Raw genomic sequence first — 144179 nt, 5'->3', positions numbered from 1 at the left:
TGAACATCAGGGGTGTATCCGAAGCACAGAGCTAAGAGGAAAACATGAGCATCTCCACTGTGGCACAAAAAACAAAAATGAAAGAAAACAACGCAGCAGGATGGAGTAACAGGACACTGAGTCCAGGAAGCCCGGGTAGGGCTGGCGATCCCTGCTGTCCATGTGGTCCAGCAAGAACGCTGAAGTGCAATGTTGGAGTGCAGAGCCAGGAATAATCCCAAGAATCACAGGGTGTGGCCCCCACCACCCCCAAACAAAACAAACCCCCCCAATAAGTTAGCCTTATACTATTAGCACCCCATAAGATCCCCAAGTTCTGACAGGAGTGATCCAGGAGCACTGAGTTGGGAGTACTTCTTGACCACCATCAAAGCTAAGTTTTAACAAAACAAACAGGGACAAAAGTGGCCTCAGATAGCAGTCAGTCACCCTGCCACGAACCCTATCCCAGAGTTCCCTCCTAAAACAGCTTGAGACAAATGGGCCAGGAAGCCTATTCACACCTGTCACTATTCGTGTCATCCTGTCGCTCTCCACTTACCTGGGGACAGTGAGTCAGACAGTGTGTCACCATCTTCCTGTCTTTAATTCCTGAGGATCTGAAATAAGTTCCATGCAAGACCTGGAGGAGAAGTCAGAGCCGTGAGCACTAGAGAGGAGCATAATCTCTCAAACTTGACCAGAAGACCCAGCACTGGAACTGGAAACCCTCTGACTGGCGGAAATAATCTGGCACCAGATCCCTGACCCACCTGGGGAAGACACTACCAGAAGCTCTTTCTTCTCCTGCAGATGCAAAGTGGACTGGGATCCGAGCTGTCAGACCAGACCGGAGTGTTGGGCTCGGGCTACAGGAGAGGAAACTGAGCCCTGGGACTTTTCCCTGAACCCTACAAGAAGGTCCCTACAGGCAGGCACCAGGGGCTGACTCTGAGCCCAGGTGCTTAAGCGCATCAGCGCCCCCTGCAGGCCCGTACCAGGGCTGGCCTCCTGCCCTGCCCCCAGCGAACCCAGCCCTGAAAGTGGCTCTGCCATGGGGGCAGCCAAAGGAGTTCAGCATGGACGAACCTTCAGTTACCCTCTGGCAGGGTGGACAGGGACACGTGCGTGGGACATCTCTACTGGAGCCCATGGTCACTTCTACGTCCAGGTCAGCCCAAGGTACAGCCCCAGGTCTGTCCAGCTAGTACCCATCTCTTCTGGGTCCTGATTTACTCTAATCCCAATCAGCACAACTGCATAGGTGGGCCTCATCCAGCACTCGCTCCTGTCTTGCAGCAATATATTTGAGAATTGCACAAACAGCGTGTTGTATAGTATAAGTATCTGGCTGTTTACTAAGAACCATGGTATGAACTGTTCCTATTATTTAACTATAAATATTCTATTCTGGGGGACAGAGTGATAGTACAGAATGTATTATCAGTTTACCCAAGACCAATACCCACGCAAACCTTATGGGCCCCTGACCCCAGCTGGCAGCAGTGATCCCCGAGTTCAGAGTCAGGCGTAAGGCCTGAGCACTGTACTCCAGAAGTATGGCAACAACAAAATGGAATCTAGCAAAGCAGAGGGAAAAAAAGAAAGAAAAATTCATAAGCAAAGACAAATTCTCACATGAAACATTTAAAGAGTCAAAGAGCGTGTCCTTAAAACTCTGTTTAATGCCTTTTTCTATGCTGCAGAAGCCTATGGTTTCTCCTGAATCTTCATTCTTCTCTGTCTCTGCTCTCACATATTTTGTGTGTGTGTGTGTGTGTTACATGGCAGAGCCTGGCAAGCTACCCGTGTGTATCAGATATGCCAAAAACAGTAACAATAAGTTTCTCAATGAGAGATGTTACTGGTGCCCACTCAAACAAATCGATGAGCAACGAGATGACAGTGACAGTGACATTGTGTGTGCTGGGCCAGAAGCAGCAGTGCTCAGGAGTGATTCCAAGCTCTCCACTCAGGGATCAGTTTCAGCAGGTCTGAGGAATCCTGAGATGCAGGGCTCAGACTTTGCTTGGCAGGTGCAAGGCAAGCGCCCTAATCTCTGTACTATGGCTCTGGGCATTGCTGAGTAAAATCTTCCCCAGCACACTAGAAGTGATCCCTGTGTAAAGCTCCCCATCTCCACAAAACACTATCTGCCTTCAAAAACACAACTCAGAAAAACAAAACTACTCACTGTACTCACCCAGTGGCCAGTCTCCGGGGCCCCCTGGTCAGGGAGAGATGAAGTGAGAGATGGTTCTTAAAGTGTGGGAGAAGAAATTCCTGACCTGAAAAAAAGATGTTGGGGTAAAACAGATAAGCAGGTAGGGTGCTTGCCTTGCTGACCCCGGCCAATCTTCTGCATCCAATACAACCCCCTGAGCACTGAGGGAATAATTTCTGAGCCCAGAGACAGGAGTGAAACCTGAGCATCTCAGGGTGGAACACCTCCAGAAAAAAAAAATAGGGTAAAACATAAATTTTCATGGGCAAACCCCAGCCCCTTGTGAGAGCCACGCCCTGGGCACCCCGCATTTTCCAGCGACCAATAAAAAGGCGGAGGAAATCTGACCTCTGGCCAGCAGGGGCTGAGTGGTGCCCCTCAGAGTGAATCTGGAGGGTCTCAGCTCACTCATGTTGGGCCAAAGGGGCCGGGACAGGCCCAGCGCAGCCCGTGTCGAAGGGTCCGGACGGTCATGGCCCTGCCCTTGGCAGCCCCGCGCTCAGTCCCGCGCCCACCCGCCGCTGCCCCATCCCCATCGCTGAGCTGGGAGCGATTGTGGCCGAAGGGGCCCCCCAGGATCATCACTCACACCCGCGACCCCTGCGCACCCCCCAACCGCCCCCATCGTACCCACAAAGCCTGCCCCGCACCTCAAGAACCGCCTGGATATCGGGAACAAGTGGCAAACAAGCGCGAAAGCGGCCGGCCCCGCGGGTCACTGTGCGGAGACCGGGTGGGCGGGGCCGCTCTCGCCCTGGATAGAGTCGGCCTCGCTGTCCCCTTCCGTGCCAAGACGCCACATTGTCCTTGAATCAGGTAACAAACGTGGCCGAACTAAAGTGACTGTGAAACCAATACCAGGAAGGCTCTGGGAAGACCCCGTCTATGACGTCAGCTCCACTTCCACTAGTGTTAAAAGGCCATTTCTTTCTCTGAAATGGGAAAGGTGGGGCCCAGGTTGTGACACCCTGACTGTTTAACAACCACAGCGGAATGGAATTGCCCGCTGACACAGGGAGAGCTGGGCTCTCCCCACCATTTGTAAAAGATCTGACTCCAGGAGACCCATCTTTTCAAAACACTCGCCTGTGTTTTTCTATTCACAGTCAAGTCCATTAACTGTCTCCCATCCACCCTATTAAAGAACATTTCCAGGACCATTCTCCTAAGATGATCGCTTTTGGAAATAAATATCCATAATCCGTATGAAAGTCTAAAATAATATCTTGAACGCTATGTATGCAGAGAGATAAAGCGGGTAAGATGCTTGTAAATATGGGCAACCTGTATTCCAACCCCAGCATCCATAACGTGCGTGAACTCCCAGGGACGGAGCCCTGAGCTAAGAGCCAGCTGTGGCCTGGCCACAGCTCCCTCAGGCATAAAACAGGAAGGCTTGAAAATGAAGGTTTGGCTCATTTTTGATTTATGATTCTCGGCAACATTGTGATTGATGTCCGCCATAAACCCCTTCAAAACTGGACCTCTGGGCCAAGAGAGAATCAGAGCAAAGACTAAGACAATGGTGAACCTTGGCAGACCCGAGTGAGCAGCGGTTATGTTTGTATGTATGTATTTAATTTACTAAAGACAGAAAGCGCAAACTGTTGTTTAAAATTCTAGGATTAAAATTGATGAGAAAACAAACTTGCAATATCAAGTAGATGTAGAAAATAAACTTATGTGAATATTGTTATATCTGAAAGATAGTACTGAGAGTATCCTGTCTGCATGGCAGAGCCTGGCAAGTTCCCCATGACTGTATAAAAATAAAAAGAAAAGGCGCGGGCGAGGGAAGGGACGCCTCACCGCACCGAGCCAGGCACAGGGCCTAGGGCAGCAGCTGTCTCTCCCGCCACCCGAGCTCGGTAGCCTCAGGCCGCTTCCCCCACCCCGGGGAGGTTGATGGCGAAGATGTGGCAGGCAAAGGAAGGAACGGAGCCATGATGGTTGGTCTCACTTGCAGTTTATTCCAGTCTTCCCTCTATACACTCTCCATCCTCTCTACACCTGTCCGCCCTCTATACACTTTCCGCCCCCTCACCTTCTCTCCAAACCCCTTTTATTGATCATGGCCCTTCCAAAGGGCGCAATACATTGACGTCACCAAAAGCACCAAAAGATCTTACAGGAAGAACATTGAGGCAACATAATTCTCTTGTATCTGCAGGCCTGCTAATCTAGGCCCCCCGGAAAGAAGATACAAAAACAAAAGGGAAGCCTTCTTTGGGCTGAAAGCACTCGGATTTACATCCCAAAGACCAGGCTGGGCTGCAGCCTGGAATCTACAATGTCAAATCAAACCTGGCTAGCACCTTAGATCTGCGGGGTCAAAGATCAGCTAGGTTTCTGTGACAAAAGGTTTCTGTGACAAAACTCCAGAAGGCAGCTGGAAAAGGGGAAATATTCCAACACATGACGTATTCCATATGACAAAATAGAAACACTGATGGGTCTCTTTCCCCGGACTCTGAAAGAGCCGCCAATGTGGCACCATTGGGAACAACGAGTAAAGAGAGGCTGCTAAAATCTCAGGACTAGGACGAATGGAGACGTTACTGGTGCCTGCTCAAGCAAATCTATGAACAATGGGATGACAGTGATACAGTGATTGTCATATCTGATTGCAGGATTTTTAAGACTAAGAATTTTTTAATCATTTTGCTGCTTCAAGAGGGATTACCTATTTATATTTACTTCTTGGAGCGATACCACAGCGGGTAGGGCGTTTGCCTTGCATGCAACAGACTGGGGTTCGATTCCTCTATCCCTCTCGGAGAGCCCGGCAAGCTACTGAGAGTATCCCACCCACATGGCAGAGCCTGGAAAGCTTTCCGTGGAGTATTTGATATGCCAAAAATAGTAACCACAAGTCTCACAATGGAGATGTTACTCGTGCAGCTTGAGCAAATCAATGAACAATGGGACGACGGTGCAGTACAGTGCAGTTTTATTTGGTCACCTTAATCCTGACTTCCATCTCCAAGACCCAGTATTAACAAATTAATATACATGTGAAATCCAAATGCTGGGACCCTGCTATGGCCGATGCCCAGGTGATAATCAGCAAGTACTTTTCCCTTATAGTAATGATGTCACTGGAAGCTTGTCACACCCTACCTGGATTATTTGTTTCTTGGCTGTAGTCCGGCAGCCCCCTAACACTCCTGGTCCAAATAAAACTTGTCTTCCCTGGGGGGCAGGGGGGATGTTCTTAAGGAATCGACTCATGCAGTGTGTATTTTATGTCTAAAAGGCTTGAGAGGTATGCAAAGGTCTTCCGACATTTACAAACATAAGATTTCTCTCCACTATACATTTTCATATGGCTAGTAAGGGTCACAGGTTGAGTGAAGGCCTTGCACATTCCTTACATATAAAAGATTTCTCTCCACTATGACTTTTCAAATAGTAAGGCTAGAGGGCAAAGTGAAGGCCTTCCCACAAGTCAGACAATTATATGATTTCTTTCTGGTATGATTTATTTTTCTTTGCTTAATAAGACACCAAGTTTGAGTGAAGGCCTTCCCACAGTCATTACATATGTAAAGTCTGTCTCCAAGATCAATTTTCCTGTGACTCCAAGGTTTGAAGGCATAATGTAGGCCTTCCCGCATTGCTCACATATGTAAGTTTACTTTCCAGTATGAATATTACTATGTGTATAAGGAGGAGTGAGTGAATGTGTTCCCATGGTCCTTACAAATATAAGGGCTGCCCCTAATTCATCTCAAAGTAGGTAAGAATGACTTGACCCTGAGGCCCTTTGCGCCAACTCCCTGGGACAGGCGCATGCCCAGAACTGCACACACAGCAGTGTGTGAACGTGAGACTGTGTGACTGAGCAGGTGAGTCTCTCAGAGCTGGAAGGACAAAACAGGGCAAAGGCCAGTCCTGGGGCCCGAGACATTTGTAGCCATCAGGGTACATACATACCCCACACACCTGGGGTCCCTGGATGCCTCTCAGGGGTGAATCTGGAGCAGAGAGCCAAGAGGAAGCCCTGAGCACCTCTACTGTGGCACAAAAATAAACATGAAAGAAACCAAAGCAGCAGGATGGAGTAACATGACAGTGGGTCCGTGGACAGCGGGTAGGGCTGGTGATACCGCCGTCCCATATGGTCCCTCTAACACTGCCAGATGGAAAACCTGCGTACCGAGTCAGAAATACCCTCTGAGAACCACGGGGTTTGGTCCCTCCCCTTCAGCAACTTCCAAAAAAAAAAAAAAACCCAAATTAGTGTAATCAACGTTGGACCCCTGGCATCCCATACAGTCCCCTTGTCCTGACAGGAGTGATCCTTGAGCACCGCTAATGTGGCCCACTCAAATCAACAAAATAAACAACAAAAAAGTGGCTCAAACAGAGAGCCAGCCACTCAGGCCAGGCGCCACATCCCACCTCTCCTTCCTGAAACTACCCGAGACTGTCGGCCAAGTGCGACCTATCACTGCAATGCATCATCTTATCACTCTCCTGCCTGAGAATGGTGTGGCAGAGGGTGCGTTACTATCTCCTGCCTTTGCTTTTCCTGTGGATCAGAGGAGGCTCCGTGGAAAGAACTGAGCTGTGAGCAACAGAGGAGCACAGCCAGCCCTACCCACACCTGACCAGAAGTCCCTGCCTTAGAGCCAGAAATGTAGCGACTAGACGGAGACTCAACACGGGCTCACAGACCCATCCACAGGGAAACACTGCCAGATGCTCCTGCAGTGGACATCTGGGGGACAGAGAAGTGGGTTGTGACCCGGCTGCCTGTTGAGACAGGAGCACTTGGCTACAGGGAAGGAAAGTGCAGCCCTGTCGAGCCCCGGGACTCCACCCAGGCCCCACAGGAAGGTCCCTAAGGCCAGGGACTAACTCTGAGGACAGGAGCTTCCACACAGTGCCCAAAAACAGATGACTGGTTAAAGAAACTTTGGTACATCTACACAATGGAATACTATGCAGCTGTCAGAAAAGATGAAGTCATAAAATTTGCATATAAGTGGATCAACATGGAAAATATCATGTTGAGTGAAATGAGTCAGAAAGGAAGAGACAGGCATAGAAACATTGCACTCATATGTGGAATATAAAGTAGCAGAGAGGTACGAGCTTGCAATGATGCAATTTCTGGCAGAAATTTCTCTGGACTTAATTAGTAAAATAGAGAAATCCAAAACCATGTGGCCACTATTGCGACCACTTGACCTCATATCTCTTCATTCCCAGCAATGGAAAACAAATTATCAAATGATTCCTTTCAGCAGGTCCGACTCTGGGGGGAGAAACTCTCCAAACAATAATAGTGAGTTATTTGTTGAAATATAGAGTGTAATCAAAGTAAAGTGAAATTTATCAGTTACACAGGCAGGGTGGGGGGCTGGGGAGTTGGGTGGTGGGGAGGAGGTATACGGTGATTCTTGGTGGTGGAATATGTGCACTGGTGAAGGGATGGGTGTTCGAGCATTGTATAACTGAGACTTAAACCTGTTTTTTCCAGATTGTGGCTATTGTAAACAGTGCTGCAATGAACATAGAAATTCAGATGTCATTTCTACTATACCTTTTTGCCTCTCCAGGATATATTCCCAGGAGTGGTATTGCTGGGTCAAATGGAAGCTCAATTTCTAATTTTTTGAGAATCGTCCATATTGTTTTCCAAAAGGGCTGAATCAGTCGGCATTCCCACCAGCAGTGAAGGAGAGTCCCTTTCTCCTCACATCCATGCCAACGCTGGTTGCTTTTGTTTTTTGGGATGTGGGCCAGTCTCTGTGGTGTGAGATGATATCTCATTGTTGTTTTGATCTGCATCTCCCTGATGATTAGTGATGTTGAGCATTTTCTCATGTACTTCTCAGCCTTTCAGATTTCTTCTTTGGGAAAGTTTCTGTTTGTTTATTTCATCACACCATTTTTTGATCGGGTTGGCAGTTTTCTTCTTGTGGAGTTCAACCAGTGCATTGTATATCCTTGATATCAAACCTTTATCGGATGGGTACTAAGAAGCAGAAATTCTTGACCTAGAAAAAAAACACACACGCGGCCGCCGGGACTTGGGACCCTTGCCGCCGCCACTTCCCGCGCCCCACCGCCCCGGCTTTCCCGTCCGCCCAGCTCCCTCCAACCCGGCCTTTTCCCAGGTAATCAGGAGACTCTCAGCCACGCCTCCCGAGTGCGCCCCTGGTTCCCACGCGGCCGCCGGGACTTGGGACCCTTGCCGCCGCCACTTCCCGCGCCCCACCGCCCCGGCTTTCCCGTCCGCCCAGCTCCCTCCAACCCGGCCTTTTCCCAGGTAATCAGGAGACTCCCAGCCACGCCTCCCGAGTGCGCCCCTGGTTCCCACGCGGCCGCCGGGACTTGGGACCCTTGCCGCCGCCACTTCCCGCGCCCCACCGCCCCGACTTTCCTGGGACCATTGTCCCAGGAGCCCCTGCTAGGAAGAAACGGGGGCGTGGCCTGAAAGGGGCGTGGTCTAAAAAGGGGCGTGGCCTCCTGCCAGAGCGGTGGCCGCTAACCCGGCCGCAGTTATTATCTCCTACCTTAGCACATTAGGTATGGTCTTCTTGCTTTGAAAATCGGTTTAACACATCTCATACACTTATGCGACCTAGCCTATTAGCTCTAAGTTTAGAAAAATTATCAGTGAATAAGAGAAGCTTAGCAAAGCTTTTGTAAAGACAACTTAGCCTTAAGTCTTCATTAAGGCCCCAACATCAATCACAAAGAAAAGGCTGAGTGTAAGGAAGACTTCTAGAATAGGAATAAAGCTGCCATCAGAAATAGCACAAACAGAGCCCCTCCTTCTCTCAGCAAGTGGTAGGAGGAATAAACACCTACAAAGTTCCAATCCTATACTTCCATAACAATATGAAGAAGCAGCGAAAATCCCCTCCAGGAAGAGAGGGAGAAGAAAAGATACTAGAAACCTCAAAAGAGGCTCCCAACATCTACGACCTCTCAGATAAACAATTCAGAGAGGAAATATGGAGGAGAGTCGACCTACTCCAAGCAAATATGGAACAGAAAAAAAACACAAAACTTGGAAGCAGAAACAGTAAAGCGGGTAGGGAACTTGCCTGCATGTACATGCAGTCGAACCAGATTGATCCCTGGCATCCTATATGGTCCTCAAGCACCAGCAGCAGGAATTCCCGAGTGCAGAGCCGAGAGTAAACCCTGAGCATCTCTGGATGTGTTACACAAGCCAAACCCAAACGATACTGAAAAAGTTTCATTTGCAAACCCCACCCACCAGCAGGGACCCAGTGACCAGGTGGCCCAACCCCATCATGACAATCACAGGACAGAGGACAACTGGGTCTCCTGCTGCAGGGGGGCTGGGGCCCTGCCCTTCAAAGTGAATCTGAAGGTTCTACACTAGTGACACCAGGACCAAATGCTTCAGGACAGGGCCCAGCTCAGTCCCATGCTGGGAGGTTTGGGATGGCCAAGCCCTGCCCTCTGCAAGTCCTGCAGCCCCCAGGCCCACAGCCTCCGTGCTCAGCCCTGCACCCACACGCTGCTGAACCTTCATAGAGCTGGAGGCGGTCGTGGCTCAGGGTACCCCCACAATCACCCACTCACACCTGCATCCCTTGCACCCGGGCACAGCCCCCACTACAGCCCCAAAGCCTCTGGGTCCCTCAAAGCCTCCGCCATGCCTCAGGAACCGCTTGGTTATTAGAAAACAGGTGAAAAACAAGTGCAAAAGGACCCCCAAGCTGGAACAGCCCCACTGCTCACAGTGCGGAGATGGGGAGACGCAGTGTGCTCACAGGACTCCACTCACGTTGGGTCCAAACATCACTCTAAGAGAGCTGCATCTGCTAAAATGTGAGGATGCTCTACTGGAAGGTTCCTGAAGGTGGTGGCCTTGCTCACAGTCACCCCAGGGACATCCCAGTCACTGCTCTTATGAGCACTGCAGGGAGTAACAACTGAGCAAGAATCAGTGGGCCCCAAAGGAGTGACCCTACTTTCAGCCCAAAACACTGAACATATACACCCTGCACCCCACAGACCATGTTCTAGGGAGAAGGGGACAATCAATGTCCAGCCATTGATGGAAAACTGTGTGTACACATATGAGCCTGTAGGACTCTAAGCACGGTTTAGGGCCACTGCCCATGCATCTCAAAGCAGGTAAAAGTGTCTTGAGCCCAAAAGCCCGAGATCCTTTGCTCCATCTCCCTGGGACCGGAACATGCCCAGAACTACAAACAGCAGCGCGGAATGCAGGACTGTGTGACAGAGCAGGCGAGGCTCTCCATAGGGGGAAGGAAAAAATAGGGGAAACACATACCCTGGAACCCGAGTCACTCCAGGGCGCAAATGGGGCCAGCACAACCGGGGAACCCGTGATGCAGATCAGGTCAAAATCCAGAGCACAGAGCCAAGAAGGCCTGAGTACCTCCACTGCTGCACAAAAATAAATATGAAAGAAAACAAAGCGGGAGGATGGAGTAACAGGAGAGCAGGTCGGGCTGGTGAACCCAATTGTCACACATGGTCCCCCAAGCAATGCCAGGTGCAATGCCGGAGTGCAGAGCCAAGAGTAATCCCCAGAGTCACTGGGTGTAGCCCTCCAAAGAAAACAAAATACCCAGACGCCAGCACTCCGTACGGTCTCTGAGACCTGTGAGAAGTGATCCTTAAGCACTGAGGCATGAGTACCCTTTAAGCTGGGTGTGGTTCAAAAGCCAAACACAACTGACTCAAATGGGCTCATACAGCAATGAGCCGGGCCCTCCGACAAGGAGGCACATGGCAAGGTCCATCCTGAAACAGCTCAGAGACATTTAGCCCAGGAAGCCTCCTGTCATTGCCTTGCCTCATCTTGTCACTCTACTCCTACCTGGGGACGGTGTGTCCGATGGCATGTCATCATCTTCTCCCGCCTCTGTTTTTCCCAAGGATCAGAGACCTGGAGGAGAAGTCAGAGTTGTGAGCACTGGAGAGGAGCACAACCACCAGCTCTGGCCAGCCATGCCCTCGGACACCAGCTCACAGACCCGCCTGGGGGACCCTGCCCGATGCTTCTGTCTCCCCAGGAGAAGCAAAATGGGTTGGCAACTGTGTTGCCTTTCACAACACAAGCTCTGGGCTTGGCTACAAGACAGAAAACTCAGCCCTGTCTTAGCCTGGGGGCTCCTCCCTGGGGTCCCACAGAAGGTTCTCACAGGCCCAGCCAGGGGCAGATTCCAAGGACAGGAGCACAAGCGCATCAGCGCCCCCTGCAGGCCGACAGCAGGGCTACAACCCCCTACAACCAAAGCCCGAAATGTGGCTCTATCAAGGGTGGGGGGTGAGAGGAGCCCCTCAGTCCTTCTCCTCTGAAAAACAACTTTCTACACGTGCGTGCACACACATACACACAATGCCCTTTACGCACTATACTTTCTACACTTACACACACACACACACACATACACACACACACACACACACACACACACACACACACACACACCTTTTACCTGCAGTACTCACCTCATAGTCAGGAGTCTTAGCAGGGCTTGCAACTTGATGTGAAGAAGCAGAAATTCCTGTTCCAACAGACAGTAAAGCTGTTACGATGCTTGCCTTGCTGACACCAGACAATCCTCTGCATCCCCAGACCCCAGAGCACTCCAGGAATAATATCTGAGTCGAGAGCCAGAGTAAGCCCTCGGAGTACCACAGGGCATAACAGCCCCTCATTCCCCACACCAAAAATAGCTCCAAAAGGAAACTATCATTGGGAAACCCGTCACATACAGATCCACTGCTTGAGATGCCCCATCCCACCAGAGCAGCCAATAAAAAGTAGGAGAGGAACAGGATCTCTTGACATTGGGTGTGATGCGACTCGGCCCCTCAAAGTGAATCTGGAGATTCTACAGCAGCGAGACTGGGGCCAAGGTTCCAACGCGGTCAGCTGGGGGGGTTGGATGGCCAAGGCCCCGACCTCGGCAGGTCCCTCACCCCCAAGGCCTGCAGCCCCCGCCCTCAGCCCCTTGCCCACCCACCACTGTCCCATCTCAGAGCTGTAGGTGATTGTGGCTGCAGGAGCCTCCTTAGGACCACACACTCACACCCTGCACCCTGGCACAGCCCCCCCTATACCCCCCAAAGCTCCGCCACATCTCAAGAACCACCTGGATTTCAGGGAATGAGTGAAAAACAAGCACAAAAGTGCCCCCACCAAGCTGGTGGAAACCAGCAGCTCAGTGTGGAGATGGGGAGGCGCCGGGCACTCACAGGAATCTGCCCCTGTCCTGCCACAAAATCGGCCTTCAGAGCTTCGCGTGCTCGCAGGGGACCCACTTTGTCCTTTACCCATGTGAACAATGACTCTCTCACCCAGTTTCCAGAAACAGAATAACCAGAAAGGCCCCACTGTAATGTCACTTCCGTTTCAGCAAGCAGCCTTAAAGGGCCAGACTCCAGATGTCACACAGTGGGGGCTAGTGGGGAGTAAGGAGAAGTTCCCTGGTCTTGTACTGGGCAAACAATGAACTAATGCTCTCATACAGTCCATCAGGAGAAACGCAAAGGGGTTCATTCAAAGGAAAACAGGCAGATAGGGAGCAGGTGGGGCATGGGACAATGAGTTTCTCAGGGAAGTCATCAATCAAGATGGGTGAAAGCAGCGACTCCCAAGCCAGCCCTGGAGATGCAGAGAGGAACTGGCCACACAGCAGCCCAGAGAGCTGGAGAGATGCTGGAACAGGAGCAAAGACTGGTAAGAACATCAGAGAGCACTGTCCAGTCAACACTCTACCGCTGGATAACACACGAGTAGTGGACTCTTGTCTACAAGAAAAACCCAGGAGGCAGTTTCAGAATAAAATTTTAAACACAGAGAGAGAGAGTACAGTGTGCTGACACCTGCCATGAACTTGGTCGACGTGAGTTCCATTCCTGGCATCCCAAATGGGGTCCGAGCACCACCTTGAGTGACCCTTAAGAACTGCCAGGTGTGCCACCAAATGAAAATATATAATTAAATAAATAAAACGTAGCATGTGGACCAACCCCAGAATGGAGGCATACGTGAAGCTAACAGGCAAAAAACCAGACTGGTCATTTTGTGTCCTTGCTTAGCATTTTGGACGGATCTCAATTGTGTTTTCCATTCTGGTGAATATTAGATTGTTGGAAGTTTACAGCTTCCAAGCAAAAGTTTGACCTTTCTTTTTCTCCCCCCACTACTGCTGAATTGAGGTCAGTGGAACCCAGGTATGCCCTTTATTACTAATAATCATAGTTAAGTGGAACTTCCTTATGAGGTGGAGGTGGATGTTGGCGAATGTCTCACGTTTCCACCACTTGTAAAACATCTGATTCAGGGGCCTCTGGATCATCTCAAAGAACCTGCAAGTGTCTTTCTACACATAGTAAAGTCCATGTAAAGTGTCTCTATCCACCCTATTAAAGAAATTTGCCAGGGTCATTCTCCTAACTTGATACTTTGTGAAATTTTTTCTTTAATGGTTTTCTAAATCTAATGGGAACCTGAATATAGAGAGTGCAGATATGCTGCAGCAGGTAAGGTGCTTCCCTGCACACAGCTGACTTGACACCAACCCCAGGACCCGATGTTTCCCTGAGTCCCCCCAAATCATGGACTGCTGACCTCAGAGGCAGGATGATGTCCTGAGCACAGCTCAGTGAGTTTCCCGAGAACATAGTACAGGAGGGCCTGAAGAATGGAGGTTTGTCTGTTTTTCTAATTTCAAAGGATTTGCTGCAGCAGCATCATTAATCTCTGTCATTAATACCCGCAACCCAAACCAGGGCCTGTGAACCAAGCCAGGGCCTGAGCAAAGAATGAGACAGTGGTGAGACTTGACAGCCTGAAGTGAGGGGAGGATTTGGTACCTGTTAATTTAGTTCACACTTAATCATTTTCTCCTTGGCTTCTATCACCAAGACCCATTATTTACAAGTTAACAGGCCATCAACAGCTCATCAAGTCCAAATGCTGGGACAGTGACATCGCTGCACCCGAGTGATAACAAGGAAGTACCTTTCCCTTATGTGCTGACGTCATGGGAAGCATGACCCACACTACCAGGATTATTTCCTTCTTACCTCCACATTGGGGCACCCCCACCACCTTATACAAACAAACCATGTGTTACTGAAGGGGCCTGTTCTTACTTGGAGTTAGGGCATCAGTCATCCAGTATGAATTTAACATATTCTCCTAAGTGCACTGTCTCCTAAGGCCTGAGCGGAACACAAAAGCCTTCCCACATTCCTGACATTCATTAAGATTTCACGCTGGTACGCATTTTCATGTCTAGTAAGGGATGAAGATTGAATAATGGCCTTTCCAAGATCCTTACATATATAAGGCTTCTCTCCAGTGTGAATTCTCAGATGCACAGTAAAGCTTGAGTACAGAGTGAAGGCCTTCCCACATGATTGACATTGATGAGGTTTCTCTCCACACTGAAATTTCATATGCCGAGTAAGTTATGGGGACAGACTGAAGGTCTTCCCACATGTCTGACATGCATGAGGATTCTCCCAGAATGAATTTTCCAGTGCTTAATAACCTTTAGAGACTGAGAAAAGGCCTTCCGACATTCCTTAAAAACAAAAGGTTTCTCTCCAGTACGCATTTTTATGTGCCTAGTGAAGGCTGAGGAATGAATGAAGGCCTTCCCACACTCCTCACATAGACAAGGCTTCTCTCCAGTACAAATCCTCACAAACAGAGAAAGGCCTAAGGGTAGAGTGAAGGTCCTCCCACATAGCAGACACTGATGAAGTTTCTCTTCGCTGTTTAATAAGATCCCCAGATTGATAGAAGACATTTCCACATTCCGTACAAACATAAGGTTTCTCTCCAGTTTGTATTTCCTTTGACTACTTAGACTTGAGGAAAGACCAAACACCTTCCCACATTCCTAATATACAAAAGGTTTCTCTCAAGTATGAAATGTCCTATCCTGACGAAGGCCGAAAGTGCGAATGAAGGCCTTCCCACACTCCTGACATATATAAGGCTTCTCTACAGAATGAGTTTTCATATGCACAGTAAGGCTGAGAATAGAGTACTCTCACATATATAAGGTTTTTTACAGGATGAGTTTCCCTGTAATTCAAAAGGTCTGAGAAACTAAAAAAGGCTTCATCCCAGAATGCCCTGACCCCACAGAAATGAATGCTCAGATTAGTTACAAGGAAAAGGCTACAGGTCAACACCTTGTGTCCATGATAAAACCATAGAAAATACAGAAAAGGAATGAACAGAGCTGGAGTGATAGCGCAGTGGGTAGGGCATTTGCCTTGCATGCGGCCCACCTGGGTTCAATTCCCAGCATCCCACATGGCCCCCTGAGCACCACCAGGAGTAATTCCTGAGTTCAGAGCTAGGAGTGACCCCTGTGCTTCGCCAGGTGTGACCCAAAAAGCAAAAAAAAAAAAAAAAAGAATATCAAAATCTCCATTTTCTATATGACCAGATTGGCACCTATCAGAGATACAATACCCAGGTTTAAGAGATATACTGAGTCATGCTGAAGACTCCCGAGAATCATTAGAAGTGAACCCACACAGTGAAATAACACAGTATCTGATGGGGTGAGACCAAAAACAAAGAACTTCTTGGACCCAGAGCAATAGTAAAGCAGGGAGGGTGTTTGCCTTGCATGTGGTGACCTGGGTTCAATCCCAGGTATTCCATATGGTCCCCTGGGCAGCACCAGATGTAATTCCTAAGTATAGAGCCAGGAACAATCACTGAGCATAGCCAGGTATGACCCAAAATGCCAAAAAAGAAAAATAGTAAAGAAAATGAACCTGTCATATTATGAGGACCACAGATGAGAGGTACAAGCGGCAGCAAAGGGACACGAGGGTGCTCTCGGGAAGGCGGGTGGCACCGGCCCCGCTCGCCGCTGAGATGTGATCTCAGGGGCCTCACCGCAGCTGCACAAGCATGATTCCAGAGGCCAGCTAAACTGCTTTTGATACCGGCAGCTCCTTGCAGAATGTCTACAGACTGAGAACTAAGCCATGGCCCCATGCCTGCCAGGAGAGGAAAAGTTTTTCTCGCGCGCGCCTTTTCCTTGCCGGGGGGAAGGACGTGGTGACCGCCATATTATGAGGACCACTAATGAGAGATACAAGCTTGCAATGATCCGATTTCTGGAAGAAATTTTCCTGGACTTAGGTGCTAAAATACAGAAATCCAAAACCGCGCAGCCTCAATAGCCACGCATCTCTTCACCGCAGGTCTGACTCTGATGGGGAACTCCTAACAATAATAGTGAGTTTTTTCTTGAAATGTTGAATGTAACCAAAGTAAAGAGAAAGTAAAGTGAAATTTATCAGTTACCCAGGCGGGAGTGGGGTGGGGGGGTGAGGGTGGGAGGGATGGAAGGTATAATGTTTTTGTTGGGTTTTTTTTGGTGGTGGTGGTGGAATATGGGCACTGGTGAAGGGATTTCAGCATTGTATAACTGAGACTTAAGCCTGAAAGCATTGTAATTTTCCACATGGTGATTCAATAAAAAAAGAAAAAGAAAAAGAAAAGAAAATGAACCTGTCACCAGAATGACAGTACAATGTGGCAGGCACATACCTGATAAACAAATATGGATTTCATCCTTGGCATCTGTATGGTTCTGGAGCACTGCAGGGAGGAATTCCCAAACATATACTCAGGAGTAATCTGCATATTGCCAGGTGTAGCCCTCAAACCAAATAGAAACAAAACGACAAAATAATAAATGAAGTTTCAAGCCTGCCTGGTGCAGTAGTATAGTGGGTAAGGCACCAGCCTTTTAAGCTACAGACCCGGTTAATCCACGGCACGCCCATGGACCCCTGAGCACTGTCAGAAGTGATCCTTCAGCACAAAGCCAGGAGAAATGTGGATGCGAGCCCTGAATCAAAACTCAAAGCAAAAACCAAAATGAACACACTCAAGTGATGGGTAGCACAAGAACTATAGTAATTCAGCAATAGAAGGGAACTACTTAGAGGAACCTGAGTGACAGTATAGGGCATAGGGTGTTTGCCTTGCATGTGCCCAACTCGAGTAAATCCCTTGAATCCCATTTGGTTTATTTTTTGTTTGTTTTGGGTCACACTCAGCGATGCTCAGGGGTTGTTTCTGGCTCTTCACTCAGGAATTACTCCTGGTAGTGCTTGGGGGACCATATGGGATGCTGGGAATCGAACCCAGGTTGGCTGCATGCAAAGCAAAAGCCCTACCCACTGTTCTATCACTCCGGCCCACCTGAATCCCATTTGGACCACAGAGTCCAGCAAAAGTGTTCCCTGAGTACAGAGCCAGGAGAACGTGAGTACCTACAGGTGTGGCAAAATAACTAAAACAGAAAGAAAAGAGAGGACCACAAGAAATAGTGGTCCCTACAGCTGTCAAACATCTTGGCCATCAGAATCCCGGTCCTTTCTGAACTCACAGGAGCCCCCGTGGATCTGTCCTGGCAAGTCGGCCCCACATGGCTCCCAGCGACAGCCTGAAGGTGCTGGCAGGTCTACAGCATCATGTCCATGCAGAGCTTCCTCTGAGAGGCAGCATGCAGGCATGTCCTTCTTTGGGGGTAAAGTTTACGGCCACGGCAGGGAACGTTCTGAGTCCAGCACACAGGGAGGGCAGTAGTAAGGGCCTGTGCCACCCCACTCTAGGTAATGAGAACGGGATCCCCCCAGGGCCATAGAGGGACTCAGGGCCAACAGTCTCAGGAGAAACCATATTACATGTGCAACTCTGGTGGATGGGCCGAGATCACGCTAAGGCAGCTGAATTGGGTAAAATGTGAGGGCGCTATACTAGAAGGTTTTAAGCGAGTCTTGCACATAAAAACCCCAGGGTCAGTCCCAGCACAACTGTTCCAGTGAGCACTGTAGAGAGGAATATCTGAGTACAGAGCAAGCAGGACCCCAAATGCGATGCTGGGTTGAAGCCAAAAACACTAAAAATGCACACACCCTCCATATCACAGCCCATGATCACTAGGAACAAGAACAGGACACTCAATGTCCAGTGAGTGACTCAAAGCTGTGCAAGGACATGTGTGTCACAGGACTCTGAGCTAAGGGTTCAGGGCCGCCCTCAATCCCTCTCAAAGCAGGTAAGTGTCTTGGTGCCGAAGACCTCTGCAGGCCCGAGAGACCCTTTGCTCCAGCTCCCTGGAACCAGCACATGCCAAGAACTGCGCACACAGCAGCAAGGGAACATGAGACTGTGTGACTGAGCAGGCGAGGCTCTCCAGAGTGGGAAGGACAAAATAGGGGACACACAGGTACTGGGACCCTAGTCACTGTAGTTTCCAGGGTGCATATGGAGTCAGCACATCCCGGAGGCCCCTAAAGCTAGTCAGGGTGAATCGGGAGCACAGAGCCACAAAGAATTTGTGAGCACCTCCCCTATGGGACAAAAAATAAGAAAAGAAGCAGAGCAACAGGCTAGAGTAACAGGACAGCAGGCTCAGGGACAGTAGGTATGTCAGATGATCCCCACTTTCCCATCTCATCCCCCATGCCATGTCAAGTATCAGAAGTGACCCCTGAGAATCACAGGGTGTGACCCTCCCATCACCTCACTCAGAAAACAAACCTAAACAAATCAGCCTATTATTCCGGCATATCAAAAGGTTCCCAAGAAAGGTCTTGGGAATATTTTGGAAAACAGGATGGTCACTTCTCAAAAAATTAGACCTATGGGGTTCCAGAGTCAGTCCCCGAGGAGGGATCCCTGAGCGCAGAGCCAGGAGTCGCCCCAAGCACCGTGGGTGTGGCCCAAAACACATAGAACAATAATTTAAAAAGAAATGACTCTCTTGTTTGTTCTGTTATTTTTGTTGTTCTGGAACTTTCCGAGCGACCTCACTCCCCAAGCTCGTGCTGTTCTCCGGCCCCGCACCACTTCTCACACCCGGATTTCTTCTGGAGATTTCGGGGTGATCACTCCTGGCCGTGCTCGGGGCATCCTGTGTGGTCACCGCGATCGGGCCAGTGCCCTCCCCAAGAGAGTGACGCCCCCTCCTAATCTTTCTAGAGAATCTCTCCAAGAAAACCCCCGATACTCCCTGAAATCAATGAATAAAGGACGCGCGGTGTCGGGTGGGGGCGCATCCCCTGCCCCCTTTACAGAATGACCCCCGCCCACTCGGCTACACTCAGCTGGCAAGACAAAAGGCCCTTGGGGACGCCCCCTGTGCCCCGGGCACCCCAATGCCTGTGTCTTCCCCGCTCATCACCTGGCAACAATGGCGCTGACTGGAACTTCTGGGAAGCAAAGCTGCCGGGTTCTGTGACATCACCTGCATCTCCGCTCATGGCCTTAAAGGGCAAGGCTCCAAGGATTCCTGACCACGTACTTTCTGGTAAGGAATGTAATTTTTTTTTTCTGTTTCTTGCCTTCAGTCAGGTGACCAGGACATCTGGGGGTCACCAGGTCCAGGATAAATGGAGAGTGAAGGACTGAACAGATGACATATGCAGCAAAGTCTTTATATTTTCACAAAAAGAATCACTAAGATTCCATGCAAACCACCTCTAGGACCAAGCCTCAGCATGGTCTTATCCTGCCTATTATTCCCAAGGATCAGCATTAGGCTCCAAAACAAAGACCTGGAGGAGAAATCAGAATCGTGGGCAGAGAGTGGACAAACCTCTAGCCTGACTTGGAAAGTTCCTGCTTGGACCCGGAGATGTCCTGATGGCAGGCACTCTGGGGTACCAGGTCAAGCCCCACCTCGGGGAGACACTGCCAGATGCTCCTTCCTCTCCTGGGGATTCATAGCAGGCTGGAATTTGGGCTGTCTGTCAGGAGATGAGTGACGGGCTCAGTGTACAGGGGAGGGTATTGCAGCCCTGAGATCCAGGACTCCTCCCTGGGTCCTAAGGAAGGTTTTTATGAGCCCAGCCAGGGGCTGCCTCCTAGACCAGGATCCCCTTTGATTAAGCACCCCAGAGCTTTAGGGCTTCCCATAGCAACCACAGCCCCCAAAGTGGCTCTGTGTGGGGGCAGCCACAGGGACTCAGCATGAATAAACCTTTATCCTCATTCTGCTCACACAATTATTATGAGTGTGTATGTCTATGTGTGAGTATATTTTGATTTTTGGGTCACAACAGGCAGTAGTCTGTTTTGAACTTGGCACTCAGGGATCACTCCTGTTGTGGCTTGGGGGACCGTTTGGAAATCTAGGGATTGAACCTGCGTTGGCCTCGTGCAAGGTAAGAGCCCTCCCTGATGTACTACCACTCTGGCCCTTTCTAAATAAATTTTGTTCCAACACAGCAGGAGTGATCCCTAAACAAATATTGTAGGGAGCCATTTTACCTTACTGATCTTATCCTGTCAACATTTGTTTATTACTAGCTAAATCCCGTGCCACACCCTGCATTTCTGTTGGGGGTCCTGGCACCATCTCCTCCCAACAGGGAGGTATAAATACTGTAACTGCCATAGAATAAATGCCTTTTCTCCCTCCTCCGGGCTCTGTGTCTGTTCTTTCGGCTGCGCCCTATGAAGGGTTTTCCCTGCTGAACAGAACGAGACCTCCACATCGACTTCCACACCTGGCGCCCAACGTGGCTGTCGAATTCACGGAAAAAGTGAGTATTTCTGAGGGTCGCCTTTCTCTTGGCACACACCGTGGTGCGGGAATGGCCTACTTACCCTCTGATTCCTCCATCCCTACCTACTCCTGGGAATCCCCAGTTATTTGCATCCTTTGTGTTATTTGCATCCTTTGCCTCGCTAATTTTATTTGGATCTTAAATGAGATTTTTAAGGCGAGAAAAAGTCAGCCATTTTCAGAGATTCAGCACCGTATTTCCGAAATTGAGATTTTTTTGAGGAAAAAGTATGAGAGTTCAGAGGCTTCCTCAGTCTTTGGGGATGAGGCACCCCCCATGCAGGGGACTGACTCCTCCCACGCAGAGGCACCTCTGAGACTTTATCCTGTGACTTCTGATATCCCCGATCCCTCTCCTCCGGAACTTAAATCCTTGCCCCTGGAGGACAAGGCTACCCAGGTAGATGAGGAGGAGAGGTGTAAGCTGGAGGACAAGGCTACCCAGGTAGATGAGGAGGAGAGGTGTCAGCCGTCAGCTCCACCACTCCATTATCTGTCCCATGACACTGCCTTTTTTAATCCCCCATACGCCAGTGAGGCACCCCGCCAGCTTGCCCAGGACACCGCTGCCTTAATAAGGCAGGTGGTTCAGGAACTAGTGAGTGCCCTGCAGCCTTCTACCCTCTCCCAAGAATCTAGTGCAAATTCGGTCTCTCCTCCGCCCTGCCACACTCTAGCTTCAAAACCTATGGCTGCCTTCCCAGTTACCAGGTCCCATTCTCGGGCCCCCAAATACCCCACTTCTGCCACGGCTCCACCTGATGATGATCCCTCAGACAGAGAAGTTGAGGAGGCCGATCAGCCTGAGGAAGGGGCACATTCCCAAGAGGAAAATTCCCCTCAGGACGTAGCTCCGCAGGCACCAATCCGCCAAAGCTACCGTAGATTGAAATTCGAAGACCTGAAAGATTTAAAGGCTGCTGTCTCTTCTTGCGGCCCCACTGCTCCTTTTACGCTTGGCCTTTTGGACTCCTTTTGTGAGGGATGGCTCACGCCGAACGACTGGTTCTCAGTCGCTAAGGCTGTCCTGAGTAGGGGAGACTATCTCTTGTGGAAAGCAGATTATTTAGAACGATGCCAAGAAATGGCGCGCCGCAACGTCGAGGCAGGAGGCTCTTCCTCATCCTGGATCTTTGCTAAATTTCAGGGTCAGGCACCCTTTGATTCTAATGAGGTGCAGGCTCAATTTCCCCCAGGGCTACTTGCCCAAATACATGTGGCTGCCCTCCGGGCCTGGAAGGCACTTCCCTCTAAAGGGTCGGTGGTAACATCCTTAGCCAAGGTTCGTCAGGGAGCTAACGAGCCCTATAGTGATTTCATAGGGCGCCTCACGGAGGCGGCTGAAAAACTCATGGGAAACGAAGAGACGGATAATGAGCTGATCCGCCATTTGGCCTATGAGAATGCTAATCCCATCTGCCAGGCCACACTCCGCCCCTATAAGCGTGGGAAGACCCTCTCAGAATACATTCGGCTATGCTCCGAGGTTGATCCCACCACCCAAAAAATAGGGCATGCTATAGGGGCTGCCTTCAAACAGTTCTCTATTCAACCATCGAGCAGTCAGAACAAGCTGTGCTTTGGCTGTCGGCAGCCTGGACATTTCTTAAGAAACTGTCCCAATAAAAAATCGCGGCCCAGACCTAGAAGTCCTTGCCCTAAGTGCAAACAGGGTTTCCACTGGGCGTCAGAGTGCCGCCAGAAGGCCAGGCCGGGAAACTGGGCACAGGGCCAGCCCCAGGGCCCCCAGTCCGCTCCCTCTCCCGTGTCTGGGGCACCTCAGAATCATGGGCCGTTCAACCCATCGGCGTCCAGCCCCCAATTCGCTCCCTCTCCCATGACCGGGGCACCTCAAAATCATGGGCTGTTCAACCCATCGGCACCCAACCCCTCTGCAGAGCCATCCCATACTCAGCCGGATTGGATCTCTGTGCCACCTCCCGCACAATATTAGTCAAAGAACAGGGTCCCCAGATAGTGTATGTCAACGCCTGTGGCCCTTTGCCATCTGGAACTTTTGGCCTAATTATTGGGCGAGGCAATATGCTTCCTCAGGGCGTGCAAGTACTCCCCGGGATTATAGATGCTGATTTTCAAGGGCAGATTGGAGTAGTAGTTGAATCACTCTCCCCATTTTCAGTCTTGGACACTGGCGCGCGGCTAGCACAGCTAATACTCATTCCAATAACAACAGTACAAAAACCACCCCCAATGTCAGAGACTTTTGCATTTTTTGCCCAACGCATTCTTAATCACAAGGGCTTGATGACTTTAGAGATCAACGGGAAGGAATTTTTAGGTCTGATTGACACTGGTGCGGATGTAACAGTCATTGCTGAAAAAGACTGGCCAAAAAGGTGGCCCCTCACCCCCTCATTGACTCACCTTCAGGGTATAGGTCAATCCCAAAACCCTATGTTAAGCTCATTTACGCTTGTTTGGCGCACCAAGGAGGGAAAATCCGGGATGGTACGCCCCTATGTTCTGCCCGGGCTCCCACTCAATCTCTGGGGCAGGGATATTCTTTCACAGATGGACCTTATACTAATTGATGCCAAGGGCCTAGACATGCTCCTTTCAGCAGGTTATTCTCCCGGAAAGGTTCTAGGAAAATACCTCCAGGGCACGCCTGCGCCGCTAGCCCTCGACCCAGTGAAAAATGACCGCACAGGCTTAGGTTTATTCTCAGTTACTGCCACTGCTCCTCCTGCACCCCATACGGATAAGATCATATGGAAGTCCAATGAGCCTGTATGGGTGGACCAGTGGCCGCTTCCCACTGAAAAATTACAGGCCGCCAGGTTGTTAGTGCAGGAACAACTCGCAGCGGGACACATAGAACCCACCTCTTCCCCCTGGAACACACCCATTTTTGTTATAAAAAAGAAAAACGGCAGTTGGCGACTGCTACAGGATCTACGAGCAGTAAATAAAACCATGGTCATTTTCGGGGCGCTTCAACCTGGACTGCCGTCCCCAGCAGCCATTCCTTCAGAAATGTATAAGATAGTACTCGATTTAAAAGACTGCTTCTTCTCAATTCCCTTGCATCCTGATGATCGCCCCCGTTTTGCCTTTAGTTTGCCAGCTATTAATTATAAAGAGCCCATGCAACGTTTTCAATGGAAGGTCTTACCCCAGGGAATGGCAAATAGCCCCACACTGTGTCAAAAATTTGTGGCTCAAATTCTTGCTCCCATTAGGGCACAATGGCCCGACATCTATATGATCCATTATATGGATGATATACTGCTTGCTGGATCTGACCCACAGGCCACTATGCTCTGTTGCAATCAGGTGATCCGTGCGTTTACTCAGTCTGGCTTTCAAATTGCCCCCGAAAAAATTCAGATCGCTGACCCTTATACTTTTCTTGGATTTCGTCTTCAGGGGTCCCGTGTACTTTTGCAAAAAACGCAGCTGAAGCTTACTTCATTAAAGACACTACATGATTTTCAACAACTGCTTGGGCATATTACATGGCTCAGTCCCTATCTGAAACTTACCAAAGGAGACCTTATGCCCCTTTATGACCTTTTGCGCGGTGATGCTGACCCTTCTTCTCCTCGGAGTCTGACACCAGCAGCCCGAGAATCCCTAGTTCTCATAGAAAAAGCGATTGAAGGTCACTTTGTTTGCTCTCTAGATTATCAGCGCCCTTTTCACCTCCTTATCTTCGCTACTCCTCATTCTCCCACGGGCTTAATTTGGCAGGAAAACCCTGTTTCTTGGATTCACCTTCCTGCCACACCAAAGAAAGTTCTTGTACCCTACTATCTCTTAGTGGCATCCTTAATTATTGAAGGAAGGAGTTTCTCTCGCAGACACTTTGGTCTTGAACCGGCTTCTGTTATTCAACCCTACAATAAGGAACAGATAGATTGGCTTCTTCAAAATACTGATGATTGGCCCATCGCCTGCGCTTCCTTTTCAGGAATTTTAGATAATCATTATCCCCCCAATAAGTTGATACAATTTATGGCTTTACATCAATGGGTTTTTCCTGTTGTCACTAAGACCAGCCCTATCCCTGGGGCTAAAGTGATTTTCACTGATGGATCCTCTAATGGCCAGGCCGCCTATGCCTGTGAGGGTGAGACTATTTCTTTTTCCACAAAGGAGTCCTCTGCTCAGCTGGTTGAACTCACAGCTGTTCTAATGGTTTTTAAAAATTTTTCCCTTCTTCCTTTTAATTTATACACGGATAGTGCCTATGTGGCCTTCTCTATACCATTACTGGAGACTATTAGTTACATTAAACCCTCCTCCCCCGCAACGTCATTGTTTTTGCAAATCCAACAGTATATTCGCTCCCGGCGAGCTCCATTTTTCATAGGTCATCTTCGTGCCCACACTAACCTCCCTGGGCCACTGGCGGCAGGTAATCACTTGGCAGATTTGGCCACCCGATCTTTCACAGCGATAACTCTACAAGCAGATCCGCTGCAGGAGGCCACAACTGCACATGCCCTTCACCATCTGAATGCTCAAACTCTCCGCCTTATGTTTAAAATCACGCGTGAGCAGGCACAGCAGATTGTGCGCCAGTGCCCTTCCTGTGTATCCCTTCTACCCGTGCCTCACTTAGGGGTCAATCCCCGAGGACTAGTCCCTAATGCCATCTGGCAAATGGATGTCACTCATATTCATTCCTTTGGGCAGCTTAAATATGTGCATGTGACTATTGATACCTTTAGTGGGTTTATTTGCGCCTCAGCCCAGACTGGAGAGGCCTCAAAAAATGTCATTGCTCATGTCTTGCACTGCTTTTCTGTACTGGGCAAACCACAGCTAATAAAAACAGACAATGGTCCAGGATACACTGGAAAAAAGTTTGAGCATTTTTGTAAGAAGCTGCAGATTTCCCATCATACAGGGATCCCCTATAATCCTCAAGGGCAGGGGATAGTGGAGCGAGCCCATCTCACTCTTAAAACATATATTCAAAAGCTCCGGACAGAAAAGGAACTGTACCCAGCCTCACTTTCCCCTAAGACGTTACTATCTCACGCTTTGTTTGTCATGAACTTTCTTATACTGGACAAAGAAGGTCGCAGCGCAGCGGACCGTTTTTGGCATACTTCCACCAGCCACACTTATGCAAAAGTAAGGTGGAAAGACCCTCTGAGTGGTCTATGGAAGGGCCCTGATCCAGTCCTTATATGGGGCCGAGGATCAGCCTGCATATTTGATGCTGCTGATAGTGTAGCCCGCTGGCTCCCCGAACGACTGATAAGGCAGGTCGACACACCTGCTCTGGCTGAACCAACTTCCACCCAGAGAATAAATGAATCCTCTGAGGACAGTGTCCCTTCTGCCACTGCCCAGGAACTTGCTTCTGCTCAGTCAGCCGCGTCGGGAGTGACCAACTAGAGGTCTCGCTCACAGAACAGTTATTCAGATTTGGCCTGGCTGGAGCAGGAACCAGCATTACTTCAAAACCGAAGATGATGCCCGTAGGGCAGGATCGGGAGTCTCAGTGTGAATGTGGTGAGTGGGGTGTGCACCCGCGTGAAAGAAGGACCGGTCCGAGCGTGTGCAGGAGTAAGATTTGTGCGTGTGCTCCTAGTGTGTGTGCAATTGTCTCATTATCTTTCTTAATTCTGCTTAGTTTTCAACAACTTTTGAGAAGGTTTTGCCAGCTTATATCAACAAAAGTGCTTTCTTGACCCGTTTTTTCAACAAGCAGGAAACTGGCTGCTCAGGCAGAGAAACGGGGAGCAATGTTCCCAATCGGCCGACAGGGCTCACTTTGCCCTGGGGACTGCTCTTTCCTTTCTCAGTCTATCAGTTTTTTCCTGCCATTCTTGAAGGGTCAGATTGATCGATCAAGTATATATTTGTGCACATGTGTGATGTTTATTGTCTGACTGTCTGTCTCTGTCTGTGGAACACTCGAGTATTAGAGCTAGTTTAAAGTCAGTAATTCTTAGATCTGGGCAAACAAAATCAAGGGAGGTCAGAGTGATATGGAGCCCAGCAATTTAAAAGATCTAAGTATCTTTGGAGCTTGCTAGATTCAGGTCTAAACAAAGATTTCTAATCAGAATGTGGCGCCTACAAAGAAATTGAAATTTTCAATCCAGATTTCATATTGGGAGAACATTAATAGTTATTAACAGTTGAAATCCTCTTGAATTCTAGTAAGCTAAACATATCTATTGGACTTACATTCCTCACCCTCCACTTTTACAGGTTGTAGATTGGACCATGCCAGGACCCAGTATCTGGGCTAACAATTCCTTTCTTTTACCCCCTCCATGGGATTCACAGATGCCTCAGCTGCCGAATAAAGAAGAAACACCTTTTAATTTTTTCTCTAGGATACTCACTTGATCCTGTCTGCATTGGAGTGCCTCCCTGTCTCCCTCTTCACTTTCAGACTTGGATTCATACCAAGTCCCAAATTCATACTACCTCTGATCACTCACAAAAAGATTTTTCTTTTCTGGTGATTGTGCATTATCTACCTGTCTCAATTCTTCCCTCTCAATCCAAGATTCTCCCCACAGTATAATTTTATTAAGGGCCGGATCGCATATGGTTACCAGTGAACCTGACCAGAGAATGGCAACGCTCCCCCGATAAAGGGCTCCTGACTGAAGACCTGACACAACTGCTCCGGCACTCCTGACAATTCCTTGGGCCCCTGATCGCAGTTATCCTGGACTCATTGCTGTAACCACCACTGATGCTGTTGCAGGAATAGTTCTTCAAGCCTCGGTCCAAGACACACAACTTCGTCTAAACATGACAAAATGACTTTTACCACCTTTGGACAATGCAGGCTACTGTCAACCGTGATGTTGAGCAACAATTGGACACTCTACAGCAAGTGCTACTTTGGGTTCAGGGCTGGGTTAATATCTTAGAGTAACAAATGAGATTTTCGAGTGTTTAAGGATCTTTGGCTTGATTTGTAGGACCTCATCTTCCCCCAGTTCTTTACCTTGAGGATGCCGGGCTCCCAAGGATTTATTCTTGTGGATCAGGTTGCCAGGCAAAGCACTGCAAGGGAGGGCTGATACCCCAGCCCGGCTCCCTGCGAGGTATTCCGGTATAGCTTAGAGGTTACTCCAAAACTAAGGATTGATGGGGCCTATGAGGAGCCCCCTGCATAGACCCGATCATCCTTTCCTTCCTCTCCCTGCAAAAATGGAGTCTTTATGTCACAAGGGATACCGGACAATGCCTCCCCTGACCACATTTAATTTAAAACAAAACAGGGGGAGATGTAGGGAGCCATTTTACCTTACTGATCTTATCCTGTCAACATTTGTTTATTACTAGCTAAATCCCGTGCCACACCCTGCATTTCTGTTGGGGGTCCTGGCACCATCTCCTCCCATAGAATAAATGCCTTTTCTCCCTCCTCCGGGCTCTGTGTCTGTTCTTTTGGCTGCGCCCTATGAAGGGTTCTCCCTGCTGAACAGAACGAGACCTCCACATCGACTTCCACAAAATATCTCCCCCTCCTCAAAAAACCCAACTACCCAGGATTGGTGTTTGAATATTAAAAGTAATGAAATATAGTAAACTACCTTACCTTGTAGTAAACTACTTTAAATAAAAAATAAAAAATAACCCCTTGCTTTAAAAATAACCCCTTTACACGCAATATTCACCCCAAGAGCTAGGGTCACCTGGTTAGGGTCAGGGAGCTGATGAGGAATTGAGAGATGCTTTTCAACTTACCTTGATGGAGTAATTTTTATCAGGAAAAAAACACCAAAGTGGGGCCAGAGAGACAGTTAAGAGAATACGATGCTTCCCTTAGTGAAAACAATCAATCCTCGACATCCCATATGAAACCATGATCACTGATGGAAACAATTTCTGAGGGTAGAGCCTGGAGTAACCTCTGGGGAACTACAGGTGTGCCCACCCCCCAAAAAAACCAACTGAAATAGTCAGAAAAGTAAATATTCATTTATAACCCCCAGCCACATGCTAGGACAAGGCCCCCAGGATTCCAGATGGCGGCTGCCAATGAAAAAGACAAACTTCAACAGGGTCCCTCGCCATTGGGGGCTGAGAAACTGCACCTCAAAGAGATCTGGCATTTATGTATGCATGTCTACACCAAAAGCTTCAGGAGAAGGTTCGTCTCAACTCCTGATTGAGAGGGTTCGGAAGGTCAAGACCTCTGCCATCACCAGGCCCGGCACCCGAAGACCCGCAGCACCCCATGCTCTGATATGCACCCAGGCCACACTGCCCCATTGCAGAGCTGGAGAAGGATATGCCCCCAAAGATCACACACTCACACTCGAGACCCCTGTGCTGCACAAAATTCCCCCCACTGCAACCACCAAAGCTCCACATCCTCCTAAAGCCTCGGGAGCACATAAGACCCCAGGAACCAACTGGATATGGTTGAGAGGGAGTGAAAAACAACCACAAAGCACCCCAAAAGCTTGCACGGCCCCGGGGTCACTGTACAGAAACTGGAAGTGAGAGGCACTCACGTCCTGTCACTAATTGGCCTTCAGTGTCCCCCTTCGACGCTGAAGTATCAATTTGTCCTTTAAATGCATGCCCATAGGAAGCCTGATCCACTTGACATCGTTAGGAAATAAATGTTCACATGGAAGACTCTGTGACATCATCCATTTCACCAAGGAGCCTTAAAGTGCAAGGTTCCAAGTGCAGACAGACCATTATGCCAGCCCAGGTGAATCGGTGCCAGGGGGATGGCTCAGATAAAGGAGAGGAGAGGCAAGTGCTGGAGGGGCCGATCACAGAGTTCAGGGCAGTGAGTTAAGGTGGAGTCCATTGATCCTGTACTGGTCAAACATGGAACCAGTGCTCCCACACACGTGTCCATCATAAAAACAGAAGCAGGTTGATTCAAGGCAAAACAGACAAATGGCTCATGGGGCAATGAGTTTCTCCAGAAAGTCATCCATCAAGAAAGGGATGAAAGCAGTTACTCTGCAGCCAGCACTGAAGATGCAGAGGAACTGGCCTAGTAGCAACCCAGAGAGCTAGAGAGACACTGGACAGGACCAAAGGCTGGCAAGAATATCAGAGAGCACTGTACAGTGAAAACTCTACCCCTTGAAAACACGTGAGCAGAGAACTCTCACCTACAAGGAAACCCCAGGACGCAGCTTTAGAAACATGTTTTCAACCAAGAGTCTGGAGCCAGAGAATAGTACTTTGGCTTAGTGCTTGTGTTGAACATGATTTCTCTGAGTTCCACTCTGGCATCCAGAACAATGCCAGGACAAACTCCTAAGAACTGCCAAGTATGGCATAAATTACATAAAATGTACTTCAATAAATAAATCCCATGTATGGACCAACCCCAAGAACGGAGGCACATAGGAGCTAATGAGCACCAAACCGTGCAGTAGACTTGGTCTTTTGGAGAGACCAAAAACGGTTTTAATCAATCTGGTGGCTAGTAGGGTTGAGATTATACTACTTCCAAAAGCGATGTTTTGTCATCTTTTCTCCTAATATAACTGAAATGAGGAGAGTGGAATCCAGGAACATGACCGCCCTTTACTGTTAGTCATCACAGCTGATGCTATTGCCTGTGGAGATGGGAGTTTGGGCGCTCTCCCAGTTTCCCACCATTTGTAACACATTTTGCTCAAGACGCCCACTCCACCCTTTCATAGAACTATCAAAAATCTTTCTATGCATAGTCAAGTCCATTTTAACTATCTCCAATCCACCCTAGCAAAGAACATTGACAGGGCCATTATCCTAAACTTTTCAGAAATATTTATCCTCAATGCTTAGGTAAATCTAATAAAAATCTGAATACAAGAAGTGCAGAGCTGATACAACGGGAAGGTGCTTGACTGCACAAGACTGATCTGGATTCCAAGTCCAGATCCCCATAAGGATACCTGTGTCCTCCCTCGCAGGTATGGATAAGCTCAGAGACAAGAGTACGGCCTGAGCAAAGCAGGTGTGGCTCCTCAAAACATAAAGAGAAAGGCCTGAAGGTTGGAGGTTCGCCAATTTTACCATTTCAAAGGATTTACTGCAATATCCTGGTTGATTTCTACAATAAATCCCGCAAACCAGGGCCTCTGAGTCAAGCCAGAGTCTGAGCAAAAATGAGACACTGGGCCGGAGTGATAGCACAGCAGGTAGGGCATTTGCCTTGCACAAAGCTAACCCGGGTTCGATTCCCAGCATTCCATAGGGTCCCCCAAGCACCGCAGGAGTAATTCCAGAGCGAAAAGGCGTGCTCTCCATTTTGATCACCCTTAAAAGACACCCCACCTGTCTCGGAATCCCCATGGAGTGGAGGGCAAGATTGCTGTCTCGAGACATTGTCACATAGTGCAGGACCAGAGACATTCCACCAGGCTGGCTGCTTCCCTGTACAATGCAAAGGAGGGTTCCAATTACTGCTCCAGTCCTTAAGAGTCTCCCTGTCAAAAGAAACTGAGACCTACAGGTTGGTTTCTAACATTTCCAACATGAGGAATGTAATTCCTGACATGTGGATGGATGTTTAACGGAACAACCTAATGTTTTGTACATGGTAGATGCACAAAATTGAAGGCTGTGCAATCATTAATTTGTTTTCACCCTTCAGTGCTGTGTAGCTGAGTAGTCACTTAGTAGTTTAGTAGTAGATGAATTATGCAGCAAAAGTTAAATTCTTCAAAATTTGAACCAGTGGTGAAGAATAATTGTACGGTGGGTGTGCAGGAGATAGTTTCTTTTTCAGAAATGTCTTATTGCTTGTCTATGATGATTTGATATTTGTTACATTAAAATGTAAAATTGACTTAGTTTAGAAGTTTAGTTTGAATTAGTGGATTTGTTCAATAAGCAACCTAGTATACTCAATTTCTTATAACCCCTCCACAAAGGCGCCTGCCAGTCACAAAGTAAAATAGAAACAATGTCTTAGGGTCCAAAAAAGTGAGGTGGTTAGAGATCAAGAGATGATAGCTTTGTGTAATCACTTTTTCTCACTACTCTATCAATGCTTGCTCGCAGCGCTTATAGAAACTTACTGGGTACCAGAATATGGGCCTGATGAGTTAAACTTATTTTGTATGTGCTTATTAAAATAACAGGTGGGGGGCTGGAGGGATAGCACAGTGGGTAGGGCTTTTGATTTGCACGCGGCTGATCTGGGTTCAATTCCCAGCATCCTATATGGTCCCCTGAGCACCGCCTGGGGTAATTCCTGAGTGCAGAGCCAGGAGTGACCCCTTTGAATTGCCGGGTGTGACCCATAAAGCAAAAAGAATAAAAAGTAAAATAACAGGTGGGCCAGGATGTGGATTTACCTAATCAAAAGCCTGTGCTTCTGCTGGAAGGATTCTGCTCTTGCCTAGCAGGACAGCCTGCCAGCTGGTATGAATACACACCTCCTGTGTGTGTTTCATTTAAGGGCAACAACAAACAGTGCTCAGGGATTATTCCTAGATCTGGGATGAGGGATCAGTCCTGGTAGGGCTCGGGGACCATATGAGATGCCAGATATACACAGAACCTGGGTTGATGGCTTGCAGAATAAGCACCCTACTTGCTGTACTCTTGTTCTGGCCCTTTCTAAATGAATTATTTCCAGAACACCAGGAGTGAGCCCTAAGCAAAGCTTCTATCCACCCTCCACCCCCCAAAATAAATCACGTATCTGCCTTCAAATATCTTCCTTTACTAGCAGTATTCACGACAACAACTGGGGGTAGCCTGGTCAGGAGAGATGAAACGAGGGGGTGCTTTGCTCATTGGATTTAAGAAGTACATATTCTTTTTTTTGGGGGGGTCACACCTGACAATGTTCAGTGCTTACTCCTGGCTCTGCTCTCAGGAATTACTCCTGCTATTGCTCAGGGGACCATATAGGATACCAGAGATCGAAACCAAGCTGGCCACATGCAAAAAAAAAAAAAAAAAAAAAATCCTACTCACTGTACTATCACTAAGGCCCCTGAAGCAGATATTCTTTTTTTGTTGTTGTTTTTCTTTTGGTTTTTGTTTGCTTTTTGGGTCACACCCGGCAATGCACAGGGGTTACTCCTGGCTCTGCACACAGGAATTACTCCAGGCGGTGCTCAGGGGACCATATGAGATGCTGGGAATTGAACCCGGGATGGCCACATGCAAGGCAAACGCCCTACCCGCTGTGCTATCGAGCCAGCCCCTAAGCAGATTTTTTTATTATTTTTTAATTTTTAATTTTATTGAATCACCGTGAAAAAAAGTTACAAAGCTCTCAGGTTTAAGTCCCAGTCATATAATGATCAAACCCCCATCCCTTCACCAGTGCACATGTTCCACCACCAAGAACCCCAATATACCCCCCTCCCACACACCCCCACCTGAGTGTCTAATGATCTTCACTTTATTCTCTCTATAGTTTGAATACTCTATAGTTTGAATATTTCAACAGAGAACTCAGTATTACTATTTGGAATTTCCCCCCAACAATCAAACCTGCTGAAAAAGGCATCATTTGATAATTTGTTTTCCATTGCTGAGAATGAAGATTATATGAGCTTGCGCAGCTGCAACAGCAGCCACGCAGTTTTGGATTTCTGATATTTTAGCTCAGTTCACAGTCTAGATGCATTTCTATAAGAAGCCGCTGGGTGTCAAAATGGGTTAGTAGACCTCCCGGATCATAGTCTTTAAGGAACAGAGGGGCCGTTTCGTGTGTAGCTGCTCCAGATCTCTGAAGCAGATATTCTTGACTGGGGAAAAAGGAAAGACAGAAAGCTGGAGCAAGAGACAGTAACGCGGGTAAGCAGCTTGCACACTGTAGACCCAGATGATCCCTGGCATCCCTTAGGGTCCGCTAAGCTCTGCTAGCAGAAATTCCTCAGTGCAGAGCCAGGAAGAAGCCCTGAGCATTTTCAGATGTGGTACAGAAATTAAAACAAAAAATACAATAACAAAAACTGAGTTTCATTTTGAAACCCCACCCACCTGGCCGGTGGCTACGTGTATCAGGGCAGCCGATGAAAGGATGGATGACAACTGGGTCTCGAGCTTTACAGGCTGGGGCACTGCCCATTAGAGTGAGTTTGGGGGGTTAGCCCTTGTGATGTCCAGGCCAAAAGCTCCAGGACAGGGACCAAGGCATCATGTGTTGGAGGGTCAGGTCCACCAAGCCCCCCACCCTTGGAAAGACTCGCAAACTCAAGGCCTTACTTACTTCAAAAAAATAATAAATAACAACAACAACCTTTCCCGAAGTACTCACCCCAATAGCCTGGGTCGCTGGTCCAGGAGAGGTGAGAAGTAGGGGAGCCTTTGCAACCTGATGTGAGAGAGCAGGTTGCTGTTGTACAGAAGCACCACTACTGGAGGACAGACAGTAAGGCAGTAGGATGCTTGCCTTGCTGACCCGGATCAACCCTGCATCCCTTATGGAGCCCAGAGCACCACCAGGAATAATACCTGAGCCCAGAGCTAGGAATAAGCACTACGGGAATAGCCCTCCCCCCACAAATAAAAACTCACCAAAAATAGCCTAAAGTAAATTTTCATTTGCAAACCCTAACTACCTGTGACAACCACGCCCTCAGGATGGAAACGGACATCAAGGAAACTAATAAATAAATAAAAGATAGCAGCACGGTTCCTTGTCTTTGGGGACCTGCCAGCCTGCCCCACAAAATAAATCTGCCTTCTGTTTTATTCCTTTGGGGGCCACACAGCCGACACTAAGCGGCTCTTCCTGGCTCTGCTCTCAGGAGTCAGTCCTGGTGGTGCTTGGGATGGAACCTGGGTCTACAACGTGGAAAGCAAAGGCTCCGAGTGCTCTGATATCACCCGGTCCTCTAAATAAAACTGGCAGGTCTACAGTCCCCTCTGCACCCCGCAAAGCCCCTAATCCTCCACAGACTGCCCGACTCTGTGTCTAGGTGACTGGCAACTGCCAGGCCCCTGAGTGATGTCACTTCCTTTCCTGCAAGCAGTATTAAAGGGCCAGACTCCAGGTGTGCGCAAAACCATTAAGCCCACCCAGGTAAATCTGTGCCGCGACGGGCATGGGCTCGCATAAAGGAGTGGAGAGGCAGCTACTGATGTGCTCAGTCACCCAGAGGGCGCGGGGAGTTAAGGAGACTCCCCTAATCCTAAATCAAACATTGAACCAATGATTTCACACACAAGTCCATCAGGAAAACCGCAGGCGGGATAATTTAAGGTAAAACAGGTGAGTCCGCACCAGCTGGGGCCCAGAACAATGACTTTCTCGGGGAAGTAATAAATCCAGATGGTTCTGAAAGTAGACACTGAAGCCAGCCCTGGAGATGCAGAGAGGAACTGGCCCAGCAGCAGCCCAGAACTGGAGGCACTGGAACAGGAGCAAAGGCTGGGAACAGCCTCAGAGAGCACTGTCTGGCCGCAGCACTACCCCTTGACAACACAGGAGCAGCTGATTCTCAACGACAAGGAAAACCCCAGGAGGCAGTTTCAGAAACAGGATTTTAAACCCAGTGTATGAACCAGGAGGGATAGTCCAGAAGATTGACACTTGCATTGAAATTGATCACACGGAGCCCATCCCTGTATGCCAAATGGTGGCCTAAGCAGAGCCAGGAGTAACACCTAATTACAGCCAGGTATATCCTCTGCTGCCCAAACATCACCGTATCACTGTCACTGTCATCCCATTGTTCATCGATTTACTCGAGCGGGTGCCAGTAACATCTCCATTCATCCCAGCCCTGAGAATTTAGCAGCGTCTCCTTACTGTTTTTTCCCAATGATTGGAGGCTCTTTCAGGGTCAGGGGAATGAGACCTGTTATTGTTACTTTATCTGGCATATCCCCAAACATATAGTGTAACAAATAAATCTCAGGATATGGACAGATACTAAGAATGGAGGGATACATTTAGCAAAAGAGCAGCAAACCATACTGGTCACTTTCAGACCTATGTGGCCTTTTTGGCAATCTAAATAAATCATTTTTTTCATTCAGGTGACTACTAGATGGTTTAGATTTAACTGCCTCCCAATGCAAAAGTTTTGTTTTCTAATACTATGAAGTGAAGAGTGGGATCCAAGATTGAGACCCAGGAATGTGACCACCTTTATTATTAGTCATCACAGCTGAAATTGCCTGTGGAGACGGGGGGGAGGTTGGGGGCTCTCCATGTTCTCACTATCTGGAAAACATTGGACTCAGGGGGCCCCTTCCAAAGTTTCAAAAAAGTAGCAAATGTCTTTCTGCGCACAGTAAAGTCTATTTCAAACACCTCCAATCCACCCTATGAGGAGCCTTGCCAGGGCCATTTTCATAAGATGATCATTTGGGGGAATATTAATATCCAGTGCATATGTATAGTTAACAAAAATATAAATATAAGGAGTGTAGAAATGATACAGCAGGTGCTTGCTTGTACACAGCTGACCTGGATTCCAAACCCCCATAAAGACACCCGTGTCCCCCCCCATATGGATCCCTGAGCTCAGAGCCAGCAGAAAGTCCAGAGCCCGTTGGGACTTGGCTCCCCAAAACCTAAAACAAGAAGCTCTGAAGAATGAAGGTTTGTCTGCTTTTCCACTTTCACACCAGTATCGTAATTGATTTCTCCCATAATTCCCACAAACCAGGGCCTCTGATCCAAGCCAGCGTGAGAGCATACAATGACAGTGAGCCTTGAAAGCTCCAATCAAATGGTGTTTTTGTACCTGTTATTTATTCACCTTCCTCCTGCTTCCGTCACCAAGAAACTATATTTATAAGTTAACACACACAGAATAACAAAAACCAGAACACTGGCATATCTGCAGCCCGGGTGATAATCTGAAAGTACCTTTGCCTTATAGAACGGACGTCATGATGTCACGGGAAGGTTGTCTATGCAGCAGGATTATTTTCTTCCTGGCTGCACTTTTGTACCACCCCAGTCCAAAGAAAAGTTTCTGTACTGCAGGGGCCTGTTAGGAATTGCTATTAGGGGATCAAATTATCCAGCATGAATTTTACAGGTTGGGCTTTCGCCTTTCACGCTGCCATCCCGAGTTCGATTCCTCCGCCCCTCTCGGAGAGCCTGGCAAGCTACTGAGAGTATCAAGCCTGCGCGGCAGAGCCTGGCAAGCTCCCCGTGTGTATTGGATATGCCAAAAAACAGTAACAATAAGTGTCTCAGTGAGAGACGTTACTGGTGCCCGCTCGAACAAATCGATGAGCAACAGGATGACAGTGACAGTGACAGTGACTCAAGCTTGGACTGGAGCGATAGCACATTGGGTAGGGCATTTTCCTTGCATGACCCAGGTTCGATTCCTCCGTCCCTCTCAGAGAACCCGGCAAGCTACTGAGAGTATCCTGCCCGCACGACAAAGCCTGGCAAGCTACAGTGACATTGTGGTTGTGCAGCCAAACTTGTAAGGCACAGATGGGCGGGGGAAGAACCAGGGGCCATGAGTTTTATGGACTGACAGAGAACAAGAATAACAACGAAGCTATGAAAGCAAATTACAGGATCATTCTGTGATGAACAGTCCAGGGGAGTGAAGGGCAATGTGAGCGTGGCACAGACCCATAGATCCAGGAGTCCGAGGCCCCCAGAGTCAGCAGCGTGTTTCATACATGCTCAGGGTAACCATACATTGCCCAGGGCCCGAGCCTGGAAGGGTCCTCAGACACTCACACACACACATGCCTCTCCTCCAGACCTCAGGGTTCCTTCATCCAGCCAGGAGATCACCGCAGGCTTCACCCCAGAATGCCCTACCCCACAGAGACAGAGGAACAGATTAGTGACAATGTAACAGGTAAACAGGAAAAGGTGACAGGTAAACCCCGAGTTTTCCTGATATAATCGGGCAAATTGCTAAAAGGCACAAACAGAATGGCCATTTCCAAAATGCCACATATTGGTAGTTATTCAAGAAGACCCACATTTAAATTTAAGAGTGAAATAGGCAGGCCCGGAAAAAAACACAAATACTCTAGCCCTGACCTCAATATGTTGATGTTTTTTATTTGTTTGGGGGTCTACCTGGTAATCTCAGGGATGACTCCTGACTCTGTATTCCAAAATCAGTGCTGGTAGTGCTCGGGGATGACATGGGATGTCGGGGATTGAACCCACGTGCGCTGCTGGAAGACAATCCCCTTCCTCGCTGTACCGTCTCTCCAGGCCCGGCACCACATGGAGTTTCCCAAATCCCTCATGAACATATATCTGACTCCAGTAAAACCTGTTTTTACCTGTTTTCACCCTGTTTTCTGGGCCAAATTGGACTGCAACACCAAGGGCCAGGGAGGGGCTCAGGGGCTCTTCCTCTCAGAAGGAACCACGTGCACAACTGGCTGATGGGCTCCAGAAATCAGTCTAAGGCAGCCAGATATGGAGCAATGTAGGATGACATTGCTGTGTCCTTCCCCCCTTGCCACAAGGAGCTTAGGCTTATCCCAGTCACACCCATCAAGGTGCTCCCCAGTCACTCCCATTCCTTTGTTTATCTGTAACCACTTCTCTATGCTCTCTTCCCCAAACAGTTAATCAGCTTTTCCACCTAATGAAACTGTTAATTTGTAAGATCAGATCTTTCTAGAACACTGAACTTATATTGTAAGTTAATATTGTCTTTCTCCTCTTCTTGTGTCTTTTGAATAGTTTACTTTAAACCAATGTCCTTTTTGTATAGACACAAGAAGATAATATTATTCTTTTGTAACTTGGGATTTAATTGGCTTCAAATATTATTCATTCCCGGACATTTGCTTTCTTGACTTAAGCCTCAGTTGCCCTCAGCTCCCAACACCCCAAAAGCAGGGTCCAGACAAGGGACGAGACGGACCCAGGGCAAGCACCCAGGGCAAGCGGTGAGTTATGTGCTACCCTGGCATCGAGATGAGCCTGGCCAAGTGCCTAATTCTTAACTATAAGTTAAGAGCTTGATCATGGACAAATACTATCATGATCCAAAAGTAACGATTAGACTAGGACCCTGCTAGGGATAGGAAAGACTAATCTGGCCTGAGCACTATAGTCTGAGATCGAGATGGCCCCAGGAGAGCAATTCTATAAGCTTAATTCATCTCTTATTATGTCCATACAAAAGGATTAATATTATGAATGCTTATATGTTTGCTAGACAAGGAGAAGAGAAACACACTCATGGGACTCTGCCCCTGGATGGATGGTCTTTACTGAAGGAGAATCTGTCCTAGAAGCAGCATCCCCTGAGAGAAAGAACTTTACCGCTATTGATTGTGACCATACCTATGTGTAAGCCCCAACCCTTCATGCTGGGGGGATTTAACGAGGCTGGAAGAGTGGGTTGGGGGGGCAAGATCGAGAGCAGGAGAGATCCAGAGCGGGAGAGAAGCACGGAGAGAGAGACAGGAAAATGGAATAAACAACAACTGATAATCAACCTGCTTGGCCCTCATTTCCTCCTCCAACTGCCCCATGCCCGGGCCGTTCCGGCTGGGCGAGCAGCCCGGGACCGAACCCCCAAACCCAGGGGTGGTCTATGGGGAGAGCCACCAGGGCTCTTCTCCTGGTGGCCCCCTGGTAGATGCTTTTTACAGAGCAATGTGAGGACACAATATTAGGGTGTTTCTGGAGGTGCCAGCTTTGTACAACATACCCACCCCATGGCCAATCTCAGCAGCACTGGTCTAGCAAGCACTGCAGAGAGTAAGACCTGAGCAGAGTTTCAGTGGAACACAAAAGACTACACTCAGTACAGCCCAAAACACTAAAGACCCCCCCCAGCTCTCCGCTAGGCATGACCACCCATGACAAGAAGGACAAGAAGGGGACACTCAATGTCCAGCGAGCGACCCAAAGCTGTAAGTGGACATATGTGCCTATAGGACTCAGAACTCACAGTTTGGCAAAAGTCCCCACATTCAAAGTCCCAAAAATAAAGACAAAGTTATCTGCCAAGAGCAGAGGTGTATATTCTCCAGGGTCAGCTCATTGGTTTATTTTTGCTTGGGGGCTCAGCCCAGAAGTGCTCAAAGATTACAGGTCAAATTCTCAATGATTATATATGATATTTCTCTTTTGGTTATGTGATTTTGTAAGAGAAAAAGGAGAGAAAAATTATACTTATCCTAAAACAAATCTCAATGGTGTAAGTACAAATTTTGCTCAGAGCCCACAAGTCCTTCTCTTCTTGACAGTCTCTTGTTGAAAGTATTCCAGAATGCTCCAGGAAGGTAGGAAGAGAGGCAGGAGATCACACACCAGGCTGGAGCAGATGCAAGCCAGCTGAAAACCCTGATATCACTGTCCACTGGTTCCCTGAGCACAGAGTAGGGAGCAGCCCTCAGTCACTACCAGATGTGACTCCAAATTCAACTCCATCTTCTCCCTGGGTAGTGAGATAGACCCAGGAAAAGGAGATCAGAGGGCTGAGATCATCCTTTATCGGTGGGGATGTGGCAAGTCTCCCCTGAATCTCAGAGACTCGTGGACAGAGTGGCAGAGTCCCTGACCAGCTCCAAGTTTGTATCAAAAAGGGGGAAAGAAAAGGCAGGAGAGATTCCCCCCAAAACCACCAAAATTTCAAATAATGCTCATGTGCCAAGACAAATTCTGGAGTGAGAACCTTTTGTGAAATGGGTTTGGAGTCATACCTTGAGCGGGCCCAATGGTGTGCCAGTGCACAAGAAAAACGCCCCTCTGGCAGTGCTATTGCATGGTCCCTAGAGTGAGACATTTAAAACCTGTTGCAGATGGTACCTGGAAAACTCCTTTCTGCAGGTACCCAACTAACAGTAGGGGCGCCCATGGTCTGGCATAGAAAGACAGTTGGGGATGCTTGGAATTGTCAAGTGAAGCAGTTCTTTTTCTGGGGAAAAATTAAGTCATATAGGGAGGGTTATCAGAGAAAATAGTTAATAGGGTGCTCTTCTTTCAAACAGCTAAGCTGGGGTCAATATGCAACAAAACATAGGGTCCCCACCCAGGACTGACCGGAATGATACCCGAGTTCAGATCCAACAGTAAGATCTGTGTTCTGGGTGCTGGAGCACAAAAATTACAATTAAAATAAAATTCCTGTGTAAAGGGGCTAAAGATATAGTACAGGAGGTGAGGTGTTTGTTCTGTACACAGCCAACCTGGGTTTGATTGCTGGCATCCTAAATAGGGTTCCCTGAGTACTGCCAGGGGTGTTGCCTGAGTGCAGAGGCAGGAGTAATCCATGAGCATTGCCAGCTGTAGCCCCCAAATTTAATAATTTAGTAAAGTGAGAAAATGTGGGTGGCCAAGCATGATCCTAGACTTCATTATGAGAGTCCTTGGAACAAACCTTAGAAGTACCCAGGCTACTTCCTGCTAAGATTGCACTTTTGGTTGCAGGACCCTCTCTGGCCAAGCCCTGAGGCATCCCCCACCCCCCACTAACCCCTCTAACCCGGCCTGACATCTCTTAAAGCTTGGGGCAGGAGAAAAAGCACCAGAAGCATTTTCCTTTCAGGCGGCTGAGCTGGATTTATTCCTCAGCATCCCATATGATGCCCTGAGCACCATGCAGAGTGATCTCAGAGTGCAGAGCCAGAAATAACCCCTGAACATCATGGGGTGTGACCCCAAAAGCAGAAAGACTCCTGAACACTGCAGGATGAAGCTCAAACCCTCCCCCACGAAAGGAATAAGAATGAGCCCTCAGGTCTTTGATGAGGGAAACCTTTCATCGCTGACTCCTTTTTCATCAGTCTAAGACATGAAGGCTGTTCATTAAAGGGCACAATGCAGGTAGGTAATCAGGGAAGGCCTCACATAAGTCACCCGTGGGGGCTCAGCAACATGAGGCCAGCCTGGGGGCTTTCCCGGGATGACCCCATGCCCTAGCCCTAGTGACTGTCCCCGGGTTCTGAGTGTCCCTGCAATGGAGCTAAAGCTGTGGTGGTCACACACATTCCATGAGATCTGCGGGCAAACTGGGGCTCCCTCCGGCCCAACACTTTCTCTCTGGATGGTGCCAGAGTGACAGGTCAGCGGGGAGGGCACTGGCCTCGTGTCCCCCACAGGGTCGCCTGGGCCAAGAGTCAGTCCTGAGCAATGCTGGGTGCAACCCTGAAACACAATGAAAAACAAATTTAAAAGGAAACACTTTCTCTTCTGTTTGGTCTTATTTTCATTGTTTCTGGAACTTTCTGACTGACTTTCCCTCCTCAAGCTCAATTTTTCCCTCCACCTCACACGTCAACCCTGAGCAGCTCCTCCCCGCGGGACTAACGCCCCCTTATGCACCTTTCGAAATGAGTTCTCTCAGGGAAAACTCCATTGTGTTCCTTAAAAAATCATAAATAAAATAAGCCTTTTGCAAGAGCGCTCGACCCAGGTGAGGGGCCGTTGCCCCTGGCCACTGTCACAGAACGACCCCGCCACCCACAAGGCAGCGACCAGGGAGATTCTGGGCACCCAAAGCCCCAGGGACCCCCGCTCCACCTTTTGTGCTCCAAATGCTGCTGAAGGGACTTTGGCCCAAAAGACCAACAGGGGAAAAATAAAGAAACAAACCCAGATTCTGTGACGTCACCTGCATGTCAGGTCAGAGCCTTAAAGGGTCAGGCTTCCAATATTCTTGACCAGCTTCTTTGTAGTCAGAAAGGTTCATTTTCTCCAGTTTCTGGGGTAGGATCAGGATCCGGACATCTGGGGGTTCGGGATAGATGGAGAGTGACGGACTGAACAGACAGCATATGGAGGAGGAAGTTTTGGTTTTCACTAAGGGAATAAAATTCACAGATTCCTTTGCAAACAGCCGTCAGAGCTATGATTCAGCTCTGTCCCACCAACCTCCCCCCACCCCCTACCCCATATTGCTCAGAAATCACTGGGCAATAATATTCAGATATTTATGATGTTTGGGTTACTCAATCTTTTCAGGGACCCCACTCCACTATTGGTAAGGACTTACTCCTGACTCTGTGCTCAGGGATCACTCCACAATGGACTCGGGGAACCCTCTGGGGTACTCTGGATGGAACCAGCAATGTCCCAGCTGGACCATCTCTCTGAGCCCCAATGTTTGTTTATATCTCACTGAACTTCCAGTTCTTCAGTAGGTTCACCCACTCATGTTCACACAGTTACAGGAGTCAGTAGAAACTAAGTGAACCACGTGGACCAGAGTGGGGTCAGAGGTGGCCCAGAAGGGGGCTCAGGGATTGGTGATGACTGGGAAAATATACGTGTTAGCAAAATTCTTCTGTGTCTGTGTGTGTTCAGAACCATTGGTGCTCTCCATTCACTCCTTGAATTATGCTCAGGAACTCTTCAAACAGTGCTCAAATTCAACAGTGTAGTGATTCAACAAGTTCTACATTGATTGGACACATGAGTGGAAAGTTTCTTCACCGGTATGCAGCTGAGTAGTCTTTTAGTAATTTAATACTAGACTATCCAGGAAGAATGAAATTATTCAAAATTTGAATCAGTGGGCAAGAACAAGCTACCTATGGCGTATTCAATATGAAAAAAACAGTGACAAGTCTCACAATAGAGACATTACTGGTGCCCGCTTGAGCAAGTCGATGAGTAATGGGCAAGAACAACTAAACTGCAGGTGTGCAGGAGAAAGTCTCTTCTTGAGACATGATGAGCTATGGTTTCGGATTTGACGATTTGATGTGTGTTATAGTAAGAATATGAAGTTTAGTTTAGAAGTTTAGTTTTTAGCTAGTGGAATTATTCCATAAATATACTAAATTTAATGTAACCGCTCCACGAAGACCTCAGCTCATAACAGAGTGAAAATAGGAACTATGGGTTAGAGCCCCCCAAGTCAGGTGGTTAAATATCAATAGTTGATTGCTTTGTGTAATCAACTTTTCTGTGTCTGTAATAATGCTTGTTTTACTGTGATTACATAAACTTATTGGATGCTAGTATATGGGTCTGGGGAGTAAACTAAATATGTAGGTGCTTAAAAATGACAGGTATGCCTGGATTCAGGTTTTCCTAACCAAAAGCCTGTGCTTCTGCTGGGAGGCTGTTGCTCTTTCCAAGGACAGCCCACCAGGTGCTGTGAACACACTCCTCCAGATATAATTCTCTTTATGTCTCGGTGGTTTTGGATTGTGACCCCACTACTTTAGAGGGCCCATACAGAATATAACAGTATGGGAACTCTGACATCCCAGGTGACAGCATTTCTTTGATATGAAAAATAATAGAATTTCTCTGGGTGTCAGCACCCAGTGAGGCGAAGGGTCCTTTCCTCACAGCATTAGGCTCTAGATTAGCTTCCCGCAGGGCTGACAGACCATAGATGTGGTGGCAGAGATGGTACACGGTTCCCATCTTTCAAGTCACATGCTTGCTCCACTGAGCTATCCCACTGGCATAATATTTATTTTGAATGTGCGAATCTTACCAGCTCACTTGTATTCGGTGACCACGCGCAGCAACACAATTTGAATTGCAGCAAATCCTGCAATTTTGTGGTTTGTGTTTTGAAACCAATCACATAAGCAAAGTAAGAATTAGTTGAGTGGCACCTGGTTTAGTGTGCAGAGCAGAGGAAAGACATCTCTGTGGTTCTCACAGTGCTAATAGGCCCACAGAAAGGGAAGGTCCTTTGGGAGGATCACAGAGGAGCTTGGCAATCCCCAAACTCGATTTCTATGTTTTGTATTTGACCAGACCCAGTGATATTTGGGGAATCAGATGGGAGGCTGTGGATCAAACCCTGATTGCTCACATGTAAGACAAGCGCCCACCCCGCTGTACTTCTAGCTTGGTTATGGGCTCACTCATTCACTTTTTAACATAAAGGTAGAAGAATATTCCTTAGCGGGTCAGAGGGAGAACAGCAGTTGGTGCATCCTCCTTGCATAAGGGTGACAGGGGCTGATCCCTGAGCAGCGCCCAAAGGAAACCCTGAGGATGACAGGTGAATAGACCCAATGCAACACCATGCTGACAGGGGAAAAATGAATTTATTAATATACTCAAAACCAAGCTCCTGATGTGAGGGCAAAGACAAGCCTGGTGAGAGAGAGGATGGGTCAGGGTTCAGCTGCTCCTGAAAAGGGCACCCTGACACTGCAGGCAAGCAGCCAGCCTAGTAAGGCAAAGACCAGGAATGAAAGGTCCCAGATCTTATGTATGCACAAAGGATGAAGAATGGAACAAAGCGAAGAAAGCAAACCGCAAAGGAGCAAAGGAAAGCGTGAGTGGGGTGCAAAAATATGCATCTGGGAGCCCAAGGGACCTGGGGTCAGCAGCGCATGAAGGACCCACACACTGCCCAGGGCCCGAGCCAGGGAAGGCCCTCAGACCCTCACCTGCAAAAGTCTCTCCACCCTGGTCTCGGGGCTCCTCCTTCCAGCCAGGTAATCACATGCCTGTGGTGTCATCACTTCTTTTTCTACAAGGCTCCTCAAAGGGCCAGGCTCTAGGTGCTGAATCTTTTACCAACCAGGTGAATCTGTGGTGCAACTGGAATCGGTTCAGATAAAGGAGTGTAAATGCCGTTGATGGAATGGTAGGAAAAACACCTGCTGGCTGATCCAAGGTAAAGCAGGCAGGTAGGAAGTGGAAAGGGCAGGGGACAATGGGTTTCTCGGTCATCAATCGAAATGGGGTGAAAGCAGTGACTCTGAGCCAGCACTGGAGACTCAGAGAGAAACTGGCCAAGCAGCCCAGAGAGCTGGAGAGACACTGGAACAGGAGCAAAGGCTGATACGAACATTAGAGAGTACTGTCCAGTCAATGTGCTACCCCTTGACAACACGCGATCAATGAAATTTCACCTACAAGAAACACCCCAAATGGTAGCTTCAGAAACACAATTTAAATCACAGAGTGTGAACCAGGAGATATAGTATAGAAATTTGACACTTGTATTGATCTTGGTCACCTGGAGTCATCCCTGGTATGCTAAACAGTGGCCCAAGCAGCACCAGGAGTAGCGCCTAATCACTGACAGATATGCCCCACGGCTTAAAGTATAATTCAGTAAATAAATCCCAGGATATTGAGAATCCTTAGAATGCAGGCATACAATTAGCTAATGGACAGCAAAACATACATGTCACTTCATAGCCTTATGTGGACTTTAGGATGACCTAAATCATTTTTATCATTCTGATGACTCCTTGATAGTTGGATTTAACTGCTTCCAAATGCAAGTTCTGTTTTCTCCTAACACTACTGAAGTGATAGGGTGGGATCCAGGAATGTGACCACCCTTTATTTGTTAGGAATCACAGCTGAGTGGACTTGTGTGCTGTGATGGAGGAGCAGGGGGCTCTCCCATGTTCCCACCATCTGGAAAACATTTGATTCAAGGGGCCCCTTTCATAGATTCAAAGTCACAGCAAATATCTTTCTGTGGGGTCTAGAGCGATAGCAGAGTGGGTAGGCCATTTGCCTTACACATGGCCAACCTGGGTTCGATTCCCAGCATCCCGGAAGGTCCCCTGAGCACCATCAGGAGTAGTTCCTGAGTGCAAAGCCAGGAGTAAGCCTGGATCATTGCCAGGTGTGACCCAAAAAGCAAAAAAAAAAAAGTCTTTCTTTGCACAGTAAATTTCATTTCAACTGTCTCCAATCCACCCTACTGAAGGCCTTGCCAGAACAACTTTCATCATATACTTAATGTGAGTATTAATCTTCAGCATCATGTAAATTTACAAAAAATATATATCCAAGAAGTGTAGAAATGATACAGAAGACAAAGTGCTTGCTTGCACAAGGTTGACCTGGATTCTGAGCCCCCGTAAGGATACCTGTGACCCCTCAGGTATGGATACCTGAGCTAGGGCCAACATTAAGGCCTGAACCCGTGGGTGTGGCTCCCCAAAACCTAACACAGAAAGCCATGGAAAATGGAGGCTTTCCCATTTTTCTACTTTCAAAGGATTCATTGCAGCATTGTGGTTGATCTCTGACATCATTCCCACAAACCTGTTCATCTTGGACAAGCCAGAGTGAGAGCAAACAATGATGTAGTGGTGAGCTGAGACAGCTCCAAGCAAGGGGCATTTTTGCACCTGTTTATTTAGTCACCTTCCTCCTGCTTCCATCACCAAGAGCCATTATTTACAAATTAACATACACGGAAGTCCAAGCACAAGGCAACTGGCATAGCTGCCCCTTGGGTGATAATCAACATGTGACTTTCCCTTGTAGAACTGACCTCATGGAAAGTTTGTCTCATGGAGGCAGGATTATGTCCTTATTGGTTGTACTTTTGTAGCACCCCTGATCCCACTGTCTAAAGAAAACTTGCTGTACTGAGTGGTTCTGTTCTGACCATAGGGATTGTCATTAAGAGATCAAGTCATCTAGTATGAATTTTTCTATGTTTACTAAGGTCTGATGGGAATGTGAAGCCCTTCCCACATTTCTTACATAGATATGGTTTCTCTCAGTGTGAGTTTTTTTTCTTTTTGGGTCACACCCGGCGATGCACAGGGGTTACTCCTGGATCTGCACTCAGGAATCACTCCTGGCAGTGCTCGGGGGACCATACAGGATGCTGAGAATCGAACCCAGGTCGGCCGCGTGCAAGGCAAATGCCCAACCCGATGTGTTATTGCTCCAGCCCCTCAGTGTGAATTCTTATATAACAAGTAAGGTTTGAGAAATAAACAAAGGCCTTCCCACAATCCTTACAAACATAAGGTTTCTCTCCAGTATGAATTCTTGTATGACTGGTAAGGTCTGAGGAATAAACGAAGGATTTTCCACATTCCTTACATACACAAGGCTTCTCTCCAGTATGAATTTTCATATGTCTAGTAAGGCCTGAACACAGAGTGAAAGCCTTCCCACATTTCTGACACTGATGAGGTTTCTCTTTACTGTGAATTTTCCTGTGCCTAGAAAGATCCCCTGATTGAGAGAAGGCCTTCCCACATTCCTTACAAACGTAAGATTTCTCTCCAGTGTGAAATCTCCTATGCACAGTAAGGTCTGAGGATCGACGGAAGACCTTCCCGCATTCTTCACATGAATATGGTTTGTCTCCTGCATGTGTGTAAATATGGTCACGACAGGGTAACTTTTGACACAACTTATGTCCTCTCTGCTGACATTCCTGGAATTTTTGTCCATTGTGGGTTTCTAAAGGAACACCAGGGCGCCGAGAACACAGGAAGGCTCCCCCACAATTCTTACACTTGGACGGGCTCAGGACACCATTAATTTGCTTGTGGGCCTGTCAGCGTGAAGGACTCACTATAAACAGTACTCCTCTCCCACTGTCCATGGACTGCACCACGGAGGGGGTTTTGGGATCGAGGTCTATGCAGAACAGACTGTGAGGAGCTTCTCCCAGGGGAGGGCTTCTTTGGAGCGGGGTCACTCTCCTCCTTCCGGTCACCTTCAGAAGACATCCCGTCTGTCTCAGCATCCCCAAGGGGATGAAGGCAGGATTGCTCACTCGAGAATTTGTCACAGTACACAGGATCAGAGACATTCCACTAGGAGTGGCTGCTTCTCTGCAGAACAGCAGAGAAGGATTCCAGTTATTGCTCTATTCCATTAAGTCTCCATGTCTAAAAAAATTCAGCTGGGAAGTGTCATGCTCTGATTCACCGTCCCATGGTATCCTGCCGCCCCTTTTACGTTGTGGGCCAATGAGTGTCCATCACACCCCATTAGACGAATAAATGGGGTCACGGCTTGTTGGTAATCAGGGGCCATTTATTCCTATCATAGCGTTAACTATAGAGAAATCATGAAGGCTTACGGGGCAGCAATTACAAATATGTGTGGTGGAACATTAACAGAAACAATGCACACAGATAAAGAAACTTTAGGGGAAGTTCCTCTAAGAGAAGCATCTAAGGACAGAATATCATCTGGGGTCTCCAGCTCTCTAGGATCCACTCTAGATTCTTCCTCAGAGATCTCACCAAGGCCAGGATTCCAAATAAGGGTATAATGCTTTCTCCTTTCCTTTGCTAGTAATCCACTTAAACAATTGTATTAAATTTACTTCTTTATAATATTTCTAGTTATTTTGTTTGGGCTGGAGTGATAGCACAACAGTAGGGCATTGGCCTTGCATGTGGCCGACCCGGGTTCGATTCTTCTGCCCCTCTCGGAGTCAGAGAGCCTGGCAAGCTACTGAGAGTATCTCACCCACAAGGCTGAGCCTGGCAAGCTACTTGTGGTGTATTCAATATGGCAAAAACAGTAACAGCAAGTCTCAAAAACAAATGGAGATGTTACTGGTGCCCATTGAGCAAATCAGTGAGCAATGGGATGACAATGACAATGATAATTTGTATGAATCCAGTAAGTAATATAGGCTTTTATCTATATCCTAGATCAAGCTGAACGGTTGGCTTTTCCTGGGATCATCTCACTGTACTTCACACTTTACACTTCTTATGTCAGGTTAGTTTTTCCTGATTCCAACAGAGTCTTTACTCAGTTACTTCTTTTTGGGTAAAGAGTTTGTTCCATGACGGTGCTCTTAATTTATCAGACTACTTATGGAGCTTAGGTTGTCCCTTTCAAAAACCAAGGAAGCTTACAGCTTGCCTTGGGTCCATCCAAGTCCCCTGCCGTGACCTGACTTTTGGGGTGTTAGGAACTAAGAGCAACTGAGGCTAAGTATTTAAGATTGATGCCCAGGAGAAAATATTTTTGGGAGGTCAATTAATTCCCATGTGAAAAAAGCGGGCTGGACCGATAGCACAGCAGGTAGGGTGTTTGCATTGCATGAGGCTGACCCAGGTTTGATTAACTTCATCCCTCTCAGAGAGCCGGCAAACTACCAAGAGTATCCCACCCACAAGGTGGGATACTCTTCACGTTGTTCATTGATTTTTTTGAGTGGGCACCAGCAATGTCTCTATTGTAAGACTTGTTAGTGTTTTTGGCATATTGAATACGCCATGGGGAGCTTGCCAGGCTCTGCTGTGCAGGCAGGATACTCTCAATAGCTTGCTGGGCTTTCCAAGAGGGACGGAGGAATCGAACCGGGTTTGGCCACATGGAAGGCAAACACCCTACCCGCTGTGCTATTGCTCCAGCCCAACAACAAACATACACACACATATATTATTTGTGTGTTATATGTAAAATAAATAAATATATCATACAAATGACATATATATCAAATTTACATATTTTTATATTTACGTGCATGTATGCATATAAAAAAACCTAGAGTATATTCCAAGAATGGAAAATGGAGGCTAATGGGCAGCAAATCATACTGGTCACCTTGTAGCCTTTTTTGGCCTTTAAACAGATCTGAATCATTTTATCATTCTGATGACTACTAGACTGATGGGACTTTGCTAATTCCAAATACAATACTCATTTTTTGGTCTAATATTATTGAACTAACAGGTGGGTTCCAAGAACGTGATCAACCTTGTGAGTAATCCCAGGTAAACGGAACGGCCTACTGGGATGTGGGGAGCTAGGGGAGCTGACCCATATTCCCAACACTGTCAGACATTTGATTCAAGGGGCCCTTCCCATCATTTCAAAAGTCTTTCTATGCACAGTAAAGTTCACTTAAACTGTTTCCAGTAGGGGCCAAAGAGATAGGATTGCACGTAGGACATTTTCTTGTACCAGGTTTAACAGGATCCCACAGCACCACCAGGAGTAATTTCTGAATGTTTATCCGTGTGACCCAAAAAGATGGGGGAAAAGTTTAAAAATTAAAAAAACAAACTCTTCTTTTCACTCCATTAAAGAACCTTGCCAGGGCCATTCCTAAGATTCTCATTCCTAAAATGAGACTTTCAAAAATACTTATCCTGTATTCTGTATTAACACAATGCTAATCAGTACCTGAATACAAGGGAGGAGAGATGACACAGGGAACGGAGCTGATGACACACGGCAGACCTGGACTCCAACCGCAGTACCCCATAATGATCCTGAGGTACAAATCCTGAGCTCAGAGCCAGGAATAGAGCTCAGCTGGGCGTGGCTCCCCAGAACACGAATCAGAAAGACCTGAAGAATGAAGGTGTGGCTGTTTCTCCGCCATAATTCCCCAAACCCAGGGCCTCCCAGCCAAGGCACTGGGGCTGGACTGATACTCCAGTGGGAAGAGTTTTTGCCTTGCACATGGCTGGCCCGGGTTCACTCCCCGCCATCCCATATGTTCACAAACCGATTTAACTGCTTGCTAAGGGGACGCTTGGGAAGTCTCGGGCTGGGGCTGGTACTGGCTCCGGCTCGCACTCTGCCGGGATTCGAACCGGATGGCCATGCGTTTGCACGGCCGCTTTGCTGCTGAACGACCAACATCCAGAGCCAGCTAGATTACTTCTGAACCCAGCAAGTGCTCACAGCCATGTCCCCAGACTGTGAACTATGCTTTTGCTTTATCCTGCCCCAGGAAGGGAAATGATGAGATTTCCCACTTAAATCTCCATGTACTTAATTACTAAAACACAGAAATCCTAAACCGCGTGGCCGCTACTGTGGCCACGCGACCTTTTACCTCTTCATTCTCATTTGTGGAGAACTAATTATCAAATGTTTCCTTGTCAATAGGGCCATATTTGGGGGGGATAAACTCCAAGAAGAATAGTGAGTTCTGTGTCGAAACCCCAACAACAATAGTGAGTTTGGGGTTGAAATATGGAATGTAATCAAGGAAAGAGAAAATGAAGTGAATTTTATCAGTTATGCAGGTGGGGGTCGGGGGTTGGGGGGTGGGAGGTGTACTGTTTTTTTCTTTTTCATTTTTGGTGGTGGAATATGGGCACTGGTGAAGGGATGGGTGTTTGAGCATTGTATAACTGAGACATAAGCCTGAGAACTTTGTAACTTTCCACATGATGTTTCAATAAAATAAATTTTAAAAAGAAAACTGCTTTCTAATGCAAGTTTTGATTTCTCCTAATACTACTCAAGTGAGATGTTGGAATCCAGGAATGTGATCACGCTTTACTTTAGGAATTTAGAAATCACAGTTGAATGGAAATGCCTGCCGAGGTGGGGGGAACCAGGGCTCTCCCATGTATCCACCCTCTGGAAAACATTTGACTCAAAGGGCCTCTTCCATGGTTTCAAAGTTACATCAAATGACTTTCTGGCACAGTTCATTTCAAGTGATTTCAATACACCCTATTCAAGGTCCTTACCAGGACCACTTTCATCAGATAAGTATTGTGAATATCAATCTTCAGTGCATAATCAAATTTTTAAAAATATTAATACAAAAAGTATAGAAATGATACAGAAGACAAAGTACTTGCTTTCACAAGGCTGACCTGGATTCCAAGCCCCCAAAAGGATACCTGTGACCACCAGGTATGGATACCAGGGCCATCAGTAAGGCCTGAGCCTGTGGGCCGTGGCTCCCTAAAACCTAACACAGAAAGCCATGGAAAATGAAGATTTGCCCATTTTTAAACTTACAACTTACAACACTTTACAACCACACCAGTATTATAGTTTATCTCTGCCATAATTCCTGCAAGCCAGTGCATCTGGGCCAGGCCAGAGTGAGAGCAAACAATGATGCAGTGATGAGCCTTGATATCTCCAAGCAAGGGCCATTTTTGTACCTGTTTATTTAGTAACCTTCCTCCTGCTTCCGTCACCAAGACCCATTATTTAACAGTTCACATACATGGAAGTCCAAGCTCAAGACAACTGGCATAGCTTCCCCTCGGGTGATAATCAGCATGTGACTTTCCTTTATAAAACTGACCTCATGGGAAGGCTGTCCCATGAACGCAGGATTATGACCTTCTTGGATGTACTTTTGTAGCACCCCTGATCCCATTGTCCAAAGAAACTTGCTGTACTTATTAGTCCTGTTCTGACCTTAGAGATTGTTATGAGGAGATAAAGTCATCCAGTATGAATTTTTCTGTTTACTAAAGCCTTATGGGAACGTGAAGCCCTTCCCACATTTCTTACATATGTGAGGGTCCTCTTCAGTGTGCATTTTCATATGCCTTTTAAGGCCTGAAAGCTCAGTGAAGGCCTGCCCACATTCCTTACATACATATGGTTTCTCTCCACTGTGGATTCTCCTATGTAGAGAAAATTTTGAGGACGTAATAAAGGCTTTCCCACACTCCTGACATGTGTATGTTTTCTCTCCAGTGTGAATTCTCATGCACAGTAAGGTCAGAGCATAGAGTGAAGGCCTTCCCACATGTAGAACATTGATGAGGTTTCTCTACACGATGAATTTCCCTGTGCTTAGCAAGGTACCACAATTGAGTGAAGGCCTCCCCACATTCCTTACAAACATAAGGTTTCTTGGGGCTGGAGCAATAGCACAGAGGGTAGGGTGTGTAAAGGCCAGTGGTGATGGTACTGTTCTTGTGTGGTGATAGAGCCCACTTGTGATGGTCAATCCTATGTCTGATCAAAACCCCCATGTGAAGTGGTACAGACCGGTCAATGCTGGTATAGCCCATCGCTGATGGTATAGTCCTGTGTTTTAGGACAGCCCACAGGAAATAGTACACTCCCATTTGTGGTTAAAGTCCAGCAGTGATGCTAAAGTCCCTGAGTTGTGCTAGATCATAAGCTTGACGTACTGCTCTGTGTCTAGTCGTACTCCCAGGTGTGAAGTGGTACAGTTCACAAGTAATGGTACAATCTTATCTGTGGTGGTACAGCCCAGGGCTGATGGCACAGTGCTATGTTTTGGGACATCCCAGTTGTAATGGTACAGTCCCATTAGTGGGTAAAGTCCAGCAGTGATGGTACAATCCTTGTGTGGTGGTAGACTCAAGCATGTCTGGTTGTAACCAACCCCCCCCATGTAAAGTGGTAGTCCATGGATTATCATACAGTCCATTCTGTGGTGGTAAATCCCAGGGATGATGGCACAGTCCTGTGCTTTGGGACAGCCCACAGGTAATGGTACAGTCCTATTGTGGTTACATAAAGGTCAGTGGTGATGGTGCAGTCCTTGTGTGGTGGTAGAACCCCCATGTGATGGTAGCCCCGTGTCTGGTGGTACACCCTGGTATGTAGTAGTACAGCCTACAGTAATGGTACAGTCCCATGTGTTCAGTACTATTATTACAGCCCAGGATGATGATAGAGTCCTGTGTTTTGGTTCATACCATGAGGAATGATACTGTATCATTTCTGGGTAAAAATCAGTGGTAATGGTAAGTCCTTGATTGGTTGTAGAGTCCACTTGTGATGATACAGTCGCATGTCTTTTCATACCCATGTGTGAAGTGGTACAGTCCACAAGTAATGGAAAGTCCTATTAGTGGTCATATAGTCAAGGGATGATTGTACAGTACTGCATTTTTGGACAGACCACGCTTAATGGTACAGTCCCATTTGTGGGTAAACCCAGCAGTGATAGTTAAGTCCTTGTGTGGTGGTAGAGCCCATGAAAGATGGTACAGTTTCATGTCTGGTGGTCCCCCTGTTTGAAGTAGTATATCCCAGGGGTACTGGTACAGTTTTATGAGCGGTGGTACAGAACATGGGTGATGGTACTGTCCCGTATAATCAAAGGGCCTAGGGGTGATGGTACAGGCACTTGTGTGGTGTTTAAGCCCATGGTGTTTTGGTGGAGCCCACTTGTGATGATAGACTCCCATGTCTGGTGGAACACCCCCTTAATGGTAGTGTAGCCCACAGATTTAATGGTATGGTTCCATGAATAGGTAAAGACCAGGAGTGTTGGTACAGTCCTGTGTGGTGGTAGAACACACGAATGGTGGTAGAGCCCTGTGCCTGGTCATTTCCCCTTGTGTGAAGTGGTACAGACATGGATAATGGTAAAGTCCCAACTGTTGTAGTACCACATAGGGGTGATAGTACAATCCTCCGTTTTGGTATAACCCACGAGCAGTGGTACAGTCCCTTTGTGGGTAAAGGACAGTGGTCATGGATAGTCCAGTTCTGGTGGTAAATCCTACACATGATAGACAGCCCCATGTCTGGTGGTACCCCCATGTGAAGTGGTACAGCCCGCGGATACCAGTACAGTCTTAACTGGTAGTAGAACCCATGAAGGACGGTACACTACAATATGTGCGTAAAGATCAGTGGTGATGGTACACTCCTTGTCTGCTGGGAGAGCCCACTCATGATGCTACAGCCCCGTGTCTGGTTGTACACCCCCGTGTGAAGTGGTAAAGTCCACAGGTATTGTTACAGTTCCATCTGTGGTGGTTTAGCCCAGGGATAATTGTACAGGTCTGTGTTTTTGGATAGCCCACGGATAATTGTACAGTTCCGTTTGTGAGTAAAGACCAGTAGTGATTGTACAGTCCTTTTGTGGTGGTAGAGCCCACACATGCTGTTACAGACCCATGTCTGGTGGTATCACCCAGTGTTAAGTGTTACAACCCACTTGTAGTAGTATACGTCCATCTGTGGTGGTACATCGTAGGGTAAATGGCACAGCTCTGTGTTTAGGGAGAGTCCATGGGTAATTGTACTGTCCCATTTGTAGGTAAAGATCAGTGTTGATAGTATAATCCTTGCGTCATGGTAGAGCCCATGTGTGATGATACAGTCCTGTGTCTGGTCATATCCCAAATGTGAAGATGTATAGCCCACGTTTAATTTTACAGTCTCATCTGTGGTGTTACAGACCAGGGTTGATGGCACAGTGCCAGTGTGTCATGAGTCACAGTCCCATTTGTCATAAAAGAAAAGTGTTGACAGTACCGTCTTTGTGCACTGGTAGAGCACAGGAGTGATGATAAAGCCCTGTGTCTGGTGGGACCCCCTCATATGAATTGGTACAGCCCACAGATATTGGTAGAGTCTTATGAGTTGTGGTATAACAAATGGGTGATGTTACAGTCACATGTACTCAAATAGTCTAGGGTTTATGGTACAGCCCCTTGTGTGGTGTTCAAGCCCATGTGTTGGTACAGCCCACTTGTGATGGTACACTCCAGTGCCTTGTGGAACACAAGACATAATGGTACAGTCCCCATGTGTGGGTAAAATCCAGGATGCTGGTACAGTCCTTCTGTGGTGGTAGAGCCCACTTGGCACGGTACATCTCCATGTCTGTTCATACCCCCATGTGAAGCATTATTAGTCACAAGTAATGGTACAGTCACATCTGTCTTGATACATGTTAAGTTGAAAGAAATTATATTGAGTTAAAATGGTTGGCAGCCCACTCCTGACTTTTGTAACCTCACTTTGTTCTGCTTCTGTAACCATGCTTATGCCCCCAAACTGTATATTACAATGTACTATGCCTGGATCCTGTCACATACGTCCTGTCACATACATCCTGTCACTCACATCCTGACATCTGCCTGTCGGTTGGGTTGGAATTCATGTGCGTGCATAACAAAGGAGTTGTTGAAAACAAGGAGCCCAGATAGTGACTCCATTCCCATGGCCCAGCAGATAGTGACCCCGGCCCAGTAGATAATGACTCCGGCCCAGCAGATGGTGACTCCGGCCCGGCAGATAGCGACTCCGGTCCCACGGCTCTACAGATAGTAACTCCTGACGCAGGGCAAGGAGAATGAAAGAATGTCTTCAGGCACCCGAATTCCAAGATAGTGGCTCTGGACGAGGCTACGTGACAAATGTGACTGGCCCAGTGGACTCAAGCCCTATAAAAAGGCTGCCCTAGCTAGCACAAATTGCTGCATCTACTAGAGGTGCAGCCCCAGCATGTTGGTTTGAATAAACTTTTGTCTTGCAAGACTGGCCCGTCTCTGCTTCTTGTGGCTCCGGACCCAATAGGTACAGCCCAGGGTTGATGGAACAGTCCTGAATTTTGGAACATCCCACTGGTAGTGGTACAGTCCCATTTGTGGGTAAAGTCCAGCAGTGATGCACAGACTTTGTGTTGTGGTAGACTCCACAGTTGATGGTACAGCTCCATATCTGGTTGCACCCCCACCCCGTGTGGAGTAGAAGAGTCCATGGGTAGTGGTACAGTCCCATGTGTGGTGGTACTGCCCAGGAGTGATGGTACAGTCCTGTGTTTTGGTACAGTTTAGGTAGGGCCAATGGTAAAGTCCCATTTGTGGGTAAAGACCAGTGATGATGGTACAGTCCATGTGTCATGGTAGAGCCCATGCTTGTTGGTACAGCCCCGTGTCTGGTTGTATCTTCCAGTGTGAACTGGTACAGCCCAATCTGTGTTGTTACAGTACAGGAGTTATGCTACAGCCTGTGTTTTGGGACAGCTCACAGGTAATGGTACAGTCCCATTTGTGGTTAAAGTCCATTGGTGACCGTACAAGTCTTTGTGTGGTGGAAGAGCTCAGGAGTACAGTCCCATGTCTGGTCGTACCCCCTCCATCTGATCGGTACAGTCCACTGGTATTGGTAGAGTTTTATGAGTAGTGGTACAGCACATGGGTGATGGTACTAGCCTGTGTACACAAATAGCCTAAGGTTGATGGTACAGGCAGTTGTGTTGTGTTCAAGCTAATGGTTTATTGGTATAGCCCACTTGTGATGGAACCCTCCCATGTCTGGTGGAACACCTTGCCAATGGTGAAATAGCCCACGGTTCAGTCCCATGTGTGGGTAAAGACCAGGAGTGTTGGTACAGTCCGTGTGTAGTGGTAGAGCCTACATGTCAAGGTACAACCCCATGTCTGGCGGTACCCCCGTGTGAAATGGTACAGCCCATGGGTATCAGTACAGACTATGAGTGCTGGCAAAGTCCACAGGTGATGGTACAGTCCAATTTGTAGGTAAAGGCCCGTGGTGTTGGTACAGTTCTTTTGTGGTGATATAGCACACGTGTGATGGTACAGCCCTGCATTTGGTCATACCCCCGTGTGAAGGGTACCAGTACCACCAGTACTGGTACAGTTTTAGAGTAGTGGTACAGTCTCCGGGTGATATTACAGTCCAATTTGTGCGTTAGAGAATATTGGTGATGGTACACTCCTTGCCTAGTGTTAGAGCTCACTCATGATGCTACAGCCCCATATTTGGTTGGACCTCCGTGTGAAGTCCACGAGTAACGGTACAGTCCCATCTGTGGTGGTACAGCCCAGGGGAGTTGGTACAGTCCTGTGTTTTGGGACAGCCCATGGGTAATTGTTCAGTTCCATTTGTGGGTAAAGACCAGGTGTGGTACAGTCCTTGTGTGGTGGTTGAGCCCTGGTGTGATGGTACAGTCCCGTGTCTTGTGGTACCCCCTGTGTGACATGGAACAGTCCATGTATAATGGTACAGTCCCATCTGTGGTGATACTGACCAGGGTATAGTCCCGTGTTTTGGTACAGTGCACTGATAATGGTACAGTACCATTTTTGGGTAAAGGCCAGTTGTAATTATACAGTCCTTGTGTAGTTGTAGAGCCAATGAGTGATGGTACAGCCCATGTCTGATGGTACCTCCCATGTGAATTTGTACAGCCCATGGGTGTTGGTACAGTCTTAGGAGTGGTGGTACAGCACACGGGTCATGTTAAAGTCCAAATGTGGGTAAACACAGGTGCTGATGGTACGGTCCTAATGTGGTGATAGAGCACACACATGATACTACTGCCCCGTGTCTGGTGCTACCCCTAAGTGTGAGGTAGTACAACCCTAGGATAATGGTACAGTCCCACGTGTCATGGTACAGACCAGTAGTGATGGTACAATCTTGTGTTTTGTTATAACCCATGGGCAATGGTACAGTACCAGTTATGGGTAAAGTTCAATGGTGGCGGTACAGTCCTTGTGTGGTTGTAGATCCCAAGCGTGATGGTAGAGCCCCATGTCTGTTCGTACCTTTGTCTTACCTGTAGGCAACCCAAGTTTGAGTTCTGACATTGCTCCCTCCTGATCACAGAGCACAGATAATTCCTGAGATTCATAGAGTTTGGCCTATACTTTTCCACTAGTCCCACTCCCCCATTCCCAAAAATACATTTGAAAAAATTCAAAGGCCAGAGAAATAGTAAAGAGAAATGCAAGGTCTTTTCTTGAATATAGCAGGCCTCAGATCGAATCCTTGGCATCACATACAGTCCTCTAAAGATTTCCAAGGGTCATTCCTGTCAAGTGTGGCCCCAAAACACCCCACCCCCACACCCCCCACTCACACACACAAAAGAAAAATCTAACTAAAGTGTAGTGTGTGTGGGGGGTGGGGGGGTAAGGCACTTGCCTTGCATGCTGCCAAGCCTGGGCTGACCCACTGCGCTGAATATAATACCCCGAGATCCACCAGGAGTGATCCCTAAGCAGAGAGTAAGCTCTGAGAAGCATCATCATTATCACCATTTTTTTCTGGAGGAAAACAAAGGATTTTTTCTATGAAAAAAAAGAATTTGAATTGATCTCCGATGACATAAATGGTCACAGAGCACATAAAAAGGTGCATGCATCACTAATCTCTCAGGGACTTCAAAAGAAAACCACAATAAGACACCACCTTACACCACTATGGTGGTTAATACTAAATGAGTAACAAATGTTAAGGAAGACGGTGAGAAATAGAAACCTCTGTATAAATGGGTGTGTATATTGTGTTGCCACAGTGATCAGTAATCAGTAATGGGATCTCTATAGAAGCCACATGGCGATACATAGGAACTTCTGGAGCTCATCTGTGATGTGCACAGAAGTCCACACCTTCTCCCTCGTACCTGGGCCTATGCATTTCTCTCTTTATTAAAAATGGTAAATCAAGCACTTCCTCAAATACTGTCCACTTTTATTGCAAATCCTCAAACCCAAGAATAGGTGTGAACCTAGGGTGGGTAGAAGCACTAATCACAATCGGGAACTTAGGACTGGTTTCCGACGTGGCAGACATTCTTGTGCTGCAGGGCCTTGAGCCTACTGTGTGGTCTACTCTAATTCCAGGCAGTTACTGTCAGGACTGAATTGTAGCATGGACACTTGGAATCTAGAGAGTAGGACATATGCAGAAAACACCTCCACATTTGGTAGCTAGAAGCTTCTTGTGTATAGAAGAAACATTCTCTTTCACTCTTGAATATAATAGAAGGTGGGGTCACAAAGACATATTTGTTCACCCATGATCATAACAGCATCATTTACCATAGCCAAGAGGTGGAAACAACCCAAACAGTTATTAATGGATGCATGGATTAAAAAAAAACACAAAAACATGACCGAGATACAGAATATTACTCAGCCTTTCAAAGGAAGGAGACCTTGAGCACATTGCCTTAAGTGAAATACGAGAGCCACTAACACACAAATCACTGTGTGACATTCTGCTTATGTAGAATATCCCATCAAATTCACAGAGAGTAGAAATGTGCTTGCAGAGGTTAGGGAGAAGTAGAAATGGACAGTAATTTTAATTTTGCAAAACTAAAATTCTGAAGTTTGGGAGCCACAACATGTGCAATATATGCGACATTACTAAATTGCTTGGAAGGTTCAAAAGTAGGGCCAGGAGAGCTCAGTGGACTTGGGGGAGCCCAGGTGTAATCCACAGCACCATATGGTTCCATGAGTAGCATCAGAAGAGACCCGGGAGAACATGACAGCAATAGCCCCTGAGGACCCGTGACTCTAAACTAAAAATAAATGAATAAATAAATACGGTTAAGATGATTTTTAGAATCAAAGATGTGATGCAAGTCTCATATGTAATAACACCAGTATGAACTCAAAAGGGGGCGCAAAGATAAAACCTGGCAAACACATAACAATTTAATTTGTTTTGATGCTAAGTAAATATAAACAGCACATTAGGCAAAATCATTGTTCCTTCTTTTTTTAATTTTTTTTGGTTCATACTCAGCGATGCACAGGAGTCACTCCTGGCTCTGCACTCAGGAATTACCCCTGGCGGTGCTCAGGGGACTACATGGATGCTGGGAATCGAACCCAGGTCGGCCACATGCAAGGCAAACACCCTACCTGCTGTGCTATCGCTCCAGCCCCAATAATTTTTCCTTCTGTGGTCCTGCCTCACCTCCGGCTCTGCTTTTAGAGAGATGGGAAGTTTGAACTGCCAAGTACTTCCAGAATGAGTTTGACTGTACAAACTAAAGTAATTGAGGGTACAGAGGCAAGGTGGCTCCTGAAGTCTCCCAGTGGACTCACTCTGCAGACAGGACTTGAACAAGCTACTGGGGCATATGGCTGACCCAGGTTTGAGCATCACATATGATTTCTAAACACCACCAGGAATGACTCCTGAGCATAGAGCATCATGCGTGTGACCCCCCAAAAAGAAAAATAAAGAAAAGGAAACAGAATCCTGCTCCCAGCTGGGCTCTGCACTCATGAAACACAGCACCAGCCAGGTCTTACTTGGCCCTGGGCGCCTGGCAAGCACCACTGCACCTATGAAGCCTGAAAACAAAGGACCTCCCAGTAGCTGAGACCACATTATCCGAGGTCACAGCAGCCCCTGCACATACCCGGAGAGAGAAGTGCCCTGAGAGCACTTCCAGGATGACAGCGTGGGTACAGTGCTCCCCACTGAGTTACCCAACACCAAGTATTCAAGGAGTATCACTCCAGATATCAGAAAGAGTAACAGACTTGCTGGCTTTCTGTCCTACAACAATAACATCACAGCACAAACCATGATTGTAAAGATCTTTTATTTTTGATGATTGGGGAAAGATGCCATGTGTATGGAAAAGTGAAAGCTAACAGTCACCATGGATCATTACTGACAAGTGAGTGACCCATACCATGAACATAAAGGCACATTTGTTTAAACTGGAAAAAAAGGTTTTCACTGGCACTGTGCTTTGATGGGAACCTTTGAAATTAAGGTCAAGATTCAATTGAGCAGCATTCCAGTATCAGCCTCTCCTCTGAAGTGCACACAATACCAGCAAACAACAGTGACACGTGAGCATGGAATCAACTGTTCGGGTAAAGGCAGGCCCACTTCTCCCTTGGGAATAATCCCTTTAACCAAAGGCTTGATTTGAAAAGTTTCACTTTTAACTGGAATGGCTGTGCCTGGACATATTTCTCATGGCTCATGAGGTAGATTCTCTTTACATTTTGCAGGCATTCCTTTCTGTTCTCTAACCAGAGGGGTGAGTGTCCCACATCCCAATTCTGGCTTCATGTTTTGAGTTTGGGGATATCTCCACCCAGGCATCCAGGTGTCCATCAATCCACACATTGGTCCAGTATTCTAGCTCTTTATATTCAGGGGGATGTTTTCTACATCCACAGATTGTTTTGGCTTTGACTGACTGCTTAGAGTCAAATAAGAATACCTCAAGCCTCCAGCCATGCTGCATGGGAAAGAAAATGAAAATAGGTCACATCTGTACACAACAAAATATTCCAGCTATTTTTAGTGGGGGCACCACAGCCAGTGGTGCTCAGGACTTGCTCTTGGTTCTGAGCTCAGGGATCACTCCCGGCAGTGATCAGGAGACCATATGGGGTGCCATGATCAAACCTCAGTCAACCACCCACTGCAATACTGTACTCTTTGGTCCTGTTTGGTTATTTTTTAATAAAAAGGTAAAATACTGCTATTTGCAGTAACATGGATGATCCTTGAGGATATTAGACATAAGTCAGGCAAATACCATTTGTGTTTGATCATATGTGGGAAGTTAATAAATCAGAGGACATTGTGAGACCAAATTAGTGATTGTAGAAGGGAAGTGGGAAGGTGTACGGGAACATCAAGTGAAAGGAAGTAAATGTTTGGTTGAAAGAGTTGGACTCTAAGTGGTAAACTAAAGTAGTATATTCTACACATTGATTTGCGGTGATCCATATCTGAGCTTCACAAACTGTTATAATATGAATGTTACACACACTGTTGTAAGTATTATTTGAATTTAGAAAACTATAACTACATTCATAGCTATACCACTGACAGATTTGCCACATTCTAAACAGTATCAGGTCAGTTTGAAGGGAGTTTTTGTGTCCCCAGTCTTTCTCATGTTTAGGCACTACCTGATAAGAACTGTGTCTTATTTACAATATTAGGTAGAAAAAAATCAATTCAAGGTTGGAGAGATAGTTCCTAGGGTGAGAATACATGCCTAGCATGTATAAGGGTGTGATTTCGAACCCTAGTACCACAAAACATGCTCCCCAGTACCACCAGCTGTGCCCCCAGGTCCCTGACACCAGAGTCCCACAGTACAGTATTGTCACCCACAGCACCAGCCTCAGATCCCCAAGCACCATGGGAAGGCATCCCCAAGAGACATCAGATCTAAAATAGAACGTAGTCCAGAAAACAAGTACTTGGTTATTAACATACTGTATGCCACTAGTTAAAATAACATCCCACAACTACAACCCCAAAATGCTTTCATAAAAGCCTCTACCAAGAAGTTTCTAAGAATAGACCTGTATAGAAAAGTCACAGACATTAAAATCAACATTCAAAAGTCTATGGCTTTCCTATACACAAATAATGAGAGAAAAGATGACATGAAAAAAGCAATCTCATTCACAATCATGCCTCAGAAAATCAAGTACCTTGGAATCAGATTAAACTAGGAGGCAAAGGACCTATACAGAGAAAACTACAAAATATTACCTTAAGAAATAAAAGAGGACACAAGGAAATGGAAACATATCCCCTGCTCAAGGATTAGGAGAATTAACTTTGTCAAAATGGTAATACTGACCAAAGCATTATACAGATTCAATGTGAATCCCTATAAGGATACCCATGACACTTTTCAAATAAATTGATTAAACACTCCTGAAATTCATATGGAAAAATAAGCCCCACAAATACCTAAGCAATTCTTGGGGGAAAAGATATGGGAGGCATCAGCTTCCCCAAACTCAAACTGTAATAAGCAATAATAATTAAAACTGCATGGTATTGGAATAAGGACAGATCTCTGGGCCAATGGAATAGGGTTGAATATCCCTACACACACCTTCAAATACATAATAATTTCATCTTTGATAAGAAAGCAAGAAATATGAAGTGAAGCAAGAAAAAAATCTCTTTAACATGTGGTGCTGGCAAAACTGGACAGCTACATCCAAAAAAAAAACCAACAGGCTGAGACCTCTACCTTGCACAAAAGTCAGATCAAAAAGGATTAAAGGCCTAAATATCAGACCAGAAACGATAAGACACATTGAAGAAAAGATTGGCAAAACCCTCCATGATGTTGAAGCTAAAGGTATCTTCAAAGATGAAACACCACTGACCAAGCAAGTGGAAGTAAAGATAAACAAATAGGACTATCTTAAAGTAAGAAGCTTCTGTACTTCAAAAGAAACAGTGACCAGGATACAAAGAAAGTCAATGGGATTAGGAAGGATATTCACCCAATAATCTTCTAATAAGGAGTAAATATCAAAGATATACAGGCACTGGTTGAACTCTACAAGGAAAACACATCCAATCCCATAAGAAAATGGAGCAATGAAATGAACAGAAATTTTCTCAAAGAATAAATTCAAGTGGCCAGAAAACACAGAAAAAAATGTTCTTCATCCCTAATCATCAGGAGATGCAGATCAAAACAACAATGAGATATCATCTCACACCACAAAGACTGGTCCAAATCCAAAAAAACAAAAGCAACTGGTGTTGGCTTGGATGTGAAGAGAAAGGGACTTTCCTTCATTGTTGGTAGAAATGCCAACTGGTCCAGCCCTTTTGGAAAACAATATGGACGTTTCTCAAAAAACTAGAAATTGAGGAGCTGGAGCAATAGCACAGTGGGTAGGGAGTTTGCGTTGCATGCGGCCGACCCGGGTTCAATTCCCAGCATCCACATATAGTCCCCTGAGCACCACCAGGGGTAATTCCTGAGTGCAGAGCCAGGGCTAATTCCTGTTCATTGCCAAGTGTGACCCAAAAAGAAAAAAAAAACAACAAACTAGAAATTGAGCTCCCATTTGACCCAGCAATACTGCTTCTGGGAATATACCCTGGGGCCCCAAAAACACAGAGCAGAAACAACATCTGCACTCCTATGTTTGTTGAAGCACTATTCACCTAAAACAACCTGAGTGCCCAAGAACAGATGAATGGACAGAAAAACTATGGTATATTATGCAGCTGTCAGGAAAAATGAAGTCATGAAATTTGCCTATAAATGGATGGATGTGGAGAGTATCATGCTGAGTGAAATGAGTCAGAAGGAGAGGGACAGGTATAGAATAACTGCATTCATTAGTGGTATACAAAAATATACTAATACATACTAAAATATACTAATATACTAATTAAAAACTAATATCCATGGCCATGGAAAACAGGGGTTAGGAAAACTGGTCAAGTGGATCTAACCATACATGTGTGTGGGGCTGAGGGAGGTAAGATAGAGAAGAGACCAGTATGACAATAATATCTGGGAATTAACACGCTGGACAAGATCCGAGGGTTAAAAGTAGGTAAAGGGAAATTATTTATAACCTTTGAGTATCAATCTTGCAAACCACAATGCCCAAAAGAGGAGAGAGAGAGAGAGAGAGAGAGAGAGAGAGAGAGAGAGAGAGAGAAGCACATGGGATAGAGGCAGGCAGGGGGTGGGGAGTGAATGGAGGGAACCTGGGGACACTGGTACTGGAAAATGTACCCGGATGAAGGGATGGATGTTGGAATGCTATATGACTGAAATCCAATCACGAACAACTTTGTAAGGGTCTATCTCACAGATTCAGTTAAAAAGTTAAAAAATTATTATCTTACTAAAATGAGCTTATTTTAAAAATCCCACTTACCAAATATTTAACCCTACAAAGTTTAACACCGAGAAAACATAGTCTCCACCAACTAACATCCCAATATAAGCAATGGATACATTCTGCAGGAAAAAAAAGAGAGAGATAATTAATCATTTTTAAATACAAAGGATTAAAGAGATAAATATATGGAAATAGGAAATTAAAACACCATAAAAACTGAAATTAAACATAACTGTCAACTTTCAAAGGGACTTAAATATAAGGAATTTCAAAATGTTGAGTAATAGAATAAAAACCATGACTTTATAAAAAGATGAAGTAAACTTATGGATAGGACCCTTAAAAAAAGTAGCACTGTAGCACTGTCATCCTGTTGTTCATTGATTTGCTCAAGCGAGTGCCAGTAATGTCTCCATTGTGAGACTTGTTGTTACTGTTTTTGACATATTGAATATGCCACGGGGAGCTTGCCATGGTGTGCCGTGCGGGTGGGATACTCTAGGTATCTTGCCGGGCTCTCCGAAAGGGATGAAAGAGTCGAACCCGGGTCGACCTGCATGCAAGGCAAACACCCTACCCGCTGTGCTATTGCTCCAAAGAAAAAACTACTCTTCATTATTCAAGCTCCGCTTCTAGATGACACTCAGGACAGAGATGTAAGAATTGGCTGCAACCAAATTTGCCATATTCCATATTTTTACCATCTTTGGGAAGTAAATTTTCAACACATTGATCTTGAACTCAAACCAATTAGAGATATGCAATAAATTCCAGGTAGTTCTCTCTCCAGTGTTCTAGAAGACTGCCAAGTAGTCAACAGATAAGTCTACTCTTGAAGAAAGAGGTTGTCTCTCCTATAAGGAGTCCAAAATCAAAAACTAGAGGAACTGTAGGACGGAATCCAGAACATTTCACCATGCTATTTATGTGTATGTTTTCCAGTGAATATAGACCTACAAAAAACACACACTAGTTCAGGTAGTCAGCATCTAATAATGAGCACCCACTTTGCCTAGTGAATAATGTGGAGCTGCCTTCACACGTTGTTCTGTAACCTTTGCTTTCAGGATTCAATCAACCAGCAGATGTCGGCTGGCTGAGTTCACAAATAATGGAAGTGTGACTAAAGTTATGCTTAGACTTCTTGTCACAAGGGCATTCCTGACCCCTAGCCCCTAAACCTTTCAAGGGTTGAAAGGTTTAACACATACCTAGACCAAAACAGTTTTCAAGGATTCCCTTGCATAGTGAAGCAAGAAACTGAATTGTAGACAACAAGATCTCTTCTTTAGCACATAAATTTGATGTTTTTCAGCCTTTTTACATTATTTCCCTGATCATCACTTTTAATTTAAAGGTCATAAAATTTGTCTCTCTTTTTAAATCAGCAAGTCTTCCTGTTTGAAGAATTAGAAAATTGTAAAAAGTAATAAGAATCATGCTATTGATTCTTACTTTGTGAGCTATCATGACAATAAAGTCAAATAAAAATCCTATTACACAGAAAATATTCACACAGTTAAGTGGCTCATGCTTAGACTTGCTTCACTTACCTTGATGGCCCCAATCACCGCTGTTGTCAGGGCTGAATTATAGTAGCTGCACAAGGCAGTCGAGTACATCAGTAGGAACCTGTGGCAAGGAAGTAAATGGTCTCACTGCTCTGGGGGAGGGTGGGTGGAAAGTCATAGATAGACCTCCACAACCCTCAAAAGGCATTTTATAAAGAAAGCATGTGATAAATCTCATGTGATTATAGGAAAATAGTCCCAATCATACATCAGTCAAACTTTCTACCCAATCAATCATACATTAGTCAAATTTATTTCACTTTGTCTATGCATTTCCACCAATAAGAGTAAAGACAATGAGACTCCTTTAATTACTTGGAATCTCCCATTGAACATCTCTTGTAAAGATGGCAGGTTCAATCTCTGTGTGTCAGAATCACCTGATGTATATTCAACACAATGTTGCCGACCTAGCCATGTCTCCAGACCCCACAACAGGCTTTTTAATTTGGGAAAACCTGGAGGGGGATGGATGAGGCTCCTCCCCACCCCAATGAAGCCAGCCCGGCAGCTGAAAACCTCCAGAACTCAACAGCTGCCATGCTCTTGGCCACCCTCCACATGCTTGGAGCTTCACCCATGAATGAATCTATTACTAGACATTTCATACTTTACAGCACTAATATTCCAAGAGTAGCACAACACATTTGATGGAGTTTAAAGTAGAAGGCAATCAATCTTAAGGGAAAATATATTTTTACAGATATATATATGATATATACATATGTATATACAGATATACATATATATACATATATATAAGCACACAAGGCTTAACTCTTACCAACATGTTAGTAATTTTTTATAAATACAACAATCTTCACATATTTTCCTATAAGAGACCTTTTAAAAATCATTTTAGTGGATTATTCATAACAAATAATACAAATCAAATTGTTTTGGTTCTGCTTTGGGGGAAGGGGTTGGAGTTCAGGAAGGAAACATGCAAAATATGGTGGTGAGGCTGCCAAGATGTGATCCCGGGGGCCGCACATGTGTGCGGCCTCTCCACAGCTGCACGAACCTGACTCCAGACACCAGCTAAATTTTTCGGCATGGGCAGCTCCTCACAGAATATCTCCAGACTGAGAACTAAGCTGCGGCCCCATGCCTGCCCAGGAGGGGAAAGGTGTTTCTCTCTCTAGCCTCTTCCTTGCTGGGGGTGAAGGGCGTGGTGACCGCCATATTATGACGACCACAGATGGGGTTTAAAAGCTTGCAATGATCCAATATCTGGAAGAAATCTCCCTGGACTTAGTTGCTAAAGTACAGAAATCCAAAACCGCGCGGCCACGCGACCTCATACCTCTTCACAATAGGTCTGACTAGTGGGGTACTCCTAACAATAATAGTGAGGTTTGTGTTGAAATATTGAATGTAACCAAAGTAAATAGAAAGTAAAGTGAAGGAGCCGGAGCGATAGCACAGCGGGTAGGGTGTTTGCCTTGCACACGGCCGACCCGGGTTCGATCCCCAGCATCCCATATGGCCCCCCAAGCACTGCCAGGAGTAATTCCTGAGTGCAAAGCCAGGAGTAACCCCTGAGCATCGCTGGGTGTGACCCAAAAAGCAAAAAAAAAAAAAAAAAGAAAGAAAGTAAAGTGAAAGTTATCAGTTACATGGCGGGGGGGTGCAGGCGTGCAGGGGGGGAGTTGTACTGTTTTTTTGTTTGTTTTTTGGTGGTGGCATATGGGCACTGGTGAAGGGATGGTTGTTTCAGCATTGTGTAACTGAGACTTAAGCCTGAAAGCATTGTAATTTCCACATGGTGATTCAATAAAATAAAATTCTTAAAAATAAAAAAAATTTTTTTTAAATATGGTTGTGAGAAGGTGTAATGGTGGTGGGACTGGTGTTCAAATATTAAATGTAATCAGATATTGTGAACTAATTTATTAAAATTATAATTTAAAAATTGACCAATCAGGGTTTCATGCACAGCCTCCTCTATGATCCCTTGCCATCCCCAAAAGACCCCTGAGTACTACACGGTGTAGCCCAAAAACAAAACCAAAATAAAATAAAATAGATATTATTTCAATTTAAAAAAACCGTTGCCTGGCCTTTAGTTTGAGATGAGCCCCAGCCCTGTGTCTGACAGCACCCCACCCCTGGTTCACAGTGCCACTGTTGTCCACAGGGAGAGTCAACTGGCTACTGCTGTGACTGAGGACCTGGACGAGGAGACCCAACAGTCAGGGTGCCACCTGTCACTAGTACTCCCATCCCCTGGAACCAAAGTGAGTTCAGACATACAGCAGGCATGCCGCCAGTCACTACTGTTTAACTGTCATTAATGACAAGAGAATTGTGACCAAGTACCACATAAGGGACACACATAAGTGCACGTGCATGCACACGTGTGGATGCATGCACATGTGCCCACACACAAATGTGGATTTCAATCAACAGTAAAGAAATTCATTAATTTCAATCATGAAGTGAGAAATATTAGCTGATGGAGAAAATTCTATCCACCCTAATCTGATAAGTAAATGTTTGTGGGAAATTGTCTCTCTAACAAAAACTCCAAGGTCAGGATAGTCCCCTGGATATTTATTTTAATTTAGCTACAACAGCAGCAACTATGAGCCAGGCAAGAACAGAATTAAAAATTATCATAACTTTAAATGCTACAAAGTTGCTTGCTGAAAGGAAAAAATGCCAAAAAAGTTTTTTTAACAATAAAGTTGGTTGTTGACTGTGTATCATCATATGTCCATAGCTATGTAAATATCACAGCCTTTGCTCTTACTGTACCCATTAATTGTCCTTAATAGACCTCTTAACAGAAAGCCCAGAAGTCAGGGTCCTTGAGCATAATTTGTGTTCAATAAATGGCCAGTCCATTTATTTTTTTTGGGCCTGTCAAGGTTACATTATAAGTTGGACAAGCCACAGCATCCCACTGTTTCATTCTTTGCAACAGAAAACCCTGCTGGAAAGAGATAGAAAGAGCCAATTCCATTGACTTTATTGTGGTAAATAGCCACAAAAGTTAAAAGAGATTATAATCAAAACTACACGAAGTGCTGGAGCAAATAGGGGGCTTGCCTTGCAAGTGGCCAACCCAAGTTCCATCCCTTGCACCCCATATAGTCCCCTGAAAACTACCAGGAGTGATCCCTGAACAGAGAACCAGAAGTAAGCCCTGACCACTGCTGGGTGTAGCAGAAAAAAATGCTTGAGAATAAAAGTAGAAAGATGCAGAAAGAGCAAAAGATATAAGATTTTAAAGCTGAAACTCAATTTAAATTCACACGCTTGAGTCTGCCACCCCTGAGTGGGGCCTCAGTCCACTCATCCCTCAGATCCAAGCCTCTTGGTTCAGAACAGAAACAAGATCACAAAACCTTCAATATAGCATCTGCTTTGGCTTGAGTGTGTATATTATTGCCCTAGAGGGAAAATACTAGAGATAAAGTTCATCAGCTTTTACATTAACTTAAACACAAACCCAGTTACAAAATTAAATTAGGTAATACTCAGCAAAATGTGACTTTATTATTAAGATGATTACATCAGACACATGAAAGAACTCAACACCTTTTTGCTTGTTTAACTGAAAACGATCAATTTATATTAGATTTGTAATTTTCATTTGAAACAATAAAAGAACTTGAGTAAGACTGTTACAGTATTTTAAATGTTTGAAAGAATAATTTACTCTGTTTCCAGATTGGTTTATTAGATTTAGTGTGCAGAGTCTCTTGCCTGCACACCTGGCTGTCTTCCCCGGGGCCCCTGGGAGGGGATGGGCTCCAGCTTCCCTCCCCACCCAGAGCAGAGCTCCCAGCAGCCGAAGACCACCGGAACCTAGCTACAGCCATGCTGGAGTCCCCTCTCCACATGTTCGGACAGGCCTCACGCATGAAGGTACTGGCAGAGGAACCCAGGTGTGTGTGATCCCATCAACAGCCAACATCCAGAGACTTAAAGGTAAGCTCCAGAAGTGTGCGGCCTCGCAATATCTTTAGCCTACTTCTCCCCCTGGGAGAAACTGGCAAGCTTCTGAGAGTTTCCTGCCCACATGGGACAGCCTTGCAAGCTTCCCATGGTGTATTCATATGCTAAATCCAGTAACAAGCTGGATCCCATTCCCCTGACCCTGAAAGAGCCTCCAGTGCAACATCATTGGGAGGGCCAAGTCGAGAGAGACTCTAAGATCTCAGGGAAAGGACGAATCAAGAGGTTACTGAGCCAGCTCGAGAAATCAACGATTAACAAGGATTTCGTGACTCGTGACTTGTGATTATTAGATTTCAAAATGTTGCTTAAGCATGTAGAGCAATCTGTTTCATTAGCTTTGCTTGGGCCTTGTTGGGTTTCGAAGTGCTATAGAAAAACATAGATATATAACATTTATCAATAAAATTTATACATAATGTAAAGTTTTTAATTCACTCAGTTGTGAATGGGACTAATTTACAGTGAATTGTTTGGATATTTTAATGAGTTAAAATAAAATGAATAAACCATTTATCAAATAATGAGTCTTACACTTAAAAATTCACTAGCCTAGGGAGAAACACGGCGTGGTGTACACCATACTATGAGGCACGGGAAGGGGGATGAGGGGGGAAAAAAGGGGGGGAAAGGAAAAAGGAAAAAAAAGAGTTATGTACTTGGAGCAGTGGGGCTACATATCTCTTTATTCCCAGCAATGGAAAACTAATTATCAAATGCTTCCTTGGTAGTAGGTCTGTCTCTCTTGGGTGGAAACTCCAACAACTATAATGAGTTTTGTGTTGAAATATAGAACTTAATCAAGGTAAAGAGAAAATGAAGTGAAATTCATTAGTTATACAGTAGGGGGTCGAGGGTGGGGGCAGGGGTATACTGGGGTTTTTGGTGGTGGAATATGGGCACTGGTGAAGGGATGGGTGTTTGAATATTGTATAACTGAGACATAAACCTGAGAACTTTGTAACTTTCCACATGGTGATTTAATAAAAAGTTAAAAAAAAAGAAAAAAGAAAAAAAATATTGAAAAAAAATTATTCTAAACACAGGAAAGTTAGTCACTTTTTAACAAATCAGGTAAGGTGTCTCTTTGTTTTTTGTTTTTTTTTTTTTTTAAATTCACTAGCTTTACAAGAAAAACATGAATAGTATTGACAGACTGAATTTAAAGGCTGAAAAATATGTCTTTAAATCTTCACACTTTTCTATGACCCCGCAATACCACTTCTGGAAATATATCCCGAGGATGCAAAAAAGCACAGTAGAAATTACATCTGTATCTATATATTCATTGCAGCACTGTTTAAAATAGCCAAAATATGGAAACAACCGAGTGCCCTAAGATAGATGACTGATTAAAGAAACTTTGGTACATCTATACAATGGAATACTATGCAGCTGTTAGGAGAGATGAAGTCATGAAATTTGCTTATAAATGGATAGACATGGAGAGTATCATGCTAAGTGAAATGAGTCAGAAAGAGAGGGACAGACATAGAGGGACTGCACTCATTTGTGGAGTATAAAATAACATCACAGGAGGCTAATACCCAAGGACAGTAGATACAAGGGCCAGGGAGATTGCCCCATAGCTGGAAGACTGCTTCATGAACGGAGGGGAGAAGGCAGATGGAATAGAGAAGGGATCACTAAGAAAATGATGGCTGGAGAAATCAGTTGGGAGATGCATGCTGAAAGCAGATAATGGACCAAACATGATGACCTCTCAGTGTCTGTGTTGCAAGCCATAATGCCCAAAAGTAGAGAGAGAGTATGGGGAATACTGTCTGCCATAGAAGCAGGGGGAGGGTGGGAAAGGGGGTGTATACCCGGGATATTGGTGGTGGGGAATGCTCACTGGTGGAGGGATGGGTGTTTGATCATTGTGAGATTGTAACCCAAACATGAAAGCTTGTAACTATCTCATGGTGGTTCAATAAAATTTTTTTAAAAAATTAAAAATCTTCACAATTTTAATAAATTTAATATTAATTTTAAAAATTGGGAAACTGTGATTCTATTCATGCGTAAAGCAAACCATTTTTAAAAGTATGGGATTGAATGGTTATTCCACTGTGCCTGGTTCTACTGGAGGGGGTGGGAGGCTCGTTCTCAGAGACAGGGGACTCCTGGTGATTCTCAGCCAGCCAGGTGTGAGGGTACTGTATGGGATGCTGGGGACCACCAGCGTCCCCCAGCGGCGGAGTCATGTGGTGCAAAGACAGAACTGGGTTTCCTGTAACATGCCCCCAACTCCCCCACCCCTCCTGATTCTTCTTTTTTGGGGGGGGGGTCACACCCAGTGATGCACAGGGGTTACTCCTGGCTCTGTACTCAGGAATTACTCCTAGTGGTGCTCAGGGGACCATATGGGATGCTGGGAATCAAACCCGGGTCAACCACGAGCAAGGCAAATACCCTACCCGCTGTGCTACTGCTCCAGTCCCCCGCCTGATTCTTAAGGGTCAGCCTCTCCCACTGCACATGGTTCCCCTGAACACAGAACCAGGAATGGCCCCCGAGCATCACTGGATGAGGGCACAGTAATAGCAATAATAATGATGACAATCAAATCCTGATTACTAAGCAGTGGGGGACAAATAAGGAGAGGGAGATGAAAATGAGACATAGGGACAACAGGGCAGGGATGTCTATCGGGCACACCAGGTGGGTGCGATAACTACATCAATACCATAATCTTAACATTGTTGTGACTGGGTTACCTAAATTATAATTTTTTTAATTTAAAAAAAGTACACCTCTCTCTTCACAGTGTCCTGGAGAATCTCAGAGTCCAATCAAATGAAAAGATCACACATTAGAGCAGGACTGGACCAAATTCCACAGGAAAGCTTCCTGAACATTTCCTAAACAGAACTTTAGGATCCTCCCTAAACTTCCTAACTTTAAACCCAAAACAACTAGGAACGATTGGGGCTATTTTTATTTTTATCTGTTTGAATTTCTAACCTAGAGCCCGGAGGAAGAAGGCTGCGGCCTACCCACCTGCGTACAGTCAGGTGGTCACAAGAGCAAATTCCTGATGTTGTCATAAGTGCCTGGCATGATCCTGGCGGCTCTGCTCTCCACAACCTGGTGCGTCGACCTCTGGTTCAGTGCTCACCAGCACCACGAAAGGCCACTGCCCAGTGAGCCCTGCGACTAAAAAGACATTCAGAGGCAAGTCCAGGCATGCGGCTGCGGGCACCCGGTGTGTGAGCACTGCAGGATGGTGGGTAAGTATCACAGCAGAAGGTTGGCACTGCACTCAGCATGTCAGCCATAGGCAGAGAATGTGCGGCATCACACTAAGGGCTGCAGGTTTCATTGGGCACAACAGCTAAGAAACCGAGGGGTCAGCACGGTAATCCAATGGGTGATGCCCTGTGGGCACCCATAGCCAAAGTGTGGGGATGCCACAATCAATCCCTGTCGCTGAGACAAAATCAACGACAAAGGAGTGGCCAGAGCGCAGGGCACGTGCCTTGCATGCAGCTAACCCAGGGTCCATCCCGGGTTCCACATGCAACCCACACCCTGCCCCTATACCTGAGCACAGAGTTAGGAGTAGGTCCTACACACCACCTGGTCTGTCACCAAAAGAAACCAAAAATATGAAGGGAAGGGTAAGGGAGAAGGGAATTTTAAAAATAAATCATTGACTGGTGAAGAAAAAATCCAACCCCAAGAAGCATTGTATTCATCCTACCAACTCTAGTGACACCAAAGAATTGGCAAATATCTTGAATCTGTAATCCCAGAACCCATATATCATTAGTGAGGTCATGCAGGACACTCACTCATCAACTTGGCTTAGCAAAGAAGTCCCCCTCTCTAACACAGGGATGGTCCAAGGATCTGCCAGGGAACTGCGAGCAATGACTGCATTTCTTCATATAGCCACTAGGTGTCCCCTGACTTTCTTCATAGAACCACTAGGGGTCCCCTGCACTTTTTCACAAAGCCACTAGATGTCACCAGAGTGAATATAAACTCCAAGGACCAATGTAGCGTGACACTTTCAATCTATTTCTGTATTTTTGTATGAAGTCTATTTCTATATCTATTTAAATATGTACTAATAACATTTGACTAAGACCAAGACTATTAAGTAAAATAACCTGAGTATAAGAGAAACCACCACTTTTAACATCAAAAAATGTCAACTTATACATGACAATTTTGATTTTAACATCTGTGAATTCATAAAATGCAAACAATATTGGAAATTATTTTCTGAATTTTAGTAGATTTTATTCTTAATTTTTAATTGCACATAATCTGTAAATATTAAGAAAACGTCATATTTATATGAAAGAATATCAAATGATATTTGAAAGAATATTCAGACAACATGCCAATTGCATGGTTTGGCTCCCCAGGGTCCAAGGGACTGAGACACACAGGTGGAAACTCCTACACAATAACTCTGCTCAGAGACCCCTTTCCATTTCTGAAACAAAACTCAAAATCATTGATTGACCCAAGTTTATGCAACATGCCAGTGGCAGTCACAAACACAATGAAATGCCTTCACTTACAGCATGCTGCCATGACCTATGCCTGCATGAGCATATAGAGAAATTAAATACAAATGATCACATAACCAGGCCACTTTTGTCCTCCTTCCACTAACCACACTATTTATTCTCTTATAATTCTAGATTTCAAAGAATTTCAGTTAACAATATCGGCCGTGCTTAAGATCTCAGTGATATGTCAGGGATTGGAAACCATGAGATAAACATGGTCCATCTCCCTAAAAATTTAATCGTACACTAGGATCTTTGTTTTGTAGAAAATTGATGGGGATCTTTAAGCTTAGTAAAGGGTTTGTGGCAGTTCACAGAATCCTTTCTTTTGAATTCTTGGTTATATCAGTGAAGCTACAACAATAGAAACTTTCTCTACTGTGCTTAGGGAAATTCTGATACTTTTATGTTTCCATTAAAAACGTATTACTGGCCAGAGAGACAGGACAGGAATGGGAGACATTTGCCCTGCATACAGCTGACCTAGGTTCAAACCCTGGCACTGCATATGGTCTCCCAAGCACTGCTAGGGGTGATCCCGGAGCACAGAGCCAGGAGTAATTCCTGAGCTGTTTCAGGTATGGGGCCTCCCATCCCCCTCCAAAATATTTTAACGTAAATATAAACAAAGAATATATTGCTGCTTTGGTGAATGGATCAAAAGCCACTGTTGGGCTGAAATATGTTAGTCCCAACTGTTGGTCTGAAGATACTGCTGTCATTTCTCAGCAAGATTAATAAGAATAGGTGATGCTAGTTTTTTTAAAATGGTTCACTAACTTACAGTTCAGCCTACATTTACTTTTGTCTACTTTAAATTATTTTAGCTCCTCAAATCCATTTTATCTTCCTGATGAAATTTCACTCCATCATAAGCTTTATTTACAAATTCCTGGTTACAAATAGCATAACACCCCAAAGCAAGATTTTCACCATTATATAAAATTAAACTAAATTAAAAGTCTGCCCTTTTCACCATTCTGTTGGTTTCTTAGCATAATATACTTTGGTGGGTGCTGTTGAGACTCAAATCCAGGGCCTCACATATAGGAGGGAAGGGCTCGACCACAGAGCCATGGCTCTGGTCCTCGGTGTTTGTTAACGTTTAAGTAGTGCTTTTATCTTGGGACCTGTGGCTGGAAAAAGCAAACCTGAAAAGCAAATCTGAAAGCAGTAAGAAGTGAAGATGCATGAGCACTGGCCATTCCTGGGGCAGCAGTCAAAGGAAGGGAGGGAGGGGCAGGCTGAGTCCAGTGCCACTGGCCTCTGATGCTTACAGCGGCATTTCTTACTGGGTAGAAAAGCCAAACCGCCTCTTCGAACGTGTAACTATTGGGTATGATTTTGAAAAATACACCATACCAAAACTGAAGCTTTCTGCTCAATCTATTTCAGAATTAAATCTGTTGGAGGTAATTCATTTCTAATATAAGAAAAACTGTTGAAACAATGGACTGTAACTAAAACCAAATCAAGAAAGGAAGAAAGAAAAAGAGAAAGAGAAAAGGAAAGAAAGAAAGAAAGAAAGAAAGAAAGAAAGAAAGAAAGAAAGAAAGAAAGAAAGAAAGAAAGAAAGAAAGAAAGAAAGAAAGAAAGAAAGAGGGAGGGAGGGGAGGGAGGGAGGGAGGAAGGAAGGGAGGAAGGAAGGAAGGAAGGAAGGAAGGAAGGAAGGAAGGAAGGAAGGAAGGAAGGAAGGAAGGAAGGAAAGAAGGAAGGAAGGGAGGGAGGGAGGGAGGGAGGGAGGAAGGAAGGAAGGGAGGGAGGGAGGGAGGGAGGGAGGGAGGGAGGGAGAGAGGGAGGGAGGGAGGGAGGGAGGGAGGGAGGGAGGAAGGAAGGAAGGGAGGGAGGGAGGGAGGGAGGGAGGGAGAGAGAGGGAGGGAGAAAGAAAGAAGGAAAGAAAGAAAGAAAGAAAGAAAGAAAGAAAGAAAGAAAGAAAGAAAGAAAAGAAAGAAAGAAAGAAAGAAAGAAAGAAAGAAAGAAAGAAAGAAGGAAGAGGAAGGAAGGAAGGAGGGAGGGAGTAAAGGAAGGAAGGAAGGAAGGAAGGAAGGAAGGAAGGAAGGAAGGAAGGAAGGAAGGAAGGAAGGAAGGAAGGAAGGAAGGAAGGAGAGAAAGAAACAGAGATAAAGTAGCAGAGAGAGAAAGAGAGAAAGTGAATAGGCTGACCTTAAGAATATTAGGGCTTCTTTTGGAAAACAGTATGGGCGGTTCTCAAGAAATTAGAAATTGAGCTCCCATTTGACCCAGTAATACCACTTCTGGGAATATACCCTGGAGAGGCAAAAATGACATCTGCACTTGTATGTTCATCACAGCACTGTTTACAATAGCCAGAATCTGGAAAAAAACCCGAGTGCCCAAGAACAGATGACTGGTTAAAGAAACTTTGGTATATCTATACAATGGAATACTATGCAGTTGTTAGAAAAGATGAAGTCGTGAAATTTGCATATAAGTGGATCAACATAGAAAGTATGTTAAGTAAAATTAGTCAGAAAGAAGGGATAGACATAGAAAGATTGCACTCATCTGTGGAATATAAAGTAACAGAATAGGAGACTAACACCCAAGAATAGTAGAGATAAGAACCAGGAGGTTTGCCCCATGGCTTGGAAGCCAACCTCATCTGCTAGGGGAAAAGACAGCTCAGATAGAGAAGGAAACACCATGTAAAGGGTGTTTGGAGAACCTGCTCAAGTTTGGGAGATGCACGCCAAATGTAGACTATAGATCGAACACAATGGCCACTCAATGCATCTACCGCAACACAACACCCAAAAGGAGAAAAAGAACAAAAGAGAATGCCTTGCTGAGGGGGAGGGGGATAGGGTTGTGGGGGAGGGATACTGGGATCATTGGTGGTGGAGAATGGACACATGGAGTCATTGTATGACTGAAATGCAAACATGAAAGTTTGTAAGTATGTAACTGTACCTCACTGTGATTCACTATTTTAAAAAAAGAGTATTAGGGCTAGACTGATAGTACATTGGGTAGGGTGCTTGCCTTGCACACAGCTGACCTGGGTTGAATCCCCAACAACCTATATGATCTCCTGAGTCTACTATGAAGGATTACTGAACACACAGCCAGGAGTAAGCCCTAAACACCACCAGTGTAACCCCAAAACAGAACAAAAGCAAAGAAATATTAATAATAACAGTTAATACTTACTGGACACACCTACCTTGTTTTCATCCAAGAAGTTAGGCAAAAATCAGAATATGGGTAATCTTAATTTATTTATAGTTACTAAGCCTTTATAAAATTTTTCTTTGCAAATTAACTACTAGTAAAAGTCTAGAAACCTTTATATCAGGAGAGCACTTTTTTCTGAGTTGCACATCACCAAAATGGGGGTAAATAGGGCCAGTGTTAGCAGCAGGAGCCAAGGCTCTAAGAGGCAAGAGGCAAGCCCCAGAGAAAAGAGAACAGCAGCTGATCAGCCGTCCATTGTCCTGCATGGCTCTCTGAGACAGCAGTGTCAGGCTGCTTCTTGATATCTTATACGAGAAATAAAATGATGATGTTCAAGCACACACACACAAACACACACACATACAGAGGGAGAGAGAGAGAGAGAGAGAGAGAGAGAGAGAGAGAGAGAGAGAGAGAGAGAGAACAAAAACAACAGCCCTTTAACCTTTAACTTTGCTTTGCTGTTCAGAGATGTGCTAAGCCAGGGTCTAAGACTGATTTAAGATCAATATGGATTAATTTTATTTTTAAATAAGAGGGAAAAAAGAGATGGTTTGACAAAGGATGACTTGGAAGCTGGACTCACTATACTTTCTTTTTTCAAAATTAAATGTTCTTAACCCTCAACTAGAAACACCATAAATATTTTATTAAACATGTGCTTTTGATGGTCATTGCTTATAAGCTCTTCCATTGCAGAACAAGCAAAGTCTGGAAAGGACCCACAGTTAGAGAGCCTGTTGGTATTTATAGAAGTACAACAGGTGTCTGCAAACCCCCTCTTCGAGGGTCCGACACAGTGCCACAGTGCAATGAGGAATCATGGCCAGGCTGGAGTCAGAAGGACAACAGTGGGAAGAGGAAGGGGAATAAAGGCTAAAAACAGCAGAACAGCACCACCACTAAGGGAACAGCCTGGTGGAGAGAGACACCAACATTTTGAACCTGCCCCTCAGAAAAGCCTAGAAGACTCCAGATCAGGACAATGCCACGCCACTAGCGGAGCAAAACAGTACGTCACCAGAGAAGAGTTTCTCCAATCAAAATCCAGTCAAAACAGGACTGTTTTGAGATGAAACAATATGCTCACAAACACAGGCCAGCAAGTCCACAAGAAAGCAAGCCACAGACAGCTACAAACTACACTCTCAGGGACAGACCACACACCCAGATTCTCAAACACTACAGTTAACAAGCAGATTCAGAATACAGAATAGTATGTGTATAACACATAAATGAAAGTATTATATGTGAGGGGCTGGAGAGATAGTACAGCAGGTAGGGTGCTTGCCTTGCATGTGCCTGAACCAGGTTTGATGCCCAGCATCCCATATGGCACCCCAGCACCGCCAAGAATAATTCCTGAGCACAGAACTAGGAGTAACCCCTCAGCATTATCAGATGTGTCTCCAAAACAAAACATAAAATGATATCAGATGTAATACTTAAATATCTGCAATAATAACCAATGAGAGAATGTTAAGAATGAGCTATTAAGTTTGGGAGCTTGAACTCTTACAAATAAATTATGAATTGTAAAATAAGCACAGCCAGGGACTAGATATGTGATTCAGAGGCAGGACACTTGCCTTGTATGTGTAAGACCCTGGGTTTGATCCCTGGTACCAGGCACACACACACACACACACACACACACACACACACACACACACACACACAGAAACAGTGCTGATGGGGCTCAGAGATACAGCACAAGCCTAACAGATACAAATCCTAAATTCAATAAGTGATATTTAGAAACAATAGGTAAATAAATAAGATAATCTAGAAGTTGAACAGGTTAAATACGATATTACTAAAGAGAGAATGACTGAAGTAGAAGAGGGACATACCAGTGTCTTGATTACACCAGTGCAATTAAAATCAAGTTGGAGAAAGGATGAGTGTTGATCAAAGAGATCACAGTTGTTTACACATGATGATAATGGTTTTACTTGTGGCAAAAATAATTAATCTTTATTTGCAGGAAAAATCTTTGAATAATGTCTTCCCTGAGACAATCGTTCAAAGACCCTTTGATCAGGGATATAAGATGAGACACCCTGGTATCCACAGGGAGTCCCACTCAGCCCATACTCAGACTCCCCACGGAAGTGGCCAGTGGAGAAGGAACTGCAGTGTAGAGGGAAGGGAAAAGGAAGTGGCTGTGTCATATTCCCTCTGTATTCTCCTGTGCCAACTGTATTATTTACTAATTGTGCGTGTTATCTATCCATGTAAATGAATTTTCAAGTGTTTAAAATATTAATAAATAAACAGAAAAAAATAGCACCACTCAATAGAAAAGTCCAGTTGAGAAAAAAAATAATGAATAAAAGCCAATTTGTTGGACAATACAATAGCCAATCTTTCCTCAGAAATCTCCCTGAGGAGAGAAGCCACAGCCACTCCAAACCTGGTAGCTCCATGATGTCATCTGCTGACTCATCCTAGTGATGAGATTGTGGGATCATCTCCGGACTCCACAGTTCTGGCAGCCCAGGAGGAACGCAGATAATAGATGAGAAAGTTATGTGGAAACCCACCAAGCTCAAGGAGCAAAAACAATAGCACAGAAGACTCAACTAACACCTAACAGCTCAGTAAATCCTCAGGAAATGACTTTAGTAATACCATGATGAAATATACGGCGTAACAAGTAATATAAAATAAATTATTTTGTGCCTAAGGGGACAGACTGGGGGTGGGGGTGGGTAACTTGGGACATTGGTGGAGGGGTAGTCACACTGGAGGTAGGATTGGGATACTGATAGCTGGAATGAATGTTTGTGGACCACGTTGTAAATCACAGGGTTTAAATAGTTTCAAATGAGAAATAAACAAAAGAAATTTCCCTGAATATAAAAAGTCCAGGTCCACACAAGTCCAGGTCCTCTGCTATTGAGCAGAGGAGATAGCTTAAAGGGGTAAAGTGCATGAACTAGATGCATAATCATGGCAAGGGTGTGTGTGTGTGTGTGTGTGTGTGTGTGTGTGTGTGTGTGTGTGTGCACACGCACGTGTGCGTGTGCAGAAAAAAAATAAAATGAAATCTAACCATTATGTGAAGTTTTCTTTTTTAAAATTGTCCCAGTATTACTTAAAATAGGATGTAATAATTATTTGGTGAAATAAGGTATGTAGAAGTCTTATCCCAGAAAGTCTTATCCCAGCAGGGCACGATCCCAAAACATCAAAGATGGGGACTTGTGGTTCTGAGCACTGCAGATCCTGTGCACCAAACCCTCTGGTCTGGGCACTGCTGGAGAGTCATAGAAAGGAAAGGGGCTTTTATTTACATGCAAAGAGGATTGCGGGAAACTTGAACATTGTGACCAGGACATCACACACAGTCCTGGACTTGAGGTCAAATAGTCAGTGTGGACTCAATATGCAACTGTCACTATCACTGTCGTCCCGTTGCTCATTGATTTGTTCGATTGGGCACCAGTAATGTCTCTCTTTGTGAGACTTACTGTTACTGTTTTTGGCATGTCAAATACACCACAAATAGCTTGCCAGGCTCTGCCATGAGGGCACGATACTCTCGGTAGCTTGCCAGGCTCTCCGAGAGGGGCAGAAGAATAGAACACGGGTCAATATGCAACATTCTGTTTTAAAATTGGATGTGACATGAATATGACTTTCAAAACTAAGCGTTATGTCCCTGCCCATATTCTTTCAAGCTGTATTACCAGGCAACCTGACTCATGGACTCCTGGGGAAAGCTGAAGTGCAAAGAGAGTTTTGATCAAAAAAAGAATTTTTAGAAAAAATAAAAATTTTTTAAAAAATTTAAAAAAGAAAGAATTTTGATTTGACTTGTCATAAGATAGCATAGACCAAATTTTCTACTTAAGATACTTATGGTATCTTACCCCAAAAAGCAGGAAAGAAGAAACTGGATGATAAACAGAATATTCTTCCATTGGTTGAATTCAGTAGCCTATTACCAAAGAGCAAGAGAAATAATGGTCAGTTTAATAAGACAGCAGTTTAAAGCAATTACATTTACAAACTTCTGTTTTAGTATAGGGACTGTTTCCTCGAACATAAAATACAATTTAAAATCTTAGGCAAAACCAGCCACTTGACATTGAGCAAACTACTTTTTCTCATATTCATTTTTCAGAAAGAAAGGAGGAATGGGAGGAGGTTAAGCATCACCAGAAAGCAAACCCAGAAGCCCACACGATCACAGTGGGAACTCAGTCACTGAGTCAGATCCCTGATCCTTGAACAGGGATTATTTTTTTCTAATTTTCTTAAGAGATTGACTGGAAATTTTTATTATTATGATTATTATTATTTGCTTTTGGGGTCACACCCGGCGATGCACAGGGGTCATTCCTGGCTCTGCACTCAGGAATTACCCCTGGCCGTGCTCAGGGACCATATGGGATGCTGGGAATTGAACCTGGGTCGGCTGCATGCAAGGCAAACACCCTACCCACTGTGCTATCGCTCCAGCCCCAAAAGATTGACTGGTAATTTAATATAATTGTTTAGACCCCACCAAATGACAAGAACAAAGTTATAGCTATTGTTGCTGCTATGGCTGCCACTAAATATTCACTAATATGAGCTCACAAAATCAGGGCTGGGTTAATTTTTTGTTTGTTTTGTTTTGAGGGGGTTGTTTTGTTTGGGGACAACACCCAGTGGTGCTCAGTGCTTACCTCTGGCTCTGCACTCAGGGATCATTCCTGGTGAGTCTCGGGGGACCATAGGGTTATCAAAGGATTGAACCCAGTCCAGCCACATTCAAGTACCTTACCCACTGTTCTGTCACTCTGGCTCCTGGGTTTACTTTTTACAAATAATCTTAGAAGAAAAATATACTATGGGGGCTAGACAGATAGTACAGGAGATAAGGCATTTGCTTGCCTTGTGTGGGGTTAATCCCAATTCAATCCCTGGTACCATATTCATGAGCCTGACAAGGCATGATCCCTGAGTGCAGCCTCCCTTCCAAATTATAGATCAATAATGTTGGCAACACTGAGGATATTTAAAGAAAATAAACTCAGCTCAAGAGTTTGCCAATATTAGAAAGTATGATAAACTATTATGCTTTTTACAAAGCAATCAAGTGAGTAGGATGGAGGATTCGGTACAGGATAAAGCCCACTATTATAAGCCCAGAGTGGGCAGCAGTGGGTAGATAAACATTTGTCTTCACTAGGCAAAAGAAAATTAAAAAAAAATCAGCTCCTCCTTGGGACCCTCTGGCTGATGAAAAGGAGACATTCTGCAGAGATGAAGGAAAGTTTACAGCAGACTTGGTTGGGAAATTTGGTCAGGGTACCAGATCTGGTCAAGCTTAGGGTGGGTAGACCACAGGATGTTGCCCAAGCTGATGAGAATGGTGATGCAGATTAGCAGGGAGCAGCAAACACAAATACCCTCATTCATTCCAGCATGCCTAGGCCTGCAGGATGCCTAAGTAACACTGCACTGCCCTACCATAGGGATACAGCTGATACAGGTGGCTTGAGACCATGTTGCCAGCAGGACTCTAGCTGCTACAAATCCTGGGTAACCACAGATTCCCAGGGAGCACCCGAGCCCACAATCACAATCACAAAGCCATGGGCACATACGGGATATGGTCTTAGCACCTGATCATCACTCAGGCGAGCTGGCATTCAGATATCTCCCAAACCTTCACACGGTGCCTAGCATAATAAAGAAATGAATTCACTCTCATCAATAGATGGGGACAAAAGCCCAGAAAGTTTCCCTAGTTCATTAGAACTTTCTAAACTACTTGAGGAAGACTTCTCAGCAACAACTTTATCAAGAGTCAGTTGAAGAAATTATGAGAGAGAAAAACAAAAACAAGAATCTCAAGCAGAAACTAATGAGCCAAAAAGTACAGCAGCTCCATAATTGCCAAAGCAATGGAACTGAGGAAACTGGAACTTGAATCAGCGACTTTCAGCACAATATAGAGAATACCTTCCCAAAAGAAGTTATAAACAACTTCATGCTACCAAACTGGAGAACCTACAAGAAAAAGATGAATTTGTAGAATCATACAAGCTTCTAAGACTAAATCAGGAGGAAACAGAAAACCTGAACAAACCAATTATTAATAAGGACATAAAATCTTCCCAAAACAAAGGCCCATTACTAAACACAGGTTGACTAGTGAGTTCTACCAAAACTTCATCAAAGACATTTTAGTACTTCTCTTCATGCTACTATAGGAAATGGAGGAACTAGGGATCCTTCCCAAATACCTTTATGAGGCCAACTATACCCTACAACCAAAAATAAATATATCACTGGGTAAAAAAAATTTTTTAAATACCCCTAGTAAACATAACTGCAGAGATGAATACAAAGATTCTCAACACCTGTAGGAAGAAAACTACAAAATGCTACTTCAAGAAATAAAAGAGGACAGGAGGAAATGGAAACACATCCCCTGCTCATGGATTGGGAGAATTAACATTGTCAAAATGGTAATACTCCCCCAAGCATTATACAGATTCAATGCTATCCCTATAAAGATACCCATGACATTTTTCAAAGAAATTGATTAAACAGGACAGAGCAGCAAGTCCCAGGAGACACCACAGTGCTGGAATCTCTCCAGGCTCCATACCAAGCCAATTTCACTGGGCACCCCAGATGGAGCAGGTGCACTCTCCCCACCTATTCCAGATGGAGTCCCCACGACCAAGAGCTTCTACACGCAAGGCCCAGTTATGCAGGTTCCAGGAGTAAATCACCAGGCCACATGGTGGCAGAAGAGCTGGACTGTCCCTCTCCAGATTTCCACCCGCTTGGTGGCCAGGCTGTCATGTCCACAATCTGCCTCCAAGTGCCATCTTAGTGCATCAACAGCCCTGATCCAGGGATTCCCAATTGAATCCCAAAATGGACTAGTGCCCTACAGAGATGTCTCTGGAGGAGACCATTTGCATTCTAGAATTTACAATTTGCAATCTATTTACAATCTAGAATTCCAGAAGCACATGACCACGACCACTCAAGCTCTCATGATATTCAAAATGAGCAATGGAAAATAAACTATCTAGCATCTGCCCTGGCAGGTAGGCTTGAAAGGTGGTAGGAAAATTCAAGCAAAACATAATGCCCAAAAGTAGAGAGAGAGTATTGAGGAAGTCGTCTGCCATGGAGGCAGAGTAAGGACTGGGATGGGGAGGGTATGGGATACTGGGGACACTGGTGATGGAATATGTGCACTGGTGGAGGGATGGGTATTTGATCATGGTATGACTGAATCTCAAACATGAAAACTTTGTAACTCTATCTTACAGTGATTCAATAAAATAAAAATTAATAAAATTAATTTTAAAAGAAATTGATTAAACACTCCTGAAATTCATATGGAACAATAAGCGCCCACAAATAGCTAATGCAATTCTTGGGGTGGGGGAGAATGATGGAAGGCTGTTGCATGAAGATTCTTCCAGTTGGAGGCACAGAGGCAAGACATGTGGGAGGAATGTAAAGAGCTCGGAGGGCCAAGGCGTCGATGTGGCATGAGGCGAAGAGCAACTGCCAGAGGCCTCTTCTTATCCTATTTTTTATCATCCTAATGACTTCATCACAGAGAATGAATCACTAACAAGAGTACAAACAGTTATAGGATGAGCATTCGTCAAAAGAACATCAGGGTATACAACTATGCTGTCAAAGCTATGTTGTCATGATTAAAACGTCAGAGGAAGATATGGAGCTGGACACGTAGGTTCTACAGATTACATCCCCCACATTCTTGTGATCAGTTACACATAGGGCAAAGAGAATCCCATACTGGTACTTGAAGGTCAATCCAGATTAAGGACATGTAAGAGAGGGGTAACTGCTGCCTAGTACCACCAAGATAATGTATGACCATGTAGGTGTATGAGCGCATGCTGGTACTTCTCCAGATCATCGGACTTACAAGTTTTACCTTGCTCACTTACTCAAAGTGGGGCCTCAGTTCTGCTTCCTGCTTGCAGGGCAGTGTCCAGAGGTTCGTCCTAATGACCTGGCTTAGCACCAATGTCAGGTATCACCTTCCCCAAACTCAAACTGTGTACAAAACAGTAATAATTAAAATAGCATGGTATTGTGTAGGATAACATGGGGTTTGTCCTTTTAGCATTGCCGAAGGGAACTTAGTTTACCTTAAAGCAACTATGAAGACAGTTAATATTATACTTTGTAACTTGGGAGCTGGTTGACTCCAATAATATTTACTCCCGGGCATCTGCTTTCTCCACTCAGTTGCCCTTAGTTCCTAGCACCCCAAAAGCAGGGTTCTGACGAGGGACAGAATGGACCCAGGAGCTACCCTGGCATCAAAATAGGCCAGGCCAAAGCGCCACAATACTCAACTATAAGTTGAGGGCACAGTCATAGACAAATGCTGTCATGATCCAAAAGTAACGATGAGACTAGGACCCTGCTGGGGTTAGGAAGACTAACTTGGCCTGAGGACTGTGGTCTAGAATATATAGTGAATGTCCTCAGGAAGAACCAAACTTTAAGTCTGATATATCTCTTACTGTGCTCATACAGAATGACATTGCTAGAAATATGATGATGATGATGATGATGATGATGATGACAATAATTACAATGAAGCCAAATCTCAATAGCCTTATCTACATATTTATCAAGTTAGTCACTGTCATCCCATTGCTCATCGATTTGCTCAAGCGGGCACCAGTAACGTCTCCATTGTGAGACTTGTTGTTACTGTTTTTGGCATATCCATCACGGATAGCTTGCCAGGCTCTGCTATGCGGGCTGGATACTCTCCGTAGCTTGCCGGGCTCTCCGAGAGGGGCAGAGGAATTGAACACGGGTCAGTTGCATGAAAGGCGAATGCCCTAGATAGCTAGCTGAGGAAGGAAGAAAGGGACACACCCTGACACACCCTTGTTTGGACCCCAGCCTTGAATGGATCTCCTAGTAATCTCCTTAGATGAGATTTTGTTAATCTCCTTGAGAAATGGTCTTACCCTTCTTTGTTGATTTGTTAATGTTCAACCCACCTTTGTGTCACCACCCTATGTAATTTGCTATATAAACTAAGACTGTGGGGGAAGACGGGGGGGGGGGGGGGGGGAGGGGAGGGAGGCGGTGGGGAGAGACAGAAGAAGACAGAAAAGACAGAGGAGGAGACACATGAGAGGAAACAGGAGAAGAACAGAGAAGACACAGAAGCAGAGACAGAGAGAGGTTGGAAGAGACCAGAGGAGAGACAACAACAGAGACAGAGACAGAGAGACAGACAGAAGAGAGCACAGCGGCACACACAGAAGCAGAGCAAAAGGAGGAGCCGTCCCAATCCAGTCCACACACAGCGGCTGGAGAGCACCGAACAGGAGCGGTGTGAGCGATAGAGAACTGCCCTGAGTGCTCATGGACAATAGAACAATGACACATCATTGCATCTCCCCCTCCCGTGCACTGCCTTTGTAATTTTTTACAGTATTGGAATAAAGATAACTGCATTCCAATGGAGTAGGCTTGAATATCCTTACACACACCCTCAAATATATTATCATCTAATCTTTGATAAGGGAGCAAGAAATATAAAGTGGAGCAAGGAAAGTCTCTAACAAATTGTGCTGGCAAAACTGAACAGGAACTCATGGGAAGGGGGCATAACCGGCACGCCCTCGGCCCAGATAAACCCGGAGCCGCTGAGCGCGAATCGGACCCTCTGCGCCTAAAGACTTTGAATTCAGAGACTTCTTACAGCAATGCACTGGGACTGTGAGCTGGGCTATGTAATTTCTGGCAGAATTCTCCCTGGACTTTATACAGAAATCCAAAACCGCGCGGACGCGGCAGCGTCCGCGCGACTTAACATTTATAATTGTTCAGCAATGTGAATTGGTTCCATTTGAACAGGTCTGACTTGGGGGGGAAACTCCAAATAATAACAGTAAGTTTTTGTTGAAAATATTGAAGGTTTTTAATGTAGCAGCCACCTCTGGACTGTGAACTAAGCAAAAGCCCCACGCTGGCCGACGTGGCGTAGCGTACACCATACTATGAGGCGCAGGAAGGGGGATGAGGGGGAAAAAGAAAAAAAAAAAAGGGAAAAGGAAAAAGAGAAAAAAAAAAAGAGAGAGAGAGAGAGTTATGTCAACTATAGTGAGTTTTGTGTTGAATTATGGAATGTAATCAAGGTAAAGAAAAAATGAAGTGAAATTCATTAGTTATACAGTAGGGGGTAGGGGGTGGGGGCGGGGGGTATACTGGGGTTTCTGGTGGTGGAATATGGGCACTGGTGAAGGGATGGGTGTTTGAATATTGTATAACTGACATATACACCTGAGAACTTTGTAACTTTCCACATGGTGATTTAATAAAAATTTAAAAAAAAAAATTGGGGAGAGAACAGTCAAAAAAAAAAAATGGACTCAGACCTCTACCTAACACCATGATAAGAGGTCAGATCAAAATGGATTAAGCACCTCAACATCTGTGTAATCACAAAATAAATAAGAATGCATGCGTTCTTGCCATGTGCGTTCAGTGATCTGGGGCCACTTCCCTCACCACTGATGGATGATGGCATTGGGAAGAAGGAGGAAGTGGGGTCACCAGGCTAGTTGGTGATCAGTCATCGTTTATCCCAATCTCCCTGCGTGCCTGTTCCAGTTTCACGAAGCGCCCCATTCCAGTCTCACACTGCCCTTCATTTTCATCTCCCATGTCCCCCCATGCTAGTCTCTCTTCATGTCCAGTCTCACTGCCTTAGTCTAGAGCCCAACCACCAAGGATTGGGGTAATAACTGCACTTCAGTCAGATAGCACAATCAACATATGTAAAGCCCTTTCCTTCCTTCCTGGGAAGCTCTTCTAAGAGAAAGATGTCAATCCTCCTGCTAGGAGATCTGCTCAAGGGAGGAATTTCATCAAAGGACATACATCTCCTTTCTTTAGTCCAAAAACTATTTAAACATCCATCTTAATTCTAATTCTTAATAATATTAGTCATTTTGTATGGACATAGTAAGAAATATATTAAGCTGAGAAATAATCTTGTCATTGGCCACCGTCCAGATCACACGGCTGCTTCTCCCAAAAGGGAGCATAACATGAGGCCCCCATAGCCATGCCACTATGAATATGGGTGACAGCCCGCCCTGCCCCAAGGGACCCAGCTCCACAACCCAACCGCCGCCATGCTCAAGGTTGCTCCCCACGCACTTGAGCTGAGCCTCACATATGAGTAAACATATTTCTGGACCACACGGCCACGAAACACTCTCTAACCATTCTCCATAATTACCATACCACATTTGATGGGGTTCAGCTAGTAGGCAACAAATCATAGAGAGAAAAAATATATATGCATATATACATATTTTCAGATATATATACCAAAGCTCACAAAACCCACAATTTAACATGTTAGTCATATCCTATAGAATGTCTTAATGGTTCCTTCCAAAATAGAACAATCTTCACCTTGTTTCCTATATGAACACTTTTTTGTAAGTATGTTCAGCAGTTCTTCATAACAGACAATACGAAATATATTATTTCAGTTTTGTTTTGGGACAGGGATTGGGGTTTGGGATGGAAACATCCTGAATTTGGTGGTGGAAAAGTGTAATGGTGGTGGGACTGGTGTTTAAATATTGAATGTAATCAAACATTGTGAACTAACTTATTAAATTTTAAAATTTGAGGGCGGGAGCAATAGAACAGCGGGTAAGCTTTGCACACAGCTGACCCAGGTTTGATCCCAGCATCCCACATGGTCCCCCAAGCACTGCCAGAAGTAATTCCTGAGTGCAGAGCCAGGTGCATCACCAGGTGGACCCAAAAACCAAAAAATAAATAAATAAAGATTTTATTTTTAAAAAGAAAGAAATATATTAAGCTTATAGGGTGGCACTCTTTCCTGGAGACATCTCGCTACAGAGCTCAGACTACACTACTCAGGCCAGATTAGTCATCCTTAACCCCAGCAGGGTCCTTATCCAGTTGTTTGTCTTCGGATCATGACAGAATTTGTCTATGACCGTGCTCTTAACTTATAGTAAAGTATTATGGCACTTGGCCTGTCCCGTTTTGATGCCGGGGTAGCTTACAGCTTACTCTGGGTCCATCAGTCCCTTCATTGGGACCCTAGTTTTTGGGTGCTAGGAACTAAGGGCAACTGAGGCTTAAGTCTTGTAAATATAAAAGATGCCCCCTCACACCACAGAGACTGGCACACATCCAAAAGAACAAAAGCAACCGCTGTTGGAGAGGATGTGGGGAGAAAGGGACCCTTCTACACTGCTGGTGGGAATGCCGGCTAGTTCAGCCCTTTTGGAAAACAGTATGGACGACTCTCAGAAAACTAGAGGTTGAGCTCCCATTTGACCCAGCAATACCACTGCTGGGAATATATCCCAGAGAGGCAAAAAAGTACAATCGAAACAACATCTGCACATGTATGTTCATCGCAGCACTGTTTACAATAGCCAGAATCTGGAAAAAACCCGAATGCCCCAAAACGGATGACTGGTTGAGGAAACTTTGGTACATCTATACAATGGAATACTATGCAGCTGTTAGAAAAAAGGAAGTCAAGAATTTTGTAGTTAAGTGGATGGGCATGAAAAGTTTCATGCTGAGTGAAATGAGTCAGAAAGAGAGAGACAGACATAGAAAGACTGCACTCATCTATGGTATATAGAATATCAGAGTGGGAGACTAATACCCAAGAACCGTAGAAATAAGTACCAGGAGGTTGACCCCATGGCTTCTCGGCTGGCCTCACGTTCCGGGGAAAGGGCAACTCAGAGAAGCGATCACCAACTACATTGTAGTTGAAGGCCATGTGGGGGAAAGGAGTTGCGGGCTGAATGAGGGCTAGAGACTGAACACAGCGGCCACTCAACACCTTTATTGCAAACCACAACAGCTAATTAGAGAGAGAGAACAGAAGGGAATGCCCTGCCACAGTGGCAGGGTGGGGTGGGGGGGAGATGGGAGTGGGGAGGGTGGGAGGGGCGCCGGGTTTACGGGTGGTGGAGAATGGGCACTGGTGAAGGGATGGGTTCCCGAACTTTGTATGAGGGAAGTATAAGCACAAAAGTGTATAAATCTGTAACTGTACCCTCACGGTGATTCTCTAATTAAAAATAAATAAATTATAAAAAAAAAAATACAGGAAGAAATGAGAGCAGAAATTAGAAAGCTACAAACAGAAGTGTCACGAATAAAGGTTTCAGTAGATGAAAACAAAATATATGTTAAAATGCTATATCCTTAAAAATAAATAAATAAAAGACTATTTATTTATTAGCAAAAGTGACAAGGAAAAAAAGGAAGACACTTCCCTGAAGAAGAGATGTGGATAAATAAACACATGAAAATATATTCAACATATTAGCAACTGGTGCAATGCAAAGACAGCAATGAGCTATCATTGCTTATCAATGACTATACTAAATATATTTGATTGCATAATTTAAATGAGTGACTTTCATGATGAATTTTATGGTGTGTGAATTATCAGAATAGATCCATTAAAATAAAACAAAAGAAAAAAAAATCTGTATATTAAGCAGCATAAAGGAAAAATTGTGTAAAATAACCAAGCAATGCAAATAAATGGAGTGAAAAATTAAAAAAAAAAAAATAAAAAAAAAAAAAATAAAAGATGCCCAAGAGTAAGTATTATTTAGTCAATTAACTCCATGTTGCAAAAGCATTGCATTAACTGTCTTCCTGTGTCTAACAAAAAGGACATTGCTCTAAAGTAAACTAATCAAAGGACACAGGAATGAGAAAAGCAATGTTTCAGTTACATATACAAAATAGAGAGTACTTAGAAGGATCTGACCTTACAAGGCACAGGTTCTGGTTTAGGAATATAAGTAATTAACAGATAGGAGAAGCAGAGCACAGAGGAGGGGTTAAAGATAAACACAGAGAAATGGGAGTGCCTCAGGAGCATTGTGATGGATGCAACCCAATAAACCTAGTCCCTGCAGCAAGGGAGAAAGGACAAATCAAATCAAAATGTTTTATCCTACAAACATCAGGCCAGAATCCATAAATTATATTAAAGAAAAGGTTGGCAAAACCCTCGATATTGAAGCTAAAGGTATCTTCAAAGATGAAATGCCACTGAACAAGCAAGTGAAATCAAAGATAAACAAATGGGATTATCTTAAACTAAGAAGCTTCTGTACCTCAAAAGAAACAGTGACCAGGATACAAAGATAGGCTATGGAATGGGAAAGGATATTCACCCAATACCCTTCTGATAAAGAGTTAATATCAAAGATATACGAGGCACTGGTTGAACTCTACAAGAAAAACACATCCAGTCCCTGGGGCTGGAGCGACAGCACAGCAGGTAGGGTGTTTTCCTTGCATGCGGCCAACCTGAGTTCTATTCCCAGCATCCCATACGGTCCCCCAAGCACCGCCGGTGTACCAGGGTTCAATTACCAGCATCCCATATGGTCTCCAGAGCACTGCCAGGAGTAATCCCTGAGTGCAGAGCCAGGAGTAACCCCTGAGCATCGCTGGGTATGACCCAAAAACAAAAAAATAAATAAATAAAAACACATCCAGCCCCATAAGAAAATGGGGCAATAAAATGAACAGAAACTTCATCAAAGAATAAATTCAAATGGGCAGAATCTCCTCCTAGCCCCACGCCAGGTTGTCTTCACTGGAGCACCTCGAAGTGGGCAGGTTGAGTCTCCCTCCCCACCCCAGGCAGAATCCCAGCAGCTGAAAACCTATAGATCCCAACCGACAACATGCTCAAGACCACTCTCCACATGCTCAGATGAGCCTAACACAAGAGGGGACAAGCCTCACCCAGGATGGGATGAACCTCACCTGAGAGCAGACCAGCAGCAAAACCCAGGTACACGGAATCCCGTGACTGAGATCTCTGAGCCCACTCCGATTGGGCCCGCTCCTCCCAGCTCCCCAGTTTTCCAGTAGTTTGGCAGTCACACCCACAAACTGCCCCCAGCACCCTGTAATCTCATCAATGGCCAAGACCCAGAGACTATTAAACTAAAGCTCCCCAAAGAGAGTGCCGCAGAATTTCCTGGAGTGTGAGACCACATATGCGGCTGCACAACTTCTTACACTCTACCTCACTTACTCATCAAAAGAAGCACACATTTGTCTGGTTTTAACATACTTGCTAGTATTCTTTTATATTCAGCTTAAATGGCTCCAGAATGAAATACAAAAACCTTCACACACTTCCTTCATATTGTGGTGAGAAGGTGCTCAGCGGTGGGATTGGTGTTTGAATATTATTTGTAATGAACTATTGTGAACTACTTTTATGAAAATAAAAACAAGCAAGCAAACAAAAACCTAGGGTTCACGAATGAACTCATGGAGCTTTAAGTCATACACACATCTTACCACAATCTCAGACTCTTTCCCACCTACTAGGATGGACTTATCCTTCAACAAAGAAAATTAACCTTCTGCTCTATTCATCAACCAACTTTTGATCTGATCAAAGCAACCTTATAAAATACATATTGCAGACTTCCACACCTAGTTACACAAATTTGCTTCCTTATTATATTTGCACCATTATCCAAAACTCATTCAGTCATAAAAGAATTTTGCCTTGGTTAGGACGGAGAGGGGATCACTAAATAAATGATGATTGGAGGGATTGCTCAGGTTGGGAGATATATGCCGAAAATAGACCAAGGACCAAACATGATGACCTCTTAGTATCTGTGTCACAAATCACAATGCCCAAAATTAGAGACAGAGTAAGAAAGACTGTACCTGCCACAGAGGCAGGGAGTGGAGTAGGTTGGGTTGGTGGGTGGGACACTGGGACCATTGGTGGTGGAAAATGTGCACTGGTGGAGGGATGGGTACTTGAGCATTGTTTGAGTGAAACGCCATCATGCAAGTTTGTAACTGTACCTCACGGTGATCCAATCAATTTTTTATTTAAAAAAAAAGAAGTTTGACTTGATTCAATAAACAGATAATCTTAGTAGTGAAAAAAATTCATAAATCTTTTTCCATGGGTCTTTTGTTGATGGCGCGATTGTTGGGGGGGGGTGGTTTGGGGAGGAAAGGGATGCACCAGCAGCACTCAGGGCTTACTCCTAGTTTTGTGGTCAGGAATCATTCCTGCAGGGTCTTGGAGACCATCTGAGGTGCATCCCATGTGGCCCCTGAGCCAGGGGTGGTTCCTGAGTGCAGAGCCAGGAGTAACTCCTGTGCATCGCCAGGTGTGACCCAAAAAGAAAAAAAAATTCTATTAGAAAATTTGCAATTAGAAAAATGTTTTTAACTATCAGTTGATTTAAAATCAATCCATTACCAACAATAAATATTTGTATTATTAAAAAATGTCACTGAGTGATGGGTGTGATACTGACATTATGTGTATGAGAAACCATCATTAACAGCGTTATAACTGCATCTCATTGTGGTTCAATTAAGCACTGTCCACTGTCTGTAGCACTGTTCTCCCATTGTTCGATTTGCTTGAGTGAGCAGCAATAACGTCTCCATTGTGAGACTTGTTACTGTTTTTGGCATATTGAATGCAACCCGGGTAGCTTGCCAGGCTCTGCCGTGTGGGTGAGATACTCTCGGTAGCTTGCCATGCTCTCTGAGAGGGGTGGAGGAATCGAACCCAGGGACAGCCCTACCCACTGTGAATTCCAGCTGATTCAATTAAAAATAATATAGATTATTTCAATTCAATATTGATTCAATTAAAAATAAAATAAATTTTTAAAATATTATAAATAACAAAACCTCAATAAAAACGTCAACATAAACATGTTTAGATATATTAGATTACATATCGATATAATGATTGCATATAAATTGACAAAATGAGGGTGGAGCGATAGCACAGCAGGTAGTTTGCCTTGCACGTGGCCAACCCGGGTCTGATTCCCACCATCCCATATAGTCCCCTGAGCACTGCCAGGGGTAATTCCTGAGCACAGAGCCAGGAGTGACCCCTGTGCATAATTGGGTGTGACCCAAAAAGCCAAAATAAAAATTGACAAAAAAAGTTATAATTTAAATATTAATATTTATATATATTTATTATATTTTACATTTTTGTTCTTGTTTTTTGTTTGTTTGAGTGACTATACTTAGCCATTCTCAGGGCTAACTTCTGGTTCTATGCTCAGGAATCACTCCTGGTGGGACTCAGGTGCCAAACTCAGGTCTACTGTGTGCAAACCAAGCACCCTACTTGCTATGCCATCTCTCCAGTTCCTGTTTTAAATACTGCAAAATATTTTATTATGTAATAATATGCCAGATGATATTACCGGGGCCCCTCAGAGAGGAAGGGTTGCGTTTCGCTCCCCAGCCCGAGCAGTGCCTTGACAGTTGAGGACCTCCGGAATCCAGCCACAGCCATGGTCAGGCCCACTCTACACACATTCTGACGAGCCTCATGCATGGGAGAGATGGCAGAGGAACCAGGTGTGCAGGACCTGGGGCTGAGATCTCCAAGGCTGCTCAGATTGGGACTGGGCCTCATCCACCCAGATCCCCAGTTTTCCAGTAGCTAGGCAGTCATACCCAGAGACTGCCCCTGGAACCGTGTAATCCCATCAATGGCCAACATCCAGAGACTATAAAACCAAACTCCTGGAACTAGACATCTAATAGCCTAGTTCTCTCTCTTGGAGAACCTGACAAGCTACTGTGAGTCTAGTGCCTGCTCGCGAGAGCCTGGCAAGCTCCCCGCTGTGTATTCATATCCCAAATACAGTAACAGATATATACATACCTGTCAGAGAACCCAGCAAGCTACCGAGAGTATCCCACCCGCACGGCAGAGCCTGGCAAGTTACCTGTGGCGTATTCAACATGTCAAAAACAGTAACAATAGGTCTCATCCCCCTGACCCTGAAAGAGCTTCCAATCATTGGGAAAGATGAGTAAGGAGAGGTTGCTAAAATTTCAGGGCTGAGTGTAATAGAGACACTACTAGTGCCCACTCGAGTAAATCTATGAACAATGGGGATAACAGTGTTACAGTGATATAGTGATGCCAAATGATATGAGGCACCTCGTAAAATCAGTAATAAAAACAATACATTAAAGGACTGGAGCAATAGTATAGTGGGTAGGGCACTTGACTACAAGCACCTCAGATGGTCTCCAAGACCCTGCAGGAGTTATTCCTGACCACAGAACCAGGAGTAAGCCCTGAGTGCTGCTTGATGCCCTCCAGTTCCATTCAAGTTGCAGCAAACTGATGATTCATCTTTTCTTATAGCTGCATAGTATTCCGTTGCATGTATATATTCACCTGTCATTGAACTTTTGAGTTGTTTCCATATCCTGGCTATTGTACTAAGTGCTACAATGGACACATATGTGTATATACTTTCTGTTTCGGTGTTTTAGTGTTGGGAGGTAGATGCCAAGAAATGAAATTACTAGGTAAGAGTTTCTGACATAATCACATGAAAACAGCTGCTGAACCATGAAAATATTGCTGCTGTGGAGGTATATCTGCTAACACAGATATTTCAGTGTCCCCTTGTTCTTTGGAAAGGAATTGTACAGACTGAGAAAGCTATGACTTCCATCCCAGGAATGGAATGGAATGGCACTTTAACACTGGATTCCACTGACTGCCAAAAGCTCAATTTTTAAATACTGAAAATTTAAAGCCAAGCAGACATGTCTGACTCTCCTTGGCTCACCTGCTGAAGGTCCCCAGTGGAAATACTAATGATGAGAGTCGGGATAATCATGAAGCAGGCGTTATAAAAAAGCACTCCGTATTTCCCTAGTTCCTGGAAACAAGCAAACAAAAAACACATTTTAAAAACAGGAAACATATTTTCTAGAGCTAATCAACCAACTCTAGTTTAATGCAGATTAGAATGCATGTACTAACCAACTCTGTTCTCGAATATTTTTAGCAAATTCCTTTTTTTTTTCTGATGAAGAATGTTTGATGTCAGGTCTACTGTGATTTCATAATAAACTTTGATCTTTCCCAAAAAAACTAAAACCAAATATATAAAATGGGTGAAGATGGATAGCCTGAGGGTTTTATCCATTTCTAACAATCCAATTTTTTTAAGATACACTACTTGCTATTCAAAATGAGAAATCTGGAACAGAATTAAGAGATCTTTATAATGTTACTATAAATAGAACTCCTTAAACACATCTGCTCTTACTATTAAAGAACATTTGTGTTAAAACAGCAGGTACCCTATTTTTCCTCCAATCTTGCATAAATTTACTTTTCATTAAAAAAGCTACATAATTTATTCAACATTTTCCTTAAAGGGTGACATATTGCAAGTCCCCAAAGATAACCACTGTTCTGTAACGGCCACCATTAAAAAAACAAATGACTGAACAGAAAAAAAATTCAGTACAGATAAAATTTAAAAACAAAAACAAATGAAAAAAAAACCCACTCTTAGAAATAAGCCTGTCCATCAGAGAGAAGTCCCTCAACACTGAACAAAGAACATAGAACAAAGAGACATATGCCTGGCTGATTACTCTGAGTTTCAGGAACAGCTGGGGTGGGGTTGAAGTCTGGGAGCACAACCCAGATACAGCCATATAAAAGCAAAGTTCATTTTATCTTCTCATGACCAAGGGCAGCAATTGGCTGGACTGATTTTATATTACTCATTCTCATGATCTCTTTTCACTAATGAGGAAACAGAAGTTTGCAGAGATTGATGTTCAAAGTTACAATGTTCAATAATCAACCAAACTTATCTGTAAACCATGTCTTTTTTTTTATTAATGAATCACCGTGCGGGTACAGTTACAGATTTTCATATTTTTGTGCTTGTGTTTCAGTCATAGAATGCTCAAACACTCATCCCTCCACCAATGCCCACCCTCCTCCACCAATGACCCCAGCATCTCTTCTAGCCTCCCCTCATTCCCCCCACCTCACCCCACCTCTGTGGCAGGGCATTCCCTTTTGTTCTCTCTCTCCTTTTGGGTTGTAAACCATGTCTTCAGATTGCCAAACTACCAGGCACTCTTTCAGACCATTCCTGTTTTCACCTTAGTCATTAATGATAACTGTAAAACTTTTCATTTTTAATTGCCTTTCATAGCAATTCCTGTTGATATATTATAATTTTACATCCAAAACAGTGGCACCTTTTCCTTGCCTGGCTAATTTTCACTCCAAACTTTGCAAGATGAGGCATAACAACAACCTATTAAGACCAGTAGTTTTAAAAAATCAATAATTCTGGAGTATACTATGTAAATTAAATTATATGTCAACTTTGAAAATTAATTTTCCTTCTCATGTAACAGGAGTCAGATTGCGAAGTCTAAAAGCCAGATGAGTGAAGATCTAGTACCTTTGGATCCATTTTCTGTTTGGTATAAACTCCGTTAGCTGCTGTGAAGATATCATTCAGGAAAACAAAAATATAGCCTTCCAAGTTGAAAGCAAGGTCAGAACTGGAAGGGCAAACACAACAGAGGAGGTAATTCAGAAACTCACATGGTGATCTCAAGGTAGGCTTATTTTCTCTTTCCCCAAGCAAAGTATACTAGCAAACCTTTTCTCTGGCACATTCCCCCACACCACCCCCCCACATACTCTGTGGTAATGAATAGTTATTTCCTCAGCTTAGCCTCAGACTAAACCCAAACCAGGACATCAGGTGCTTCAACTTAATCATGAACACTTTAAAACCAAAGACCATTATCATGTATATAGCTTTACCTACTTATAGTACTCAATTCTTGTCCAGAGTGATCACTATAACCTTACAGTACCTGTGCCACAAACTATAATAACCAAAAGGAAAGATTGAAAGAAAGAGAGAGAGAGAGAGAGAGAGAGAGAGAGAGAGAGTGCAGAAAAAAAGTGTCTGCCATAGAGCAGACTCTCGGTGAGAGTGGGGTGGGAGGAGGGAAATTGGAGACACTGGTGGTGGGAAATGTACACTGGTGAAGAGACAGGTGTTGGAACCCAATCATGGACAACTTCGTAAAGTTTATCGCATGGCGATTTGATAAAAAAAATTGAAAAACACAAAAACCAAACAGACATTACAGATGATGCTTTAAGTAAAAAATTCTTTCATTTGTTAACTTATACATCATCATAATTATTGAACTCCCCAAAGGGGACTGTCATTCTGGTTTGTTTTTTTTCTGATTCATCAGTGGCTGAGTTTATTGTAATAAATAGGGAGATTCCCAGGATACAGTTCTGTGGAGATAGCTGAGGAGTGACGGGGCAAAAGCAGATGAATGAGGGAGTGGTTGTCCATCTGGTGCTCAGAGTCACCTCATTCACTAATGTCTTCACTACCCTGGTACTCAGAGTCATCTCAGTCACAAATACCTTTACTATCTGATGCTCAGAGTCACCTCATCACACATGCCTTCAACGCCCTGGAGCTCAGAGTCATCTCAGTCACAAAAGCCTCCACTACCTGGTGCTAAGTCACCTAGGTCACAAAATGCCTTCACTACCTGGTGCTCAGAGTCATCTCAGTCACAAACATTTTCACTACCTGGTGCTCAGAGACCCCTCAATCATAAACACCTACACTACCCTGGTGTTTAGAGTCACCTCAGTCACAAATGCCTTCACTACCCTATTGCTAAGGAGTCACCTGAGTCACAGATGCCTTCACTACCCTATAGTTATCTCAGTCACAAACATCTTCAATTACACTGGTGTTCAGAGTCACCTCAGTCACAAATGCCTTTACTACCTGGCACTCAGGCATCACCTCAGTCACAAATTCTTTCACTACCCTGGCCCTCAAAAGTCAAAGCAGGAATCCTTTCTCTCTGAAATCCTCTCAGATTTCCTTCTCTCTATCCTTCTAGAACATCTTCTCTTCATTTCTCTTCAAATGAATTTAAATGCTTATGGGATGGGGGCATGGTAGAGGAGGAGAGAAAGAAAACTCCAGTAGAGCAACTGGTTAACCCGCACCTGATGCTGCATGACCGAACTCATTACTCAGAGCATCTTATCTGCCTCACAGGTTCAGTAATTGGAGCCCGTGAATTTCATTGACATTGGACAGACTGATTAGGGGGAAAAAATACAGACCATATTATTTCACACGCAGGTCACAGAAGTGGAATTGAAAGTGGTTAGATTCTGGGGCTAATACATTATTGCACACACACACACACACACACACAAAGAATAAAGTTTTGAGGAAGAAATTATATGGGAAAAAGGGCTAGGGAATGTACTGGGGAATGAGAATAACTAGCGGGTCATGTTGGTAATGTTTGTTTAGACAGAAGCACCTCAAGGCTGGCTGCCTGTTGCTTACTGCTATGAACAACAGGAAACTTCACAAAGAAAATGTGTGCCTTGGAGTGCGGCCTCTCCGATGCTGCACAATCATAGCCCCGGAGACCAGCTAAACTACTTTGGGCACCAGCAGCTTCTTGCAGAAATGTCTCTAGATTGTGAACTGAGCCCCAGAAGCCATCTTATGACAACCACAAAAGGGAGGTACATGCCTGCAGCAATGGGACTTTCGGGTGATCTCGGGACGGGGGTGGTACCGGCACAGAAATGTCTCTAGACTGTGAACTGAGCCCCAGACGCCATCTTATGATGACCACAAAAGGGAGGTACGAGCTTGCAGTGATGCAATTTCTGGCAGAAATTTCCCTGGACTTAGTTACTAAAATACAGAAATCCAAAACCTCATATCTTTTCACTGTCAGCAATGGAAAACGAATTATCAAATGCTTCCTTTTCAACAGGTCTGACTTTGGAGGGGGAGAACTCCAAACAATAATAGTGAGCTTTTTGTTGAAATATAGAATGTAATCAAAGTAAAGAGAAAAGTAAAGTGAAATTTATTAGCTACACAGGCGGGGGATGGGGGCGTGGTGGGGGGGTAGGTATACTGGGGTTCCTGGTGGTGGAATATGTGCACTGGTGAATGGATGGGTGTTTGAGCATTGTGTAACTGAGACTTAAGCCTGAAAGCTTTGTAACTTTCCACATAGTAATTCAATTAAAAAAAAAAAAAGAAAGAAAATGTGTGCCTTGATTTGACACAGAAAGGATGTTCAGGGGAGAGCACAGAACTCTTCCTATTTAATTCATTTGTTCCCAATTGCCTTCAGCTCAAAATAATGCTGATGTCAATTATAATATTTTGAGATACTGTATTCTGATCCCTTCAATATCAAGCAGATTCTTTCCTTTGGGATGGGCGAGTTGGGCCATGCCTTGTGCTTGGGAGTAACAGTTTATTGCAAACAAGAAAAAAGAAACAAGAAAAAAATGGCATCAAAACTCAAATTAAGAGTTCACTAAAAGCTTTCATTGGCATTATTATCTTCAAATTAATTTGTGAAATACCAATTATTTAATAATTAATTTTACTTTTGTTTTGTTCTGAGGCCACAGTTAACTGGCGGTACTTAGAGCTTACTCCTGGCTCTGTGCTCAGGAATCTCTCAGACTCAGCACATATGCTGTGCCAGGGATCAAACCTGGGTTGGCTTTGTGTAAGGCAAGTGTCCTACATGCTGCGTTTTCAGTTCATATTGTAAACTAAACTAATTTTTAAACATTACTTTTCTTAAAATCCTAAATTTCTGATATAGTACAAAAAATAGAATCTCTAGAAATAAAAGTTCTAAATTGCTTGCCTAGCCAATGTGATATGCAGTTGAGAAAGGCCATATTACAAGATATTCCAAGGAGGCCACAGAATGAGACCAGGGGGCCAACAGCAAGGGCCAGGAACAAGGGCACAGAAAGGAAACAAAGTCAGAAGGGAGTCACAGAATAACTGAGAAACACTGGTAAACCACAAAAAAATGCATAGCACTATATCCCATATGGTGTAAGAACAGCATAACTGGCTCTTGCCTTGCACACAATAGACCCGAGTTTGATCCCCAGCATCCCATGTGGTCCCCTGAGCCCTGCCAGGAGTAATTTCTGACTGCAGAGCCAGAAGTAACCCCTGAGCAAAAGTGGGTGTGACCCAAAACCCAAAATTTTAATAACAATAATTGTTATTAGTATTATTACCATTATTGCTAATATCTGTTCACAATCTCAAATTCTATTTTTAATCTGTCTTTTGCAGGTTGGAGAGAAGTACAGCAGGTAGGGCATCTGCCTTGCATGCGGCTGACTGGGTTCAATCCCTGGCATCCTATATGGTTCCCTGAGCATCACCAGAAGTTATGCCTGGGCCAAACCCCTCACCCCCCAAAAAATATCTGTCTTTTGCCTACTGTCTGTCTACATCAACTGGAATGGAAGCTTGCCTTCTTTATTAATCTGGGATTAATCTTTATTAATCTGGGAGCACCTAGAACAACATTTGGTAATAGACAAATGTCCAGTATGTCTGTTGAATTTAGACACCTACTTGCATAAATTTTCATTTATTATTCTATTTCTTATAATGACCTCATTAGATGGATGCTATTTAGTTCCCATTTTGCAGCTAAAATAAGTAGGGTACTATGAAGCAAATAATTTATACATAAAATAAATGAAAAAAACTAGAATAAGATCCCACACATATAAGCTCTATAGCTTATCTCCTTATTTAATTTGTAATTAATGGTCCAAAACTCATGTTTCCAAATGAATTAAAGGAATCAACTCATTTAACTGAAATCTATCCCATCTTTTTCTTTTCATCCCTTATCCAAGAAGGTTTTCTTTCCTTTCATTATGCTTTCTTTGTAAAGACGGAAACAGATTAAAAAAAAAAAAAAAGATTGAGAAACAGTTGACAAAGGGGCAGAGGTAAGTTTTGATCCTGGAACTGTGACCCATATAGGTCTATTAAGGATCACCCTATGAAAGACAAGAATTTGAGCATCACCCTTTCAATGCAAACTGGATTCCTCCTTCCTGATCTTGCATATGAATAAATAAAACAATCATGCACTGTTACCAGATGCCAAGCATATAAATACTATTGATGATAATATACATCTAGAAACATTACATCAAATGATGATTAAAAAAATAAAATTAAGGGGGCTAGAACAATAGCACAGCAGGTAGGGCATTTGCCTTGCACATGGCTCACCCGGGTTCGATTCCCTGCATCCCATATGGTCCCCTGAGCACTGCCAGGAGTAATTCCTGAGTGCAGAGCCAGGAGTAACCCCTGTGCATCGCCGGGTGTGACCCAAAAAGCAAAAATAAATAATAAAATAAAACAAAATTTAAAAATAAAATTAAGGGGCCGGAGCAATAGCACAGCAGGTAGGGCGTTTGCCTTGCATGCGTCCAGCCCGGGCTCGATTCCCAGCATCCCATATGGTCCCCTGAGCAGCGCCAGGGGTAATTCCTAAGTGCAGAGCCAGGAGTAACCCCTATGCATCACCGGGTGTGACCCAAAAAGCCAAAAATAAATAAATAAATAAATAAATAAATAAAATTAAAAAATTAAATTAAATTAAAGAGCATGCAAGGATATTACAAATTTATTATTGTTATTGCCTAAATGCCTAACAACTTTTTAAGTAAAAGTTTTACACTGAAACAACATTAATAGAAGTAAATCGTTTACTCCTTTGTTATAAAGAAAGTATTAATATCTTGCAATGCTCTCTTTATGCATTCTCAGAAATGTTGTAGACAACTTGGAAGCCAGTTTAAATTTCACAAGAACATTTCAGGATTCTACTAACACCAATAGAATTGTATCTTGGCATCAACAGATGGAAAAAGGAAAATGAGAACAGGCCTTGGCTTATTGTCAAAAATACAAAGAAGTCATTGAGCAGAAATGATCCAAAGTCTTACCCAGCTGCGATGAAAGCACCAAGAATGATAGCAAAGACGCTGATAATGATGTTCAAGGAAAACTGTTTCCTGTAATAAACAAATGGATGAATGGAAAGACAGTAACAAAAGTTGATAGATACAGAGAAGGAGAGAGGTAAAATATAAATTACATTTTCAAAGCAAATAAAAAATATTGTTTACACTTTTTAAAATAATACTGTTAATAATAATTATATATGCTAAATACAACAGACAATGTTTTAGAAAAACAGTAAATATATGTCAAAATGTTAATAAATGAGATTAAATTTGCTTTATTACTTAAGCAGTTGTCTCAATATAATTATTAACTTATTTATCACTTAATACAAGAGTGGCTATTGGTTGGTCTAGTTGCTTATACTTAAACTGAGCAGCCAAAGATTAAGATAAAATTGAATACAAGGACTTATAACACTGAGCCATATCCAAATTTTATTTCTAAATACTCTTTAGGGAAAAACAAAGAATCACCTTTTTGGATATCAGACTGAGTATACTTAGGAGAAAAAGTAAAGCCAACATTATTAAAACTAATGTATTCTAGTATAATGTAATAATTACTATATTAATAGGTTTCCCTATTTTAATGGATTAATGGATTCTTGTTCTGTACATGTGTGTGAATAGTTTTCCCGCTGTATTCCAAAAGCAGTGAGCATTCCATCTGAGGGAGCTAATAGATTTGCATCTATTTTGGGGCATCTAGGTGTTTTCTTTGTAATTTTCTACAATTTTATATGTATTACCTATTTAATATAAAATACAATTAAAAATTAACCATTATGTTTTTAGCAAATCATGGAAACAAGCAGCTAGCTGCTTTTAAGTGAATAAACCATCTGTCCTTAAGTTATTGCTATTAGCAATTCAAACCAACTTTTTGGAACAATGGCTAGATGTTGATAATTTGCTGATAAAAGTAAAATGGAATAAAAGAGAAGAGAACTTTATAGGAAAAGGGAGGGGAAAAATCACCCAAGTATGATGGTTTCCAGGAGCAATGTGAGCGGAATGGTAAATTTCCTGAGCACGGTGAACATGGGCAAGCTGTCGGACAAAGATTCAAGAATAACAGCTTCAATACTAAGAACTTTAAACATGTTTTATATTTTTTAATAAATGTACTAGCTTTCTAGATTAAATATAAGAAATTAGCTTCTTACATATACTATTAACAAGTCATCTTTGATAAGAAAAGGAGATGTAACAATTTTATGCCACTTGTTAACAATTTAAAACACACTACCCACAATGTGCTAACAATGTAAAACACACAATTACTTATAATCACTTGTCAACCCGTTATTCATCGATTTGCTCGAGCGGGCACCAGTAACGTCTCCATTCATCCCAGTCATGTGCTAGTGTAGCCCAATGGGTCTGCTCGCTCCAGGAACAGGAAGAGTCTCAAATCGTTCATTCAAGGTTTTGACGAAGAAGTCTGACCATCTTGTAGGTGGGCGGCCACTCGGTCTTTTGACATCCCATGGAATCCAGTCCGGCGGTAGTCTCTAAATCGCATTATGTGTCCGGTCCATCTGATTTTTGACGCCTTGGCAAACGAGACAGCGTCCCTGATCTTTGATCGTTGGCGGAGGTCGGAACTCCGGATTCCTTCTCTCACTTGAGTGAAATGTGATACTCCAAGCATAGCTCTTTCGATTCCTCTTTGGGATACCTGAATAGCTTTCTCATCCTGTTTGTGTAGGTCCTAGGTCTCTGAGGTGTATGTTAGTGCAGGAAGAACGGTGGAATCGAAAAGATGTGTAGGTTCTTCACCTACACAAAAAGGAGGTTCTTCACCCTCTTGACCACTTCTTCGACACACAATAGTGTTAACAATTTAAAACACACAATCACACTGCATGAAGATTGTGTGAAAACTTCTGACAGTGCAACCAATATGTGTCCCTTGGCAACTCAAGTCATTCCATATCTGTGAGCATAACAGCACTAACGGTGGACCTACTTTTTTTTTTCCTTTAGACCTACTATTTTTGTTAGGAATTTTATTTTAAGGTAATAATCCAAAAGAAAGAAAAAACCATACAGCTATATACTCACTGAAATAACAAAATTTAAAGTAAATATGAGAAACCACATAAATGTCGGGCAAGATACTGATTAAATAACATGATAAATTTACTTGATGTACATTATTTGTGTAACTCTATAACAAACAAGTTTACCACTACTGGAAAATAAATATTCAATAAAATGATAAAAAAATGATCACATGTCTATAACCATAATAGGAATCATTCTCTACATAGAAAAGAGACTTACAAATCTAAAATAATGTGTTAGAGGACAGAATTACAGGTGATTCCTGCCCCACCACCAGCCCAACCCCAAGATTCTATAAAGTAAAATTCACAGCCTTCAAAAAGCACATAAGAACCTTTCACCCAGAGACCCCGGGCCACAGAACTTCTGAGCAGACTTGAGAAGGGTTTCACAGTACCAGAGAGTGGGTACAGGAAGATTTTTCAGGAATTTTATCGCCACACTTAAAAATATCCTATGAGACAGCTTTGAACCACTTTTATTTTAAATGAAGCAAAGAAAGAATAAAGTCATTATTTTCAATTATGTTCATACAGTTCATAATGATAGAAGTAAAACCTCTTTTTAGTTAATATCTTATACAGAAAAAAATCTTAAAGAATTCACTAAAAATTTCTTAGCTCAAATGGGGTGGGCCTCAGGAATGAAAGGTGATGAGCCTATTTTTGCATTTCCCAGTTTACTGTATCCTCCTACTACTACCTCTTTTCCACGCACAATATTATCTTTTATACATACAGACCGTTTCCTCATTATTTATGCATTTATGCATGGTATTCTCCTCCACTCCCATTCTCCTTCCTTTCATCGGTTCGGTGGTGGTGGTGCTGCTGCTGCCAGGGAGCCCCGGCAGAGCTCAGGAAGCACACAGTGTCAGGACAAGCGCCTCACACGTCAGGAAGCACAGTGTTGGGATAGGAGCCTCACATGTCAGGAAGCACACAGTGTCAGGACAAGAGCCTCACATGCCAGGAAGCACACAGTGTCAGGACAGGAGCCTCACAAGCCAGGAAGCGCACAGTGAAGGGACAGGAGCCTCACACGCCAGGAAGCACACGGTGTCAGGACAGGAGCCTCACACGCCAGGAAGCACACAGTGAAGGGACAGGAGCCTCACACACCAGGAAGCACACAGTGAAGGGACAGGAGCCTCACACATCTGAGACATGCACTTCACCACCAAGTCACATTCCCAGTTCCCATTTTTCACTTTTCACAATGATTTTAACCAAAATAGTAAGAACTCTGTAGTAAATACAAATGTAAATTTCAGAAGAATTCAGCAAACACTTCAAAATAATGTGTGTCATTTATTTATCCCTATAATGAACCTGACCTACTACAGATTGGGCAGAATGTCCTGAAACCATGACAAAAATCAAAAGCTGTAAGAAACATTTGTGAACAATTTATAAATTAGCCTTTTTGAAGAAATTGTACCATTTCTTTCTTGATATCTATGGATTTCATGTCTTATAGTCAAACTTGAACATATAGGAAAATGTTTTTGATATTCCTAAATATTAAATATACTATTAAATCAAATTAAACTCAAAATGATACTTTATTATTTACAAGTATTAAATATTAATGGCTTTTATATGTAACGGCTTATATACTAAAGAGAAACCAGAGTATCATTATCTTTTATTTGTTATACAAGTAATATCTTAAATCAAAATTGGTCTTTTACCATCAGAAGCAAATGAGAACCTCCCATCAACCATTATCTTGCACTCTACCTTAATTTACTTGTACTTGATAATCCACTTATGTGATTTCCAACGTAGAGGAGAGGCAAAGGAAAGAGCTTCAATTTAAAAGAGAAAGAATATTTGGTTAGAATATTCCTTCTATAATTCCTTCACATGTAAAAACAGGGCTCTTCACTCCCCATCAGAAAACAAATAATTCTGAGTTTCTTTACCTGCTATAGGCTGCCACAGCCGCCCAACTGGCAGTGCTTAGGGACCCTGTGGTCCAGAGTGGAACTCGGGGTCTCCACATGACTTGCATGCACCCAGTCCTTTTAGCCAAATCCTGGTCCCCAGTTTGTGTATTTTTTAAAAATGTGTGCAACAGAAATATACATATATGTATATATATGCACATGTCACAAAAATGTTTGCATACATACCACAAAAATGTTTATACATATATCACAAAAAATGTTTAAATCTCAATAGAAAACCAAAAATAGCTTACAGATAACAATTAAAGAAGGAATATATGTACGTATATAATAAATTTTTTTAAGGGGGGGGCAAAGAGAGTTCAGGGTTTAAGGCACTTGCCTTCCATGTGGCCAACCCAAGTTTGATCCCCAGTACAGCATGCAGTTCTCCCAGCACTGCTAGGAATGATCCTTGAACACGGCTGGGTATACCCAAAAATCAAAACAACCCCCCAAATAAAAAAAAAGTACTTAAAAACATGTTATTGCAATTACCTATTGGCACACAGGTCTCTAACTGGATTAGGAGATTCTTTAAGTAGATGCTACAGTATTCCCAACCTTCTTAACCAGAGCCTACCACTCTGGGACATAATAATTTGTTAACATATACTGAGATATATATCTTTCCACTCCTTTTCCTTCTATATTCTCTTTTTTAAAAATTAGGCCATAAAATTTTATATTATATCCTGTATTTTTATTTAAAAATATAACTTTCATTTCATTAATACTGAAAATTTTGCTGCAGCTTATGAGTCATATAAATTTTAAAATATGAGAAAATTACATTATGCAAATTTTAGGATAAGCAAATACTGAGTCCAGAATGAAGACAAAGGAATGAAAAATATATAACATAATAACTGTAATGTTATTAACAGATTAGGAGAAGATAATTAAGGTCTAATACAGCAGGTAAGGCCTTACATGTGACTGACTTGCATTCAATTGCCTGAACCCTAAATGTTCCCTGATCCCCACCTGGTGTGATCCCTGAGCACAGAGCTAGGAGTAAGCCCCGAGCAACACTGGGTTTGTCCCAAAAAAGAACATAAAAGATTTGATTTGCTGTCAGTACCAAGCTTGGACTCTGGACTCAACATGACCCGGGAGCAGAGATCCTCTGCCTGCTTCTCCCAATACCCGGCAACCCAGGGGTCACACCCATAAGCCACCTCCTGCCGTTGCCAGATTATCTCCTCATCAGCCATCCATGACTCACAGCTGCTTCTCCCAGAAGGGAACATAAAATGAGGCCCCCATAACCATGGCACCAAACTCCTCACCAGGAGTGCCCCAGAGGGGGTGTGAGTGAGAGCCCTCCCCGCCCCAAGGGACCCAGACCCGGCAGCCGACCTCCACTACCCCACCACTGCAATGCTCCAGGCCGCTTTCCACATGTTCGGGCCAAGTCTCACATATGAGTGAACATATTCCTGGACCTCACAGCCACAAAGTGGTCACGTGACACATCATCATAAGGGAATACACACACACACACACACACACACACACACACACATATGCGAACACGCCTTTCAGAGAGCCCAGCAAGCTACCAAGAGTATCCTGCCCACATGGAAGAGCCTGGCAAGCTCCTCGTGGTATATTCAATATGCCAAATATAGTAACAATAACAGGTCTTATTCCCCTGACCCTGAAAAGAACCTCCAATCATTGGGGAGAACGAGTAAGAAGAGGCTGCTTAAAGCTTGAGGCTGGGACGAATGGAGACGTTACTGGCACCTGCTGGAGTAAATAGATGAACAACAGGATGACAGTGATACAGTGAATATATATATATAATTGGATTGAAGAATTCAATACTTTTTGTTATTTTGTTTTGGTTTTTTGTTTGTGTTTTTTTCTTCCTTTGGGGTGGTGCTCAGGGCTTGCTCCTGACTGTACTCAGGAATCACTACTGACATTGCTCAGAGGATCATATAGGATGCCAGGGACTGACCTCGGTTGGCTACATGCAAAACAAAATGTCCTACCCACTGTACTACCTCCAGCCTTAAAAATTTCTTTCATTTCATCAGGTGGTGGGGGCTTGAGGGGCTCACACTCAACTGTGCTCAGGGCTTACTCCTGGCTGGGTTCAGGGAACCATATACAGTGTCAGGGATCAAACCCAGATCAGCCACATACAAGGTGCATATCTTAACCAACCTCTGTACTACCTCTCCTTTTTGTAAAATTCCTTTCATTATATGGAATACAGTCATGCATCACTTGAATGGGGATATATTCTGAGAAATGCATCATTAAATAATTTTGTTGTGCCACTATGGTTGAGTGCCTAGAGTATAGCTTACTACATACTTGGGCTACATCCAGATACCACAGTTGTCTATGTGGTTCAGTATTAACCCAAAACATTGTTAGGCAACACATGACTAAATATTAAAGAAATACCAAAAAAAAAGAAAGAAAAGGAAAAGTTACATTATAGGGAGGGAAATGCATTTTTTAATATTGTTAGCTAACAAAGAGAACCATCATTACCAAATATTTTGAAAACTCAATTACTAATTACTAAGAAAAATACAATAGAAGGTCAATAGAACAATGAGCAAAAGTCTTGAACAGGTATTTTGTAAAAAACAATATTCAAATGGACACTAAAAAAAGTTGGAAGAGCTTTCAACCTCATCAGTAGCACTGTAGCCCCACTGCTCACCAATTTGCTCGAGCAGGCATCAGTAATGTCTCCATTGTGCAACTTGTTGTTACTGTTTTTGGCATATCAAATACACCACAGGTAGCTTGCCAGGCTCTGCCGTGTGGGCGGGATACTCTAGGTAGCTTGCCAGGCTCTCCGAGAGGGATGGACGAATCGAACTCGGGTCAGCCGCATGCAAGGCAAATGCCCTACCTGCTGTGCTATGGGTCAAGAATGTGTCATTACACACTGACTAGATCAATAAAATGTTACATATCCATCCTGCCAAAGCTTCATTCACAACAATGTGAAAGCAACAGGGACATTTTGGAGAACAGCTTAATATCTCTCAAGTTGAGGACCTCCAAGTCCCAGCAATCAACAGCTCCTCTTTTGGATCCACCAACACCCTCACACCCCAACATGCACACAACAAGGACACATGCACACAGCACTACTGGGGATTCAACTGCTTCTCATATTCATCTCTGAAAGCCCCACAACCTTGAAGACAGGACCTTGAAAGAGACAGAGACAGTGAGATGAAGTCATAGGAAGGAATCTACCCCAGCAAGGAGGAACTGTCAAGGTGGGCTCACACAGGTAAAAGACCACATAAAAACACAGGCAGAAAGTGGCCAAGACAACTCTCATGAGAGCCAGCACCTGAACACCAGCCAGCACCTTCATTTTGGACTTCCTGCCTCTAGAACTCTGAGACAATTACTTTCCAAAATCAGAAATCTGGTCTGTACTATTTTGTTGTAGCTGTACTATCTGACTGATAGCATGCACCAAGATCCAACTTTGAGGAGGCCAATATTTTTAATTTTTCTAAATTAGAAACAACTCAAATTACCTAAAAAGAAAATTTTAGCATACTTGTGTAATAAAAGGTAAATTAATACAGCTATACATAATAGTATGGATAAACCTTATCATCACAACATGAAGTGAAAGATGCAAGATACAAAATAATATATAGAATTTTATTCCCTGAATAAAAGTTCAAAAATAGGCAAGACAGAGACAGAGAAATTGTACAGAGAATGTACAAAAAAGGACATTTGCCTTACACTGAGCTAATCGGAGTTTGATCCCCAGCACCTCATATGGTCCCCTGTGCACTACCAGGGTTACCCCTGAGCACAGAGCCAGGAATAACCACTGAGTCCTGCCAGATGAAGTCTAAAAACAAAACAAAACAAAAAGGCAAAATAAAAGTATATAATTTAAGGCTGCCTACAAATTACAAAGAAAGCAAGAAAATTATTATTATGAAATCAGGAGAATGAATAAGAAAGATTTGCAATCCATCTTGTGACATGGCTAATGGAAGGTCAATCATTCATTCAACTATATATTTACTCATGAGACAATTCCCTGATGTGTAGTTCATACTGTACAATTTTTAACACCTCAAGGATATAAAATATTAAGAAGCTTCTACCCAGTGTAAGCAGGATTCACATGTGTAAAAATGAACCTTGTAATCTAAGATTTACAATTCTATAGTAATTTCACTCTTCCACCATGGTACCTGTTGTAACCTACCTTTATAGGAATTTTCTTGTCAAAATCAGGGAAGTGAATTATTTTATTTAGCTTGGACATATACAGTATCGTTATGGTAACTGCCATCTAAAGAAAAGGAGAGAAAGAACTTTAGCAAAATGGAGGATTGTACGAGGGGCAGATACATCAGAAAAAAAAGAGATTTGTCCAAAAAAATTATACCCCTCAAATCCATTTTTCTAGGTGAAATAAAATCTTTTATTAACTTCTTGGGCTGGAGGCATAGTATAGCATGAAAGGTGCTCCCTGTCAAAAATATATGCATATATACTTCTCAGAATATGAAAATTCTTTTTTTGTACCACTAAATTTATTCTATAGAAATAAGCAGCAAGGGGGCTGGAGTGATAGCACAGCGGGTAGGGCATTTGACTTGCTCGTGGCCAACCCCGGTTCGAATCCCAACATCCCATATGGTCCCCTGAGCACTGCCAGGAGTAATTCCTGAGTGTAGGGGCCAGGAGTAACCCCTGTGCATTGCCAGGTGTGACCCAAAAAGCAAAAAAAAAAAAAAAAAAAAGCAAAAAAAGCAGCTAGTGTACTGACAGGCTCTCATAATCTCACAGCAACTGTGAGGGCTGAAGAGTCACAGAGCATATAAATCATTGTCCCCAAAAGTGAGCTGAGAGACCCCAGTGTGCCAGGTCCTGCACCTTTCCTCACCCTTCCCCACTCCACTTTACCCCCTGGACCATGCTTCCCAAGTCTCATTGAGTGCCTGGTCATCTCACCCCAGAGAGGAAGGTGGTTAGGGCACTAAATTCCACACATAAACACACTTTTTGTAAAGTCTAGTATTTCTATAATAAAAAAAGACAAACTAAGAGAAAAACAAAACTTTAAGGGGATATATTTAAACCTAGCCAGACCATGCACACAAAAAATGTCCCACTCAAATTCTACTAATGTGAAACATACCAGGTATATTATAGATAGATTATTATGAAATAAAATAATTTAAATATCTTATGAAAACGAAAGGACTACTCAGATTTTTTTCCATATCAGGATGCAAAAATGTAAGAACTTCTTCAACAAGATTACACTAAAAAACCTTGACCCGGGGCTGGAGTGATAGCACAGCGGGTAGGGCATTTGCCTTGCACTCGGCCAACCCGAGTTCGATTCCCAGCATCCCATATGGCCCCCTGAGCACCGCCAGGGGTAATTCCTGAGTGCAGAGCCAGGAATGAGCCCTGTGCATCGCCGGGTATGACCCAAAAAGCAAAAAAAAAAAAAAAACAACCTGACCCTACCAATGTGCAAACAACACTTATGATCGATTTATATAACTGAATCCATTATGAATTATGCTTAGTTTGTGTTTATAGCTTAAAACTTTATAATTCTTACAGAAATATACCAACACTTACTTAAAATGTCTTAAAATTCAGATTTTTAGAACTGGGCATGCTTCTTCCAATGCACTATAAGTTAAAAAGTGTCTGCCTGAGCACAAATAAATGAATTTACCAAGGGAGTATCAAGGCCAGGTTATCGCATTTGCTCATTTTTAAGTACTTATTTATATATTTTTTCACATTAAAATATGAAAATTAAAATGTAAAAAATCCTCTCAGAGAGCCCGGCAAGCTACCAGGAGTATTCAATATGCCAAAAACAGTAACAACGTCTCACAATGGAGATGTTACTGGTGCCTACTCAAGAAAATCAATGAGCAATGGGATGACAGTGATGACTGTGACAGTGATAAAAATAATGGTTTGACTTTAAGGAAACAGCTTTCTTGTTATTATTTTTTCCACCTAAAATTTATAGTGTTTTACTTAGCAAAACAGTGAGCCAGAATATTGAATCATGTAAATGGTAGCTTTTCACAGGCACACGATTAAAAAACTAGCTAGGAGATATAATTTTTAATTTTTAAGTCCTTTTTCCTGTACTTTAATGCATGGCCAAAACTAAAAAATATTTGGTGTCCATGATCAACAGAGTAAACAAGCTACAAATTAATATTAATGTCAAATCTGAACAAAAGCCAAAGATTGACCACACCCATCCTGAAACCTGAAAATGAATATCACAAAGTGCAGGAAGCAAACTGCAACACATTTTGCTTAATCTAATTGTTTAATTTTGTGAGCATTTGAATCCATTGCTAATGTTTAGAAACCAGAAGGTTTGAAGTGAAAATTCAAATTTGCTGCTTTTGTTAAAAACTCTGAAGGAGAAGTTAGAGAAATAGTACAGAGGGCAGGGCACCTGCATTGCACGCAGCTCAACCATGTTTGATCCCCAGCACACCCAAAATGGTCCTCCAAGCTTGCAAAGAGTGATTCCTGAGCACAGAGCCAGGAGCAAGCCTTGAGCGCAGTTGGGTGTGGCCCCAAAATACACCAACAAACAAAACTTTCTGGAGGAGTCAGAGAGATAATATAGAGGGGAAGGCACTTGCTTTGCATGTGGCCAATCGGGGTTCCATCCCTGGAACCTTGGGATATGATCCAGAACCCTCCAGAAGTGAGCACAGAGCTAGGAGCAAACCCTGAGCACAGCTAGGTGTGGATCCCAAATCCAAAGTAAATACTCTCTGGGCTTCTGGTAATAAGGGGATAGTGAGTTCTAATCTCATCTCCCAGAACCTTTTCCTCTCAAGTGCAGTGGCTTCAACTGAGTGCACAGAATGCACTTCAAGGGCGAGAGCTCAGTCACTACCTGACTAACCCCACCCACCCCTTGGCGCCTTGCAGGACAGGGAGCCTCTCAATCTGTCCGGCCCTTACTTTACAGTGATTATATCCCATTAAGTAAGCTCAAAATACACAGTCATTTTTTTCTACAAGTACTAAATGTTAGAAAAAAAGCAAACATGATTACACAGTCCAAAAATACCCAAATACTCAATACTAGAATAAAATGAAATGTAAGTATTCACCTCACTTCACCAAAAATACCATGCTCCTCCAGTGTGCAGAACCCATGTCATGTGTAAAAGGCATTTTGAAAACCACTTAAAGTGTCATTATATATATTGATAGTTATCAGAATCTATTCATAAATGACTGACCACTTTAAAGCCACTTAAAACGCCATCATACCTCTTGACGGTTATCAAGAGATTCCTCTTTTTTTTCCAACTTACCTGTCCAATTCCAAGAAAAATTGGCGATGGGAAACTATAAAGAACATAGATAAAAATAATTTTAGCTACTGATTATTTAAAGACCATAATGACAATAGCAATTTGTCTTTAATTTTTTTCAGCCTTAGACAATGAAAACAAACATATCTATTCACTTTTCATTTGTTTATTTCTTTTTCACTTTTTAAACTGATCTTTACTGAACCTGGAAATTTTCGATTTCCCTTTGAAAATATCAACTTTACAATTAGCTTCAAATTAAAAAGGAACTTTAATTAACTTTCTATTGGCTCTTGGCAATAATAGTAGACTATCATATTAACAGACAATGTGATCTGTTATGTCCAAAACCAAAAATCTTTGGCAACTTATTAGGATAAATAAATAAATAAAATTTTCAAGGCCACAAGATGAACAGATAAAAAAATTCATTTGTTTATACACTAGAAACAAAGAAAGATTAATTTAATCTTAGCACCCAAAATGTTTTTTATAATATAGGAATTTTTTTTTACATTTTTTTAGGTTTTTTTTAGGTTTACAATTATATTGGTGTAGTATTTTCTTCTTTCTTTCTTTCTTTCTTTCTTTCTTTCTTTCTTTCTTTCTTTCTTTCTTTCTTTCTTTTGTTCTTTCTTTCTTTCTTTCTTTAATTGAATCACCATGTGGAAAGTTACAAAGTTCTCAGACTTATGTCTCAGTTATACAATATTCAAATACTCATCCCTTCACCAGTGCCCATATTCCACCACCAAAAACCCCAGTATACCTCCCGCCCCCGCCCCCCCACCCCCAACTGCATAACTGATGAATTTCACTTCATTTTCTCTTTACCTTGATTAGATTCCATATTTCAACACAAAACTCACTATTGTTTTTGGAGTTTCCCCACAAGAAAGACAGCCCTACTAAGGAGGCATTTGATAATTAGTTTTCCATTGCTAAGAATGAGGAGATATGTAGCCCCACTGCTCCAAGTACATAACTCTTTTTTCCCTTTTTCCTTTTCCTTTTTTTTTTCCCCTCATCCCCCTTCCCGCGCCTCATAGTATGGTGGATGCCACGCCGCGTTTCTCCCCGAAAATGGGAAACAACCAGGAAAGAGGAATATTTCCTCTTCTTGGCCAGCATGGGGCTGTTGCTTAGTTCACAGTCCAGAGAAATGGCTGCTACTTTGATTACCTTCAACATTTCAGCAAAAGACTCACTGTTATTATTTGGAGTTTCCCCCCACCCCCAAGTCAGACCTCCTAAAAAGGAACCGTTTCACATTGCTGACAATTAAGAGATGTTAAGTCGGTTTTGGATTTCTGTATAAAGTCCAGGGAAAAATCTGCCAGAAATTGCATAGCCCATCTCACAGTCCCAGTGCATTGCTGTAAGAAGCTGCGCTGGATGCCCAAATGTGTTAGGTCTCTGGAATCAAAGTCTTTAGGTGCAGAGGGTCCGGTGTAGTGTCTTCTAAGTGTCTTTATTTTTTAGAAATGAAGACCGAAATCCATATTATGATATAATTTGAACTTGCTTCAAAGTAATCTGGGAGAACTGAGTAAGGGAGGACTGGAGTCCTCCAATCTTCCACTCTAGGACACGCTAGTGGAAGGGGATGATGAAAGTTCTATGAGTGGAAGTTACATGGTGATGCACTTTACTATGTTTCTTAAATTATGACCAGGAACAAATTAAGTAAGATTTCCAGAAAGACCTCTATGTAGACATATCATTTTTATTTAAAGAAATCTTAAATAAAAAATATAAACTATGAGCTCAATAAGGCTTATTATCCTCAAACAAAATAAAATCAATACATTCTCTAAAAATATCAGCAAGTATTTTGTGGAAGATGACAAACTTAAAAGGCTGAATGATAATGGTGATGGAAAGGTATAATGGTGGTGAGATTGGTGTTGGAAAAGTAACAAATTATTGTGAATGACTTTATAAAAGCAAAATAAAATTTAAAATTTTTTAAAAAGCTGGATAGGCAGACCGGTTTTTTCCAGATTGTGGCTATTGTAAACAGTGCTGCAATGAACATAGAAATGCAAATGTCATTTCTACTCTACCTTTTTGCCTCTCCGGGGTATATTTCCAGGAGTGGTATTGCTGGGTCAAATGGAAGCTCAATTTCTAATTTTTTGAGAATTGTCCATATTGTTTTCCAAAAGGGCTGAACAAGTCGGCATTCCCACCAGCAGTGAAGAAGAGTCCCTTTCTCCCCACATCCGAGCCAACACAGGTCGCTTTTGTTTTTTTGGATGTGGGCCAGTCTCTGTGGTGTGAGGTGGTATCTCATTGTTTTGATCTGCATCTCCCTGATGATTAGTGATGTCGAGCATTTTCTTATGTACCTCTCAGCCATTCAGATACCCCGGAGAGGCAAAAAGTTATAGTAGAAATGATATTTGCGGGACCCTCTGCGCCTAAAGACTTTGATTCCAGAGATCTAACACATTCGGGCATCCAGCGCAGCATCTAATAGCAATGCACTAGGACTGCAAACTGAGCTTCAACTCTGTGCTGCCCGGGGGTGGATTTTTTCCTCCCCACCCTGTCTTCCTGCATGGAAAACGGCGGGTTGGTAGCACCCACGTGGCAGGCACCATCTCCTAAGATTCCAAACCCAGAGGTATTCGGTTTTTACTCTTGGGGCTCCCAGGGACTCATGGGAAGGGGGCATAACCGGCACGCCCTTGGCCCAGATAAATCCGGAGCTGCTGAGCGTGAAGCGGACCCTCTGCGCCTAAAGACTTTGATTCCAGAGACTTCTTACAGCAATGCACTGGGACTGTGAGCTGGGCTATGCAATTTCTGGCAGAATTTTCCCTGGACTTTATACAGAAATCCAAAACCAGCATCCACGGGACTTAACATCTATAATTGTCAGCAATGTGAAACGGTTCCTTTTGAACAGGTCTGACTTGGGGGGGGGGGACTCCAAATAATAACAGTAAGTTTTTGTTGAAATATTGAATGTTATTAATGTAGCAGCCACCTCTCTGGACTGTGAACTAAGCAAAAGCCCCACGCTGGCCGACGCGGCGTGACACCATACTATGAGGTGCGGGAAGGGGGATGAGGGGGGAAAAAAAGGGAAAAGGGAAAAGGAAAAAGGAAAAAAAAGAGTTATGTACTTGTAGCAGTGGGGCTACATATCTCTTCATTTCCAGCAATGGAAAACTAATTATCAAATGCTTCCTTGGTAGTAGGTCTGTCTCTCTTGGGTGGAAACTCCAACAACTATAGTGAGTTTTGTGTTGAATTATGGAATGTAATCAAGGTAAAGAGAAAATGAAGTGAAATTTATTAGTTATATAGTAGGGGGTAGGGGGTGGGGGCGGGGGGTATACTGGGGTTTTTGGTGGTGGAATATGGGCACTGGTGAAAGGATGGGTGTTTGAATATTGTATAACTGAGACATAAACCTGAGAACTATGTAACTTTCCACATGGTGATTTAATAAAAAGTTAAAAAAAATGATATTTGCATTTCTATGCTCATTGCAGCACTGTTTACAATAGCCACAATCTGGAAAAAACCAGAGTGCCCAAAAACAGATGACTGGTTAAAGAAACTCTGGTACATCTACACAATGGAATACTATGCAGCTGTCAGCAAAGATGAAGTCATGAAATTTGCATATAAGTGGATCAACATGGAAAGTATCATGTTGAGTGAAATGAGTCAGAAAGAAAGAGACAGACATAGAAAGATTGCACTCATATGTGGAATATAAAGTAGCAGAGAAGTACAAGCTAGCAATGATGCAACTTCTGGCAGAAATTCCTCTGGACTTAGTTACTAAAATACTAAAATACAGAAATTCAAAACCTCGCGGCTGCTATTGTGGCCACACGACCTCATATCTCTTCATTCTCAGCAATGGAAAACAAATTATCAAATGCTTCCTTTCCAGCAGGTCTGACTCTGGAGGGTGAAACTCCAAACAATAATAGTGAGTTTTCTGTTTGAATGGAATCAAAGTAAAGAGGAAGTAAAGTGAAATGTATCAGCTACACAGGCAGGGTGGGGGGCTGGGGAGGTAGGGGGGTGGGGGGAGGTTTACTGTGGTTCTTCGTGGTGGAGTATGTGCACTGGTGAAAGGATGGGTGTTCGGGCATTGTGTAACTGAGACTTAAGCCTGAAAGCTTTGTAACTTTCCACATGGTGATTCAATTAAAATAAAAAAAGCTGGATAGGCAGAAAGCAAAGGTGATCAAGAATAAGCCTGAAAAATAAAAAAAAATTGAAGAAATGACTATTAGATGCTAGAATTCATTTGAAAGCTACCAAGCAGTATTGGGAGTGTGTTTGCACTCTGGTAGTTCAGCAGACCCATAGAAGGAAACTGAGATGGGAACTGAGACTCGCATATAAAAAATATGATACATAACAAAAGATAAAAATGCAGTTTACTGGGGTAAGATGACAATTCAACAAACAGCTGTGTGGTGTGGATGCAGTCTCCGAGCCCCGACTTTTCACAACCAACTTAAGGAAGTGGCTCTCTCCTTCATTCAGTTCACTCATTCCCACTCTTCTCTGACTCTGCACATTCTCTTGGAGACAGCCAGAAGAGAGGAAAGAGCAATGCACACAGATCTCAGGAAATCTTAAACCAAAACAACACAAACACATGAATAATTTATAAATAACGTCAAACTAAATAGCCCCAGTCAAATTACCATCACTGGAGGCAACCACAGTGAAGGCAAAGGAGAAGTCATACTTGAAAAGATAAATACTTGATAAATACAAGATAAATACACGTGTGAAATGGAGCAAATTGCTGTTCCTATTGTGACAAACTCAAAAAGAAAGAAATGTGGGCCAGAAAAGGGCACAGCAGGAGGACACGTGCTTGGCACGTGAGTGACCCAGGTTTGATCTCCATACCCCATATGGTCAGTCCCCAGAGCACCATCAGGAGGGATCCTGTGCCCAGAGCCAGGACTCTGTGTGCCCCGCCCCCCCACCACACACAGAAGAGAGGGGAAATGAGTCAATAATAAAAGACAAATACATTTCCTTAACACCAGAGTACAGGGATCTTGCAGTCTAAAATCACAGTTAATTGGGACCGGAGTGAATGCCTTGCACACAGCTGACCCGATTCAATCCCTGACATCCCATACGGTACCCCGAGGACTGTCAGGATTAATTCCTGAGTGCAGAGCCAGGAGTAAGCCCTGAGCATCACCTGATGTGACCCAAAAAGCCAATAAAATACAGTTTTATTTATTCACATAAAATACAGTTTTATTTATTCAGTTTATTTATTCACAGTTACGTAAAATTCTATTTGTTTACATGATTAAAGCAGCAGCCACAAACTCTTCATAAAAAAAAAAAAACCTCCTGAGGCCTCTCTCCACCCAGAAGTGACCCCGAGAGGCCGCACACAAATGGCTCCTCTGTTCCTGAACGCCCATGATCCCAGAGGCCCACTAACTACTTTTGGCACCCAGCAGCTTCTTGCAGAAATGTCTCTAGACTGTGAACTAAGCTACAGCCCCATGCCACCCCTGGAGGGAAAGGTTTTTCTCTCTCGGCCTTTCCTTTCCCCGGCAGCATGGTGACCGCAATCTTATAAGGTCCTCTAAACAAAGGTACAAGCTTACAATGATGCGACTTCTGGCAGAAATTTCTCTGGACTTAATTACCAAAATACCAGAAATCCAAAACTGCGTGGCTGCTATTGCGGCTGCAGGCTGCACAAGCTCATATGCTCTTCATTCTCAGCAATGGAAAACAAATTATCAAATGGTACCTTTTTGGCAGGTCTGATGGTTGGAGGAAAATTCCAAATAATAATAGTGAGTTTTCTGTTGAAATATTGAATGTAATCAAAGTAAAGAGAAAGTAAAGTGAAAATCATCAGCCACACAGGCTGGGGGTTGGGGGTGGGATGGGAGGTATACTGAGGTTCTTGGTGGTGGAACATGTACACTGGTGAAGGGATGGGTGTTTGATCATTGTATGACTGAGACTTAAGCCTGAAAGCTTTATGACGTTTCACATGGTAATTCAATATAAATAAATAAATACATAAATAAATAATAAACCTCCTGACACCCTGAGCAACATCTCACCCTGGGGCCCTAGCATTCAACTCTCTGGCCTGGTGGGCAGAATTAAGAATCGCTAAGAACAGCCTGGGGCACTGTGAGCACTACTTGGGAGCCCCCTTCCCCCATAAAATATGACCTGAAAATAGTATCCACAATAGTATTCATCAGTTAGTTAAATCAAAATAAGGACTTGGGGAGTGGAGACATGATGGTAAAGGGATGTTGTCATTTAATTAAATGGATGTATTTCCATTTAAATACAGAACTGATTCAAGCAATGGGGGCATTATAATCGCACTGCAAGTTATTGCACCATCAGATTCACTGTGGCCCAGGGGGAGTCAGGGAGGAATATCTAAGAGTTCTCATCTATTGGAAGATGGAAGATCATACATTCTATCAAAAACTAAGACAAACAGGAGGTGGTCACCTCAACACTTTAAGGTTTCTCATGAGAGGACAATTTAAGAAATAAATCTTGGCTGGGGAGTATTTCTTGGGCTCTTGTCTGCCCAGTAATGGTGTTTCTCCTGTGATGACCTGAGCCACCAAGGAGCAGAAACCACAGATGCAGGCTGTGTCAGACAATGGTCAGCCATTGTGGGCCATGTGGCTCTCTGCTGGGCCAGAAAGAAGTGACACCAGGAAGTGGCATCGGGTGGATTTCCACTGGAGACCAGAGTGCAACCATCACTGTGCACATGTGATCCTTGACATGACAGGGGAAGCCACAGGCACAGGGTTCATGAAATGGGCTCATCCCTCGTCCACTGGCTACTCCACAGATATGAGACTTCAAGCCCTGAAGGCTGATATGAGACTTCACCACATGAGTGGCACTTGTTCAGAAGCCATCAAAGAGGGTAGGGAGTGAGTGCTAATTCTGGAGCTGTGCAAAGGAAGGACAGCCAGGGGAGGGGTGACTTGGAAGGATGGAGCCATCTCCTGACCCATCCCAGGGGCCTGATCTTCAAAAGAGAACAGCATCTTCAAAAGAGAACAGGTATTTTCTCAGCATAATAGAACAGTAGAAGTTGTTTTGTTTCTAATATAGGACTTCAGTTTCTACCACTGGAGACTGATTCTTATAGCATCAAATAAAGAAAGAAAAACTCCAAACACTTGGAGCCCAAAAGATAGTACAGCAGCTAAGGTGCTTGCCCTGCATGTGACAGGCCCACATTTGATTCCCAGCACCCCACATGGTCTGAGTCCTGTCAGGCATGATCCCTGAGCACAGAACCAGGAGTAAATCCTGAACATGGCTGGGTATGGCCTCCAAACAAACACAATTTAAATACTTTGACACCATCACATGTGGATGGCTCAAAGTTGAATGTGTTTATTTTATTTATTTATTTTTTTATTTTTGGGTCACATCCGGCAATGCACAGGGGTCATTCCTGGCTCATGCACTCAGGAATTACCCCTGGCAGTGCTCAGGGGACCATATGGGATGCTGGGATTCGAACCTGGGTCGGCCGCGTGCAAGGCAAACGCCCTGCCCGCTGTGCTATCACTCCAGCCCCGAATGTGTTTAATTAACACAATTGCTACACAGGCTTCAAGGTATTAATTGACACGTATTATTTTCTGAGGAAAAAGAAAAAAGAAAAAACACCTCTCCAAATGAGTCACACTACTACAGATTTGGAAACCACTGCATTGAAAGGTTCTGAAGCTCTTCTGTGCTCCAAAATGGAGACACACACAGCACATACCAAGTCAATATCTGTTGAGCTGAAAACAACTATGTTCTATGTTTCTATTACACATCTTCAGTAAACACTTGCACATCCCAGAGAATCATATTAAAATGACCCCAAACCAAAAAGTAAATAAAATAAAATGCAATAGCATCAGAGACCAACTCTAGATCAATGGGACAACCTTCATGGATCTCAATCTGAATAACCACAAGCCTGACCAATTTGCTCTTGGGTCACATGGCCTTGCTTTTCCTCTCACCCCAACAAGATTTCACCATGCATGTCCAATAAAAACCTCTCTATCCATCCAGATCAATCTTGCTTAATAAAGAGCTAAAACTAACAAGTTACTATGACCCTCTAGAGTTCTGTGCCCCAAACAAACAAATTTCTCATGATGGAAGAGAGAAAAACACTTGGAATATAAATTCCCATGACCTTGTGAATTAGGTGATTATAAAAAGGTCCTTCCTTCCAGCCTACAGCACATCTTATCATCAAACAGCTAATGCTTGGGTCAGATTTCTGTGGTTTATTGTTATAATCAGATCACCCCAACATTTCTCCCCTTAAACATTCTAAGGTGAGAAAATAAATGATATTATTTTAATAGGGCTCCCCAATTGTATAACATATCACATTACAGAAATGAGAGGTATTTTCTTTTAAGAGTTCTAAGCTTCTGGTCTTGCTGAGACTAAAAAAAAAAAAAAAAAGCTATTTCTGCCTTTGCTCATGGAACTTGAAACATTTCAAATGGAAATGGCTAGAGCAAGAGATGTCATATAATCATTCATTCCAATATAATTCACCCTTCATGGTCCAAGCACAGAAATAATGTTTGACTGGCCCTTACTTTCAAGAGGATGCATACTGGGAGACACAGTCTGCCATGGCGAGGAAATGCTCTGCTGACTTGAGTACAGAAAGTGTAGACAGGGTGCAAGACAGAATTCAAAGAGCTGAGACTTTGCATGTGATCCTTAGCCACATGGTCCCCTGAGCACCACCAGGAATAACTCCTGAACACAGAGCAAGAGCAATCTCCAAATAATGCCAGGACACATTTTTTAGTGTGGGGCTCTAAAAGAGGGAAGCTTGCTTTCAAGTTCCATTTGACATAATTGCCATCTACTTCCAAAGAAGCCCACATTGGGCTCTCTCTCTCTCTCTCTCTCTCTCTCTCTCTCTCTCTCTCTGAAGTTGGCTAAGCTTTCTTTTTCTTTCATTTGCTTCTGATATATGCATTAGCACAAGTTTAGGAACACATTAATTCTAATTTGGGGAGATCAGAGTTTTGTTTTCCTTTTCTCACAGACAGTATCAAACATGCTATTTAGAAACCCTTAGAAAGAATAGTAGTTAGCTGCAAGACCACTAAAACAATCCTGATTTCATCTATTCCCTTGATACTATAACCCTCAATCCATTTCAAGCCACTTCAGAAGGATCTAGAAGGATGCCACTTCAGAAGGATCTAGAAGGATGCCATTACATCTTAGTTCCTCTTCCTGTTTTCAATACTATCAATTTGCAACCCACTTACCAGTCAGAGAAATTGTTTTTGCTGAAGGGCCATGCCCCAGGGTGCTGAGATAAACTCCTTCCTCTGTGTTTATGGGTCACTCCTGGAGATGCACAGGGGACCATGCAAGGCCTTAGCCCCGGTGCTAATCACAGAAATTACAGCATGTTGCTCCCCACGCAGAACCTTTCAAGGAACTTCCAAGAGCACCCAAACTAAGATTTAAAGCTTTTGTCACAGCCTTCCTATTTCGACCCATGTCCCCCAAGATAAGGCGCTCCCCACACAACAGCCAAGTTTATATCTTAACTTCAACTGTGGGTACTGTAAAGCTTTCTATTTGTTTTCAAATGAATTCATTTGATTAGCAGTGCATGTTTGCTTGGTAGACCTACTTGATCTGCAGTTATGCAGAGTCAAAAGGAAGAAGTTCATGGCCTGACTAGACCTTGTTACACTCTGCTCCACTCGCCCCAGGGGCTCCTCCTTCAGTGCCTCTGGAGTGGCCACAAAGCCCCTACACTACCAGCAATCTATTGCCCCCAGGCTCCTTTTGGTATCAGTCCCACCCAAACCAAACCACTTTGCACATCCCAAATTCTAGTCCCCTATCTCCTTCAGTCTAGGTCCCTTAGGACTTGGCTCAGCAGTGACCCCCATACCCCAAGAAAAGCTCCAGTGATGATAATGAAACTATAGTTTGTCCCCATGGACAATCCAAACTCCCTTTCCTGCCTTCGTTGTGCCTCTCACCACACATACACATGTCACGTCATGAAAATTACACTGGTCCAGTGAGCCACTAGGAAGTGTCAAGCAGTGGTTTTCAGGGTGTGGGTCTGCTTTGTTCGTATTTGCTCCCCTGTGCCCAGAACGGAGCCCGGTGCCTAGCCGGTGCGACTGATGAATCTGATCCTGCCTCCCTGCGTGTCTCACTAGCATCTCTTCACCTTCCACCCCATTCTCAGCAAGTTCCTCCCTTAGCCCTGCAGTCCAGGTTAAGGTCCAGGTTAAGGAAACTATATTCCCTTCTGTCCATCAGGTTCTCTCCACCAGCACTAGAACTTTGTGTCTTTCACGCCACTGCGGGCAACTGCTGGCTCAGTAAAGATCTGTTGGCAGAGGAACCAGCCATCTTCACGTGGGTCGTAGTTTTTCCAAGTATAACAGAACACTGAAGCTAATCTGAAGCTACTTTGGCCCCTTTATTCTACATTCTCCTTGTACTTACGGCTTTGTTACAAAGTCCCACTGATAGCAGCTCCAAGAGCAGCTTTGGGTAGTCTGGACAGAGTTGCATTACCAGCTCCTCATGGAAGCAAGGGCTAACCCCCAGCTCGGGCGAAAGCGCAAGGCTGGGTCTACGCTCACTGCACTGAGCTATTAGGCTGCTGCAGAGAAAACAAGCCGACTTCTCTGCCCGGGACCAAGTTTCCAGGAACCAGGCATTTGCTGATTTGCTGCACGCACATCGGGGGAGGTGGGGGAGGGGGTGGGGCTGCCTCGTCGAGACTTCTTGCTCTCTGAAGGTTTCTGCGACGAACCTGTGGGTCCCTCGGTAGCTAAGGCTTGAAAGAGGCACGCACGGGTCAGCACGCGCGTGCCCGGCGGCGCCACATCGCGGGGCACCGTGCGCGCGCGGCCGGAAAGCGCAGTCCCGGGTCGCTCTGGCAGGACGCGACAAGGCGCCAGCTCCCGCCCGCCCCGGCCTGGGCACGGGCAGCCCCGTCGCGACCCACGAGGCTCACCCGTAGGTGGTCAGCAGCACTTTGTTGACCAGCACTAGGAGGAAGGAGCAGGTCGCGTAGGAGAGCGCCGACAGCAGCTGGGCCGGCCGCGAGGGCAGCCGCGCCGAGCCGGGCTCTGCACCCTCTGCCTGGCCGCCCGCCGGCATCGCTCTGGCCGCACCGCGGGCTCCGTCCCCGCCCCGCAGGCCCGGCAGGGGCGCGGCCCCGGCAGGAAGGGCCGGCCGGTGCCTGGGCCGCCTCCTGCCTCCTGCGGGAGCCGCGCCCGGGACTCTGGCTGGGCCCAGCAGGCTGGCCCAGCTCCCCTCGGGCGCACACGCACACGTATGTCCGGGGACCCCCTCTGGCCGTGTCCGGGGCTCACCTCGGGCGGACACGCGTGTCCGAGGCCCCCACAGGCCCACCACGCTTGTCCGGGACCCCTCCACTCCTCCCCCGGTTATCAGGCACTTCCCAAGCTCTCCTGGCTCAGTTGTAGCGTCCCAGGGGTCACCTTTCCAGGGTTGAACCCGCTTGTCCAGGACGCCCCTCCGGGGGCCAAAAGCGCGTGTCAGGGGCTCTCTTCTCCCTGGGCCGACCACGCATGTTCCAGAATCCAAGAATGGAGCCCAAGACTTCATATCTACAAGGCAAATATGTATTTGCTCTACCACTGAGTTACATCCCTACACACAGCCAAAGCAAAAATTTTTTGACAAGTAGCACTGAAAATAAGTCATATTGCCCAAAACAAAAAAAGCAATACATATACAACTTTTAAAATATAAAAATGGGGGCTGGAGAGATAGCACAGCGGGTAGGGCGTTTGCCTTGCACGCGACCGACCCGGGTTCAAATCCCAGCATCCCATATGGTCCCCTGAGCACCGCCAGGGGTAATTCCTGAGTGCAGAGCCAGGAGTAACCCCTGTGCATCGCCGGGTGTGGCCCCAAAGCCAAATATATATATATATATATATATAAATTCCCAAATTAACCTTCCCCCCCAAATCTAAATGCCAAGTTATTTTATTTCCTCCAAAAGGTCTCCAAAAACAGACTGCAAACATTTTCAAGTGAATATTTTTGCTTTAAGGTAGGGGATGTAGCACCCCTACATCTCCCATTTATGGAGGCACTGGTTTACGGTTCTGCTAATATATTGTAAACCACATAAAAATCTATTTTATGCATGTATCCTTCCACACCCACCATCAGTGTCCACTTATCTCCATTAACGTCCCAGGGATCCACCCATCCCATAAGCCCCTACCATGGCCTTAATCAAGCATGTTTGGTTTGCTTTTTTTTTTTAATTTTTATTTTTAAAAAAATTTTATCACCATGTGGAAAGTTACAGAGTTCTCAGGTTTATGTCTCAGTTATACCGTATTCAAACACCATCCCTTCACCAGTGCCCATATTCCACCACCAAAATCCTGGGTATACTCCCCGCCCCTCACCCCAACTGTATAACTGATGAATTTCACTTTATTTTCTCTTCACCTTGATTACGTTCCATATTTCAACACAAAACTCACTATTGTTGTGGGAGTTATATCCCCAAACAAGATAACCCTAATAAGGAGGCATTTGATAATTAGTTTTCATTAAAAGATTGTATGTTTTCAGGTTTGGTTTGCTTCTATGCATACACTTCTTGGTCTCTCAACATCTAGTCCCTAGTTTAAAGCACAACTCAAAAGTTGCTTGAAAACTTGACATGTCATGGTCAGACCCAATGACCAAAAGTAATGAAAACATTGAACCGATTTGAAAAATTAACAGGTATATAATGGATTCTTGGGGAGATACACTCAGATTCAATACATCCCAAATGTAAGTGAAATGAGAACCTGTTCACCACTCTTGTTATGTTTACTATCCTAGAGAAGGAAGGGCTAAAGTTTGATTTGGGGGCTGGAGTGATAGCACAGCATGGTCCCACCACCAGGGATAATTCCTGAGTGCAGAGCCACGAGTGACCCCTCGTGCATCGCCGGGTGTGACCCAAAAAGCAAAAAAAAAAAAAAAAAGTTTGATATGGGTGCAGGGCTGGTCCTGAGGCACAATCCATCTCACTCCCAATCTAGAAAGGCTAAATTCAATGACTCAGAGAGTGCTCTCAATAGTTTGATGATTACCTGGTTTTGATTTTTCTCAGGGCTTACTCCCTGGCTGGATGGGGGACAGTACCGGGAATCAATCAAACCTGGGTAAGCTGCAATCAAGGCAAGTGCCTTAACCCATATAACACGCTCTCTCTCTGGCCCCATTAAATGAATTATAAACTTTCATTAAGTTTTTAAATAACATGGTTGTTATATTTTTTACAAGGCATCAAATTTTAAGAATTCAAGAATGAAATATACATTAGAGTCTAAATTAAAATAAATTTTTATTCAAAGCATCTTTTAAAATTACAGCATGTTTATTCTTATGCTGTTAACTGTCAAACTACAACTTAACCATTGAAGCATAAAACACTTCAAAAATCTAAATGTAAACCATATTTTTAAAACAAAAAGCAGTCTTAGCACACCTCAAATTTTAGATGCCAATGTATTGTCAAAAGATATAGCTTATATCAAAAGAACATTTATAATATTTCTACAGTAATTGAAATTGTAATAATTTCTTAAATTTTCAATTATACAAAAACTGTCTGTGAATATAACTATTATAGTTGATCAAAACTGACCAGAGAAACAAACAAATGCCCATATTTTTGAAGATCTTAAGTTAATTGTAAACTAGCTAGAATTCTTTTTCTTTTCATTCTTCCTTTTAAGGTAACTTGAGACCGTTTTAAATTTTCCACAACTGATGAGCACTGCTTTTTAATTCATTTAAGTCATATTTGAGAAGAAATATTCTAGATAAAACACTGAACCAAAACCCCAAATAAATTCAGATGCTATGGTCTCTTACTGTGCTTATAAGTGCTCCAAAGTTAAAATTCTATATACCAGATTACAAACAAAATTCTTACACTATTACAAAATATAAATTCTCTCATTACAAAAAAAAAAATCCCTCAAGATTTGTAATTTACTATACAGAGGAATTACATTTTTAAAGTATGTCCTCATCATACACATTATTTCTTACCATCATCTTTCACATTTTTGCTCCTTTCCAAGAAATTTACATGTGTCCTATTCCACATAGCCACATATTTTAAACTGTGTATAGCCATGCTTTGGGACTTAGGGATAAAGAAGCCTACATTTCAGAGAATGTTTAAACTACATCCGTAGCATACTAATGCCGTTTAAAAATGAAAAGGAGCTCATATTTCCCTCTATTATTCTGAGGTTTACTCCAATTAATATAAAAAAGTACCATGCTATGCATGTTTTGTTTCTGCTTAAAATGAAAGTCAAAATGATAAAGGTTAACGCCTACACAAATGAAGTGAACCGCTTAGCTCTTGATTTTTCTGTTTATGTTTCATATATAAAGTGGGTTTTTTAAAACTTCATCTATTTGGAAAAAATGGTTTAAAACCACCACACAAATTAATACATTTCAGTAAAAACTATTCCAGAAGCCTACTTATTTGACTAGCTAACATTTTCTGCAGTGTTTAACTGATAGCTAATTTTAGTGACCACAAATAGCTTAACATGTTATTCTGAAGTAAAGCAAGGAGTGCTTCATGCACTGACAACATAAATAAGAGGCTTTCATTTGCTAATACTTCTAAGTAAGCAATACAATTAAAATTTAGTGTTTGCTAACAGAAAGTCTAAAATAGTTCACAACAAAACAACCCTGTAGGTATCCCTTTTATCAATAAAATTCCAAGTGCCAAATTTCATTACAGGGTCCATAATATTTTTAAAAACACCAATTACCAAGTTACCTAGACTTTGCAAGATTAACCACTCAATTTCAGCAAATGAGAAATAAGCAATGTGCAAAAGTTTCCAAACTAACACATCAGGGATAACAAGTGCTTTTCAAATCTAAACTTTATAGTGAGTTGTAAAGCCTCAGAAAGATAGAATAAGACTAATTTTATTCCAATTTTGAAAAGTCTGAATTTTACCAAGACACTCAAATATCTCCTTTCTTCAAAAATCCTTACCTTACATCTTCCAAAATAGTTCCCTTTCTCTAGTTGTATTAGGCATACTATCCTGCATTTTAAAATATATCTTATACACAATCTTATACTTTCTTGCTGCTTCAGTGTTTACAGTATTGCTAAACATACTAATATACATTGTTAAAATGATCTCATAAATAATCTATTTTACCCTTCTTTGGCTAACAGTACCATTCTGTCTTTCATACATGTGTCTTATTCACAAAGTGCTTCCTGTGAGAACTGCTTCCAATGAATGCATTAAACTTGCAAAATCTAGCTTCCCACAATATGTAGTACTACCCTGTACTAGCAGTCCCATATTTACAAAATATTTAAACTTTACAACAAATCCATTACCATATAAAAAAAGTGCAATTCTCTCTCACCCCATCATTGGGGCAATGACATTCTTCATAAGTTTCTACAGAATAGCAGCCTATGATAAGCAAATAAGGTGCTTAGCTTATGCCCAAGAATCTACTACGTAAGGACGCTGGGCAGTACTTTGTACAGTGAGGAGTCTGTATCCAGGCTACTGGCGCAGCGGTGCCCCAGTCAGGTTGGCCAGCTCGATGAGAGCCAGGGCTCCATGGAGACGCTCCCGTTGCTCCTGCAGGCGGCGCTGGGCACCGCTCTTCTCATCATCCTCCTCGTCAGACTGCAGGTACTCCAGAGGGTCCTGCTGTTCCTGATCCGCCTTGGGAACCAGCTTCCCTTTCAAGGTGGGAGTCCTCTGCTCCCTGGTCTCCCAGTACCTGTGTGAAATGCATGCCTGTTAAGACAGCTCAAAGGTTTCCTTCCAGCTTTGTCAAAAAGGCTCCTTAGCACTATGCTATTCTGTTTCCGTTTATAAAATCAGATCATGATTTCACACACACGACATATACTTTACATTATAGAGAGGAACAAAACATGTTTAAGACTTGAGGGACCCATTAGTATTAAAAATATTCATAGTAGTTTAATTTGTAATAGCCCAAAATGTAATTGCCCCAGAGTTGAGGTATCCACGAAATAAATTACATTGAGAAATAAAGAATGCACAATTGATGTACTTTAACAATCTAGCTGAATCTCAAAATAATCATGTTTAATGAAAAAGCCAAATGGCTCGTGTTATATGATTTTGTTTGTATACAATTCAAAGAGAAGCAAACTAGTTTATACAGAAGAGGACAGATCAGTGTTGCATCTGAAGGACGGCAATGAGGGACAGGAGGAAGAGATTACAAAGAGCCAAGAGAAAATTTGGGAGGCAAAAGTGTTCCCAGTCACCACTGGATAGGTCTCTGGATAACTGTGAGCTATGCTGGAAACAAGAAGAAAGCACCACAGTGGCCAGGCTGAACATGGAACCACCCGCACAACAAGAGTGGTCCCAGGCCTTGAGCACTGCATGGGTGGTGCTCATGAAAGAGAAAATATTTGAAAAATATTTTATTTAAAAAAAAAAAAAATTTAAAAAAATTTATTTTAAAAAAATATTAAAAAATATTTTAAATTTATTTCTTATTTAAAAATAAGAAAAAGAAAATGTTTGGAAGTGATAGGTATTTTGGACTATTTTTTTTGTTTTGTTTTAGTTCGATTTGGGGGCCACACCTGGCAGTGCTCAGTATTATCATTCTGGCTCGTATATACAAAACACTACCTTGACTGAGGTTAGAGTCACATATATCAAGACATCAAGTCAAGGGGCTGGAGCGATAGCACAGCGGGTAAGGCATTTGCCTTGCACGGGGCCAACCCGAGTTCGATTCCCAGCATCCCATATGGTCCCCTGAGCACCACCAGGGGTGATTCCTGAGTGCAGAACCAGGAGTAACCCCTGTGCATCGCCGGGTGTGACCCAAAAAGAAAAAAAAAACAAAACATCAAGTCAAATGCTTTAAATATGTACAATTCAATGTCAATTATACCTCAGGAAAACTTTTTAAAATTACATACCAAGAAATGACAAAACTAGATTTCAGTAAATTCAGACTGTTCACACTGGGAAGTTCTGGCAATCAATAGTAGGTACTTAAAAGACAATGGTTTAGTAAGATACAAAGGACAATCAAAAAAGAAAAATGGCAAAATAAAAAAATCTCGAAACTTAATATTGAAGATCATCTCTGTATTTTGCAAAGACCCCTCTGGCAGCAACAAGAAAAACAGATTGAGAGGGTTAAAGTAGTTTTCAAGTTCAGAGTTGTTGGGCCACAGCAACAGTACAAAGGGTAGGGGCTAGCCTTGCATGTGGCCAACCCAAATTCATTCCCTGGCGCCTCATGTGGTTTTCCAAGCACAGCCAGGAGTAATGCCAGGAGTACAGAGCCAGGAGTAAACCCTGAGCATCATACCTCATATGGTCCCCCAAGTACTGCCAGGAGTAATTCCTGAGTGCAGAGCCAGGAGTAAACCCTGAGCATCACTGGGTATGGCCCAAAACTGGTGGGGAAAAAATGTTGAGAGAATCAAGTAGAATCCTTTAAGCTCTATTTTTAAGTCCATAAAAATAGAGGATAAACACAAGCATGGTCAACAACTTTCTGGTTTAGGATACATTAAAAGAAAATGGAGGTAGCAGGAGGAGGCAGCAAGGAGGAATGGAAAAGGAGCGATGCACAAAGTCAGACAAACATCAACCTTTTTTTTTTTTAATTTTTTATTAGTGAATCACCGTGGGGTACAGTTAGACTTAGAAACTTTATTGCTTGCATTTTAGTCATACAATGATCGAGTACCCATCCCTCTACCAGTGCTGGTTCTCCACCACCAATGATCCCAGTATCCCTCCCATCGCCCCCACCCTCTCCCCCCTCATCCCCACACTGGCAGGGCATTCCCTTTTGTTCTCTCTTTCCTTTTGGGTGTTGTAGATAAACATCAACCTTTACACACCTTACTGTGTGGCAAGGAAAATGGACACAAAAGACCAGTTTGCAGAGTGGAGACTTTGAAAGGGAAGTCAAGCTGAAAGCACCTGTCTATTAAGTGTGTCTAACCATATTTATTTTCGGAGGTTGATAAGGTAAGTAAGAACTCCTCAAAATGAAGAATGAGCACAGCAGGAAGTAAAAAGAAAGGGAAGGCCATACACAGAGACAGCAGAGGGAGAATGAGCTTTATTTACAAAGCCCCCAAAACAGGAAGCCCAGTGGCTAGAGATAAGCACACCCAAGAGGGCAGCAATCAAGCATTCTAGACTTAATGCAGAGGAAGCCCAGGAGGTAGGAAAGAAACTGCTACAAGATTAAAATAAATGCTTAAACTAAAATAGTCTTAGAGAAACTTTTGAAGACAGGGCCCTCTTATTGCCATTAAAATCAAAACTTTAGCTGGGCAAATCTTAAGATTTCACTTTAGAAGAACTCTTATGCTTTAGTTCTACTGCACAAGCTTACATCTTAACTCTAAAGAAAAGAGGGTTGTACTGACAAAACACACTATTCATAAAAAGTTATTAAGATACAGAAAAGTCTTGCTTTAGAAACGAAGGTTATTCAGGCTATTATCATAAATGTTTTTTCCACACACATTCTAATACTACTTCTAGCAAGTTTATGTTGTTAAAAGAAATAAACTACGATTTCAACTTATTTTCTAAAACAGCTAAGAAAGCAATCTTGGGAGCCTCCAATTCTCTGTACTATCTCCCAAAAAGAAATTTTTTTTTTTTAAAGTGGTGGTGGGGGGTGGCTGGGCTACACCTATCTATGGGCAGGGCTTATTCCTGGCTCTGTACTCAGGGAATCCCTCCTGGCAGGACTCAGGGAACTGTATGGGGTGCCGAGGCTTGAACCTAGGTCAGGCACAGGCCAGGCAATTACCCTGCCCACTGTACTACCTCTCCGGCACTGCAATTTTCTTTGTTATGAATTTTCTTTGTTATTGGTAAAGTCCTCTCTGGTCAACATTCTGCAAGAACAGGAAGAACCTTACTTTGCCAGCCACTCAGCAACAGCCTGGTTATCCGCTGCCTGATGCTTACAGAGCACATCGGTGGGTTCCTCCCGCTTCAACCTGGCATACGGGTGCTTTGGACAGTGGCGGTTTGCATGGGTAAATCTGCTCAAACAGCCTTCAAAACACAAAAAGAAGCATATCAGGATCTGGGCAACTACATAGAGGGGAAATGTCCAGTTTCCCAGATATCCAAGTAAGGGAAATGCAGAGGATAAGATTTAGCATTTAACTTGGAGGAGAAAAATGTCAGACACAATGTAATTAGTGCTAGTAAGGAGAATGAAAAAAGTTTGCTCATCTCTTGGTCATAACACAAAGGTGCATTCAAGCCCACTAATCTGTAATTACCAGGTCATAAGAATGTTCAAAACCTCTGACGCTGGAATTCCCTTCTTACAGAAGAAAATGTCTCAAACAATGAAAAAGGCTTTAGGTGAAAAACCAGAAGACTTTCAGCCTTGTTGGTAACAAGCAAATTTAAAATGCTGGATGTTCAGTAACCAATACTGAAGTAGCCATTAAGTATGTTTAAGCATATCCACTGTTACATTACAACTGACAATCAACAAAGTCACAAAGCACTAATAGTTATATTGATTCCAAATACATTTGTGTAAAAAGCGGTACCCAAGGAAAAAAATTTAAGAAGCTATGGTTAAGAGACTAAGAACATTTAAGAAAAGTGGTTGAGGGCAGGGAGCCGGCTCCAGACTCAAGAGCCTATTTTCACATGGAGCTTTGCTCCCAGCACATGCTCCCCTCCCTTCCCATGGTCAGAAGTGACCCCTGAGCAAGGAGTGGCCCCTAAGCACCAGCTGCGGTGGCCTGAAATAACAGAACAAAAATTTTTTAAAAAGTGATTAAAAACAAATAAATTCCTGTTAGCACTATTAAAATTCTCACCTAGTCCTTTACCAAAAATCTAGATGATAATACAAGTCCTCCTAACTGTTTGAAAGTCAAAATCAGAGTAGAAGGCTGCTGCTACAACTGCTGCTGCAGAATATGTATGTGAATTTTACACTGCCTCTAAGCGTGTATGGTGTTTTAATTGCCCATTAATATTTCATCTCAAAAGAATATTTTAAAAGTATTTCCCAGAAATTGAGGGTGGGACACGATTAGAGAGGAAAACTTAGTGTTTTATAAAGCTTATAAAGGAAAGAAAAAAATTTCCCTAAAATATTCAGCGAAAGATATTTTAACTTTAACTCACAATGAGTTATTTTATAATCTTAATTCTTAGTACCATACCATTTTCTGAGCAAACGAAAGGCTTCTCTCCAGTGTGAAGACGCTGGTGTGTTTTGAGCTGTCCACTTTGAACAAAGGCTTTCCCACAGTCTGGATAATCACACAGATAAGGTCTCTCACCTAAGGAGACAAATAAGACATAACATTTCTGAGAAAGAAAGGCCAGGGTTTGGGAAGAGACTCCAAACAAAGAAACGCACTAGCCTCTCCAAAGCTGCACACAGTGCCAATGGCCGCACTTCAGGAATATAAGCAGCAGTTCACTGAGGAGCATGGAATGTTCTCTTAAGACAGAAGCTCCGTTAGCTGCCCAGCTTCAAATCCCTGAGAGAGAATCTTCTTCATATCCTTTCCTTCATGGTCATAATCCAAATCTCTTGCTCTTACTGATTATTTTGTTTGTTTTGCTTTGGGACCGGACTGAGATGTTCAGGGTTTTCTCCTGGCTCTGCACTCAGGTATTATTCCTGGTGGTGCTCAGGGGACCATATGGGATGCTGGGGATTGAACCCAAATTGGTCATGTGCAAAGCAACTGATGTTCTATCTCTCTGGCTCCTCTCAGTGATCACTGCTTATTTTCCTATCAAAGCCTCCCCTCTCCAACAGCCCCTGCCCCTGCCCAAGAGCCTTCAAGCTGTGTTCTATCTTCTTTCTGTTTTAGGGCCACACCCAGTATTGCTCATGACTCAATCCTGTTCTGTGCTCAGGGATCACTCCTGGTGAAGCCTGGAGGACCATATGGAATGCCAGGGATTGAAACGAGTCAGCCACACGCTAGGTAGCACCCCACCCACCCATTTGCGCTACCACTCCAGCCCCTGCATTGTTTTCTGCACAGTGCACAGCACTTTTAAAAGAGCTACCATACAATTCTTGCTTTTGCCATACCAAATACTTGCTAAGTCACCCCCAAGCAACAGTCCTTGAACAATTGAAAATCACCCGATGACCTTTAAATGATCCTCCATCGATCTACTGAGTTTGGAGAGGTGTGGGGGGGGAGGGGCAGTGTTCATCTTACTACCCTCCTGGAGATTCAGTCCAGCCTCGAGGCAGGCAATGCATCGAAAATACTTTCTCTGCTCTCCCAATCCTATAGGTTTTCAGTTAAACTCCCCACTGCATGTTCCCCTTCACCAACTCAGTGTCCTGTTGTCTCTGTATCAGGAACCTTCATACACTGAGCTTGATGCTTAATACTCCATCCCTTCACTGATTCACTGTCCTGCTGTCTCTATTAGGGCCATTTTATACACTAAGCATGATGCCTCCATTCAAGTTCCATATAAGACAGTACAAGATAAAGAAAGTCGTCACAAACTACTTAAGAGCTGGAGTACAAACCTGGCATGCATGAGGCTCTGACTTTCAACCCTCAGCATTGCATAGCTCTCCATACATTGTGAAGTATGGTCCCTGCAGCCATGAGCACTGCAGGGTGGGGTCCTGGTGGTCCCAACAACTCAGCAATTTTGGACCCAAGATACAAATCTGTCAGGCCAACACCATCAGAACAAGGGCTACCAGATACCAGGAGTTATCCTGGGTTAATTCCCTAAAACACTGTTTCATCATAAACTTACTATTTCTTGAGAAGAGTATTCTCGTATCAACAATATAAGCCAGTTATTTCAGCATGACTTAAAGAACAGTAATGAATTCTCTAACATACTAACTTTGGACTCTATAATTTATCTACACAATAAAGATACAGTAATCTCAGAATTATTGATTATCTACACTTTTGGGATTATTGCTATAGTGATATTTAATTCTGAAAACTACACTTTACCTTAATTCAATGGCCAGACCAAACTCTGATGACATGCTAAGAACTTCAGACGTCCAATTAAAAATTTAGCCATTGCCAAGCATTTTTAACAATTATACAGACAACTAAGAGCATCACAAGTAAAACTCAGGTTAAGTAGGTAGGACATTGGTAAATTCACCAATAGCATTTCTGCAACAATTAGATTAGTTACCGTGATAACTTCAGAAGTTACCTGGTACATGTTCAGAAAACCATCCTTCCCCAACAATACAAAACTGACAACAGAAAACAACAAAACTTCAGAATCGGGAAATACAAGGTAACCAAAATAATGATGAGCTCACAATCTCAGCTTTCTGTTAAGTCTTCCGCTGTTGACACTTCTAAAATTGCTCAGCTTACCTGTGTGAGTCCTTTTGTGAGCCTGGAGTGACTTTTCCCTCGGAAACACCCTGTTACAGATGTTACAACGGATTCTGCTAGATGAATGCTCTCCTTCACTTATTAAGTCCCGAACAGTGTCTGCTCTGGGTCTGCCACGTCGGATTCCATCCTGTTAACAATTTTTAGAAATACCAATAAAATGACTAAACTGTTCATTAAATTGTATTTGTAATTTAAATGTGTATGTGTGTGTGTGTATATATATATATGTGTATATATATATATATATACATAAAAGAGCTATAATGATCTTTTAAAACCTTTGAGTAACATCAGTGAAAATCACAGAACAGTAATTCCAAAGGATTGTCCTTCCACAGATAACTCTCAGAAACAGAGAGCTCAATACTGCAAACAGCAAGCCTTCACGTGAGAGGCAGCTTCATGTTCTACTTATCTTGCCTTCAACCATGGGGCAACAAACTGATGTGGGTGCAAAGTGTTTCGAGGTTGACCATGGTCATGACCGCCGGTCTGAGAGAGAGTGTAGGACAGTGCATAGAAAGGTTGAAGAGCAGTGACAGAAAGCAGCAGCCTTCATTCTCCCTGTGGGAACCCTTCCCTGCTCAAAGGAGAACAGAGCAGGTCTTAAAGAACTTCATTTGTTTGCTTTTTTCTGGGGGCTACCTGAAGAACTGTTTCAGGGAAAATCACAGCATGAATAGCTTATAAAACAGATAATGTCTTATCACATTTCTGGAGGCCAAGGTCAAGATCAAAGTGTCAACATGGGAGCTGGAGCAATAGCACAGTGGGTAGGGCGTTTGCCAACCCAGGTTCAATTCCCAGCATCCCATATGGTCCCCCAAGCACTGCCAGGAGTAATTCCCTGAGTGCAGAGCCAGGAGTAACCCCTGTGTATCGCCAGGTATGACCCAAAAAGGAAAAATAAAAGGTGTCAACATGATCAGATGAGTGTCTGGCTTTTATCATGCAGCAAGGGGGGGGGGGGTCAAGTCTCTCCAGAGCCTCTTTCGTAAAGACACTAACCCCATTCACCAGTGCTCCAACCTAACAAACTAAGCATCATCCTAGTATCTTGCTTCCCAACAGCATTGTCTTTGGATGGAAAGATTTCAGCAAAACATTTAGACTAGAGCATCAAGCAAAGCAACATACACATTACATAACTGCTGAAGGGACGAATGGGAAAAGCAAAAATATGTGAAGAAATAATTACCACAAACTTGGCAAGTTTTACTACACACAAATATATTTTCCAAGAAGTTCAATGAACTTCAAGGAGGAGAAAAAAAACCCCAGCAAAACATATTGAATAAAGTTGTCAGAAAACAAAGCAGGCCTGCCTGAGATAGCTTGCAGAACTGGAGTGCATGCCTTGCGGAAGCAGACTAGAGCTAGGTACCAACACCGAAAGGTCCCAGGTTGAGGGTCACAGCCATGGTGGATCGAGTACTGCGGGGTGGGACGAGGGAAGGAAGACAAGGTAGATAATCTTGGAAGCAGAAAAAGAGAATTTATCAAAATTAACAATTTCTCAGTGATCAGAGCAATAATACAGTGGGTAAGGCAATTGCCTTGCATGCAGCCAACCTGGCACCCCATATGACCCCCAGAGACAGCAGGAGCTCACCTTGAGCAGAGTCAGGACTAAGCCCTGAGCACTCACTGTTGGTTGCTGTCCAAAACCAAATCAAAACAAAACAAAAAGCTCAATTTCTCAGGAAAAACTACAGAAAGCAATGGGATGATGTGTTGATGGGAAAACATTTTATATTCAATGACTTAATCCTTCAAAAATGAAGAAAGCTGGGGTACACCTCAAAGGATGGCATGTAATGCCCAAAAGTAGAGAGTATAGGGAATATTGTCTGCCATGGAGGCAGGGGGAGGGTAGGAAAGGGGGGTATACCTGGGATATTGCTGTTGGGGAATGTGCACTGGTGGAGGGATGGGTGTTTGATCATTGTGAGATTGTAACCCAAACATGAAAGCTTGCAACTATCTCACCGAGATTCAGTAAAATAAAATTTAAAACAAAAAACAAAAAACGAAGGATGGCATGAAGCTGGATTTCACTTCCAGACACTACAGCCTTCCCACTAGGTGTGGCCTGCCCCCCTCCCACTCCTCTCCTTCCCACCCCCCACCTGAAAGCACTGCATTGTCAGGACAAAATTTTGAACTGTCAGACCAGCACTGCCAGGAGTGACCCTTCCTGGAAGGTACCCCCTATGAAAAAAGATTCAAAAAGTGAGGAAGAAATTAATACATTTCCAACAAGGAAGGGGAAGAGAAAGTAAGTTAAAAAAAACATGTACAGCTATATCCAAAATGGAAATGTTTTTACTGCTCAATATAAAACCCCAAAGCCTTCCAAAAGCTTAAAATCACTGGTCTAAATCCTTGATAATAAAAATAAGCTTAAGCAAAATTTCCTTTGATCAATCACCCTTTGAAAGAAAAGCTCAAGCTCAAACATGGAACCGGAACTTAAATAGGATGAATTGTGTTAAAAAAAAAAAAGTAGGTGTTAGTCTACTTTCACGACAGACACTGTGCAGTTTCATTGTTCATTTACATGAACTGGTAAAAAGGCAGAAGATCACTGGGGCCTTAAAAAAAATTATACTTTCTATAGCTTTTAGGTGACTTCTGCAATCACAGGTTTGCTACAAAAGTGAAGAGAAACAATGGCCAAAAGGCAAATGCTACAAGATTTCGCTAGAATGAGAAAACATAAGTGGTTAAGGAATTAGAAATAAAGTAGAATGATTAGAGAAAGAAAGGAGTGCATCTAGTTTCAGGTTTTTTTAAATGAAAATACTTCTAAGAATGTGTATGTACAATATTTGCAAACATTTGGTAAGGCAATGCGTATAATTACTGTAAAAATATTCACTGGCACATTTTGATTCGGGTTCCCAATGAGGACAACATGACTGACTTGCTTTGGGGAAAAACAAAAGTTAAAATGATATGTGATTTCTGAGCAGATTTTTAAAAGCAAATGCTTGCCCCCATGTCTTTCATTTTTCCTCTCTGCCTTAAGACCCAGGTTCCCAAGGAGGATATTCCTTCTGGGTCCAGGTGAAAAAAACAAAGAAAAGGTTTGCTATATATTTAGCCCTCAATTAAACCGATATACAATATGAAGCACCTATGTTTTAGGTAAAAAACAGACTTTTGAGACGCTTGTTGTCTAGGTGATTAACACGTTTTACCTGTAGCAAGCTGCTTGACCTACAACAGACACTGAGTATTAACTGGCACCTTTCATTAAGGACAGAAATACTGAGCACCTTTGTTCAGCATTTACAGAATATAAAGCAGTGAAGTCACGAGGGATCCAGCAGAGAAAAGGACACGGACCCCAGTCAGCCTAGACCCAAGCAAGATGTTTTCGGTGGTGCTAGAATCAGTGCATGTCCCACGGCCCCAGCACTCCCGCTGCCAGCAGCGACCCTGTCCCCGTCGCCCAAAGCGGTCAGAACCCACGGTCGCCCTGTCCCAGAACAGCCTGCGAGCTATTCGAGGTGACAACAGCTTTTCACCTCCTCCTCCCACTGCGACCGAAGTACCGAGCAGAACCACAGGCGGGTGAAGCACTGGCAGCGCCTGAGTGCCGGTTCGCCCGCGGGCCCGCCGCGCGCGCCCGGGACCGCTTTTGGCGCGCGGCAGTGACGTCACGCGCGCCCCGCCCCGCCGCGGCCCGCCGCTGCCGCATTTTAAACTCGGCCCCGCCCCGCCCGCCGCGTCCGCGGGCGCCGCCGGCACTGGGTCGCGCCGTTAACCGGCCCCGGGGCCCGCGCTCCTCGCCCCTTACCTTGTGGCCGCTGTCCGGGCTGCTCGCCTCCTCCTCGTCCTCCCCGGCCGCGGCGGCGGGTGGGGCGGCATGGCTGCGCAGCCCCGGGGGCTCGGCGCGGGCGGTGGGCAGGGGGGCGGCGGCGCCCCCGACCCCGGGGCTGAGCGTCACATTGTGCGCATTCTCGCCCCAGCGCCACGGGTACACCATGAAGTCGCTGAAGCCGGGGCTGGTGGGGACGAGCGGCGGCGGCGGCTCCGGCTCCCCGACGCCGCACGCGGGCTTCAGCGGTGCACTCCTGATGACCGACACCAGCACCCGCTTCGGGGAGTCGTGGCAGAAGACGACGGGCGGCGGCGGCCGGTCCGCCATGGGGCCTTCGCGCCCCGGATTACGCCCGGCCGGGGCTCGCAGCCCGCAGGTCAGCCGCGCTCCGCGTCGCCGTCCTCAGGCGTCCCGCCTGCTCATGGCCGGCGGGCGTCCTCCGGAGTCCCCCCGCGCCGCGGCCGTCGGCGGGCCACGGCGGCTCGGCCAGCGCCGGGGCGAGCGGCGCCCTTGTTTCCGCGCTCCCCCGAGGTGACCTGCGGCGGCGGCGAGCGCGGCCGGCCAGGCTGGTCGTTGACAGGAGAGCGGGACGCGCGGCGCCGAGCCCCGGGATACAACCTGCCGCGGCGGTCCCCGCTATGGCTTTTCCCGCGTTACATTTCGCGCCTGGGCGGAGCCAATCGCCGCGAGGCTGCTGCCCGCTGGCCGCCGCGGCGAGTGACAGGTGGCGCGAGCCAATGGCCGGCCCGGGCAGCTCCCCGGCCGCGCGGGGCGGTGCCAGGCCGGCGCGCGGGCCCATCCCGCCCAGCCATTGGTCGCCGTTCCTGTATTTTTTCCTTCCCGGAGGCCTGACAAGTGTTTGAAAGCCCGCGGTGCGCGCGGGGTCTGCGGCTCCGGATTGGGGAGCTCCGGAGGGGCGGTGCCGGGACGGGCGTTGGGCGGGGCTGGGGGGTGGGCGTTGGTCGGGGCCGCGCGCCGGGCCCGCCCTGCGGGAGCTGTTAGCCGGCGTTTCCCGCGCGCCCGGTTTAAAGGGGTGCTCACCCAATTTTTTTCTCCGTGCTTCCGCCCCCGTCCCACCGAGCGAGGCGTGGTTTCGCCGTCTGCCTGAGCGCCCTTCTGGCCCTCAGAAGAGCCCACTGAGGTTGTCGGTGCGCTCGCGTCTGCGGAGAGCCCACTGGGCCGCCCCGCGGGCTCTGCGGCGCCCTTCCCGACCCGCGCGGGAAACCCGGTTCTCCGCTCGTCTTCCGGATGCGAGTGGGCATCTGGCTGGGCAGCGGTCTGCCCGCGTGCACAGCTGAGCCCACCTGCATCCGTACCCGGAGCCCGAGCCCTGCACTTGCGCGGGTGCCAGAACCGCCTTCTATTTGAGTAAATTTCCAGTCTAAAAGATTAGGGTTGGTTGAAGCAGTACAGGTCTATGTGGAAGTCGCTAAGTCAGTCTCAAATCACACACAAATGCACAATTATGCCTATATTAATACAGCCCACCGCTTGAAAACATTTTAAATTTAACTCACATGAACAAGTTTTTAAAAATGATAAAAGAATGATGATAAAAATGATAAAAAATGATGAATAGTATAGTTTCTAAGGAAGTAAAGGATATAAATACACATTTTCCTTTTAAATGCACAAAATATCTCTTAAAACATAAGAAAATGATATCCGTGACTCCGAACAGAATTATGTGGTTGGGAGACATCAAAGTATTCCCAAGTCCAGAGTGCTAAGATTACACAATGGGGCCTGAAGATATTTCAAAAGTATGTTTTGAACATTGAGGCAAGTTAAAGTATCTTCTTTAAAAAATAGTACACAGCTACCCTTTCTTAGGAAACCACTATAGCAGTAACAGTAATGTGGCCATTTCAGTTACATAATATTTATAATTTCTGATTTTGGTAGGTAGCCTCAATTTCTGGTAGGTAGCCTCAGTTCACAGATAAGAAAATTCAGCCTGTACAAGTTCACACAACCCCATGAGGATGGAAGAATAACTCTGAAAATCACCTAGAGCTTATACGACCTGCTGAACAACAACGCAAAAAAAATAAAACAAAATATGTCAAGAAATGTGGTTTCCGCTTCTGAGCCCCATTTCTCATATTATACAACTTTCAGGCTCGGGGTCAAATCCAGTTGATATTTTTGTAGTTCGGTGGAAATCTAAAAAAATCACGTT

General features: G+C 44.2%; 2 protein-coding genes and 1 long non-coding RNA gene across 3 annotated transcripts; all 3 read right to left on the bottom strand.

Annotated features, from left to right (window-relative positions):
- Positions 1–7935: 7935 nt before the first annotated feature.
- Positions 7936–11736, bottom strand: LOC129403371 (uncharacterized). The gene is made up of 3 exons (XR_008629140.1): positions 11681–11736; positions 11046–11114; positions 7936–8211 (listed from the first exon to the last, which is right to left on the bottom strand). It is a non-coding gene; the product is annotated as an uncharacterized LOC129403371 (long non-coding RNA).
- Positions 11737–61365: 49629 nt separating this feature from the next.
- On the bottom strand, positions 61366–126859 carry SLC35D2 (solute carrier family 35 member D2). Its single transcript, XM_004601802.2, has 12 exons — positions 126691–126859; positions 115638–115671; positions 112514–112600; positions 108080–108147; positions 105246–105317; positions 104247–104315; positions 98821–98923; positions 97171–97263; positions 82360–82427; positions 66774–66852; positions 65257–65339; positions 61366–61823 (listed from the first exon to the last, which is right to left on the bottom strand). Exons 1-12 carry the CDS (start codon positions 126834–126836, stop codon positions 61721–61723), a joined length of 1005 nt encoding a protein of 334 aa, XP_004601859.1. The 5' UTR covers positions 126837–126859; the 3' UTR covers positions 61366–61720.
- Positions 126860–129046: 2187 nt separating this feature from the next.
- On the bottom strand, positions 129047–142623 carry ZNF367 (zinc finger protein 367). The gene is made up of 5 exons (XM_055130426.1): positions 141974–142623; positions 138145–138295; positions 135967–136086; positions 134689–134827; positions 129047–131516 (listed from the first exon to the last, which is right to left on the bottom strand). Exons 1-5 carry the CDS (start codon positions 142322–142324, stop codon positions 131294–131296), a joined length of 984 nt encoding a protein of 327 aa, XP_054986401.1. The 5' UTR covers positions 142325–142623; the 3' UTR covers positions 129047–131293.
- Positions 142624–144179: the final 1556 nt, after the last annotated feature.

The sequence above is a fragment of the Sorex araneus genome, chromosome 3, assembly GCF_027595985.1.
Source record: "Sorex araneus isolate mSorAra2 chromosome 3, mSorAra2.pri, whole genome shotgun sequence".
Lineage (NCBI taxonomy): Eukaryota > Metazoa > Chordata > Mammalia > Eulipotyphla > Soricidae > Sorex > Sorex araneus.
The sequence above is the reverse complement of the archived record's forward strand: the minus strand, read 5'-3'. Positions and strand labels throughout refer to the sequence as shown.

Coding starts and splice junctions, on each gene's coding strand:
- ZNF367 (XM_055130426.1), bottom strand. CDS start 142,324: ATGGCGGACCGGCCGCCGCCGCCCGTCGTCTTCTGCCACGACTCCCCG. Junction 136,087..138,144: donor TCACAAAAGGACTCACACAG/GTAAGCTGAGCA, acceptor TTGTCTCCTTAG/GTGAGAGACCTTATCTGTGT. Junction 131,517..134,688: donor GTTGCTGAGTGGCTGGCAAA/GTAAGGTTCTTC, acceptor CATTTCACACAG/GTACTGGGAGACCAGGGAGC.
- SLC35D2 (XM_004601802.2), bottom strand. CDS start 126,836: ATGCCGGCGGGCGGCCAGGCAGAGGGTGCAGAGCCCGGCTCGGCGCGG. Junction 104,316..105,245: donor CTGGAAACCATCATACTTGG/GTGATTTTTCCC, acceptor TGTTTATTACAG/GAAACAGTTTTCCTTGAACA. Junction 61,824..65,256: donor TTTGTAGGGTTAAATATTTG/GTAAGTGGGATT, acceptor TTTCCCATGCAG/CATGGCTGGAGGCTTGAGGT.